General features: G+C 38.7%; 6 protein-coding genes across 6 annotated transcripts; 2 read left to right on the plus strand and 4 right to left on the minus strand.

Annotated features, from left to right (window-relative positions):
• Positions 1–9,960: 9,960 nt before the first annotated feature.
• On the minus strand, positions 9,961–33,982 carry trim37 (tripartite motif containing 37). The gene is made up of 25 exons (XM_022762611.1): positions 33,807–33,982; positions 32,372–32,452; positions 31,088–31,189; positions 30,300–30,340; positions 29,781–29,897; positions 29,434–29,521; positions 29,027–29,149; positions 27,657–27,780; positions 26,735–26,802; positions 26,225–26,349; positions 25,928–25,978; positions 24,290–24,371; positions 23,243–23,319; positions 22,472–22,651; positions 22,206–22,320; positions 20,963–21,154; positions 20,363–20,496; positions 20,000–20,082; positions 18,122–18,349; positions 16,647–16,955; positions 15,134–15,283; positions 13,949–14,147; positions 13,749–13,840; positions 12,773–12,883; positions 9,961–12,483 (listed from the first exon to the last, which is right to left on the minus strand). The coding sequence occupies exons 2-25, from the start codon at positions 32,390–32,392 to the stop codon at positions 12,437–12,439; spliced, it is 2,859 nt and encodes a 952-aa protein (XP_022618332.1). The 5' UTR covers positions 32,393–32,452; positions 33,807–33,982; the 3' UTR covers positions 9,961–12,436.
• A 1,561-nt stretch (positions 33,983–35,543) lies between these two features.
• pou2f3 (POU class 2 homeobox 3) lies at positions 35,544–53,673 on the plus strand. Its single transcript, XM_022762448.1, has 13 exons — positions 35,544–35,630; positions 35,963–36,019; positions 41,159–41,187; positions 43,232–43,330; positions 43,960–44,065; positions 44,946–45,034; positions 45,502–45,678; positions 47,221–47,362; positions 48,069–48,202; positions 48,587–48,751; positions 49,572–49,614; positions 49,897–50,005; positions 50,775–53,673. The coding sequence occupies exons 2-13, from the start codon at positions 35,971–35,973 to the stop codon at positions 50,812–50,814; spliced, it is 1,182 nt and encodes a 393-aa protein (XP_022618169.1). The 5' UTR covers positions 35,544–35,630; positions 35,963–35,970; the 3' UTR covers positions 50,815–53,673.
• Positions 53,674–54,491: 818 nt separating this feature from the next.
• On the minus strand, positions 54,492–68,232 carry slc37a2 (solute carrier family 37 member 2). Its single transcript, XM_022762465.1, has 18 exons — positions 67,599–68,232; positions 65,952–66,033; positions 65,495–65,585; positions 63,935–64,013; positions 63,708–63,843; positions 61,179–61,255; positions 59,807–59,973; positions 59,333–59,370; positions 59,100–59,249; positions 58,571–58,661; positions 58,361–58,423; positions 57,535–57,620; positions 57,365–57,413; positions 56,731–56,804; positions 56,509–56,587; positions 55,899–55,996; positions 55,642–55,706; positions 54,492–54,790 (listed from the first exon to the last, which is right to left on the minus strand). Exons 1-18 carry the CDS (start codon positions 67,655–67,657, stop codon positions 54,775–54,777), a joined length of 1,500 nt encoding a protein of 499 aa, XP_022618186.1. The 5' UTR covers positions 67,658–68,232; the 3' UTR covers positions 54,492–54,774.
• Positions 68,233–69,932: 1,700 nt separating this feature from the next.
• Positions 69,933–78,430, minus strand: ccdc15 (coiled-coil domain containing 15). Its single transcript, XM_022762731.1, has 10 exons — positions 78,093–78,430; positions 76,327–76,476; positions 75,833–75,961; positions 74,536–74,652; positions 74,275–74,415; positions 72,544–72,663; positions 72,351–72,454; positions 71,804–71,998; positions 70,724–70,872; positions 69,933–70,614 (listed from the first exon to the last, which is right to left on the minus strand). Exons 1-10 carry the CDS (start codon positions 78,264–78,266, stop codon positions 70,565–70,567), a joined length of 1,329 nt encoding a protein of 442 aa, XP_022618452.1. The 5' UTR covers positions 78,267–78,430; the 3' UTR covers positions 69,933–70,564.
• Positions 78,431–80,977: 2,547 nt separating this feature from the next.
• On the minus strand, positions 80,978–90,253 carry psmg1 (proteasome assembly chaperone 1). The gene is made up of 7 exons (XM_022762474.1): positions 90,052–90,253; positions 88,936–89,039; positions 86,567–86,712; positions 85,105–85,167; positions 84,106–84,304; positions 82,556–82,686; positions 80,978–81,149 (listed from the first exon to the last, which is right to left on the minus strand). The coding sequence occupies exons 1-7, from the start codon at positions 90,174–90,176 to the stop codon at positions 81,072–81,074; spliced, it is 846 nt and encodes a 281-aa protein (XP_022618195.1). The 5' UTR covers positions 90,177–90,253; the 3' UTR covers positions 80,978–81,071.
• Positions 90,254–101,216: 10,963 nt separating this feature from the next.
• On the plus strand, positions 101,217–103,673 carry cunh11orf87 (chromosome unknown C11orf87 homolog). The gene is made up of 2 exons (XM_022762540.1): positions 101,217–101,518; positions 101,963–103,673. Exon 2 carries the CDS (start codon positions 102,061–102,063, stop codon positions 102,487–102,489), a length of 429 nt encoding a protein of 142 aa, XP_022618261.1. The 5' UTR covers positions 101,217–101,518; positions 101,963–102,060; the 3' UTR covers positions 102,490–103,673.
• The last annotated feature ends 5,278 nt before the right edge of the window (positions 103,674–108,951 follow it).

Here is a 108,951-nt window from a genome sequence, read left to right on the forward strand (position 1 = left end):
ATAAGGAGCGTTTAAATTTATTAAAGAATTACAACGATATGAATTAAAAAATTAACAGTTGAAAAATAAACATATATATATATACTATATAACAGACGACCTCAAACACTTTTTTGGTGTTCTGTTCTGTTTTCTTGTTACTTACTGGACAATTGTTAATATTAGCCTTACTGATGAACTGGTCATGCTCTGGTTGAAAAAGGAATAAGCCCAAACTGTTCCCACAAAGTTGAAAGGTCAACTCTTGTCTGAAATATGAGTGTAGATGTACAGTAGCATTAAGTTTACCCTTCATCGGAAGGGTAGCACACAAAACAAATTTGTGTATCATCTCTTAAAATGACCCATCTGCACACATTTTTCTGCATATAAGAGGAAGGGCGGCCTTTTAGACATACCAGCAATGTGAAAGAGGTTGACTGTGTGATCATTCAGCTTTATTATTTCTCTTTCCTTCTATTTTATGTTGCCAAGGTGTAACTGCAGGGTGAGGTGACATATACCATCTTTGGTCTTAAGACAGCTGACAAGAATGTCAAGCGACTGAGCATTATATTAAGCTCTAATGGCGCAGCTTGCCTCATTGTTCTCTCAGCAATGCTTAGGTGGCAGATGAATAAAGTTCATAGACGAGGCCGGAAAAATTGTTGCTCCTGGTTTCTGGGACTGAAGGCACATGATGTTCTGCCCCCTCACATAAAGTCAATGACCCAGCCATTATCCAGCAACAATTTGTCTACAGATAAAAGCACTTAACACCGGATTATAAAAGATTAGCAGTCACTTACCTGAATAAATGCTTTATGTAGTCCAGCATTCCAGATGGGGATATACTCCTGGGATAATGGGTTTCTTGGGGAGAGGTATTTACAAATATATTTTTGTTATAGTTGCTGTTGAGCCACATAGTTATTGCAAGTGTTTCAAGTGTATTTACCTTCACACAAAACCCACTGAACAGAAGTATTTTCCTACAGGCTTGATAAATGCATAACCGTTTAATGTCGCACCAGGTTAGCTGAACGCTGCAGAACACGTGCCTCCCCTTACACACATATTCACTAATTATTAAATTTATGTGTTAATATCACCGTTAAGGACAAGTCTGGCTTGTGCGATCAAATGGAATAGTGTGACATTTTGGGAAATATACTTAATGGCTTTCTTAATGATTTAATGCCAAGCTAAACCAATCATCTGCCGGCTATGGCTTCTTTAGTATACAGACATGAGAATGATATTTATCTTCTCATCAAGAAAGTGAATAAGCACATTTCTCAAAAAGTCCTTTAAGATTCGTAGTCCTTTGAATAACATGAAGAGAATCTACCCATTTTTGGGCAGGATCTCAGTAGCCTGGTGTAAGAGAGCAGAGTATTCTATCTTTAAATAAAGTTGTGGTGTTAACAGCTGCACAGCAACAATACTACACAGCAAACACCCCAGTCATCACCAACTCCAAGACAGCTTCCACTGTCAGAGTAATCCACTGAGGCTGGCTCCCATGGCCCCACAGCGCCTTTATAATTGGATCTTTCCCTGATGTGATCTAGATTCTACAATGGAGTGCCCCCTCTCTGCTGTCTAACACACTGCTGACAGTGCTGCACTTCAGTTATGTTAACAAGTCATAGCAAACTCAGTCTTTATGCCACCTTTCATAAGACTGCACTCTCCTGCAACACCTGACTAAGATATAAGAAACAGTTTTCCACTGATTTTCATTGGTTTTGATATATCCAACACCAAATAAGGTAGTCCATCTATAGGGTTCGTCTTTAATGCTAATTCATAATCATGATTAACAAACAACTATGTAATCATCAAAAAATAACCTTCTTACTGACTTATATGATGATACTATAATGAAAAGTTCCATATAAGATTCATATCAATGTCTAAGGGCTGATGGCACCCATACATAGTTCACTTGGTGAGACTGATCTATGGAAAAACATCTGTCACTTTGCATTATATGTGTAACTTTCCCTCAAATACACCCTATAGCATTACTGTATCTAACCATACTCAATAACTAACTATCCCACAAATAACCATGAAACTTTAATGAAAATCAACTGTGAGCCACATTAAATTCATAACTCTGATGTCAGTCACTTTCAAAGTATCAAAATGTTCCTATTCACATTAATACACTTAAACTACACTTCCTTTTGTTCCCTCTCATACTGTAATATTTTCCATGTGTTGTTGGAGCAATTGACATTCGCTAAGCCCCACCCCCCTTAGTTACTCTTGCTACACCTTTCTGGCTTTTTGTTGTACCACTCGAGATTCCTGGTAATTTTTGAAAAAATGGACCCTCGATTTCACACAGAAGTTGACAAAAGCGGCTTCTCGTTTCTGGACAGCAACTGTTGATTTTCGCAGCTGAAATGACAACAAATTTTAATCATATCTAGCTAGCTAGCTGATACTTGTAATCTTCACGAATTGGCTGTAAACACATTTTGAAAAAAAATGCTGTTAAAGGATGTTAAAAATTCTACGTACATGATATTATGCTAAAAGACAGAGGCTAAAGCTACAAGGTAGCATCCTCGCCATCTGATAATCCATGTAGAAGACATAGAGGTAATGGAGCAGTACTACTCTTGCACAAAGGGCAGCGCTAGCTAATCCCAAGGTTACATACTTTACAGTACAACAATGGAAAATGGAAAATCATTATTTCCCTCTTTCATAACCATCCTTGGATTGTTAGCTTGTGGAAAAACATACTTGGACAAACAACAAAGCGGTTATGAGAGTTCCGAGACAAAAGGCTTTGAGGATGAGGACTAACTGACAGGCAAATGTAATGCTATCTCAGGTAAAGATTGTGCTGAGGTTACTGGATCTGATAATGTTACACTAAACATGATATTTAACATTTACAGCTTATGCTACAGCAGACAAACACACGCGTCTTGTGTTTATGGGTTTGGAAAGGCTAACAAATACATGGTCGATGTTCTTTGCCATGCCTAGTTGCGGTTGCTAAACTATGATTGGACAGTCGCTGTTCAGGGGTGGGGTTTACTGAAGTTTCATTTGGATGCATTAACTTTTCCCAGACATTCCCTAACATTGTCATACCCCATTTTTTGGTTGATGCAGTGAATTTCTAAATGTCAGGATGTACGTGATTACCAGGTTCTGTCAATCACTCCTCCACTTTCCTGGCCCAGTCAGTTGATGAAACACCCAGCAGGTGTGATATCATAACAGGTGATTTATCCGACAACTGCTGGTTTGTCATCTTTGACACAGAGGGCCATCACCTCCTCTTTCAGTCTTGCTGGTAGATGGGGACTCACCTCGGAGTCTCCTGTAACCATCCTGTGGACTGACAAGTGAAGAGCATCAGACTGTTAGTGGAGCAGAATGTACCTCATGTCCCAGAACGTCCTAAGAGACTCTGTGAAGTAAGTTGACATGACGTGGTGTTTTTTGGGGTTTTTTTTTTTTTTTGGAGGGGGTGGGCTGTTCTTTTTTGGGGGGCATCTAGCTATGAGGAATGTACTGTCAAGACACTCAACTCAAGAAACTAAAGCCACTGGATCAGTTTGTGGAAGTATCACTACAGTCATTGTCTCTAGAAGCATTGGTTGATACCCAAAGAAGATGGGAGAAGTACCGGAAACCAATGGAAATCACAGTCATTTTACCTATTCACTTGGGCATGGATGTGTATGTATTTTATGATTACTAATTGTGAGTTGAGTGAGTGCTGGAGGAGTGTACATATAATAATTCTGTCTTGTAAATCAAAGGTTTTAATCCATGTTCCATGAGGCCCGACAGATGGCTCAGATATTGACTTTAAACAGTAAGATGTTGGATTGTCACAATCTCCTACCGCCAGACTGATGTGGAGGTGAGGATGTGATGCTGTTGAATACCTGAGGGGCATCAGTCTGAAAACTCAGCCTCTGCCTTCAAGAGCTGCTAAAGTATATAAAGGTGTTGAACCAGTTTGGCTTTCACTGGAGAGTTATAGTGTCCTATCGTGGCCTAGCTGCTGTTTCACCCTACTCTCTCACCCTGACATGAATTAAAAATCTCGGGAAAACATACTTAAAGATGTTAATTATCGGCTTAAAATACTATATCTCCATTCTGCAGCTTTGAGTTCATTTTTTTTTTATCAGTATCAGCCTTAAAAAACATCTTGCCAATCAGATTATATCAGTAGTTTTTAGGTTTTTATTCCAACTCTGCAGGTGTTAGATGACTAGTAAAGGTTGATTAGAGATGAGGAACACATGAGTAAACTGAGCTGCTGTGGAGTTTGGGCCTCTCTTACAGCTACTGTCTTACAAGTTGTTTAGATCGCAGATTAGATCTTTTACACAGATCACACAGGGCAGTAAACCGTAGAGAAGCAGAGGTGCCACCATGAGACAAAATGGTTTTCTTAGGATCTTGTTATAATGACAAAGATTTCTATTTCAACTGACATCTGCTGAGTCTTTACATTGCAGAAATTAATTAAAGGACAGACATTTGTCAGGTAAGAATTTGTTCCAATTACTCTTTATCTACTTTCTGCACATCTGCGAGTTAAATCAAAGATGTTCTGATGAATTCAAAGGTGCACCACCCTCTCTTTCATTCATTCTTCACCCAAACAAAACAAAAAAAAACAAAAAACAGCAGTAGTCGCTCAGATGCTTAAACCAACCTATATGTCGCTATTTTCTAGACTGGTGACCTCCTGTGGTCATGTGAATTGTCTCTGAGAAGCAAAGGCTAAAGTAGTATGATGTTATTATAGCGCCATAAAACCTCAGAGAGAGGTGGAGGTGGATGGTTTAGAGTCAGAAATTGACACCGGAGACCGTCGTCTACTACTGACAGTTTGACTGACAAACAATATATTTTCATGTTTAGGTTGGACTTAAAGCTCTGTATTTCTTCTCTAAGTGCTGCATCCTTTACAAGGGATCATTCTGTGAATAGCTGGGGTTCATTCATTTCAATAAACAATCTAGTAAAAGTTTGATCATTTCAGTAGTAGTATATTAAAAATAAAATGGTTGCTTCTGTACAAAAACTCAGCAGTCATACAGTCATAGTTCTGGATAGAGATGGATTTAGTGTTTACATGTTAAAAATTATTTGGTGAATTAATTATGGTGAAAGAACACCAAGTCTGGTTATTGTGTTTCTAGAACAAAAAAAAAAAAATCTGGTACAACCTTATTATTGTCCTAGTACAGGCCATCCTTTTCTGTTTAATTGCTGACATCTGGCAACACAGTGATGAAGTGCTCACAGTAATTTATTTTTACAGTATAGAGGTGAAAACACCACTTTTATGTTTTCTCTTCATAATGACAAAACTACAAAGACCCCGAAGTCCCGAAAGATGTGCACAAGTTATCTTGTGCAAAAAAGGTGGCACAATGGTGATAACATGCTCACATTGACAATGCTGATGTTCAGCAGGTATAATGTTTACCATGGTGTTCATCTTAGTTTGGAGTGTTAGCATGCTAGCATACGCTAATTAGCACTATGATGGAGATGTTATCATTTTACAAGTATTTAGGCATAAGTCAAGTCATGGTCAAATAAAAATGTTGACCTGATGATGGCAGTTATCACAGTTCATATCCTGAAGGTATCACGAGTGTCTGCACCACTTTCACTTATTACAGGATAAGTGACAGTTTGACCCGGTAGTGGAGGTAGATTGAAAGGTCATGGGGTCACCAAAATAATTACAAATCATCCTCTTAAGACCATGAATTTCTGCACCAAGTTTCATGGCAATCCATCCAATGTTTGTCAAGAGATTTCGCTAAAAACCAAAACTTGTAAACATCCTGCTAGCACTAGAGAATAAGTCAGGAAAACTTCGTTGTCTTTTTCCTCTGGTGACCATATGTCTGTACCAGATTTCACGGCAATGCATACAAGAATTTTTGAGATATTTTAGTCGAGACCAAAGTGGTGGACAGACTGACAGACATTGCCATTGACAGACCACAGAGCTAGTGTAGCTAAAAAATATCTTTAAGCACTTCGGGCGCTCTGTACAAGACTTCTCATATTATAACAAGATTCATTTCTTCTTACAATGAGATGCTTTGTCATGATAACTCTTGGTCTTTTGTCATTATTACAAGATCTTTTTTTTTTGTTGTTGTAACAGTAAGATGATTTCATCCTAGCGAAATACATTTCTGATTTGTTGTATTTTTTGTAACTGGTGGCAGTTCTGTGCTGCCATGGAAAACTGCTCTGTATGGACCGATTTGCTGAGGCATGTTGTACTTGTGGCCACGTCTCAGAGCAGCTGTGCAGTGCAGCAGTAGTTTTCTGTCCCCCTGCCATTCGCTGCTGATTTTTTCAAATCACAAATGTGGTTTCACAGCAGGTCTTTAGTGTTGCTGTGAAGCTCAGTGCCGCACTCTCTGCGAGATGTACCACAACAGTGCTCAGTGACAAGGATCCATGGGTTGCATTCACCAAAACCTTCACCCAAAGTCTGTGAGTTAGTTATACACTGTTAGTCGTCATATTGAAAATTGCCAGAAGTCGTCACTGTATGAGCAATAAAAAAGTTCCCCATCATCCCTTGTGGTAAATCCTCTACCTAAGCTCGAGAAACCCTCACTCGCTCACGCTCTGCTGCCTGCACTAAAGGTTCCTCTGAGTCGGATGTTTCCCTGCCCTGATGATGAAAGCAAGCAGAAGTTCAGCTCTGCTCTCCCATAATCTGTGTCTAACAATAGGGCCCTCCATGAATCTGCACTGTGTGTCTATGTACACAAAAAAGCTTTTTCTTTCTCTCTGTAAGCAATAATGACGTTGCATTAAAAGGCTCTCTGGGGGTTTGTCTTCTGCTGAAGGATGCAACAAAATGTAGTTCTGTCAGCCATACTTGAAAGGTCACAGAACATAAATGCTGAGTTCGTGAAGGCAATTTCCCATTCATTTTTCCCATAGAGAATAGGATTATGAATCATAACTTGCTGCCTGTGGTAAGGTTCACTTAACACACTCCTACACTTTCTACAAGAAGTGATTTCACCTTCTCCTTGTGAAATATGACATTTCTCTAGAACACATCACCAAGTCTGTGACCAGCTAGTTTTTGAGTTTAAAAGCTAAGCTTAAATGATTTGCACGTCCATGGAAAAATGAATGTGGAGCCAAGCTTTCTTCTTTAAAAAGGAGCGGTGATACATGAGGCAGGACATTTCAGTTGTATTGGCATTCCTCAGCAGTTTGGACATCGGTGTACATGTGAAAAGACTGCCTCTATGCAATCTGTTCAAATGTAGACCAGTGGTCAATATGGATGAGGAGGATATGATCACTGAGGACTGTGATTGGTTCAAGCCAGCAGCCCTCTCCTTCTTGTCCTCCGGGCTTGAAGACAAACCCCATGATTGGCTCTTATTCAACATGCAGGATAGGTTTAAAAAAACAAAACAAAAAAAAAACAGTAAAACACATGTTGAGTACCTGTATTATCTGTGTTCCTGTAGTATATATTAATATATGTATTGTAACTGGTGACTAATTATCATGTATATAAAGATTAGACCAAGTCTTTGGCTGACGCCTTTTCTTTTCTTTACTTTGTCAGTTTGGTTTCTTTCTTCAAGTGAAGTTTCTGCTCATGATTGGCCAACTAAAGCCTTTCATCTGCTCCTGACATCACTTAGGGCAGGTTTAGAAATGTTTGAAGGGGTGGTGGTGTTGGTGAGGCACAATTTTAAAGAAGAGAGCACATTTGCAAAATAAAACATGTAAACATGAGTGAGCCTACAGCTGGCCACCCCTCAACTCTGTACATACAGCCCAGACAGTAAGTATTTGGACAGATACACATTCTTTGTTCTTCATGCTGAGCGCCTCAGCACATTCAGTTTGAAATTAATAAATGGATGCTACAGTACCAAGACAAAGGTTTAATTTGACTAGTTTTACATCAATATTGAGGAAACTTACTTCCATGTTATGCTACTTTATACTTCTCCAATACATTTCAGAGGGAAATGCACCACTAGATTTATCTGAAAGCTTTAGTTGCCAGTTACCTTTCCAATTGAGATTGTACAAAACACACAAGCTTATAAAAACACAACACAAAAGCCTGGGTTCTTCTCTCAGGTTTCAGATATCAACTGTTAGCACTTTCACAAAAGGGTGATTTCCCCTCCGAACTTCTTTGATGGCTTTATCTATGCAACGGTTAAAGACCCAAAGAGGTCAAATTATCCAATATCACAAAAGGCAAAGAAAAACTTATATACATATATATATATATATATATATATATATATATTATATACATATTATAAGTACATTATATACATATTATATAATATATATATATATATATATATGTGTGTATATATATGTTTGTGTAGAAGTAATTTGTGTTTTTTTCTTTCTTCTCCCTTTAATCATCTCAACAGCCCAATTTCATCTTGTGACTCCTCTGCAGACAGTTGGTCAAACAGGCTCCAGGGTTATGAAGCACGCAGCAGAGGAATTAACAGGCAGTAATTTTTTTATTTAGTCATGGAGGTGAATAATAGGAAACCTGAACAAATTGTTTTCATGTAGCAGAGTGAAATGCCAGAAGCCACACAGTGTGAGAAGCGATGTGATGCTGTAACAGGGCTTTCATGTGGAACAGTACTGTCTACTGTTACATAAACAGCTTTACAAAAAGTGAACAGTCCTCCACATTCTTTCTATAAAAAGACTCATCATTTCACCCCTCTCGTAATCTGGCTTTATTCTCGCCATTCCAGCAGTTTGGCCTTTGAGGAAAACAGGGTGATGAAATTCAGTGAGGGGGAAAGAACGTGAGGGTTTTTCCTCAAGTATGGAAACAAGAAACAAACCAGGGTTTGACTTGAACCACTGTGGGAGTCAGGGGCAGGTTTAGTAAGTTTTGAATCGAGGGGATGGGACTGAGGCACAGTGCCATTTACATTTGTAAAATGAGTAACAATGGTCCACTTCTCTGGTAATAATCAACTTGCTTTGAAAAATGTGTATTCAGTCTTACAAATTAATGTCAAACAAACAACTTTAAATATTCTAATATAAAATAATATTAGTTAATAGCTGGCATTTGTAAATCCACGTAGTCTTTGTGTCATTTTGTGGTTGTTTTTTTTTTTAGGTGCTTTAGTTGCTTCAAGTCTGGCCCTCTATCTGTGGCCGTGGTGGGAATGTACATTACATTTACTGTGCTCTTCAGCTGTCAGTTTTTGTGAAAGAATTTATTATTATTATTATTGTTTATTATTTTTAAAAATTTATCAGACTACAGTCTAATGACTTTGTTATTGCGCATGCATATGAAGCGGAGACTGACTGAGGACCTGCTTCTTATGTTGGGTGACGTCCAGTTCCCACAGACATGTGGGCTCCATTTAGTTCCACATTAGCACAGGCATTAGGGACAACTGCATCAATAATTATAAACCAATATTATAACATAACCTATGCTGAAATGGGCTATTTGCATAATTAGTACTTTTATTTTTGGCACTTTATACTATATTTTGATACTAATATTAAGTATTCTTACTTAAATAAAAACTTGGATGCAGGACTGTTTTTGTAAGAGCATTTCTACACTTTGGTATTGCTACTTTTACATGAAAAGTACTTCTTACAGCATTGCAGGAAAAACAAGCACTCAACAGGTTGGAAACAAAACCCCAGGATAGCCAAACATATTTGGAAGAGGAAACAGGCCAACAGATACATTATTACCCAAGCTGTCTGCTGTAAACATCCATCACAGTTCACAGACTTTCTGCTTCAACTAGGCTATATAACCTTTTGTACAATTGTCGATTCTAACTGTTTTACATTCAGACATTACTGTTTTAACCTTGCTGTGACGATGCATTATCTTCCAAATGCAAAGTAATGTGAGACAGAAGACATGAGATCATGGCATCATTTCCTGAATCATAAAACATTTTATTTATTACACAAAAAGAAAATGTACACACCAAATAATGCACAGTGCAGTCTGTGAACGTTAAAAACAAAAGTAGCTTTTGACACAACAAGCACAAAGAAGAGAAAAGGTTAATAAACGGTGTTTCCCACGCCTCCATCATGTAAATTAACTTGTGAAGCAACAGTAACACAGGAAAAGTCGAAATCACATGATCAGCTTGACTAGAACTGTAGAGGTGAATCATTTCAAACATCAGTTTTACTTTACTGGATTTCTGTTTGACCTGACATGTCTGGTGAGAACAACTTCCTTCCTCTTTCAATCCAGCCAATAAAGCCATGCACTTTCAGGCACATGTACAGCAAGCTTATATGCCAAGATATTTACAATGTAAACTAATGACTGTAGAAGCGTACAATATATATATATATATATATATAATATAATTTCTTTGATCTAAAATATTAAGGGGCCTTCAAAATAAGATATGGCTCAATGAAAAGGACAGGGTCCACTTCAGAGTAAAACAACAGTCTTACAAAGTGCAAAAAAGTCTGTTAAGCATGTCGTTCTTCTGTTCTCTACTTCATCAGCTGTAACATAGCATGTCAATGTGACATTTTCTCCCTATTATGGGCACCATTTTTCATCAGTGTTTGCCATGTGTACTGGGAGTACTGAGGTCAAACAGAACATATAAGCAGAACCAGGTACAGACCACAGCAGACATTTGATGCGTCACAGCAACAAAACAGGTGTTACTAATAACTTTAATTTAAGATGAACACTATTTACCTGCTTCAGTTTCAGGGTCCTGGTATTGTTCATGCTGGTTAAATGTCATGGCTTACTTATATATGAGAGAGCCATTGTTCACTCTGTTAGTAACAGCTGTACTTTTCCTACTGTGACAGATCTAAATGTCTGCTGTGAAAAAGTCCCATTGCAGGTATTTTTGCATTTGACATCTGATGGAAAAAAAACTGACTTTGGCCAATGGTGCAGTCTAGCTCAAAGTTTCCACCTGTAGAAAGCAGTGCTGTTTGATTTAGTGTTAATCTCCAGTCCGGAGAGACTACCTCCATGTCAACACAGTAGGATCTGAGGGAGAAGTAGATGTGGATCTTGCTAAGTTTGGACAGAGCCAAGCTAGCTGCTTACCCTCGTTTCCAGCCTTTGTGTTAAGCTAGGCTCTCCCGCTGCTAGCTGTAGCTTTATATTTAGTGTACCGATGATAGTGATATCTCTTCGCCAGAAAGTAAATAAGTATATTTCCCAAAATGCCAAACTATTTTTACAACTTAACATTAATAATAATAGTAATAATAAGAATGAATAATTGTAGCTCCAGTCAGGGATGTCCAAGCAGATGTCGAAGCAAAAAGACCTACATGGACATTGTTATGGTGTCAGATCGGCATCATGCTTCAAACTTTTAGCCAGCAGCCGTTTTATAATCCATGTGACGTGATCAATCAGCCTTTTTCAAATGTCAAATGAAGACAGAAATTGCAGTTGCCGCTGCAACTGTTATTAAGGGTGAAGGCATTTACATAAATATGCAGGAAAGCTACTTGAGGAAAGGAAGCAGTGAATTTATGCAGTTGACAAGCTGCAGTGTCACTAAGACAGAGTGTTCGAGGAATGAATTAAGTCTTTTAAGTACCTTTACTGGGAGGTGCATGGCTGAAGGAAGTTGAGAAGGTGTCGAGGCTGAAGCCCAAAACAGACCGAACTATACAACAGAATGCGGTTATAAAACACTAAGCTCTTATGGACAGGCTATAGATTATGTACAGTTTATCCTTAGACTTGCAAATATGTTGGAGACTTAGTCCAATTTACAAAAGCATTTGTACACTGAAGGTAACAGACTTGTGTTTAAAGTTAATTTAAGTGACTAAATGCCCTGTAGTCCAGGTAAAATGTGAAATGAAAAACAGTTTTCATGCCCTTGACATTTTTAGAGATTCAGTCATCGCACAAATGGCTGTGGTAGTCATAGTCAAGTACAACCCTAAATGATGACCAGTAAATGCAGCAGGGTGAAACATCAAACTTCTGAGGTCAACATTGAGTAGTCAAGTCACTGAGTGTAGACAGAAATAGTATCAAAGTCCAATTTTAAGAGAGGTCGCAAAATCGCAATGTTGGTTCTCTCTCTTAAAAAAGACAATGAATTGATATTATCCTGTCATCTAAAAAGTTAATTAACTGGCCTGTCATTATCATTATTTCTGTCGTGGTCCAATTCTGGAAATATTCAGGACACCAAAAGAAATGATTCTATTTCTGGACAAACAGGTGATCAAACAGCCAGGTTGTTAAATTGTCTTCATTTTGAGTTCATGCAAAACAAGCAGCTTCTACTCTACAGATCTGTGTAACTAGCATGTGTGTTGTCTCCGGCCGTTATTGCATCGCTGTGTGGCCACTGAGAATAAAGCAGCGGGTTGCCAGGTCTGACAGACTGAGAGGGAATCACCTGTCAGCAGGCAGACTCATGTCATCAGACAGAAGCTGCTCTCCTGGAAGAAGGAAGAGGAGAAATAACTTGCATGTTCCTTATTACTTTTTATCTATGCTCAATCGTAAACAAGAGTGTGCATACAGCTGAGGTCAGGTTTAGTAACATCTCTGACACAATAAAAGCATACGTACGAGACGCGTCAACACCTGTCAGTTTGTGCTCAATGTCCCTAATTTTGACACTGACTTTGTCAAAAACTTGAAAGTGCCCGTTGGTGGATGTGTCTCACAGTGCGGTCTTTTTGAGAGTTCATCATTGTTATCATGGACATTGTGTGTGTAGGTTACCTGTGCAGGGAGGAGTCTGGTTGTCGTAGCGAGAGTTGTTGCTCTGCAGGGCCTCGTCCTCAGTGTCGCTGTCACTGCTTGTTGCTGCCACCAGGACTGAGGGCGACTGATCTACAGACAGGACAAGACAGGATGAGACCACTGGTCCTGTCCTTTCTTTCACTGAACATTTAGCAATTTTTAGTTTAAGGACAAAAAAGAAATAAAATACAGAATTATACCTAAAATTACTTTTGTTTATCTCAGTATTGTTCAGCGCAATGACATCAGGTCACAAAAAGCACAGAGAACAAATAAAACTCATCAATACATAAATAATAAGATTAAATCTCATATTCTCGATTTCCCAAAACAAAAACTACTTTGACTTTAATCCACTGACACATCTGCAGACAACAATGAAGAGACTTACAGACACAAAGAGCAGAGTAACACCACACAAAATGTCATCACATGGCTGATTTTCAATAGTAACAATTTACAGGTTTGTTAACCTGCAGCATATCAATAAAAAAAATAATAAAATGACCATGAGTGATGCAGTGGGGTAGGTGCTGCTCGATAAACAAAAGCAAGACCCAAGTTGTAACAAACCGAAATATTATTTTAAAATCGTCACGTGACAGCTGTAACAGATCAGAATCTAAAGAGAGCAGATATTTCAGACAGAAATACTCTTCAGGCGTGTAAATGTGCATCTTACTCCACAGAGAGCTAAACAGGTGAATTTCTCTTGAACTTAAAATGCTGTAGAAGTGTGTCTGAGGTTTAAAATGTAGTCTACAGTTCACTATAACACAGTATCACTCTCATCAGTGGGAGAGTAGAAAAAAAACATTTTTATAACTAAAAGGCTGTTACTCTAAAAATTAATTTTAGGAATACAACCAGCTGAATATTCCTGCACATGCTGAACTTCCAAAGAAAGAAATTATGAAACACATTCATTCCTGAGGGTGGCAGAGAGTGAACCGACCTTCATTTGACTGTGACTGCAAAGCGGGTCCCTCCAGCAAGGACTGATGGGAGTTCCCTGAGCTTTCAGATTCACAGTCCAACATGGCTGCCCTGTGGCAGGAAGAAATGGAAGAGTTGTAAGACAAGAGTAGTTCTCTGTAGTTTGAATAACAAAGCTGTCTGCTACATTTTTCCTGTGTATGAGTCTCTGAGACGCACCCTAGGGTCCTACTGCCACAGTTCTTGCTGGCAGTCATGTAGGTTGGTCCCCCCAAGGAGAAGATGTCATCCTTTGGCCCTGAGGTCCCATACAGCTGCTGCTCCACCGAGTACTGCTGCTTGGAGGTGGAGGCCTGCTCTGATGAGGAACTGCCAAGAGACACTAGGGGGCCCTGGGTGCCCTCAGACTTCAGCACTCCTGGAGAAGAGATAGGAGCAAATACAAAAAGACATGGGTCTTACTTTATTTTTTGTTGTTCTTTAGTTCAATCCAAGCAAATTAAATATGTTATTTTCAAAGTTTAATTTAAAAAAAACATTTTGTACAGCTAAATAATAATTTTGGTATTTAAACAATTAGACTTTATTAGAATGAGACTTTTATTTGACATCATTTTTTTTCTTAGAGTGAGGCAAATGTGCATTGGGAAGGGTCAAATGTAAAACCTTGAACATTGTAAAATGATGGAATACACTGTAAAAGTTTTTTGGAAGGAGACGGACATAGTGCTAAAACAACCTACAGTTAATCACAGACCGGCCATTAGAGCTGCAGGAACTATTTTAAGTCACGGTGGAACGGTACAGAGGAGAGTGAGAGCAATGTGAAGTAGATGTTATTTGGTATATTTTAAACTCCACTACAAAGATACTTCAAAATACATCAAGTACATCCCTGATCCAGGTAAGTACACTCATTGATTTTGTTATATTGCAATCAGTAGGAGGATGCTACTGAATGCTAACAAAACAAGGAACTGTACCTTAAAGCTGCTCTAGTCAATATTTTCATTTTCACAACAATGGATCAGCTGAACACACAGAGATCCATCCAAAGATAGTTATCATCTGTTCAGCAGTACTCATCAGCTCTACAGAGCATTTATTGTGTGTTAAAGCTCATTGCTTTATTTTGTGCTGTGCAATTTTATTATTTTGGTTCACTGTCACCACTCTCATTTGTGTTGTTTCCAGCTACAGCTTCCCTCATTTGGAGTTGTGTTATTACTGGACAAATACCAACAATAACAACTCCAAAGGCAACTGCTAACAAGCTTGCCAAATAAAATTCTGAGGTGATAAAGTCTATGTTGTATTTACAGCTTGTTTCTATTGACCCCAAGTGGCCAAACAAACCCAATACATGCAAGTTTAAATAGTAACCCAAGTTCATAAACTACTGACCCTCTGCACCTCCCAGCCCGTCTTTGGGATGCAGGCTAAGCTCTGAGGCTGCCTCTGCCCCTCTCAGGTCCTTCTCCATCTCCTCTGGACTCCTCCTCTTCACAACCAGAGAACCACTGCTGTCCAGGACAGGGGAGAGAGATTTCCTGGCTGCACACAGAAAAAAAAAATATATACACAAATATGTAATTATCTCAGCTTTTTCTGACCCAATAACTGGGGATTCACATGTTACCATCATCCATAGTTAACTTAAAACAAAATATATGGACTCCTGCTTGCGTGAGACCTGTGATCCTTGTCATTTGCAGTCTAGTCTAAATATTACCTAAGTATCTCAGGGTTATATACAATCAAAAGTATGTCAAGATAACTCTGTGATCAAGCCAAAAAAGTCATCTGCATTGTTTTAAACCAAAGTATGGAAAAAATGAGCTGCTGTCCGCCACCCTTGGCTCATTTTTGCGCTGGTGAAGTGGCATTGCTTACAGGAACAGAAATTAATTAAATGATAACAACTTTTAAATGTCATTTAACCAACCCAATGAAAAAGAGAAAGAGAGTCATACATGGGTCTGATGTCTGAAAGTGGTATGAGTCAAACTGGAACACGAACACAGCCGCTTGCATTTTTTTTGGTGTGTCTCCACAGTTTCACAGTGATAAACAAGCAGCAATGGTCGTGGTGTGTATTCTCCAGTGGTGCAATGTTCAGCTCTGACTGCTGCAGTAGCATCTGTGACAGACTACTGGCGTACTTCTGTTGTATATGTTCCCTGTTATTTTGAGAGCCTCTGGACAGAACAGACTGACAGTCCCAATAACTAATATTATATTAATTCACTATTCAAAAGTTAAAATGTGGATAAAATTAACATATAAATACATTAGTGATGACGGGGCGATATCATTGGAATGTTACAAATTATAAGGAAGAAAGTATGTTAAGCTCCTGTAAAGTCAATAAATCTACCACATAGTGGGCCTGAAATAGGTCCTCTGGAGGCTTTTTATGTTTCAGTGCTTGTTGATACTGTTTTCGTTTTTAGTCCATGCTACATCTCTTATTATAGGTTAGATAAGCCATTTAATGAAATGAAATACTAGACTGCATAGTAGTCACATCTCATTATTTAAAGATGGCGGTGTTTCTCCTCAGACTTCTGTCAGCAGCTGGGGGTAAATATTCTTTTCTCTGGAAGCTGATGGATCTCAGTGGTAAACTGAAATTTTACAGATAATGTTCTGTCAGCTTGGTCTGTACCGTTGCTACTTTTTCCACCAGCACATACTGCTGTGAAACTAGAAGCGGTTTTTGCATAGCTTGATATTTTTGGGGTTATTTTTAAGTCAAAACAAATACCCATTCAGTTCACATCTTCAAAAACTCTTTCTTTTGAGGGAAACTTTTTCTGTGTTTGTGTACAGTTCATGAAAAAAACTGCAACACTATAGTACTACAGTGGCAGTAGTGGCTTAACATCATTAGCATTAGTAGTGTGGCAGTCCTCACCAGGGCGGCAGGGCCTGGACCGAGCTACAGCTGCTCTCCCCAGGAGGTCCAGCTCACTCGGCTTACGACACGCTGGCAACTCTGAATCAGCATGGTGAGAGGGTACATCCTCCACGCTGAAGGCCCCTGATGGGCCAGGCCTGGGCTCTGTGGTCCCCCGAGCCTCCAGCACTTGACTCTTGACATCAGACATCTTGCTACGGACTTCTGCCATCTGAGCCTTGAGGCGGATCAGGACCCCTGAGTCTGGAGCTGATCGTCGCACCACCTGAGGCCGCCGCTCTCGTTCTTTCCTGGAGTGAGGATGAGCTGGAAGAGACAGGAATAGGAATGGGATGTCTGTGTTTTGCTCAGTGACAAATGGCGTAAAATTGTCTCAAAGTATCTCACGTCATAAAATCAAGAATCAATCCTGTTTGCTGATGACAGCATATACTTTATATACAGCATATATACAATATAAACTATACTGGCGAAGAAGCAGTGCACAGGGTAGAGCTTGTCTCACTGTAAGCTGCCTGCGTTACGTTATCTTCACAGGGGAGATCTACCAGTTATGCTAAAAATATCCCATGAAGTTTTCCGTTTACATTCTGTGTAATCAACGCACACTATGTATGCTTATGGCCTAAGAAATATATTGAATGCATTTCTGTCCTCATAAAACACTTACATTTTTGAAAATCTGCATTGTTAACATCCATGTTTGCTTGCTAGCGCTCTTCTTCTTCTTCAGTGCTCTTTGCACTGACATTGGTGCACTCGTTGCTGCGTTACTACCACCTGGTGATCAGTGTAATAGTGTGAGGCCTTTGGCAGGAATGTGTATTGCATCACCCGCAGGTGTGTGCATGAGACACAAATAACATTGTGACCCACTTATAAAAACACTGCTCCATAGTGCTACTAGTGGTGAACAACTCCACAGGGTACCTTTAATATTGTTTTCTACTGTTTAGTTTATTTAGGGAAGTGAGTTGTTGCAATTTGGTTTCTTTTATTTTGCTAATTTGTTACCACCCTTGTTAGATTTGTGGTGTTTGATTTGTTTAGCCATTCTGAAGTTAAAGCGCCATCATTGCAACACTCTAAATAACACAAGTCTTCATAGTCAAACAATTTGTCTTTGTGGCTGCTTAAGATTTGGGCAGGATGATATGATTTCAAGTTGTTCATTAGGCACCTCTACAAATGGCATGAAACACTTCCTACACTATATCAAGTATATGGTGTCTCTAATATCTGGGCTGGTCACAATCACTGGAGAGAAATTAAATGAAAATTGTATTAGTGTTCTCTCAAATGTGTGGTGTAGAGTGAAAAAAGCCAAAGTCAATGTGTCCCTTTTAAAGGTAAGCCTTATATAGTTGCTGTAGAGTCTCCGGAGGGATTTCTTTGTGTGGGATTTTAGGTATTGATTCTCAGTTTAGCTGGAATGATTTGTTGTTAGTGAGCTGAGAGCTGTGTTTACAGACCTTGGCTGTGCAGGAGAGACACAGGAGGCCGTGGCTGAAGCCCCCACAGAGACTCCACGCTGCTGCGCTCCTTCAGGTCCAGCAACTGGATCAGGATGACCGGGTCAATCTCCAGGAGGCTGTTGCTGCCTGGCCCAACAGCACCACAAGCAGCAGCTCCGCTACTACTCGCACTACGACCAGCGGCAGCATTGCGAAGTAATGAACGTCCACTGGAGCTGGAACCACCTGCAGATAAGGCAGAGGACAAGAGTTTATTGATAATTAAGTCTCCATGTTCTTTCTTTGAAAGAATTTAACGCTTGGTCATTTTTTAGGGGTTAAAACTACTAACAAGGAATTGAAAATGTAAGAGAATATTTAAGCTCAACAGAAATGATATAATTTATATTGTGACACATTTTTTTCCATATCATTTAGTTCAATAGCATCCGCTTGCAAACAGGATGTTTCGGTTTTTCATGTAAGAGATTCTGTTACTTCTGTAAAAATCCTGCATCAAAAAATAAGATCTGGGCTAGCTTTGCAAGGCTAAATTAGCATCAAAGGAATTAATTATTATTAAGAATAAAAAAAAATAATTACAATAACACTGGAAGAACTAAAAATATGCAGTAGCATTTTGTTGAGCTTGACTCTCCTTGTTAACAGAGTGAACACACACAACCCCCTCTCACATGTACACATGCAGACACCAAGTGTTTCTATATCAGCACGCTGCAAGGGGTCCAGTGCACCAACAATGACTCATCCTCTTCATGCCTTTCAACACCAACACAGTCAAACACACTGAAGGAGCTGCTTTGAGGCACACCATCGTATCACTATGTTCTGGTTATGCAGTTGTTAGACAACACAAAAAGATTTGATTCTGTGATTTCTCAAATAGTGGCAGAAGCATTTATTTGCATCAAATGAAGAACAAGGCTTTCATCTGCAGCAGAACATTCAATATTTACAAAGGTGAGGATTTCTAACTTTTCCTTCCCTTAATTTCTTTGGTTGGCCAAAATAAACAATTTGGAGGTGTCACCTTAGGCTCTGGGAAACTGTGATGGCCTTAGTATTGAAAATAATCACTAGTTGCAGCCCTACTGCTGTTCACTGTTAATACAAACTTAAACTAAAACACTTTGAGCAGTTCAGGGGCATAATCCCTTCAACTCCCACTGAAAGTTTTTGAAACATCTACCAGAGATGTTAAGTTTTTGTATACAACAGCTTAGTACAGATGAATAAATGAAAAGCATTACTGGTGTAGTTCTACTGCTCACTGCTGTACTAGTGATTCACTGGATGTTTTGGGCTAAAATTGAAGTGGACAGATTGGTTTGTCTTGAACTTTGGAATGCATTAAAAAATAATTTTGCTCTCAGGTGACACTTTTCAAGTTTCATGAGCCAAAATATGGATGTCTCTTCACAAATGGCAACATGGTGACAGCAAAAAACGTGTCACTTATCACTTTATATTATCCAAAATGGGACAAGAACAGTGGACAAACAGAGTTCTGTTAATATTACACTAGGTGTCTGCAAGGGTGGATAGGTTTTTGCAGTGACAATATGGTTATAAATTTAGGCTGCATGCCATGTTGAGAGAGATTGTGCAGACCCTTGAGGACATGAGCAGGTTATAAAATTTATTTTACACAGGCCCTTGAGGTTATGCAGACGTAGAAAATATAATTTGTCCACCAAGTTTCATTGAATTCTGTTGACAAGTGAGGTGGTAATAAACAGAAAGACAGATCTCCTCTGCAGAGGATGAAATCTATTCCTACACAAGAGGGGTAAAACTCTCAACTGTGGGATTTACATAATGTGTATACTATAATAAATCATGAAAAATAACTTAATATCGTTGTATGATTTATACCTGTGGCTCCGGCCAAGTCATCGGGAAGCTCTCCTTCCTCCGTCTCCAGGTTCCCAATGAAGTCTACATCATTTTCTCCTGACCTGTGCAAACATACACAAACACAAAAAGTATTCAGTAATTATGCAACTGTTAAATTTTATGATTTTATGATTAACATTTGATTAACATTTCATTACAGATGGGTAAGCAGGTATGAAATTTCCTTGTGTTACTATCCCTCTGCCTCAGCTTAGTAAAGAAACTCAAGGCTTTATCACTCCTTTACATTTTCAAAGAGCAACAGCAAAATGCAAAAATTATTTGGGTTTCTGGAACATCAACAAAACTTTACAACAAGAGAAAGTGAGAAATTCTACTCACATAGTCTCCTCATCTATGTCGTTCTCCTCTGTGTTGCTGGTGGCTGTGGAGCTCCCTGAGGTGCTGCTACCATCCAGTGGGTTCACCTCCTCCTCTGTCAGACAATCCACCTCCAAGTCACCGTCCGACAGCTCCTGACAACACAGCAACGCTACAATCATATCAAGCTCATGGCTTTGTGGTACAGAGATATCCCCATTTCTTTAATAGTAACTTCCTTTCAACTTCCTTTCTACTTTTCAACTCACAGAGCCTAGTGCAGCTGTGTTTTTTCCTTCCAAAGTCCAAAAATGATGGACGTTCAAATGTCCCAACAATTAACTAAAGCTATTTTGCAGGATATATATTTCCAAAGAACAATATGGGATCAGACTGTATCAGCTGTATGTGAAGGACTTGACTGAGACATCCCTAAGTTTTGGTAAATGAACAAAATGTACTATGAAACCATTTCATTGCCCCTACAGAGGAATAGATCACTCCCTCTTATATGATCCCCACAACTTCACCTGATCACGAAGACTCAGTCAAATAAGTCAACAGAAGGATGCACTAAGCTGCAACCTTAGTCTGGTGGAGTACTGTATATCCCATCCTTACATTAGAGTCATCCTGCTGGGTCCTCTCCTCCTCTTCGCCTTTCTTAGTGTTGGTCAAAGTGGCCTGGATGTCATCGTCACTCTTCACTGAGCGAGGGTCTCTTTCAGAGGCTGTGGTGCCTCCACCGAGCCTCAGGTCAGGGGGCGAGGAGCTGCGTGATGTTTGACGGCGAAAAAGCTCGATGGCCAGCCTCTGAAATCAGAAATATGAATCAGTCAGGACGACTGATAGATCTGTCACAGATAGACATTCGCTTATTTAGAGTAGTTAGAAAGCAGTTACAGTTTCATGTAAAAGTTTGGCCAACCCTGGGCAAATTACATATTTTGTTGATTTTTTGAAGTGAAAGACAGTAAATACTGTACATTTTCTGGTTCATATGTGAGGATTTGCTGCTTTTCTTACATTATAGTAAATTTTATATCTCTGGGTTTTAGACTTAGACAAAACAAGACATGTGAAGATGTCACCTTGGACTCTGGGAAACTGGGATAGATCAAACAATAATACATAAATCAACAAAACAATTGACAAAAAAGTCATTTACTGCACGTGTGTGATGTGATATCCTCTTCCAGTGGACATATTTTATGGAAAAACATACACACAACTTTTTTATCTTAAAATACACAGACACATGATTATAGGTAGAGGGGTTGCCTTAAAAACATGTTTTGTGTTTCTTAAGCCTTTACCTTTAACCCCTTAACATCCAGTTATCCTCTTTTAGCTTTTTAAGGTTGTTAAAATTCATCTCATTCCATTGTGTCTGACAGAATCATTTCCATTCTGTATCATCTTCGCCCTGCTTTTCAATAAAGCTGTTTAATGTTCACACTGAATGAAATATTCAAGCTCCACATTTTTTAACGGCCCCATCACATCAAATGGAATTAACCGAGATGTCTGTGCATTTAAGATGGCACCGGACACATTTGGTATCTTTGGAATCTCCACTAGAATCTAAAGTACTGGTCTGCGTGTTTGAACGATGTATGCACCAGCAGGTCGGTGAGGGTAAAGGGTTTGAGACGTGATCCCCTAACTTCACAAAGCTGCTGTCACTTGGAAATCTAAAAACTCGACTGAATTCTAACAAGGATCTCACTCACTCACTCACTCACTCACACGGACGGACGGACGGACGGACAGACAGACAGACAGACAGACAGACAGACAGACAGACAGACAGACAGACAGACAGACAGACAGACAGACAGACAGACAGACAGACAGACAGTACCTCTTTGAGGTTGTTGATCTGCTGTATGTAGCCGCTCTGGGCCGACTCCAGCTGGCTGATGTACCAGTACTGATCTCTGCACTTCTGGAAGAAGGTGGGTGAGCGAACCTGGTAGCTGTACAGCACACATATATCAAAACCAATGACACAGTGTTACTCTATTACAACAGACCTGCTTTTCTGTTTTTCTTTTTTCTATAGCGGTGCAGATGAGCATGCGCTACAGGATAATGATGGTGTGTCTGTGTGTGTGTGTGTGAGCCCACCAGAGGACTAGTGTGTCGGTCTGCATGTTCAGGTAGCCCTCGCTGGCCAGAAGGTCCAGTCGGAAGAAGCGGTTGTAGCCCCAGCATTCACCAACCTCAAAATCTGAGGCGAACTCCCGAATGATGTTCTTGGTTGGGTCACTGGAGGCCTGATGGACCATCTCCACACGGTACTCATACCTGCAAAGAACCAAGATAACATCACTACACAGGAAAATACACAATGAGAGGTGTGAGGAGAAGGAATCCAGGAGTTTCAGATGTTGTTTTACTTAAACAACTGATTGACAATGATGACTGATCGGATATTTCACTTCACAAAGATGTGGTTTGTTTTTAAACATAAAGGTCTGAGCTTGTGTAATATTTCAACAACATACACACTCGTATACAACTGTAAGTGTCAAGGGATGTATACTGTGTATGTATACTTATTCATTTAAGCCTTAAAATATTTCCACTGGAATGCTGCCATCCAATAATGAGTACTGCATCCTTTATAAAATAATTATTCATGTTTTTTCCTGTGTGCTTATTGTGAATATTATCACTATTTTTATGCCCACAAATAAAACCTTTTAAATAAGATAAGTTAGCCACAGGCTTAACAATTAGGAAAAAGGAGAAATATATAAAGATTTTGGTTGAGAAATGTGGGGTTTGACGGTAAGAAAGAAAAGCAAGGACAGATTTACCTAAAGAGAAGTTTGCAGAGAAAGAAAGGAGATTTATGATGAAAAAAAAAAATATATATATATATATATATCATACTTTGATGTTTCAGGGAGTCCAGCAGAAAGTTCCAAGAATACAGACAGGTAGTTTCCACGGACCACACCATTTCCATCCTGAGGAAACACATTACAAGAGTTACTAACAGAGACACACGCACTGCTTTTAGGGCCTATGCAAAAGTGCACCATGAAAAGCAAGCATGTGCAGCAAAAAAAACATAATGGTGGTGGAGAGCAGCTAATGATGGCTCACAGTATAAGTCCTGTTTCCACAGTACACATGACAGGAAAAGGAAAGCAGAATAAATAATTAATGAGCATCTGACTGAATGTAATTATTCTTGTAGGCTATTATTAGTTTATTTGGTGCATAAGTTCACTCCTCAACAAGCAAACCAGCAGTGTTTATGCAATGGAGAGCAAATACAGTGGTTGTGCACTTCCAACATACTTCATAAATTATTCTCTGTTAAAGTGAAATAGAGGGAGTTTTTAAATTTATGCAAAAATTTTAAAATTAAAAATTGTCATCAAATAAAAATTGGGGGGGAATGGATCCTCTTTTTGTGGTTTTCTGTAAACCACACCTTTCGGACACAATTTTCCCCAACCCGAGTGGTCAGAGCAAAATGCTCAATGTCCTAAATTGTCCTAACAAATTATTATTACCAGTATTAGCAACACCACCATGGATTTAATTGATAAGTGACTGCAGTTGCAGTTTTACCCCAGGTGATGTGACAGACTATTTCTTAGCTCTGAGCAGTTGAGAGGAGACTCCAGGAAGTTACTGTGCCCAGTTTTGGCGGGTCTGGTAGGTTAATTTTGTTTTCGTTGTTGCACAGACACAACCTAGCTGTTTCCTCCTGTCTCCAGTCTTTATGCTAAGCTAACAGGCCACTGGCTATAGCCTTATATTTAATGAACAGATATAATAATAGTATTGATCTTCACATTTAAATCTCCACTAGAAACCGGAGACGTTTTATTCCTAAATGTCAAGTGAGATTGACATTTGAGAAATAGACCTTTCCATATTTCTTCATATAGGGAAGATATTGAAGAGAGGAAATGGTTCACTCACAGGGTAGACTTTAAGTCTCCAGCAGAGCCCAGATATCTGTAGAGGAGGGCTATACACTGGGTCAGCCCGCTGCCTCAGGGTGCTACAAACACACAAATATCAAACAGACTCATATCAAAACTTGTGGATAACTGGGCAGCTGTAACAACACTATGCGTCCTGTCTGGAGCTGTGTAAATACATTTACATTTTCCTCCTCGCTTTTTTTTTATGCATTACTTTTTGGGGCCCTGCTGGGGCCCTCCAACTTTTAACAACTTTCAAAGTGGAAAAAGCTTGAAACAGATTCAGTGGTGGGTGGAACTGCTTCAAGGTGCTCCTCATCTTCTTTGTCAACAACCATCAGACCCCACTGTCTCAGTCATTTGTGTTTTAGTAACAGCTGCTGCTGTCTGTGTAACTAGTAGAGGTAGTAATGAAAGATGCAGCTAATGCAGCAGAATTCCACAAAGCTGCCCAGCATTTAATAAGAATTTTATTTATCATATTTTGCATATCATAATTTCAAGTTACATCAAAAATCTGACCTACACTACATTAAACAAATTATTTTCCTACAGATTTTCACTTGATTTAAAACATCAGCCACTGAAAACAAGTGTACATACCCCTGAAGGTGGGGATATACTCGAAACCAACTATGAATGTCGCCCAACTATGTCTTAAGGTTAAAGAGTTTATAGCTGTTCCGAACGACTGCACACAAATAAAAAAGGTAGAAGTGCTGCACCCTCCCCGAAAAGCAAACTGTAGTCAAACGGCACTGAACAACTGTCTACTTCAAACACTGTCAGCTTTAGACCAAAGATTAATGACGAGACAAGACAAAACCTGCAACTACTTGCAATGTTTACACTGTTGCAACCAGGCGAGACGATGTGTCGTCTCTATAGCAACGACTCTGTACTTTTGTTCTAACTGCAGCTTCTCAGGCGTTTTTGTAGCTGGATACATAAACATAAAAATATGAGTAGTGATAGGCAGTTACTTGCTCTAGTTGCAGATGTATTGCAGCAGTATTGATGAAATGGCAAAAACATAAAAAAACAAGAGGGTCATGAATTTGGCGCAAACACCCACACATTGTGCAATGTGACAAAGGGCAGTTGGTTTTTATATCTTGTTTGAGTAAATTTTAAAAAAGGAACAGACACAGCTGTTCCTCAAACACATTCATGAGTTGATCTTTTCTTTCCTCCGTCCAAAACTCATGTCATTTCGGCTGTTTGTAACTGACTAGCTATGAGCTGATTGGCTGTTCAAACAGATGACGTGCTTTCTGTTTTAAAACCAGCCACTGGCGATATCACAAGCTGAGTTGCAGGTGACTTCGCCAGCCAGCTTGAGTTGAGGTGAGATGGGCCAGTTTCCACCACTGCAACTTTTCCCTGCAACAGTCTAAAACCGTTTTGTTTCGTCATGAATCTTTGCTCTCAACTCGCCTTAAAGATGTTGTTTAAAGATTGAAGGAGCTGTCTGAATCTATGACCACAACAGAAAACCCCATTTTTTAATTATTTACTAAGACACACACACACACACACACACACACACAGCTGACAACACAGTAAAATAGTACTGAGGCCATTTCTAATTTATATTATCTGCTGCAGCAGCTATGGCTAAATAAAACCCTACCTGAAGTTGACCAAAACAAAAGTGCTGGAGTCATAGGCAGGGACCAGCTCACTGAAAGCACAAAGAGGAAGGATGATTATACACAAGAAACAATGAATAAAGCTGTAATTCGCAGTCACTGTCAGGCTATTCTATTCTGTCTCATCATCCATTATGACAACAAACTGATGAATGAAAAACTAATTAAAAGATTAATCGTTAATGATAATATTTGTTTAAATGCAGCCATAGCCATGACATTTTGTTACACACCTGTTGGGCCATGAGACTTAACTTGACCTTTCCTGAGCAGATTACCTGGTGAAGTCTGGAGGGACCGGTGTGGTTACGAAGGACTGCATGGGTTTCCGATGGACCTGCTGGAACATGAGCAGGATCTCTGGGCTCTTGGAGATGAGTTCACTTTTACTGCAGGAGTGAAGCTGTTCAACAAACACAAACAGCAAAATCATAATGTTGTAGCCACCAACAGGCAGCTAAAACATCAGCAGTGGCACGTTGTTACAGCTGAGAGATAGGCTGGCACATAACCCCTTGTAATACGCAGAATTGTTTTTTCCACTTCAGCCTTAGAACAGATTAAACAGTTATAGAGAAGCTAGTAGGCAGATTTTGTCATGTTTGGACAGAGCCAGGCTAGCTGTTTCCCCTTGTTCCCAGTCTCTATCTACATATTGAAAGCTAAAACATGAGAGTGGTATCAATCTTCTGATCAGCAAATGAGGAAATATATCACACAACAAACAAAACAACAATATGCATTACAGCTAAATGAATGGAAGCTTTTAGGTGCTGCAGACTACCAACCTGATGCTCCACCTCCTGCAGGAGAGATTCCAGCAGCTCCGTCTCCTGGGTCAAGGACGTCTTCTGGCCTGGTGGGGAGGAACACATTTCTATTTTCAGTGTACTTGTGCTGAATGTCAGACCTGATGGAGGTTGGTGAGTGCGCGTGGGTGGGCATGTGTGCAGGTTGTGTATGTGGGCGCTGAGTGCATGCATCCACTCAGTCCAGATAAATATTTCATATGTACATTACCCATTGCTATAAAAGGCGTCTCTCACTGCTTTCAGCAGGGAGTGTGCATATTTTGTTAGGTTAAGGTCTCGACCTTCAGACAGTGGATATACAACATTGATGGTTTACTCTATCTGTTAAAGTGCTTTTTGTCTTTTAGGTTACATTCAGACATTACATGACATTAAGGGAATGAGCCAAATGTGTGCACAGTATTTGGCACCATTTTAAATTCATCACAGGTGCCACAATGTGATGAATAAATTCTCTTTTTAATTCCTTATTACTCACACGCTGCATTTTGCTACGCATTCATTTATTCACCCATGCAGGTGGCATGGATGAAAATCTAGGGAGGGACAGCTGGTCCAATTATTACTATGGTTGGACAAGGTGTTTTTTTTAATTACCTCTTCTGCTAGAGCTTCACCATCAGGAGAAAAAAGATTTTTAGCCTGATTTGATATCTGCCAAACAACTAAGCCTCATTCACATTTTTTTTTGCAAGTTAAAGTTAAGTTAAATCATGATTTAGTGAAGTAGCAGTAGTTAAGATCTAAAAAATTCATAAATATCAATGTCTCTAGCACAAAAATAATCAGTGAGAAAAACTACCCCCTTATTAAAACCATTACTGCATGCAAAGTCCCTGTGTGTAAACCCAGAATCAACACGGCTGCATTGTGGCAGTGGTGTGTCCTGGAGTCCTACCCATGAGGGTGATGAGTTTGTTCTTGAGCTGGTTGTCCAGACGAGCGATCATCATTTCCACTGCATTTCTGATCTCTCTGACCCTCTCATCCTTCGCTCCCCTGACAGCCTCTACGTTCCTCTCCTGACCCAGCGAACACACACACACACACACACACACACACACACACACACACACACACACACACACACATCTTATTTTAACAGATATAACAGATATCAGATCTTAACTGAAATATTAATATGTTATTGCCATCTAGTGGATATAAGCAATACAACAGACATACTTGCATACTTGAAAAAAAGTTACTTATCACTCACACATTTACATGTTTACAAAAATGTATTTCATGTCCTGCCTCATGATGCTCAACTAAATGAAGTGGTAGTTGAGTTACTTAAATAACAACCTCGGTGACCACCAGTTGTATGTAAAGCATTTTCCTGGCTATTCATGCTGTAAGTAGACGACAGTTATAACATGAGACTTCAGAGGGGACCTGACTGATGTTTGGATGATCACTGTGGTCTCTCAGAGTTTTTTCCTCTCTTACCCTGTACCAGAAACAAAACAGAGGTTGTTTCATGTTTTATTGAACTTATTTTCTCTACTTGTGACATGCTAATTTCTGTAATGTTTTATTTGTTTCATTGTTGTCTTTAGAAGGCAGAACAAGAAACGTATTTATTATCTCTCTCTGTCTCTCTACATTTAACCCTGTGCTGCTGATGCCTCCCTATCACTGTGGTTGCTTTCAATTCAGACTTTAGCGGTTGCAGTTACAGAAGTGTTTCAGAAACCTCTGATCCAGTAAAACTGCATGCCTTGTGACGCTCGGTATTAATATTACTTTATATCTTATGGCAACATGTAAAATTGCACATTCATTACTACTCTTTGCTACCTTTTTGTACAGAGCAAATTCAGTGGAAATCAGCCCAATAGATTATGAGATTTTGGGTCTCATGCAAGAACCACTCACATGAAAAGATTTGTTCTCAACTGGCACATACGAGTGATTGATGACAACTTATCACATTCAGCAATACGTGTCTCAATTATGCTCGTAATCATTTTATGGCCAGTTTGTGCATTTAAGAAAGTTTGGGGTGACTCTGACTTGAAACACAAACAAATCTCACAGAAGAAATTAAGCGAGTTGTAGCAACAACAACAGAAATTTTCTTGTATGAAGCCCGCTGCATGCACAGATGATAATTTTTCCAGAGGGTGGCGCTACAGGAAAGCTCACAGTGTCCAAAAGAGAAAGGTTTAAACCTCTGAGAAGGGTGAATGTATCCAAGAAATGTCATGGCCATTGGTTTTTAGATTTTGACATTTCTTAATAAAAGCAACAGGCAGTCCTCACCACTTCCTGCACTAGACTGATAAGCTCCATGAGCCGGCGGCGGAGTTTGGCAACCTCCTCCTTCACCTTGGTCACATGCTGCTCATAGATTTCCACCAGAGGCTTGAAAGTGTGGCCACCGTGCTGGACACAACAAAAACATCAGTTACTACATTTCAGTTTCAATGTGAAGATTTACTGCCTTCCTCCGTCTTACCTCACTGTAAGTTGAACATTTTGTGATTTTGTAACAAAACAAGTAATGTAGCATTACGAAGCTGTAATATATTTTCTGACATTTTAATCGATTACTTGAAAAAAAGTTTCAGTGGAAAAATGCAGCCCCACTTTTTTTTCCCAATGATTATTAGGTGTTTGTGGCTTTGCATGCAAAGTGCAATCTAAAAAAGAAAGAAGTGAAACGTTACCATGCCTCCCCACAGAGCACACTGATGACAGATGCATTTCTTACAGGTCCAACAGAAAACACTCAGCTTCTCATGGTGGTTCTCACATCTATGGAAATCCAACAACAGGATCATCAGAGGGAAAGAAAAAGATTTTTAGGAAACTTTTTTAAACTTTTCAACACTCATTATGATAATATAACTAGGTCACCCCAAAGAAATCTCACACCAAATAAAAGGAAGTGACAAAGCCACTCCTTGATGTCTTAATAGGTCATATAGACTTCCCTCTCAGACAGGACATCACCTGAATGTTTAAATACAACTTTCAGACAAAACAGAGTGAAAGAGCAGTAGGAGGTGCTCACTTGTCCTTGTCATTGTCCTCATGCTTGGTGAGGCTGCAGAGCTGCAGGGTGTCCAACTGCTGGGTGACCTCCTCTGCCCAGCGACAGTTGACCAGCTCCCTCAGCTGGAGCGGAGCCCTGTGTGTAGAAAAACACATTTTTATTCCTTACCTCATACCGAACACCTCACAACAGAAGAAATACTAAACAACAAATTACATTAATTTAAGTTTTCTAAACATTGTTTGTATCCTCTATTTTAATGCTGGTGGATGGATGTATGCGTGTGTGTGTGTGTGTGTGTGTGTGTGTGTGTGTGTGTGTGTGTGTGTGTGCTAGATAATAAATAATAGTGTGTAAGGCTGCAACTTACGATTATTTTTTCAATTAACCTAATATTTTTTTCGATTAATCCTCGAGTCTATAAGTAATAATGAAAAACAGTGAAAACAGTGAGAAAATGTCCATCAGAAGTTCTGTGCAGTTTGAACACTGACAGACAGTATGGAGGGTTGCAGAAGTGTGTTAGCTGCAGCTTACCGACAGTGTGGACACTGGGCTCTCTGCTCCGTCAACCATCGCTGTTAAACAAGAAATTTCAAATTACTAATAATTGTGTCTAAATACAATCAGTTCAAAAGTTCTGCTATTGTTAAATAAACATGATTCTGCAACTGGCAATACTCTTATTATGACTAAAACCCATGATGACCAAAACCAACAATGAATTGATCCAAACAATTATATGTGCAGCCAAAGACAGACATATCCTATTCCTCTGTGCCATAGAGATCAGTTGGTGTCCAAAAACTATTAAAAAACGCATTGTTGAGCTACACCAATGTACTGGGTGACACATTCCTTCATTATAATAATCACAGCTACTGTAGTTTATTTGACCCCATCCCATATACACTGTGCTGCTGCTGTAAATACTCAATAGAGCACCAAATTATATGAATATAAACTAATCCCTAACAGATGCACTATTTACCCTGTATGAGTGATATTTAAAAGAGGTGGGTCATTTGGGTAGGCAGTGAGGGCTCCGTTTCTTTCTTTTTTTTTAAACCCATCTCTAGTGAGTAAATCACTCCCTCATGTTGACTTGGGCCTGTTCAGGGTATCAAACTGTATATTCACCCTTCCTTAAAGCTCAAATATTAAGCTTATATCCGTTATACATAAAAAGAATGTGGGCTATCAAATTTTATGCATAATTAAACAACTATGTGTATTAATACCAGTATTTACTACTAATAGCAAAATACAGAGTGGTGCTGTGAGAAGAACATCTTCTACTCTCTGCCTGGTGTGAACAGACTTACTCGTATGCAGCTGAAGCAGCAGAGTTTGGAGCAGTGTGGGCAGAGGCGAGCATCCCTCAGTTTCTCCATGCAGATGAAGCAGCGAAACACCTCAGCGATGCTCTGCACAGGGAGAGAAGATGAGATGACAACTCACTAAAAGCTGCACAGATCACCGAAGTGTCAATAACACCCAACATCACTTAGACACAATGTCAGCAAAAAATTGTATGTTTTAAAAAGTTTAGCAGGTTTATTCCAAAGATGTTTTAATGGATTATAGTGAATTGTAGATTTGTACTTAATGAGTATAGAGTAAAAGAGATGTGTAATTAAATACTAAATAGTAAACTGATCTGCACTGAACTTGGTGGAGAGATGGGACATGGGCCATGGAAGAACCCATTAAATTTTGGGATCATTTCTTATGAATTCAAATTTTATTCTCTGAGGTCTGGTTTATATTGTTTAACAATGGCCTTGGCAGAGCACTGCGCTTTCTCAGTGCCCTTATAGTTTTGATCCATTTCTCTCTGTTGTACTCAGGTTTCTCGTGCAAAAGAGGTCTTGATATCAGTGGGTTTACTTGATTAGATTATGTTTATGATTAAAATAAGTAGACTTATGTACTGTATATTCCATTTTTCAAAGGCTTCTGTCACTGTGGTGGTTCTTAACCATCTGCATCTTTGATCATGATCATGATCTGTTTTCTGCTATTAACTACTCACAGTAGTTCAAGACTCTTGTGAGTCCCAAGGCTGAAGGCAGAAAATGCTTTTTAGTTTGATTTCAATATGAAGATGATATATTTCTGTATAGTTACTGTCAGTCACAGTCATTGTTAATTTGCCCTTTAACGTTAATGGTAGTACAAGCAGAGGGTTTCAGTCACTAGCTGTGCACTGAGCAGATCTGTTCAAAGTCCAACAATTTTACATAGATTTACATACATACATCAGCACAGGACAGTTGCAAGACACCACATAAATAACATTGAGATGTTATGATACGTTCCAGAGCTTGGATGTTCTCCCTCTCTTGCTAACTTTATAACTGGGTTTTGACTTCAAAGTATTTGATAATATTGTTGAAAATGTGTCGATTCTCAGATGCACTCATGCACACACACAATATTTTCCATAACTGGTTAAAGGTCTATCAGCCTCCAGCCATTGGCCTAATCAACGGATCCAACTGACTCACTGTTTCAACATCTGATACACTGTCCAGCTTTCAGACAAACACTCAGGCAGTGAACATTTAGGATCTCCAGCTGCATGGCCTGATGTGTGTGATACATACCTCAACACTTTGTTCATCCATGTCAGCCAGTTTGAAGCTGTTGATCTCAAGGACAAATCAAAAGAAGTCGTAGCCAGTGGTCTAAGAAGAAAAGTAACGTTAGAGACACTATAGTTTGGTTTGGTAATCCTTAACACGGGGTGGTATTTATGCTTTTAATGTTTTCTAAGCAATCACAACAATACTACTACAATTCAAAACCATTTAGGTCTCCACCAAAAACAGTTTCATTATTGGCTGACATGCTGATTATTTTGTCATGTATGTCAGAAAACAGTGAGAAATGTGCATTAAAATTTTCAGAAGCCCAAAAATTATGTTTGTTTTGTCTGACCCAACATCCAAAAGCTGGAAGCTTAGAAGGCTTTTGTTAAAATAGTTTCATTTTACTTTTCTGTCAATCAACTGATCAATCAATCAATTAATTGTTTCAGTTCTAAAACATTTCTCACTTTCAATTGCATTACTGTGTGTTGATCATTTGGGAATAGTGAAATACAGAAAGACACAAAAATCACAGTTTCACGTCTCGAAGTTCATATCATATAGAAGAAGATGAACTGAAATAAACTGAAACCATTGGTTGCCTGGATGGAATGAAAAAAAACAATAAACAAATCTGCAGCATATTTCACATCACAACTTTAATAATTCTTTTAAGTCACTTTTCATATAAATATGACAAACATTCATGGTTCCAGCTTCTAAATTGAGAGGATTGGTTGGTTTACTTTTTAACTATTATTTTAATACTTTTTTTAAATCTATTTTTAGTAATTTTGAGCTTCGAAATAATGAATGAACAAAATGAGCTTTGAGAAGGTGTCACTTTGACTTCTGAGTAGCTAATTGTGCATTAGTCATTATTTTCTGAATGATCACAAACGAAACAATCAATCAGTTATCGGAGGCACATACAAAGTTGTAGTTGCTTTTCTATTATGCATGAGTGACCATAATCTAATGATATAATACATAATAGCCACAGTCATAGGGTAAAGTTTTCAGTATTGAACACTTTTATTTAAAGCACATTTACCTGATAATACTTATATTTTTTACTTATTTTACTCGGGGCATTTGAAGAAGACACCATTTGCTGTTTAAAAAAAGACTACAATATCTGAATGGTCCTTCAAGAAAAGCACAGACCATTCTACATAAATGCTACATTAAAGCTACAAAACACAGTCTCCCCAGCCAAAAGGTGCTGTCATCACCGCTAGCTTGTGTAGTCAGTGCCAGCCAACACTGAGAGGCCCAGCATCAGCAGACACACTGACAGCTAACCTCACCGCGTGCAGTCATGACAAGAGCTTATATTTTGTGGTATATCTATTTATATAAAATTAGCGGACTCGGAAAAACAGAACATATTTATATAAAAAATATGAGGCTAGCTAGCTCGCTGGTATTAGCAGGATGGCTCACTCACCTTCCCAGACTCGGCTTCGTCTGTCACACCTGATAAGCAAACGACTTGAAAAACGGTGCTACATTATATATTACATCTACTAGCGCACAGCAGGGATCGTCTCCGCTGGTTTAGCGACATTCAGAGACTAAAATAAAGCTCGGTTCCGCTGTGTGAGGGCAGAAGTGACACTATGGTCCACAAGGGATGGAAAAACGCCTGGTGTTTTCGCCCTGAGTTGGAGATGTAGCGGTAGCGCCTGCTCTGAAGCCGTCTGTCCCCTAGCAATCACCAATCACACGGCTCCTCTTCTTCTTCTCCGTATGTTATTGTTTCGCGTTTGTCAGACAGATGAAGGAGCATTACCGCCACCGTGTGACCGGTCACGGGATCACAGAGGAAACCGGCATCTGAAAATGATTGAGTAGTCGATTGGCAGAAAATTTATTTGCAACAAGTTTAATGGGTGATTAACGATTAAAGTATTTTTGGAAGAAAAATACCAAAAAAAATCTATTGCTATTTTTCTCAGTTTTCTATGATAGTAAACTCAACATCTTTTTATTTTTAACTGTCCGATAAAACAAGAAAAAGGAATATGTTAACTTGGGTTTCAGGGGATAATCAATCAATTATGAAAGAAAATAATTGCCAAATGTATTGTTAATGAAAATAACTGCTGGTTTCAGCCTCACATTTCTATGGTGGAGTAACTAATCGCCCAAGGTTTTCTTTGTGTTAATGAGCCTATACTTGACACACAGAACTCAGCTCAACTTTATAGCCTATAGCACCTTACATATAAACATGCAGCTCAAAGTGCGTCACACAGCGAGACAAATCAATAAAAAAGAAAAAGAAAAACCAAGAAAAGAAAAAAGAAAGAAAGAAAGAAAGAAAAAGAAACTATAACAAAGGGGCTCAATAAAAAATAAAACAATTCAGGGCTGGAAACTAGTATTTCTCACAGGGTACTTCAGTGGTACCAAATTTCTAACATAGTTATGATTAAGCAAACTATAAAGACTTAAATGAAATGGAGTAAACCTGGAGCTTTTGAGGGTCTGGGGTCACAAGCTGCCACTTTACCTAGATGGCAATCTAACCTTAGTCCAGAGGACATAAATAAATGAATAAATTATCAAACTAAATGTTTATGGATGAAGGGGTGTGGGCTTGGCTGCTTTTTTTGGATAACTGTTACACAAAAATACGCATCAAAAGTTCAGTAGTTTAATGTAGTTTAATATCTTATTAATATCAGTACTGTGAATCACAACTGTTTGTAACAAGTTATGTATACTAAACTTGATTACTACACTACAAAATGTTGGCTTACTTTGTCAAAATTATGACAGTGTAAGTAAAAATGTTGACATTCAAGTGAATAAGAAAGTGGTCTCAGACTTTTGGAACCACAGTATATGTTAAAATTTCTATTTAATTTGATCAGTTTCACTTACTGTATCAAAATAATGACTTATGTTCTCAAAATGACCTTGCTCTCCCCATCACTAACACACATTGAGTTATATCAGGTGTAAAGAATAATACAAACATCTTCTTGTTATTCAAAGTACTCTGAAGAGGACTCTGTTCAGCCAACACACACAGTGCAGTACCCCATTGTTGTTTTATGCAAACAGTCTGAAGCTGGCTAGGACGCGCAGAGACATATGCAAATCAGTCAGTGTGGGGTGTACTGCAGAGGTGAATGTTTCTCCACTTAGGAAAATGCCGATGGGCAGCTGTGGATTTCCAAAACTTTTTATCCTAACACAAGCTTCTTTTTGAATAATCAGGGAGACGAACAGGAGCTGGAGCAGCACACACTGTTTACCTGAGGTGAGTCACTCCTCCAACACAGCCTTGTCAATGACTTTTTAATATTGTCACTATTTCATTTCACACAGAAGCTTCGTTTTAATAGGAGCGCATGTGTTGCATGATTTTTCCATACAGTGACGACTGTGGTAGTGCTTTATGGGAATATCTGCCTTGCTTATGAATATTACAACTAGGGATCACACAGGAGTGTGTACAGTTTGTGTGGTGGTGTGTGGAGGGGAGGGCGCATTAGAATAAACTCAAGATCATTTTCCTGGGTGGCCTGAGTGCTTCATTGTCCTGGTAAAGTTACAATCCAGTAGGAAAATCAGCTATATTTATCATTACAGATATTAAGATGAGCACAGACACCGTGGAACAGTCGGACGCTCCAGCTGAACAGGCAGGTAAGGACATTACACCTTCATTATGGTGCAAGTTAACACTGCTGAATCATCTGAACAAGCAGATAAGTTCAGTAGATGTGACTCAGGAAAAGTGTGCCTGTGTTTATTCTGCCGTGTTTATTCTGTCACTGCTGGTGATGCAGGAGTTTCATAGAAAGAGTTTGTTTGTTGTCTTTATATTTGAAAAGGGTGAAAGGTTCATTTTTAAATTTTTTATTAGATTTGTTTCTTTAGAGTCGTATTTTATCTGCTCCATTGTGAAGAGTATATTATGGGAAGCTTACCTGTGTGTCTGTTTATAATGTGTAAGAGATATCTGGAAAAGTCATAAAATTATAGTCTGGATTATCAGACAGGATAATTGTCGGCTCAAGTATACCAGTGAAATATGTTTAGAAGTTTTAGTACACACTGACTTTTTGGCTGTAGGTTTTTTGACTGTTCAGTGATCTTTGCTGCTGCAATTTACATCAGGTTTTAGAAACATTTGCCAAGTTTTCACATGCTGTCTGATTTCACCAGACAGCACGCTTTAGACAACACAATATTCCTCCAACTGATGCCTGATATGTTACAAATAAAAGCTAAAGCAGCAGCATTTTGACTTGCTCCTGTTTCATAGGTAGCCATATGTGTGAGTGTCAGTGTGTGTGTGTGTGTGTGTGTGTGTGTGTGTGTGTGTGTGTGTGTGTAGACATTGTGGCAGTTGGCTTCTATACCAGGATGCACCTGAGGCTGTTTGCCTGCTGCCCAGGGGCTGAGGACGACAACCAGTAACGAAACAAAACCAGGAACCAGCAACAGAAAATGTGGAACTTTTATTTAGACAATGTCTGTGTGAGAGAAGTGAACGGCTGTGTTTCATGGAAGTGCTGAATGTCAATGCTTTTATCCGTATTTGATCAGAAAGAGTTGTTATGTGATCAGGTGTACTGTCTGCCACAGCAACATTTATTTTCCATGCAGCTTTTATCATTAGTCTTGCCCTGGTCTATTTTCAGGAGGCTTTAACAGTTTTATTTTAAAGGGTTGATTCACGCAAATTTTAAAAAAAGTCGTTTTTTTTTTTACTTTACCTCTGTCTATATGTGCAGATGTTTTTGGTTTTATTTGTCTGGGTGAGATTTTTGCCTCCATCCAATACAATGGAGGTGAATGGAATATAGTCTGTGGTGCTCCCAACAACGAAAAATAACATTAAAACTGTCAACAGCAAATTATAAATTCAATTCACCTCCACTGTACTGGTGTGCAGGTAGAGATATCAGAGACTAATTTAAGAGCTGAGTGGGAAAATATGGGGGTTTGGTGTAATTTGGGTGAATTGACCCTTTGACAACATTTTGAAATCAGCTAGCAGACAGCAGGGGAGAGACACTTTCACTGGACTGTGATAGTCCCAGCTCTGTGTAGATCAGGAGGATCTGTACCTGCACCTGCTCTCTCTGTCCATCTGTATTTCCTCATAATTATGTTTACATACATTTTGGAAGTGTTCAGTGATATCATTTTTTTGTTTGTTTCTTTTGCACTACATGGAAGTCACTCAGTGTCAAGGCAGATGGTGACCATACAGAGTGCACTATACAGTATAATACCAGAGACCAGAGTTATTGGGGTTTTTTTTTGGTTTGTTTTGGTTTGTTTTGGGTTTTTTGTTTTAATCCATAGTCCTTTGTGTGGTTCGATTTAGGCAACAAAAGCACTTTGGGTAGGCAAAAGGCTTTTCCTCTCTTAAACCAAGTGCCTGAACATAACCATAAACAAGTTGAAACATGCTTAAGTTGCTAAGAGCCAGTAAACAAACTCAGCCAACATTTTGCAGATACATTCAGTATTTTTTGTGACTTTGCAGATATGTGTGTTGAAAATGTTTCCTCACTGTCTGTGAGGAAACATTGTCAACACACACTGTCAAAACCATGATTCAGACAGACTCTTAAAATTTGCTATTTGCTGTTGCAAATTAAGATTCAAATGTAATTTCTAGGAGGCATGGTTGCTTAGGGGGATTTAACACAGACAACAAATACTGAACTTAAATCATTAAAATCATTCATGTGCTGCTCCACACCACTGTAAAAACCTGTCACATTTTTATTTTGCTTTTTTTCTGATACTTTCCCTTCATCCTGTTTTGGTAGATTTTGTTAGCTCCAGAATCTGAAACTGTAAAAAAACGCTAAACTTTGTAATTACACAGAATAGTGCAGACAAGCAGAACACGCTTCAACAGTATCACAACCTGCATCCAAACAGTTTCGACAAAAACTGAATATTTAAACTTTCATGAAGACTATTGTGTTAGACTGCATCAGTTTTAGCTGTGTGTACCTAATAAACTGAGTATATATTCAGTATAGATGGTATAGAGTCATGGCTATCTGTTTAGTTCTTTTTAGTTTCATCTTGTTTCATTACTAAAGACATTAACACTTTGTTTCCTAACAGGAAAACAAGGTATGTTATCAATCGAAGTGACTGAGTGAATGATCATTACACACCAAATATTAAGCTAGTTCAATTTCAAACGTTAGTCCAAGCCTGAGGTGAACACTGGAGAGCTGATACTTCAGTTCTTTCCCTGTCCCATACTATACTGTGGCAGTATGCAGGTTTATGTGGCGTGTTCTGAGCAGAAAGTGGACAAAATGAAGTATAAAGAAGTCTCTATGCTGGATATTTGAGGTTGCTGCTGATGTCCTCTATTGCAATGCAATGCACAAAGGAAACAGAAAAGAAACTCACATATGGAACAGATGGTGGAGAATCAGCTCAAGGCAGATCTCAGAAAACAAACAAACGAAAAAAGTATTAATGCTTAAGAAAGACTTGTTGCTCTCACTTTCTGAAGTTTGAAGTCTGGTAATATTCTATTCATTTTTTATTTTAAATAAATCACTTGAAAAGACCAAAACAAACAATGAATTGATCCCACTAAGTATAGTGTGTATATCGCCAAAGCCTGATAGCTTGTTCCTCTGTGCCTTACAACTGCATTGTTGTCCAAGTACTATTAAGAACACACGAGTCACACTTTTGCACCAAGGGACATCTTCTTTCATTACCATAAACACATAGTGCAGTTTATTTTGACTGAATGCCATATACACCATCCTGCTGCTGTAAATACTCACTGTGTATAAATCCTCCGCTGAAAATAGTCCCAAAGAAGTGTACAGTTTCTGTCTAGGTAATGCTTGCTAAAAACTACAAAAACTAAAAACTACAGTGCACTGCTTTTTTTAGGAAATTACTGAGTCTATTTTTTTTTATATAAAACTATGTATTTGTGCCTCACTTTTAAAGATTTGTCTTCACTAGCAACTAATGGGCTTGGGCTGAGGGCCACAGACAGGATACTGTAGGCAAGTCAGAAAGTATAGATAGACAACTAAGATAGTACCAGCCACTGGTGAACATGTTGCTTCATTTACTGCAAAACAGAAAGACGCAGTGATTTTTATTTTTTTTGTATCATAACCCCAAAAACTGTGTGCTATGACAATTATTATATAGTACATACAATATACAGTACTATAAATGTATCTAGTATGAAATTGGGAAACAACTTCTGTGACTGACTGTTCGCAGCAGAAATGTCATATTCAGCCCTGAAGACTAACTGAAGTCAAATAGATAATTGGGCCAAAGGGATGATATCACCCTACCTGATCCCAGTGCAGCTCATGTGTATTTTGTTCACTTTTACAAAAACATACAAGATGAAATGATGAGTTGAAATAGAAAATTTCTAAAAGTTTTTTTGTGCATGTGTGTGTATGTGCTTGCTTGTATGTAACCATCGTTTCCAGTATGTGTGCGTGAGTGTGTCAATGTGTATGTAGACAGAGCTCTAATACAGGCTTCCTGCACTCAGAGCTGATTTGCATGAGTTGATCATTTCCATACTGGAAGTTTGGCTGTGAAGCTGGTTGTGCTGGGAGAGCAGAACCATAGTAGGGTGGTGGTGAAGTGTGTGTGTGTGTGTGTGTGTGTGTGTGTGTGTGTGGGTGTGTGTGTGTGTGTGTGTGTGTGTGTGTCCAGTTGGGGGTGGGAATGTGGGGTGGAGTGTGTGGGGGTTATAGGTATATTTGCATTGTGCGTCTCCATTAGCTCACTGCCTCTCTCTCATACACACATAGTCCCAAAAGCCCCATTTGACATTCAAATGATGCGAGCTTTATCCAGTTTTATGAACTCTCCTCCTCTATCAGCTCCCTCCCTGTCCTCACCACATACACTCCACAACGAATGCTGTATATTTCAGGAGGAAAACTGCACTTCTTGAAAAGACTTCTCAGAAGTGTGTTTTTCTACACACTACTCTGTGTGTGAACTATCAGTTGTGGTGTATGAAGTAGTAAAAGTCTTAATACCACATTGAAAAATAAAATACCCTATTATAAGCAGAGGTCCTGCAGTGAAAATGTTACGCAAGTATAATCAGGAGAATATACTTAAAGTAGGCTTATCAAAAATATATATACCCAATGTAGACAAACAGCCCGTCTGACTATAGGCCTATCATCAGATCACTATTAATGTGTAAGCAGCATTTTACTGTTGTAGTTGAGGTGCAACCAGTTTTTGAATATTTCATTAATGGCTGCAACTAATGGCTATTTTCATTATGGATTCATTTGGTTACCATTTTCTTGATTAATTGAATGATAGTTTGGTGTGTAAAACTTTAGAAAATAATGATAAATTATTGCCAACAGCCAAAGTGACACCTTCAAATTGCTTGTTTTGTGTAACATTTTAACTTGGGACCATGTTAGAAATAAATGCACTTACTTTGACACATTTTCCTTCAACTGGTGCGTTTTGTATATCCATAAATAAATCAAATCAAATCAAAAACAAACTGCTCAGAAAACTGCTGCCAAAAGCCAAAACATTCGGCCTTGTCTTGCAGCAATTGTTTTCACTCAATTTATTTTGAAACAAAGTTAGATGAAAATCTACTGATGCAGTCTGAAAATGATGTCATTGAAGCTGTAAAAAGAGAAAGATTTAGTGGTGAAATAACAGTATAAACACACTAAATATGATTTTTATATGATTTAATTTATTTTGAGTCAAAGAGCATAATTTTAATAATCTGAATCTCTCTCTCTCTTTTCTGACATTTAGGGCAAAACGGAATCGACTTCAATCGACAAGTGAGTATCAGAGTTCAAAATAACTTCCTGCACTTCCTTAGTTCCAATTCCTATGAATGAGGATTTCCATGAATGGGGTCTCTGTCATCAGCAGGCTTTGGATTGCTTTGTGTAACATGTAGTAATATTTTCCTGTTTGCAAGCATGCTTAGGCCCTGTTCAAGCCTGGCATTGACATGCGTCTCAGGTGATCCGATCACTAGTGGGCAGCTCTAAGTGCGTCAGTTCACACCTGGCATTAGAATGCATCTCCACATGTGTCTCTGGTGACCGTTTGGGATCAGATCTTTCCCGCTTCATATGCAAATAAATATGTACATAATTTCTGTTTGCAAACACCAAATGTGTTGTTGTTTTTAACGGACAGGAGGCAGAAATGCACTTCCTGGGCTTCGTCTGCCAGAAATTAAAAGAAGAAGAAGGAATCAAGTCAAAAATCGAAATATATCTCTATGGGCTTTTTCAAAAATTTTCAGACAGCCACTAAATTAGTATGAATGTGGTCACTCAGACCACATTCGGAGTTGGTCTGGGAGGGAATGTGGTCTGAGTGCTCAGGTCTCAGTGCGTCCTCAGTGTGTCTTGGGTGCATTCACACCTGTATTTAGAGCTGTCCACATGTGATCAGGTCACATAAGATGCATGTTAATGCCAGGTCTGAACAGGGCCTTAGACACAGTGATGTTTTATATCCAGCACAGTGGGTGAAACTCTGATGATGCCTTTTTTAAGGACAGACATGGATCAAATTTATGTCTTAATCTTTGGCAAAAACATGAAGTAACTTATAAACATGTTGCTACACCATCCACCTCCATCAGTTTTGGTATGTTTGGCTTTTATTTAATTTACAAAAAGGTTCGGTAATTTCCTTATACAGCTGGGCACTGCAATTTTTTAGGAAATTTTACTAAGTAAGAGTAAATAGTGCATCATTTGAGGACTATTTTCAGTGGTGGATTAATACACATTTGGTGTTCTAATGTAGTGGTTTCCAATTAGTACTTGCAAACCCTTGTTGAAAGCAGTTTTAACCAAAGAGTGAAATTGTCTAAGAAAAGATATTTCATTTTGAAAAAGGGTTTAGGCTCATTGCAGCTGTGTGGCTTACTGATGTGTTTTGAAAGGTGATTCAAACAATCGAGCTCTGACACAGAGGAATAAGATCAATCAGACTTCAGCAGATAGGCAATACTTGTTGGGATGATCAATTCATTGTTGGTTTCGTGGGATTTGCTGAAGAAAGAAAAATACAGAATATCCCAAGACTTTAAGTCTGTATTCTTTGGCAGACTTAATAATGAAGTTCAGTTGGAATATAAACAGCCCAGAGCCATGTGAATGATACCAAATGTACCTTTACCCGAGACATGAGGCTCAACTGACTTTTAGATGGCTAACATCCCCAGGATAAACTACCTGCTCTCCCCACAGACTGTCAATAATGACTGCCATCTCTTTATAAACATCTCAGATGGTTTGCAGCTATTTGGATACTTCTCCAAACATTGTTATTGTACCTTTCTTTCAGAGCTCATGCTTCCAGGAAGTGCCATGGCTTTCAGGGGTTGAAGGGGATGGTGGCGAGGGGAGGGGAGAGGGGGAGGGATATTTGCATACTGGCTTGCCCAAGGGGAGGGAAGGAGTCATCACTCCTTGTCACTCTTTGTATAATGTTTAGTAACCAAACTGGTCCTGGAGTTACTGTGTGTGTGTGTGTGTGTGTGTGTGTGTATGTGTGTGTGTCTGGGGGTGGGGTTGAAAAGGTACACGCAGGAAAGGACACGATTATTTACTAAAAAAAGTCCTGCATGCATGTATGTGTATCTGTGTGAGATTAGTACAAATCATCCAATTTTGTCTCATCATTTATGTAGCTTTAGTTTTAATATTTATGTATGTATGATTTTCCATCAGGTAGTTATTGTAACACTGAAACATTAAATATGTATGCACAAGTTTCCCATCCTCTCAGCTCTTCTAAAATTTATTTTTTAATCTGTTCATAAGTAAGACAGTTAATGCTGTGCTTTCGATGTCTTAGATAAAGACAGAGGACATCAACGACTCACCTCATACAGCTTCCTCACTGAAGACATGTCACCTGACACAGAGTACTCCAGTGCATGGTCAGCTCACTGGGGTAAGACACAGACTCTGGTTATTTTACATCTAAGCATGTCGTCTCTGAGTTTATGAGCCTTTCATCAGAGTCGGGTTTTCACAAAGGGGCAGTGTTGGAAGAACTATTCAGATTTACTTCAGTAAAAGTAGAAATACAACACTGTAAAAGCACTTGTGCTTTTTAAATCTTACTTAAAGGAGGAACGATCAAAAATGTTGTGTAACATCTGAAAGACATTTAACAGCCCACTTTATGGACTTATATCTCTGCCTGTGCTGTATCAATTTTTGCAATTTTTTTTTTTAAAAACCTGTCTCTTGTAATTCCCAAAACTCTATGGACGTGCAGAACAGGATCACTGCAGTCCCCCATTTCAGCAAGACACTTTAAAGACACAAAGAAATCTGTACACATTGTCGGTCACTTGTACGCCATTTTTTCATCCTACACACGTGCTAATAAGACTTTATGATGTGCAAGAAGGTTGTTGAAATTGCAGTACATTTTATATATATTATATCACTGAGTTATTATTGCAGATGCATGTAAGAAACATTGTAACCAGTGATAAACCCTGAAGCTTAGTTTCCATGTACAGGTGAGTTAAGACTAAATCTTTTGTCGCTGTGTGTTTTGTTTTGCTCCAGGAGCTCACCTCTCTCCACACCATGCAGCAGCTGGTTCTGATGCCACCGTCTCACCTGTCATCTCCCTCCCCTTTTCTGCTCTCCCAGAGCCCCACCAGTCACCAAGGTGGGATCTTAAAAACAACTTCCACTGCAGAGAATTCATGTCATTCAGTCCCTCAAAATGTTTCTTCTGTGGTCAGGATTTCTGAAAAACAATGGCTGGTCGGGATGAATTTGGGGGAAATGTGCATAACATCAGGGCTGAGTCATATGAAGTAATATGATCCACAGATTATATGATGCAGTCATACAAAATGGTAATTTAGATTTGATTCTTCAGCCTAATGTGGATTCAGTGAAGTGTGTAAAAGCAGAAAAGGAAAATAGATGATATTGTCATACAGTGTGATTTGTCTTTCTTTTTTTTTAACTAACTTAAAAGCTACTCAGGGAGAAAATCAGAGGCTGTAGATTTCAATACCTCATAACAGCTCAACATGAACTTGTCATAGTTTGTTACTTTAGAAATTACACACACATATGTATTCCCATGGACGAATGGTGAACTGGCAAGATGTCATGTTATTGAAGGAACATTTTAACTTTTATTGAAATGCACTCATTTGTTTTCTTTCTTTTGAGTGGGAAGTACAGAGATGGAGTCAGGAGGCTGTTAGCCTAGCTTAGCATAAAGACTGGGAGCATGGGGGAAGCAGCTAGTCTGTCTTTGTCCAAAGTTAAAAAATGAACCCTGCACCACCTCTAAAGCTGCGTGTTTGTGATGTTGTATCTTGTTTTGTTTAATCCATACACAAACATAAACATAAAGACTATTCACAATTATAGGGGTCGGGGGGGGGGACAAAAGTTTATCCATTCACCAAGCTCACCAATTGAGATGTCTTTAATTTGTCCATAAACAGAAATATAAGTACTACAATTCGTGGGAGTCTTGTTGCCACAAACAGATAACTGATCAAAAACCTGCTGTTTTTCCTTTGCAGCTCTCCTGCAGCAGAACCTGCTGTCCCTTCCTAGCCAGAGTCAAACTAGTCTTCTTCAGCATCAACCTGGACTGGCTCTTACTCCACAGGTAAATCAAGACCACTTCCTGTCTATACACACATCGGCTCAAAGTTTAAGGTTGCAAGAATTTGACATTGGATAATGTGGCATGTGCTGTTTAAAGCCCCTATAATCAATATTTTTATATCAAAAATGGATATCATGACAACTTGTATGTGGAAAGTGTCGCTCATAGTAGAAAACCCACAGACAATTCAACCAACTCTGCAGTTCTCCTCAGCTCAAGGGAGCTTTATGACATTTTAACTCACTGGTTTGGTTTTATATCCTGCAACTTTACGTTTGATTTACTGTCACCGCTCTCAGCAGGCGAGACTTGCTGGTGAACATAGTGGAGCATTTAGCAGCTAAACAGCCAGGTATTAACATCTGGCAAAATTGTATGCCCAAGGAAAGCAAACACCTGATCATCACCTCTTTTACATCACCTCAAACTGAAGATTTTTTTTTTTCTGTGATGTTTGTCTGGTCCAGGCTATGAGTCGCTCTGGTCTGGCAGGGTCATCTATGGAGACCCACATGGACATGTCTCACCTGCAGATGCCCAAACACATGTCGGTACCACCACAGGAAGAACCCAGTGATCTGGAGGAACTGGAACAATTTGCAAAAGCATTCAAACAAAGACGCATCAAACTGGGCTTCACTCAGGTAATGAAAAGAAAGAACCCCACTTGGTTTTCCTTTGAAGACCCTGAAAACTGAAAACAAAAATGTCAATCAGCTTCCTTCTAGTGCCATTATGGTCTTACATAAGTACATCATTTTCTGCCAAAGTTTGGTCTCTTCACATTTTCTGTAATTGTGTTTTGAAATGAGCAGGGCTCAGTTGGAAAAATGATGATATCTATACACTTCCACACACCAATCAGGAATTAGCAACGTCTGAATGAAATTTTGATGACAATTGTGGGGTTGATGGCTTATGCTGAGAGCACTGTCAATGAAATATGATTGAACCACACCCACACAGTCCTCATGAAGCAGATTTACTTCCAAACCTAAAATGTTTTTGCTTCCATATTTCCCAGGTAGCTCCCTCAGGTTTTATTTGTTGTTACAAGACCGGGGTTACAGTGCTGAAGCTTATAGGTAACTCTTTTTGCCCCACAACATACTGCATAATTCTTTCCAATTTACAGTGTAATTTTTTGCAGTATTATTTTTTACAGTGTACCAGTACAGTATGTATCAATACATGTAAGTAAAAGTGGACAAAATGAATTATTTGTGTGCAAGGTAGTTGTTGTTCAGTAGGTCTTATTGTACCTGGTAATGACAGAATAAGAACCTGTTAGTTAAAACATACCTAGAGTATATGTTCGTTTGAAGTTCCCAGATTGTTACCCTCTTATTCCCTATGTCCACATCTTGTTCCTTTCAGTACGTACTGTACTGGCTGACTGTTACGACCAAAGGTTACATGATGAATTGATAAGAATTGGGATGTACATGGCGGGTCATAAAGTGTTAACCTTTATTACAGCTTTGGTCTTATTTTCATATTTGCCATCATGCCTGTGGCGACTGTGCTTACTGTAGTTGCGTTCACACATTAGATTATTAGCGGCATTTCAGATGTGTACACCTTCAGTTTTCATTCTGAATAAAGTGGTTAAACTGTTGATTTGTTTTCAACCTTTCTGGTTGTCTCATGTTTGTTGCCCCATTGGACCTGTAGCAACATCACTGTGTTTCCAGATCTCTCCAACTACTTTCATAGGCTAAGTACAATAATAACCTAAGGGACAGAGATGATGGACAAAACTGTGAAAATATGAAGTTGAAATACACAAGAATGATTCTTTAATAATAACCAGATGTTGGACCTGTACAAATACTTAACATTACACATTTGTTACTGCTTTTGCTTGGATCCAAAATTTATTTAGAGAATAATGTTAAGTGATTAACCCTCAGAAGACAATACATTTTTCAGAGGGAAGGTTTCATGTTTGCAGGGATCAGATTTAAGGATCTATTTAGGGTTCAACTTTTGTTTCTCAGTCTGGACTGACACTAATGACGTGAGATGTGGTTGAGAGCCCTGGAAAAAAGATAGTAAATAAACTAGAGTTAAAATTATTTTGTCAGACTGATCAAATAGGCTTTACTATGTGCTAAGATCTACTTTTGACTTTTCCATGCATGGATGATCATGGTTAATGTGTGTGTCTGTGTCTTCCACCACAGGGAGATGTGGGCCTTGCGATGGGAAAACTGTACGGAAATGATTTCAGCCAGACCACAATCTCTCGCTTTGAGGCTCTCAACCTCAGCTTCAAAAACATGTGCAAGCTCAAACCCCTTCTGGAGAAATGGCTTAGTGACGCAGGTACATTTCTATTTTTATTACAGTAGCACGATGATTGATGATTTTGGCTTGATGTGAAATTCTCTCTTTAAGTAGAAAGAGGAGCAACAGAATTAAAGTAAAATATTTTACAAAAATATTATTTCAATCCAGACATCTTACTGATCTTCAGTATTAGCAATTATATTATATTATTTTTTTATATATATTATATTATATTATATTATTAGATGTTAAATAATAATACAGATGTATGTATCTGTAACAATAAAGAAATTGTTGAATAGATTGTTGAAAGTTTGAATAGAATACCTGCCAGGATGAGACAGGTTCTTCAATGGGCTGTTTAGCCTGCCCCCCCCCCCCCCCCCCCAGAGTCTAGGATCACCACTGCTGATGTTATTGGTTACACCTGCGGTTTTCCTGCTATGACCTGTCAAAATGTTTTCTGTGTTGCTGTCATCTGAGAAAAGGAGATGATGGAGGTATCAACCAGCGAGTTGCATATTACAGCAAGCCACAACAAGACAAGTAATAGAATTGATGGAGACCTAAAAACCTAAAAAGAAAAAAAACTTGTTGAGCAGAAAGACAACTTTGCATAAACTGTGACAAAAAAGAAATATGCTCTAAAAAGTCAGGTTTTTATTACAGCAGTCACTTGCCTGATGTAATAGATGTTGAAAAGTGATGATAAATGTCCATGTTACATGTGTTTTTGCATTAGAGAACTCACCTTCTGATGCGATGAGCAACCCTACTGCTCTGCCACCCCTCATGGAGGGCTACGGCCGCAAGCGAAAAAAGAGGACAAGCATTGAAACGAACATCAAGATGACTCTGGAGAAACGCTTCATTGATGTGAGTTCAAGACTGAATCTATACTATACTATACATTTTTATAGTGAAACTGCTCTTTTTTTCTAAGTTATTAATTGTGTATATGTCTGTGAATGACATTAGATATTAACAGACATTAATAAACACTTATATCTGCTTTGTATCTGCTACATTATAATGTGTTGTAAACCATTTGTCCAATGTTTATACACTGTAAAGGACTGTTAAGAGTGCCAGAATTTTAACATTGTCATTGTGAACATGTTAATATCCTAAAAATTTCAAATTGTACAAAAAGTACATAACAACTGTTGCCCACCAAGCATGTCTTATTCATGGCAGATGTCCTAACCTTCCCAATACAAACATTATAAGGAGGGAGTCATGAACATTTTTGATTTTCAGAACCCCAAGCCCAACTCCGAGGAAATAACCCTGATCTCAGAGCAACTGTCCATGGAGAAGGAGGTGGTTCGAGTTTGGTTCTGTAATCGACGTCAGAAGGAAAAGAGGATCTACTGCCCAGTGGCTAGTTTACCTGTCAAATCACACAGCTACAACTCCAGAATGGTTAGCTTGTCTAAAACACCTATCTCTTTCACGTACAAACACTTAGGACTGTTAAACTGTGGCAGATGTGTGAGCAGCTGAAATATTATACTATTGTCATATGACACTTTGTACTTTCCCTTTAATTCATGGTCCATGTTTTGCCACAGTCTTGGCATAATGTCACATTCATGGATCGCTTTCTTAAATTTTACTAATATGCTATTGCTAAAATCCTACTGAGGCCTAGAGACAAGCGTAGGACCAGCAGTGGCTGAAGTTCTCGCCTCGCTGCAGGGGTACGTAGGGGGTGGGCGGTGTACCATGCGCAAGATTTTCAACTCTGTGATTAATTTGGGAAATTAAAATTCTTCACTTTCTGAGAGTAAAGATTTTAGTCTAGCTTAGCAATAAAGACTGGAAGCATGGGGAAATGTTAAATGTGCATCTATCATCACCACACCACGCTTTACTTTAAGCTCCCTTGCAAACTAAAGGACAGAGAAGTCCTAAATGAAACTTTAATTATCTATGTCATGGCAGCAGATGAAAAAACAGATCAATCATCAAGCCACCACTGAGCTCATGAAATAAATAATTGAATCTTAAACCTTCAGTGTGCAAGAGCTTTTACAGCTGACATTGACTTGACACACATTTTTCCCTTGAGCATAGTTGGAATCATTTTAAAAAATCAAAAACAGTTGAAGTCAGAAAAATGCAGATCCTGTAGGTATTGTGATATACTGCTGAATATGGAACGTGTTGGTCGTAAAGCAAGTATATTTCACAATACAAATGTGAAGTAGGTTTTATCTAATATATTTTCACATTGTTTCAGGCATCAGCATCCAGATCCTACAGCCCTCTGGCTTCAGGTGGAGGCAAGTTCTGTTTCCTTCATTCACCTATTGACTATGAGCCTCTCGTTGTAACCTGATTATGATTCACTCCTTTGTGACAACTGTATGTAACGATATGCTTCCCTGCGTTACTGTTGCATTTTACAACACTAGTTTGAATGTTCATTCTTGACCTTGGAAGCAACATATAGTAACATTTTCATCTCTTATTTTACTATCCAGAGCTAATTCGCACATTAATCCAACATATACTGAAAAAAGTATGTGTGAATATTCAGTAATGTTTTGACCTTTTCTTTCCAGTTTCATCAAATTCCTCTCCAAACAGTGCCAGCCGTGAAGCTTCCCCCAACGGCTTGTCCACAGCCTCTTTAACATCTCAGGGCAACCCAGCTTCCTACAGCACACCAGGGTAAGAGACCTTCACCTAACACCCCTTGAGGCAGCTTTTCTCTCATACTATTAGTAGATACTGGAGCCTTTCAACTTGTTTCAACTTGTTCCATTTAAAATCTATTACCTGACATTTTTGAAGGAATGGTTCAATATTTTGTTAAATTCATTTAGTCGTTTTTTTTCTGAAAGTGAGTTGAGAAGAACAATATCAAGCAAGGCAGCAACGCCGACAGCAACAGACAAAAAAAAACGAAACAAAATAACAACACTAGAGTCAGTAAGCAAGAGAACAGTTATCGAGAATGGTCTTGGTATTAGAGTATTGATCTTTAGGAGACATTGCAGATTATTTCAAGACATTGTTGCACTTAATACATGTACGCTGCCTTGATACATGTACATTAAATATGAAGTCACAGCCAGCAACTAGTTAGCTTAGCTTAGCATAAAGCGTGGAAACAGGAAACAGCTAGCCTGGCTCTGTCCAAAAGTGACAAAATCCACCTATCAGCACCTCTAATGTTCATCAATTAACATGTTATAATCTTCTCATTTATTCTTTTTGTATTGAAAGAAAAACGTAAAAATTACCCGATTGGTGGTTTTACAGGGAGTTGTGTGCCAGACTGTTTTTTTGACAGACGTGAGAATATTATTATTACCTAAAATGTTGGACTATTTCTTTAAATTAATTATCAAGAGTTAATTGCTTGAAGAAGTTATGTTTTCTGTCTCTTTTATTTTTCTGAGTGAATAATCCTGTGACCCTCCCTTTGGCCTTTCAGCTCCTGGTACCGCACATGGAATCCTGCTTCATATCACTGATATGAAACATGAACTGTATCATATGAAGCTTTTAAAGATTTTTTTTTTTTGTTTGTTTGTTTTTGTTTGAGAAGGATGTACACTCAAGATGTGACAGAGTAACACAATATCCCTGTTATGAACGGGGGTTACAACCACAGGCTAAAACTTTTAATGGACTCGTGAGACAAAACAGCAGCACAAGCCGAGGACTGCGACACAACACAAATCTGTCAACAGTCAAGCTCTCACGCATCCCAACGGCCTCGAGCTGTTTGATTTGCGTTCATGTGACTCTTTACTCTCCTTAGATCAGCTGCAAAAGATGAAGAATACACAGAAAAGCACACAGTGACAGATAACAGAAACACTGGTGGGAGTTCTCACGTGTTCTTGCCCGTATGCTCATGGCTTGGATTTTTAACTGCCAAGACTCATATAATGTGTTTTCGAATGCTGACGGATTCAGGTCCACATTCACTAAGATTGTGTGTGAAGCTTTTCCTTACGCCATCTACAATGATCTCTGTTGTTGCTGTTATGATGTGTTTTTATGTTCACATTTTAGTGTTGTGTTAGTGAATTTGACGTAATCCTACATTGCGTACTGCTAGCCTGTCTAAATAAATATGCAGCCAAAACAAAGGGAATAAACTGAATTTACATCTGCATGTCCATGGCTTGTGCAAAACAGTCTTTCATTGAGCATTGCAAGATACCATAAGTGAACAGAACGGCTTTTGGTTTGGTCATTTTAGTTCTTTAGGGATAATTCTGGTTTATTACACAATTTTTCTTATTAGTTTTAATCACACTGTACTGACCAAATAAATAATTGAAATCTAGGAAAATGGTGATACTGCAACAAAGGCCAGCGGGGGCAAGAAACATGATCAACCAAGAAAACTCTGTGTACACTACTCTGACATGCACAGTATGTTAAAGTTGAACCAGACAGTCAGTCTATTACAATAGTCAAAATTTTTATTGTTTCTTCCAAACAAGTTTGTCTAACCTGGAGGTTTTGTCCTGAACACACTGTTTTCTGGCAAAGTTGGAACTGTTCTGGGCGACATTTGAATCAAAATGCAACGACAGTTGTTGGGTCGTTTTCTCTCATTCAAACCATCAAACCACACCCACTCAATCCTAATGGAACAGGTTAGCTTTGTTTTTGAGTCTTAAACTTTTCATAACCAAAGATGTGTTTTTGTTCTCCAAACTTTGGATTTGATTGTTTCAGATTTTGTCATGAATATACAGAAATACTTAACATTTGAAACCAAGTTTCAGGGGCTTTAAACAAATCTCCAGTGAATCTCAGCTTTAGCTCGTGTGTTAAGGTCTCAGTTTACTGCAAATTAATTAGTTTTTAGTCATTAGTCCACCATAAGTCAAAACTCAAAGTCAGGGAGAAAAGCCTGGCATCACAGCCTCCTCTTGACTGCATACCACTTCCTTCCTGATCTTTTGCGTGGCTCTGTAGTCTTCATGTGATGAACTGTACAAAGGTTGATTATGGCCCACTCTTTTTGACAGTCTCTCATTGGTAGTAACCATGGTCTTGCACTCGTTTGTACACACAAAAGGTGATTGACAGATGTTTATGCCCTGTCGTTCGTTGTAAATGTAATTCGGCAGTTGTAGTTGATGTGTTATGCCACCCTCTGGAGGGTTTTTTCCTTCATGTATTTTCATTTGACGTCCTGTCATCCAGCAGTGTGACTCCGCATCTTCTCTTAGAAAGTGTCAACTTTGCTGTTATAGCTGATTGGCGAAAAAAGGGTGGCAATATTATGTATTATTGTTATTGTCAACAACGTTTAGATTTCCCTACCCTATCTATGGCTCTCAGTCCCAAGACCACTGGTGCCTAGTGAAAATGTAAATCCCTTTTTTTAAAAGGCTCAGTTTTCCTGATTTCCTTTAACAGCTGGGCTCTGTCGTTTTTCAGCAAACAGCAAACAACATTTCAAACTAAAGTAAACTGTGTATTTGTTAGGGACTATTTTCAGCTGTGGATTAATACACATTTAGTGAGTATTTCTGGAATCAAATATCTAAGGCCATATTTGTGTTAATGAATGAACATGTGCAACTCAATGGCTCTTTATTCTTTAATGAAGCTCTGTGGCACAGAAGAATAAGGCTTTTTCTACACAGAGGATACTTTTCATGTGATGTGTTGACGATGAGAAAAATATAGACCTTCAAGAGACCTTCCCTTTAATCTGGATGTGAGGATGCGAGTCAAGCCCATTTTTATTCATGTAGCGCCAAATCACAACAACTTGCAGCCGGGGCTTTTGTTTGATTTGTCTCTTATTTTGTGCTTGTTGTTGCCCTGTTTCATACAGACACTCATAAAACTGCCTTTCAGACCTCAAGTCAAGGTCTGACTACTCTTGTTTGTTTGCTTGTTTAGTTACCTTTGTTAAATTAATTTCTGTTTTGAGTGTCTTTTGTATATTTTATTTTAGAGAAATGTTTTGCAGTGGTATGGAACTCAGCAAAGTAACTCATGACTTCATCATTCAAATAAAACCAGCCACTATAATTGTGATGTTATATAATGTTACAGCAGGTACTTGCTTAAAGAGTAAAGTTTTTACTGATGTAACTGAAGCTACCATGGTAAATGTTAAAAGTGGGTACAGAGCCATATGATCCTCTGAGTGTCCGGGAATCATTTGTCTTCACCTCCTGCTCCAGGGACCTAATTCATTTCTATTTACTGTCATTAAACAGAACATGTCAGTCCTGGGTTTGACTTTCTTTCTTTTTACATCCACCATGGAAGTGATGTTTTCATCCCTGTTTGTTTATCAGCAGGATTACGCAATAAGTACTGAACCGATTTGCACAAAACTTGGTGGAGTGATGGGGCATGGGCCAGAGAAGAAGCCATTTTATTTTGTTGTGGATCTGGTGAAAGGGGCGAATCAAGGAATTTTTCATCACTTTCCTTAATATTGTGTGATACAGCATTCTTCTACAATTTTGGCAATTTTTCAAAAAATAATGTATGGATTTTGATATAAAAAAATCAGACAAATCTATGGTGTTGAGATCTATGACTGTATGATCTGGTGACAGTAGGGATTGTGTGGCCTTGGCTGAGGGATGCACTCTGCTGAGTGCAATTCTAGTTTTAAGTATCTAAACATTTAATATATGATTTAGTAACATATTATAAACCATTTATTAAATGTTTACATTCTACTGATGAATGCTAAGCAGGGAAGGTTAAAATAAAGAGTTATCTTTGGGAGTTGACGATGTCGTAAATTTCAATTTCTTTAATTTTGTAAATCCTGCTGCCTTATTTCTTAAATTCAGACAGTGCACAATATGTTAAATTCAAAGTCTTACCTTGCTATTTTTCCTCACATGCTGCTACATTTTGCTTAATATTCATAATTTCATCCATGAAGTTGGCATAGATAAAAGTTGAGAATATAGGTGTGGATCTGGTCTGATTTTTTAAATGGCTTTTTCCTTACACTGCCATGAGATGTTGAACTGTATTCAGCCATTGTAGATCAACATATTTTAATTACTCAATAAAATATACAATCTGGTGAGAGCAGACTAGACTGCTAGTTCTACCAAACTGTCACGTGAAATATTATTTTCCTGAAATGTTGAGTATTGTGAGTATGCAGGATAACACAGAAAAAGACAAAATTAAGAAAAGGCACAGTATATACATTTTAATGATAAACGAATAAGAAAACAAACAAGTAAGAATGAGTAGATTTGTCATAAAAAAGCTTTGTCTCTATAAAGACATATTTCTCGCTGTTTTACAATAAGAAGAAGGCAGCTTCAATCTTCTGTTCAGTGCCTTGAATCTCCCACTGACGGCTTGGTTTCCATTCAGCGACAGTGGAAAGACGTTGTCCACTGTATATTGAGGTCAGTTTCAGCATTGTTTCCCTCTTTTATGTGTTTGGTTCCCAGTTTGCGTGTGTGAATAATTCAGATTTCTTTGAACCTGCAATAACACGTTGAATTAATGAAAAGTTAATATTGGTTTGACTGTTATGGCATATGAAATGCAATGAAACACAGTAGCACTGCTTATAATGTTTAATTTTGGTTCAGATTGTGTCAGAAATTCTATGCTTTCAGATGTTGTAAAGTTAATATACTTATTTTACTCCTTTTTTAAAGGAATAATTTGACATTTTAGGGAATACACTTATTTACAGACTTGCCAAGTGAGGCTCTGAACCTCTATTTTGATTGGCTGACAGTTTTCTCAGTTACTGAATTGCATTGAAAAATTAAGCAGATGTCAGGTAATCAAAGCGATAATTTTGGTTTTATAGGGAGTAGTAAAGTGCAAATCTTTCTTGTTACTCTTTCCTCTTTCATTACCTTTTGTCAGAGCCAGGCTAGCTGTTTCTCATGCCTCCAGCCTTTATGCTATGCTAAGGTAATAACCTACGGGCTCCAGCTCTGTAGCTAATGCACAGACGTAACGGTGGTGTTGTCCTTATCAAACTCTCTGCAAGAAAGTGAATAAAGTATATTTCCTTAATTGTTGAACTCTTCCTTTAAAGGATGAATTTCAAGTGCTTCTTTGATTAACAGTGTCTGAAATCTCCTTTCCAGTGGTAAAATCTTTTCTTAACCTGGGTTTTTATTGTATGCCATCCTTACTAGCTGTTGCAGCTTTGACAGATCTGCAGTTTTTGTAATGGTTTGCTATCTTGGCCAGGGTGTAGTTGAAAAATAGACATTTAACCTCAAGGGACTTCCTGAAATTAATGTAAGTAAAGGTAAGGTTTTAAAAAACACAGCAAAGCCAATGTTGTGGCAAAAACGCTTGGTGATACTCACCCTCTGACTCGGGGAGCACGTCCACACCAACCCTGAGCTTCCTTGTAAACGAGCCTGGACAAAAACTGAAGACAAGCAAACAACGCGTTAGTCAGGGTCTCGTTACACTACAGGAACATCATCTTCATGAGCCAAGACAATTCAACAATCCAAAACGTGGCTGGAATAAGCAGTAATGATAAAAAGCTCAATCTCAGCCTAATGTTTAAAGCTTTGCTGTAAAGTGATGAATAAAGAGATTAAGTGGTGTTTCTGACCACGCAGGCCAAGACATCGGCAGAGATGAGCATGTAGAAGACGTTGTTCCAGCCAGTAGGAGAGATCAGACCAGCTAACAGAGGACCCAATGCAGCTCCTGCAGAGAGCACATCAACATTAATACACTCAACTGTCTGTTGACTCTTAATATGAAACATCAAAAACATAACTTTTTAGACTTTTAAATAAATTTACAACAAAACATTATCAGTAGACACTGTCTCACACTGACCAAACAAGTGTAGAATGTGACCAATTTTCTTTGACTTTATAAACATGGATCTCACACAGCAACAGGATCAATACCTGGCTGTGAACAATTTATGCAGCAGTAACTTCATAAATCATTTAAATATTCCAATGTGGCATCACCAAAATTACCCCAAAAACAAATTGAATTAAACAAAAATGAAAATGTTCTCAGTCTTAGTGAGATCTGGGCATTTAAATTTGAGATATCTGTGAAATTTGTCCAATACGATGTAAACAGTGTTAATATAGTTTGTGGTACAGCATTAAAATATTACTTTCAGAAAATTCAACAATAACCAAAACAACGAGCTATCAAGATCAAGATGAATCTCTACATTTCTGACACTTGACACATACCTATTGAACCAGTCCCGTCAATAATTGCTGTTACTGTTGACAGTGCCCTGGAGTTTCCTCTCAGACTCTCATGTGTTCCCTGTTACAACAAACACATTAGAACCAGCGTTGCTTACGTTGTTCATTGATATCCACTACATGTGAGTAGGATTATAGAAAATGTGTATTTCACAAAAGAGGTTTTACAGATCGTAGAGCGGGAGGGTTTCCCATGATGCTTACCAGGTCAGCAGATACAGCAGTAGTGATGAGGGCGTACGGTCCGTTCACAAGGCCTCCACATACCAGCAGCATACCTACATATGGAAACACAGCTCTAAGTAAAAAGGCTAAAACTCAGAACCACTAATATAATAGGTAAGAAAGATTTTGATCTATCTCATCTGCTGAGCAATTTAGTTACTAGATGATATCATTAACAACTGCCTCATGTGACACATCTGCTCTCTTTCCATGTAGGTTAATGTTTCATAACAATGTAATTTTTTTTTTTTCTAATGGTAGCAGGGGTGCTCTTTGTTTTTGGTGAGATGTCACCGGCAAAAGGCATGCTCCAGCTTTGAATAGATGTAAGACAATAGTTGCAATGTGCAGACAATATGCAGCAGTGTGTTTTTGTGTCAATGTATGTCGAGATATTGGGAGTTAATTGTATAACTGAATATATCTTAATTGAATCCTGTTTGACCATCCAACATGAAACTTAAACATTTTCCAGTGTCATTTTATTTGTATTCAAATAGCAATCAATCAACAACATTTTAACATTAAAATGAACCATGTAAGCCATTGACAAGGCATCATGTAAAGCTGTTAGAATGAAAAAAACAAAAAAAGCACAGTAAAGGAGTCTTACCAATGGTAGTACCAAGGCTCCTTTGTCCAATGTAATTATAGAGGAAAAGCTAGAACATGAACAAATCAATCAGCAGAAATCACACATTCAAATTTATGTTAGTCTAGTCTATGTAAGTCTATGCTATGTTGGAAATTATTGTGATATTTATTCTATGAGGTGACGCTCACCATGGGGGCCGCAGCAAGCAACATGACGCAGCAAGTTGTCGCTCTCCCACCCGTGTAGTCAGACACAAGGCCTGCCATAATGCCCCCTGTACACACAAAACATATCCAGTCACATTATATCTTCCTAGCTGCATGATGATCATGATATCATGACCATCGTGATGATTATGATGAACCATTTACTTATAGCTGGCAGAGAGTCTGCTTGGATTCATTTGGATAGTAGAAATATTGATGAGGAACCATGACATCATCCTGGCTAGTCAAAGGCCTTTGCTTAAGACTGTAGAAGCAAATAAATGCCATCAGGATTTTAATGTTACAAGCAACTGAATATATAATTGGGTACTGGGAATATGTGATCTACTACTGAAAACGTATCGCCGGAAACGTCAAGATTTCTCAAATTGGACTGGTAAAATTCAGACATCTACTTTGAAGATGAAAATTTCACACTTCGAGATCCAAGTTATTAAGGATGAGCATTCAAGCATGAAGGGAATCAGTCTGTCCTATTAGGTAATGTTCTGTCAGTCAGAACAAGTAAATTTAGACAGATTGCTTTTTAAGTACATTATTTCAATGCTTTAATTTCACTGGTTTACAAATGTAAACATCAAGTTTTGAGTGGTGGTTAAATTTACCATTAGGTATTCAGTTGCTTATAAAATTCAAATCAAGGAATTTTAAAAACGATGCTGCCAACACATATTCCTATTATATCCTATATATATTTTGTATGCAAGATATTTTCTTTTCTACTTTTCTACTTCTTCCATCTTTCAGATTATGTGATATGACTGATCAGTCAAGGGTCAAAGCTTACCCACAATTCCTCCTACATCAAACAGTGTCGACATGTCTCCTGCTTCTTTTGCCTCAAAATGTGCTGAAAATTAAAATAGAAATAAAATTTATATAAATATAAATAAAGATATACATATCTTTAAAATTCACTTTATATGATGTGGATGAAAGTGTATTATATGATATCATGCTCACTGGATAAAAATTAACCATGTGAGTAAACACTGACCAACATTTGAAATGTAGAGAGGAAGCCAGTACAGGAAAGTGTAGCTGACCAGCTTGGCGAACAGCAGACAGAGAGAGAACTCCATCACTCCCTGTGTGAGACACAATATACCACAAATGACTATCTGAACTTTGAACTTTCTGGGAAACACAGGGCAGAAAAGTAAAGAAAAGTCAAATTAATTCAAAGAATTTGAGTAACTTGACACTTACACAATTTTTTTAAATCAGCATAATTTTCAGCAAGTTATTACAATCCCTATGCCATGGTGCCATTCCTGATACCACCACCAGAGGGTGTCAAAGTACACAAGTAAACAAACCCTACACATGGTAGCATTTTATCTTTCAAACTGTATGTATAGTACAAATTCAGAAAATAAATAAAAACATAATCATCATTAATTTGTTGGTTATAAACAACTTTAAAATATGAATTACTGTGGTAGTGATTCAAAATGCCTTATTTGAAAATCAGCACCAAATCAATTCCAACCATTTCCGTGGTTAAAACAGTTGTTTTTACTCACAGGTATACTGAGAGCCCCACAGAAGCTAATGGCCTCACTGTGTTCCTCTGCAACCTCCTGAGGTTCAACGGAGATGGCACCATTGATGGTTCGGTCAACATGGGGCGAGTTCTGCAGGAGAGGTTCCTCTTCGCCGCTTTCCTGTTCGCTCTAACGCACAAACACACATACATGAGTTCAGGCAGTGTTGTTATGTATTAATGTGGAAGATAAATGTTTCTGATGTAACTCACATGGTGCTGAGGAGGAGTGCAGTTAACGTCTTCAGGTTCTGAATAACAGAGAGGAAGAGACGGGACTCAGAAATGTCTTACCACAGCAACTGAGAACTTAAAAGCAACATTCAGGTCAACTTAAAAGCAAATGTAAGCTTCATGACACGGAATATGACAGGTTTTAGTTTTCCAGCTTTTCCACTGCTGTTAGAAGCAAAGTGCTCCTCATAGAAAATACATGGGGTCAAACTTCATTTAGTTGTGCACCGCCTTCTTCCTTTGCCACTGGGCCACAGACAGAGCTTAAATTAGCTCGCTTTAAACAAGGTAATGGTACTGTAGCTCAGTTAGACCTAAACCTTTAAAGTTAAAGCAACTGAAAACGATTTCCATTACAAACATAAGGTCAAGCAAGATCCCACATGGAGTGCAGGGGTGTCTGTGATTTGGCGGAGTGTGGTGTGTGGGTTTCTCTGATGAACAGAAACTAACTCTCAACTAGGAAGAAGAAGCACAGGATCCCAGTGCAGGCGATGATGATCCCTGGGACAATGAAGGACATTCCCCACGCCGAGGAGACAAAGACTCCTGCGATGAGGGAGCCCAGGATGTTTCCCACTGATGTGTGGGAGTTCCACACACCCATGATGAACCCACGCCTGATGATCAAAACACAAGCACACAAAGTAGGTGAATGAGAATATAGGTATTGCTTCAGAAATATGGTTTTGGGTCATCAGTCATGTTAAAGGAGTAGCTCATCCATTTAGGAAATATGCATAATTGTTTTAATTCCCATGATGATATTCAGATTGATATCAATGTCTGTGTTAAGTATGGAACTGGAGAAAGGACATGTTAGTTTAGCTTAGCATGAGGCTAGGGAAAAACAACTAGCCTGACTATGTACCTACCAAGAGCTCTAGAGCTCTTATTATGACCCCCCCCCCCAGTAGCATTGTTTTAACGCAGGGCAAGTGTGTGAATACAGCCTTAATCGTCAATAAGTAGTTTGAGCACATAACTCCTCCTAAAAACACAAATTTGGAGTTTTACATTTTGTTTGCATAGAGATTAAACAAATAAGATAAAATGTATTAATCATAAAGCTTTAGAGGTGTTGGTAGATGTATTTCTGACCTTAGGACAAAGCCAGGTTAGCTTTTTCCCCCTTGCTTCCAGTCTTTATGCTAAGCCAAGCTGAGCACTTCCTGACTGCAGACTGCAGCTTCAAACTTAACACAGAGACATGAGATTGATTTCAATCTTCTCATCATACTCTAAATAAGTGGATTTCACAAAATGTTAAACTATTATTTTAATGACTAATAATTGATTGACAATTTGAAGCTTAAAGAAATGAATGACAACCAATAACCAATAACCCAATTATTATAAATCTGGGTAACTTAGAATCTCAGAACACAAAATGTGTGCTTTTAAACCGACCAGTTTCATGTAAACATAGACATTACAGTAACCAGGTTATTGCAGTGCATGTAAACATTTCTCTGAGTAACCTGGTTTCTTTTGTGAAAGTAAACATAATACATGACTGTAGACCAGCCAGTGAACAGGGTGGGGCCTGTTCAGATAGGTGTGGGCCTGTTGTTTACATTGTCCTCATTGTGATGTGCTTGTAGTTCTACTTTGAGAAGAACCAGTCTAACCAGTTTCTGAGCTTCCCAACATATTTAAGGGGCAGTTTAGATTTAGGATATGGAACTGGAGGGAATGGTCTGAGCTCAGTCAAAGCTGGGTTTCACTGTGCTGTCAAAACGTGACAAATGTGCATGTGTGTCAGTCAGCAACAAAAAAGACATCTAATGGTGCATAGTCAGCAGGACTGCGCCTCAGTACTCACTTCCCCTTTCCAAACCAGTTGCCGACACAAGCCACTACTGCTGGCCAACCGGTGGTCTGCACCAGCCCGTTCATGACCTGCAGAGTGAAGCAAACAGAGGGAGAAACCAGCCTGTATTAATTTATGGATGAAGGCATAGAACCCAATTTAAGTGTCATTGCCAATTGTCATCGTTACAGCAAATTCTACATCTAAAGGAGGATGGGAGGAGACCAGTGTGCAAGGCTTGTTGTTAACATTCCCACACCAAACCGATATAAGCCCAGACGCATGCCTGCAGTCATATGATGCATTGGTGAGTCATGTGTTATGTGTGAGTAAAGCCTGACTAAGCCACCATAAGATCCCTACATTTTTAAAGGCAAGAGATGATAAATGAGGTCTGTACTAACCCACAAAGCTGACAGTGATCACACCTGTAACTGGGCAAAAGGGTTGTTAATCAGTACAATAAATAAGTGATTTCTTGATAGCTACATGTAGGTGCTTCAGTCCTTTCACTCTCTATTTAAGATATTAGATTTTAATCTCTTTTACATCAAGGAGAAACATTCTCCTTACAAACTTATTACAGATCTAACTGCTAAGTTTGACAAATTATTATTTATAGCATGAGTAATATTTCTAATTATAGTTTCCCCATAGGTTGTGAATTTACATGTGGAATTTGACGACAGGGATGGAACATGTGATGGTATGAAGCACATCTGATACTTCAGAGCTAGAAAAGAGCATTGCATCTATGAACTACAAACTAGTGAAAAGACTTTTTTATTCTCTATTTTTTCATTCATCCTCAAATATGCCTTGCTGCTTTTCTCTGTTTTATCTAACTGTAAATTGAATATCTTTGGGTTTTTGACTGTGGATTAGAGAAAACAAGCCATTTGCAGGCATTACCTTGGGTCTGGAAAATAATGATGGGAATTTTCCACTATATTGGGGCATTTTAGAGACTAAACAGGAATATAATCATTAACTGAAACCTTACTACAAGAGATGGGAAAGTAGCCTGTGTCTAAAATAGGATTCTTACTTCTTTCTGAAGTAATCCTTACACAACTGAAATCTGATTGTGCAAGGTGAGAGGTCTGAGCTTGATTCCCATCATAAAGTCACAGCAGCAACACACTCTGATTCTCAGTGTACAGGTGGGGTTATTACCAGTCAAATAGACATTAAAAGGAAACTGATGTGAAACAAAACTCCTCTGACAGTGCCTTCATTTGTACGGAGGAACTGACTGTGTATACACAAGGGACCAACGTTCATTTCCTATAGAGTCAAGTGAACAATGAAACCTGGATAGTGTGTGTTGGTATGGCTGAACATTTAGTGATGAGTTAGCAATTAACAGCCTTGTTGATCTCTGCGCTTCCCTCTTTCTATGCTAATGGGATTTTGTGGTATGCAGTAGTTCGGCCTGCAAAAATGGACGAGAGGTTGTTTATAAATCAAATCTTCCAAAATCTGTACAAGCTGAAAAGGAACACTGCATTTCTAAATGTAAACACAGGGTGTAAACATGCTGTCAGTCGAAAATTGAGGCCTTCTGACACACAAACTAATACTAGACAACAACTCAAGTTAAATTGTTAAATGAATTATAATAAAAAATAAGCTTATTTGAGAGTAAGATGAGAGCTGAACACAAACAATTTTAAAATGTTTTAAAGTGACACACAAAAGTTTACCCATCCACCCTCCCCTTCATACAGGGTCTCAGGCTACAAGGCAGGCAGATGCAGCCAGTGAGCACAGATTTGTTCTCTGTGCAGGGATGACAGTACTAAGGAAGCCGTGCACAGTTACTGCACTGAAACCACCAGCTGATGTTTTCTTATGGATTAAACAAACAAGGTACAAAGTGTTAATTAATGAGCTGTAGATGTGTTGGTAGGTGTGTATTTGAACAGCGGTTCAGTTTAGTATGATTTGTTCACACATCAGAGTTTGTGAACACAGTAGTTCAACAGACCTTCATCAATCCAAGTGAAGAGACACTAAATTTGTATTCTCTTATCCATAACTATATAACAACACACACACACACACACACACACACACACACACACACACACACACACACACACACACACACACACACACACACACACACACAAATAAATAAAGATACAGATTGGGTCTTTAAAGAAGGCCTGTGGAGAATTCTTACAAACAAACAAAAATTATATTTACAATCAGTATGTTAGTCCTTGAGATTTTTTTAATATTCTAAATCCTGCATAGTTTATAGCCATGTTTGCTGGCTTCCAGTCTTCTTCCTTGCCTTTGCAACTACTTTGTGTCACTTCTTTGCATGTTACTTCTAGTCTGTGGATCCAGGGATTAGTAGTGTAAATCCAGCTACAAGAATGTGTATCACGTTGTCCTTGTGCTCATTTGTCTACATATGCATCCTCGTGCGCGTGCATGACACAAACAAGACAGGGATACAGGGACATGTGTAAAACATTGCTTTATATTGCTGCTAATGGTCAAAAAGGCCACAGGACTTTGTGTGTTTACCTGGATGAAGGCGTAGTACCCTAATGAGTGGATGTTCCAGTAGAAGCCGAGGCCAAACAGAGCTGTGAACAGTCCACTCGACAGCATCCCAACACTCAGGTAGTACCGCAGAGGCAGGCGCTCTCCAAATATCCCACTGTGAACACAAGAAAATGATTAAGTACCAATGTAGCACACACGGGCAGACAAAAACATAACAAGATCAGCCAGCAACAGCATATACGAACCTGAAAAACATGCCAATGGCATAGGCAACCAGGAAACAGTTGTCCAAGACCCCAAACAGCGTCTGATAGTTGTCTTGGTCTAGAGAGATGACAAAGGCAAAACTATTAGCTTTCTCTCGTTTGCCACCCAACAACATGGAAAATTGTGTCTGCTGAAATGCCACAGAGTCAACCCAGGGTCTCTGGAGTGATGGGAGAGCCTGTGCCTGAATTAACAACCTTCCCATACTGTTCCTTATTATACTTTAACATAAAATATATATAAAATATAAAAATATAATCTATATGTAGCGAAAGATTTAGCTGGTTCAGGTGCTTATATGTTGGACTGGGGTGTTTTTGTCAATCCATAAACAAATGTCATTCCTTGATACTGAGTGTTAGTTTAGGATACAGAGACTGGATTTCAATTCATAAAACTTTACTGAAGGATTAAGGTGTCAGGTACATGTGCACAAAAAATGCTTAAAGTACTGCAGTCTTATCCAATGTAAGTGTAGGTGTGTGTGGTTTTAAGACAGGTGTGTAAACCTCATTACTTATGCCATAAACAAGAAATACAGGCCCAAGCAATAACTGATTTATAAAGGACTAAAGTAGCATTCACAGCAGAGCTCCACCCAACTTTAACCTGACCAGAGGTCCAAATGGCCTGAGTAACAGGACCTGTACCAGTGGGTCAAAGTTCACACATGCTAGAGGGAAATCTCTCATCAACAATAGTGCATGTACTAGGAAGGCTGGCAACTTTCACAGAGCTTAACTGCTAAAACTTAACAAAGCTCTCTAGTTAACATTATGTAGCTGATGACACCAGGAAACTGATGAAACAGGCAACAAGGTACTAACTTCAACACAAATACACTAAGTATCATCCAAACACACAACAGGTAGGGTTTACAAAGGTCGTCTCACTATGACTGACTAAAGGGAGAAGCTGTGTCCCAAATCCATACAACACACTTACTGTGTGCAGTACATGCTGTATACTAATCATAGTATTCCGCCTTTGCAGCTAGTATACACAGAAACAGTGTACTTAAATATTTCATACTGGTACTTTAGATCTCAGCCAAACTGTGACTTTTGACGACCACTGACAACTAAACTTGTCAGTGTTAAATTGGCAGTAAACAACAATTTTTTTCTAATGATTTAAAACTGTTTTGTTTTTCATTTGTTTGTTTTCTGAAGTGTTTCTCCACCATCCACACTTAATTTAAATCTTGCCTAGAGGACACATTGCATTACAGGAGAATAGTGTCCATGACAGCATTCTCAAACATCAAGGTCTTCATGCTTACTTCTTTGAGTATATTTGATTTTGTCACTTTTCCAGTGTGAAATCTACTGGTATTTACTTGGCTACTTGACAAGCACACCAGAGTCTTTTCTACTCTATTTCCTGATGTATACTATATTACTATATATGGGAATTTTATTTCCATTCACCTGTTTTTATTACCAAACAAATCCCAGATCTGTTCTCATGTAACACACATCAGTGAAGTCAGTTAAATATTGAAGTTGACTATAGATGACAACAAGAAAAGGACTTACCAAAGGGCGCCCAGTCACACCAGGTAGCATTGTTGGTTACGTTAAGGTCTGCTGGTCGAATGACTGTGGAGCAGTTTCTGTGCAGCTCACTCTGAATATCATAAAGAAACACATCGAAGAAAGCAGATGAAACAATACAAACAAAACAATAAGAGATAGGCTACATATAAATAATAGAAAGTGCTACATTTTGTTGTCATAAAATCAGTTGTTGAGGATGTGTCTTTTTCCAAAATACAAATTGTGTATTTCATTGCCTCTGATGAGACTAGATATGCCCACTTTAACTGCAAATAATTTGAGTCTGCTGTTAACAAAGTGTACTGTTAAAGGATAACACCTATTATTAGGGGAGAGGAGAAGATGGACATTTTTGCCATTTTCGACCCACACTTCATGTTCTTGCAAAAATCCTGTGAAAACTGCAGATAAAAAGGAACTGAATTGTCCCAGTTACCTTAACAATGCTGATAGGTTTCCGTGACAGATGGTAGGCTGTGTAGAAGAGGAAGGTGAGGAAAAGAATGAAACTGCGATACCTGCAAAAGAGAGATTGAAATAAAGATTTGGTGGAAAAATTGCACTACCATAAATAGGTATCTATAATTAATTTATTACTTAATTAATAATACTGTATTTATAACCAATTTTAATACTGGCTATTGACATTTTTTTGTACATTGTGAAAACAGACAAAGAAATAACATGAAGGTTTGCTGTCTTACATACTTGCGTACTTGAGTATTTCCATTTTATTATGGCTTTACACTTATACTACACTGCATTTAAGAGGGAAATGTTGTGCTTTTCATATTTTCCTCTTCCACCAATCATCTCAGGAATCCTTAGATTTATCTGTGACACTTGAGGGGGCCTCAAGTCATTAAAACTAGATCCATTTTCACCAATCACAGTGGAAAAATACTACTTAAGCATTGTTGCATCAGTATTAACAATTTAATAATGTAATATATAATGATATTATCAAAGATATGACTTATTGGTTTGTATTTCATTTTACGTGGTGTTCCCAACAGTGATAGATCAGAGTGATAGATCACATCCAAGTGTAATGACTCCACACTGTCAGCTTTCTCTGGCTCTTCATTGTGCTTTTTATCACATAGACTCAAGACACAGCATGGCACTGTGAGAAAGTGTTTCAATTAACACAACCTATTCATTACTATGAAGTATACAAAAATATAAAGGTACTGAAAATACTTTAAAACAAACAGACTGCTGGACTAGTACAGACTATTGAAGGAATAACAAGTGTATCAATGTGTAATTGGGGTGCGGGTAAAAAAAAAAAAAGAATAAAGAAAAAAACTTTTTTTTTGTTTTCTGATGCTTTGTAAACCAAACGATTAATCATTTAATTGAACAAAAAAATTAGGCAGATTACCTTATAATAAAAAAAAACTATTAGTTGCAGTAATAGTCAAACTATCTGATAAGTCATAGTTACAAGTTATAATTTCTCATTCATTTGTTTCTTTTTTCCTGGTGGGAATGGCCTCTCTTTTTCTCAACTGTGGGATCATCGGTGTTTTGTTGTGCCTAATATAAAATGTGTGTGAATATTTACCAAACTGCGACTCAATTATCCCGTTTTTTCCCCACCTATGGCTACTTCACTGCTAGTACTGTGAAGTGACAAGTTGTTATTAAAATGAAGTGCCCCATGTCTTGCCAAATGCCTTAAATGCTGAATTTGTCGTCGACCGCATCGATTCGTTAAAGATCAAATCTGTGCCGATAAAGAGGAAGCTCTGTAATGACATTTTTTTAAAGGGAGTTTGGCGTGGCAGTTGATTCTCACAGCAGAAGATAGTTGAACATACAGCTCAGCGAAAACAAGCAGCTGAAATATAGAAATCTAGGTACCAATAAAATGAACCCACTGGATTTATCTGTCGAATTACAAATCGGCAGAATGTGTGTTAATCGATGTGCTTCAGACAATCATTTACAGCAGGGAGATAACTTAACAGACATACACCAGCTGCTCTCTTAACCCCAACGGCTGTAATGAGGGTGCCATTAACTAGCTGCTTGGAAGTGTAGGGAACAATAGGAATGGAAGATAATGAAAACTTACCAACTATCTCGAGAAAACGATGTGATAAGTCGTATGCCGGGAGCCAGAGCCGATTTCATTTTCGTTCAGAACTTGCAACAAACAGCCTGCTGTCAAACTTAACACAGAAGCGCTCACAGTTTGGTTCCACGCATGTCCAAGTATGAGACAGTTAAGGCACTGCAGGAATGCTTGTAGCTAACTAACCACAGGAGAAGATAACCGGCTTGTTATTATAAACGGCTTGTAACAGCAGAAACCGGGTCACACAGACCTGGCTAGCCCGGGAGAAAAAGAGACGCTTACTTATTTAGTAGTAACGAGTGAATATGGACCTTTATGTTTGATAAATGAAGCCACAGTAGACGCTAGGTGCTGGAAGAATAAAGCAGCAGCCGTTTAGCTTCGTGGTGAGATATACAGTCCGTAAACATCCAGCAGTTCTCCATACTGGGAGGCTGAGTTTATATGTACCGCTCAGGAGAGCCAGCCTACCTCCGTACATCTGCAATACGCGTCCTGCCTAAAGGGCGTCCGTTATGAATAGAAAATAATACTTATTATTAGACGAAACGTGTTTATTCCATACGATTTTCCAGACAGAGGCTCCCACTGGCCATGTGACCCACCCCTCCGACGTAACGCCGTACCGGAAACAGCTAAAGTCTGGAGCACCGCGGTAAAGATGTATATTCAACAGACTTTAAGCCCAACAAACCTACAGACAACCGGTGGTCACAGTCTGAATAAGGCCACCAGAGCTCAGCTACCCCTCCCTGATAACATTCATTTAGGGACCATCTGTAAATGTCTAAATTAATGACTAAAATCTCACATAGGTACATTTTCAACACCTACACACTGACTTGCATCAGACTCAATATAAAAAGTCATTTCAATTTAGCTCAGACTGCTTAAAATTGGATATTAGTCATTTATTTATTAAAAGCATGTTTTTAAATGCAATTCCTATATATTTTTCATGAATATGATTTTTTTTTTTTACAACAGCTTCCAAGCCATGTGACCTATTGGTTCAAAGTCTATTCTGAGATGTGTGGCTACATGGCCCACAGATGGCTCAGCTCTTCATATTGAATATTAGTTCTTTGTTTAATTATTAATAACATTTTAACAGAAATGTTATAATCTGTTTTCAATAGCTTCCAATGTTATGTGACCCACTGGTTCAAAATCTTTTCCAAAATGTTAGATATTAGTACTGTCTATTTATTAATAATACTTTAATAGAAACAACAGCGTCCAAATCTTGTGATGTATTGACTTTGAACCAATCGGTCACATGACATGGGAGTTATTGAAAAATAAAAATATTAATTTAACAATATTATTATTAAAAAGACAAAGTACTAACATTAATTCTTAAGGGGTATGATCTGCCAGGGCCAGGTAGCCACACATTTTAGAATAGAGTTTGAGCCACTGTGTCACACGTCTTACAGCCATTATAAACAAATCATAATACTTGTGGTGCTTTTGAACTGTACTGTGTAATACTGTGCCTCTGTTATTTAGCCTGACCTCATTGATATAAATGGGAAACATCTTATATATAAAAACTTACTCTAGTTAAGTACAAGTAGCTCAAAACTATACTTAAGTACAGCCCTTGGGTAAATGTATTTAGGTACATTCCACCACTGCAACTCTTGACTGGGTTTAAGCCTATTTACTGCAAGTGATGTACAGTTTACAGTACCGCTATCATATCCCAAAGCATACTGTAATGTTTTTGTAATGTCTTTGGAGTTCTGGATTTTTTTTTGTTCCAGGCTAAAGATGTTTTTTTGTTAATTTTATCACAATGAATATCATCTGTGCTTTTAGTTTTATCAGAAATATGTTAGTAAGTACAGACTGCCAATCACATTTCTACACAGTAGTAAATTACCATAATTATAGCAGACCTGATGTTCACTGTGATGGGTGTCAATTCATCCAATAGTGTAATAACTAGATAATCGACTGTTTCAACCCATAACCATTACATTTTAACAGACTTGAAATGACAAACAATTGACACTCTGAAAATACATTTAAGATGCCGAAATATAGTCAGAGTACAAAAATCACTATACAACTATGTAATCACAACGTAGCATATGGCACTAGAGACGGCATCAAAAATGATGCAAATTCAAATGACTATAACCATTTAGAAAACAAATGTAATTATATAAAATAATAATAATTTATCTCCTACAGGAAGATATTACTGTATAATATGGTGGCTTATAAAACTAAATACAATGATAATTTAACATTCAACATTTGGATACCAGCAGCAAAGAGATAACAGAATTGATTTTATTTTTTAAATTAACATGACCCACAACAAATTATAACTTCCACACAATAAACAGCAAATCCAATGCACATTCTCAAGTTCACACATGTGAACACATCCCTGATGTTTTACTAATCATGTAAACTTGACTTCACTAATTGAATGTAGTTAGTATGCTAACAATCAAATCCGTTAATTATCAATATCAATATCAAATAACTTGTCATCATGTGAGGAGGTATAAAATAGAATATATATGTTAAACAAAGTCAAACAGTATCAAAACGGCCTATTCTGATTCGTGTGATTAGCTTTGTGCAAAGAGAAATAACGACCTAATGACAAATTCCTAATCACAAAATAAGTGAACATTTGAGCCTGCTGGTATTATTACAAAATGAGAACTCAATGGATCAACAAACTCATTTGGATTCAACTTGTGGAAAAAAGGAATGTCCTCTTCAAAATTTCATGGCAGTCCATCAAATATTTTTCATATTTCAATCTGGAGGCTGAACACTACCTGGACCTCTTAGAGATCGTACTGAGAGATCATACTGATATCCATCCTCTCGTCTGACTCTAGGCTTGATAACTTACACTGTATTTCCCAAAATGTTGGACTTTAAACAGACAGCAAGGAGTATGTTTCTTCCAGGCAATTTCCGCTGCAGTTCCTTTACCGTAAATCCAAACTCAGCATTGTTGAATGTAACGCTTGGGCATATGCTGTGGAAGAGACAAATGTGACTCTGAAGTGTTTTTAAATGTTTTCATGTATAGTTCCACTAAAGCTAAGTGTGTAGAGAGTGAGGCTGTGTGACAGTGTGTGCAGTACCTTTGGGATTGTTGTGGAAGACACAGTTGTTAGCACAGGTGTCGGGGTGGGAGTCCCAGAATGAGGACGCACAGCAGCAGAGAGGGGGAAGCTCCAGTTTCTCCTGAGACAGCCGCTCCTTCATCTGAGCTCTCAGAGCCTCAATGAACCTGCCGGGAGTTAAAATTAGCCTGTTTATCACAGCTACTTCAGCTTCATGAAGCACTGCTAAACTGTTTTATAAGGGTGTGCATGTAGTTTGGTCCAGTTGCATTTTACTGAACCTTATGAGTGTATTTTTCTTCTCTTGTGCTAACAAAGAGCTGACCAAGATTATTAGCTTTATTAATCTGCAAGACTACAACATGTAATAATATATCATATTGAATATAAATAGTTACAAGGGCATATAAACAGGACAAAGGGGTATTTTGTACCTTAATACTAATGGGATAGTTACTATGTTGTTGCTACATTTTACTCTTTCCACTCACCTTTTATTGAGGATCTAGTGCAATACAAGCAGTAGGACACAACCTCATCACAAGTTGGATTTTACTGCGTGATGTATCAGGGAAAATCCCCCAATCATGCTGACATATGCGTTATCATGGTCACTAATCCTGTATAGCATACAGATCTAGAGATTGCTTCCTTAAGTTTGTGGCCAGAAAATTAATTTAATAGTAGTTTAGCTTTCAAATTCATGCTAAAATCACATCCTGTGGTTGGACTGTTTTTTTCTCACACCACAGACTGTATCAGAGTCTATCGGGAAGCCAACCCATACCCAAGACCCATATTCTCAGACAATCTTGGTAAAGTTATAAAGTTGAACAGTAGAGTTCAATTGTTAGCTTTCACACCAGCCCAAACAAACCGACCCAAACAGATCATATCCTAAACCACCCTTACAGCACTGTAAAGCGCTTTACATAGCATTTTTCAGAGAGATATTACAAATCAAAATTAATATCAGTAATAATATTTTAATACTATAATGATTTCTGCATTGTTACATTCTGTCTGATCATATTTTGCACATGCGTAACTGCAGTAACTACATATTTAAGCTTTGGCAAATTAATCTTCTTTAATTACCTTCCAGCTACTTTCCCTTTATCCTCTTTTTTTCTCCTCTGCAGCTCCACAACTCTCTCCTCCTCCTCGAGCTTCAGACGTTCCAAAATTAGCAGCTCTCTCTCCTCCAGCTTCTGTCTGGCATCTGCAAGCTGCCGAACTCTCTCCAACTTTCTCTCTTCCTCCAGACGAATGTGTTCTCTCTCTGCTTTGATACTTCAGTGAAGACAGACACGTTTGAGAGATTTTCACTGAGGCTGAATGCATTCATATGTCAGTATTGTAGTTAGCCTGTATGTTAAGCATGTTGCAAACACAGAGTAATTAAGCAGCTAAAATATGGCTGAATACTCTGCTTTAGGTGGAGCTTTAAGAATGGCAATATTACCACAGAAAAAATGTAATGGGCCATATTTTGGCAAAATAATAATCAAGTAATACTCATCACTACTGTTGAATGTTTTAATGAATTACACTGAGCTGAATTCAAGCTGCTTTGGGCATGAGATCATTCTGTTTAAAGTGACAAGAGGAAGTGATACAGAAGAAAATGCTGTGGTCTCGTCACCTTGCTGTTCTCTTTAGGTGTTTCCTGTGCTGCTTGTTCTCCTTCACTCGTTCTCTCTCAATGTTCATGAACTGACGGCGATGCATCAGGAACTGAGACTGACGCTGCAAAAGAGATATGCGATCTTTAACATCTGGTTTGACAGAGTTTCAACAAATAAAGTCAAAGCTTTATGAGGATGTCTGATATTTACTTGTCTTTTCAGTTCTTCTTGGTCATCCAGAGGCCACAGGACCTGTGGGTCTCTAAGGTTGAACTTAAAACCAGGATCGGGCTGTGATTTGTCAGTATCCCACAACACACATCCACTAACCTGAAACATATACACAGTCAGAACAGAGTCAGGAGGTTTTGATTGGTGACCAGCTTCAACCAGTATGAATGTACCAAGCTGCAAACTGCACTAATTTAAATCAAAAATATTTTTGTTATATCTTCAAGCTTACCACTTTATTAGTGTAAATGTTAAAGGTTAAGTCCAGTGATATTCCATATTTCTCTTATGAACATCACATAAAAGAAGTAACCCTAACCGCTAACAAGTATAATCTGTGAAGGCAAAGCCTGATACGGCTTATTCCTCTGTGCCATTGAGCTCCATTGATGTACGAAAACAATTTTAAAAAAATACATCAGTGAGCCACACTGTTGCACAAGGTTACATGTTCCTTTATGACTATGAACAACCACTACAGTTTATTTTGAGTCAGTTCAGCATACACTGTCTTGCTGCTCTAAATACTCCATCCCCACTATTTGCTCCCATTTGAGTAATGTTTGTTAAAAACTACAGTGCCCAGCAGTTTTGGGAAATGACTGCACATTTATTAATGAAACTATTTGTGAGCCGTTTATTCAGTGAGAACCAATGGGCTTGGGCCTGAGCGCTGCAGATAATGTATTAAAGTCTGAAAGTATTAAGAGACTGACTAACATTTTGCTGGTTTTGGTTTTCTTGTGGGATTTGTTGACAGAAACAAATATATAGAACATCAGCAGCCTTTTCCTTTATGTTACCCAGATGCTTTGGCTGCAGTTTATGGATGGTAAGGATTATGAGTATGGTCATGGTTGGGGTTAAGATTGGCCAATCCTTGTGAAGTAGGCAGGACATATAGCGAGTTGAGCTGCAGAAACTGCTATGTGATCAAATATTATACAGATCACAAAAGAATAAATTGAATAACCATCCACCCCCTTTACTAAATCTAAATCATCTCTGGTGCAGGCTACTGATTTTTGAGGTTTCATAATACATTCACAATCAACTGTTCCTGGAAGGCGTAAAATCTGGTTAATCAACTTTCTGGCAAAAACTACACCTAAACATTATCAACTAATCTACATCTGGGTTATGGTGTAGCTGAATGAAGCCAGAAATAAACTACACTGTATACTGTTGTTGTTCCCTGTTAGTAAACTGGACCTGTGAATCACAAGATGTCAGAAGGAAATGGAAGTTATGAAGATACATTTATCATTACCTTGTATACTTCCATGATGTCATCAGTCACAACTCGCACTATAAACTTATGTGCTCCAGTTTCACCCTTGTAATAAGACTCTGTCAGCTTTTTTAGGGCAATATCATAGCCATAATGTTTTAACTATTAGGTTTTATGAGTTGACAAGAGCCAAGTGAAGAATATCCGAGTTTGGTTATTATTTGGCCATACTAAATGCTATGTTTGGCATAAACAAACACCACACAGGCAGAAACATGGCACTCCCACCACAAAGCTTTTAAGTAATTCCTTAACTCTTTACTTGCCAGATTTCCCATCAACTATCACGTCACAAGAAATGTTTAAAGTGTCTGGCTTCAATGAGCTTTGGGAGTTTTCTCACTGAAAGCCATCAACATGGAACACAGAGTGAACAATAATAAAAAGGTGCTACGGCTACATCCTGCATATTCATTAACCTTCTGTTGAACGAGGGGACATTCATGTTGACTGGTGAAGAAATGATCATCTCCCTCTTCCTCTTCTTCCTCTCCCTGAACATCTTCCTCCTCCTCCTCTTCCACTTCCCGCTCTGCTCTCAGCGTGTGAGATGAAGCTTTCTGTTGGGTGCAGAAGAAAATTATTTTTATTATACCTTGAATGTGCAACAACACACATTATACATTATAAGTACTAAACATTTTTAAAAAGAGGAACTAGTGTGAGACACAGAAGCTCACATGACCGGTTGGAGAGATGTTCCATTTGCCTCCAGGAAGGTCTGACGTCATTTCCCCATGCGGGATCATCCGACAGGCAGCCAGCCTGAGTCTGACCTGCCTCATGCCTTCACTAGACTGGAAAATGGTGGAAATAAATAAGCCTCCAGATTAATCACTGTCACATTATTTTATCAGTCACACAAGGAAACAATGGAATCATCCTCACTGCAAAAAAGAGCACACACTGCAGAGTTCCACAAACTGTACTGAAGAAAATAGGACCACATAAGGTTGAGTGTACATCACAAGGGGATGAAAGAGGACACATGTGAGCCTGCAGCATGATCCTCAGCAGTCTCTCTCAGTCCCTGGGCAGCCTTTAATCCACAACAAAAAATAAGGGAGCGACCGCAATACTAGATGTTTGGAGCTGAAAACAATATTTCTATGTTCCATTTTTTAAAAATGTGATAACATCACCTGATATTAACTTATCAAAATAAATTCATAATGTAAACTAAACATTTTGATAAATATCTCTCAAATCTGGTTATCAAATAGTTTGCACTGTGCTGTCTGGAGGATAAATTATGCAATGTTTCTATTTACCAAATATATCTTTAACATTTGTGAGATGCAATTTATGGTTATTTATCAGCCAAACATTACACCTATATGCGATAGCTAAACATGTTTCTAAAAGCACAGGCATTAATTTGCTGCTATACAGTAACACCTTCTCCTCTTTTGGTTTCAGTCTGTCTGCTATACTATTCAACCTTACTGCAAGGATTTGCTTCCATTCAGACACCAAAAGCAGTACTGAGGTCAGAAAGTGATGTTGGGTGATAAAGCTCATCCCGGAGGTGCTGAATGGGGCTGAGGTCAGGTCTTTGTGCTGGCAAGTCAAGTTCTTTCACATCAAACTGAGAAAAGCATTTCTTTCTGAGGTTGTGCACAGGGTCATTGTCATGTTAACAAAAGAAAGGGGCTTCCCCAAACTGTTGCCACAAAGATAAAAGTAAGCAAAGGTACATATGCCCGTATGCTTTGGCCACTTGGTGTATATTGTGATATTGATTTCAGCCATAATGTTCAGCTCTACCTTTCAATTGTGAATGTGGGGGACACTAGTCAGGTACAATTAAAATCAGTGAAAGAAAATAAAAAGATAAAGATAAAACCAAGTATATATTCAGTAGTTTTCTGGAAGATGCATTCATCAAAACAGTAAACAAAACATGATATTAATTTGCTAAAGCTTCAATTATTTACTCATGCTTCAGAGTGGCAGTGCTATGTAAAACTGTCTCACCTTCTGACAGCTCCCCTCCATCATCCTTTGTCGCGCAGCACCTCCCTCAGACATCATCTTCTGACCAGCAGACACATGGTGGGTCCAGACTCGATACTGTTCTTGTGGGATTCTCCTGTTAGGTTTCACCTGAACATAAAAGCACAGTTTTGCAATGAAGGTATCAATCACATAGGGTCAATAGCAACATGTGAAAACTGAATCCACATCATTTTTAATATGAGTATTTGCTCCGTTTCTCTGTTTTACATCAATCTAAACTGAATATCTTTAAGTTTTGGATTGTTGGTTGGACAAAGCAGTTGAAAGAACTTGGAAATAGTAATGGGCATTTTCACTAGCCTTTTTCTGACACTTTACAGACTAAATGTTTAATAAGTTAATAAAAAAAAAAATACATAAAAGACACTCTAGTCCTCTCCCCTGATGGATTTTTTTTAGTTAATATTATCCCATAAATACTTAACTATCAGTCCCAATAATGTTATCTTTACCAATGGCTCTTTTTGAGGCTGCTGTCTCTTCTTGAAGACCTGGGTTCGCTGTGCCACACGGTGGCGCACTTCATCTTGAAATCGTCGAAGGCTCTCTTCATTCTCCCTCCTCCTTTCTGCCTGGAGCTCCTCAGTTAACAAAGCAAGAGCCTAAATCAAGACATGGGAAGACTGTTAGGACTACTTAAAGAACAATCAGCGGTCTCAATTCATATGATTTTGGAGATTCAACCCCTCCAAAGTGCCTGCTTTTTCTCCTGAGAGTTATGAATAGTGACAAACATTTCAGACACATTCATTTCAAAATTACAACAATGGGGTTTCAAGTTGTTTTTGGACCTAATTCTATTTGAAATTGAGCTGGCTTAGTGTCTGAAACCAGTTTTTCCCAGCTTAGTTTGAACATGTGGTTAAGCTGATGTTAATATAGCCTGTGACCTGACATTGTAAGTACTGTAATTACATCAGAGCAGAACGCAGAGGTAATGAGGTAGTGTTTGCAGTAGGGCCTTATAAATAGTCGCTTGAAAAAGTAGTGAGTCAAATTCAATTCTCTGCCCTTTATTGTGTTGTAGATCTAATTTTAAATGGATAAAATTGCCATTGTTGCCAATCAATCTACACTCAACAACCCATGGTGACAAACTGAAACCATCTTTCTAAGATTTTTTGCAAATTTATTAAAAATAAATAGATGAAATCTTTCATTTGTAAAAGTACTCAGAGCTTTAATTCTGTTCTTTGTAGGAGCCCACATCAGCAATTACATCTTCGAGTCTTCTAGGGTAAGTCTCTACAAGCTCTGCACACCTGGATTTGAGCAGTTTATCCCATTTTCGCTGGCAGGTCCTCTAGAGATCTGTCAGAATAGATTGGACGTGTCTGTAAACTGTATGTCTCATAAATTCAATTTGCCACAGTTGGACACCTATCAAGTTCTAGACACTTTTCAAGGAAAATTAAGATGCACCTCTGCCACAGAGTGCCATAGTATAGGGGATGAACACTTTTGTAAATTAGACATTTCAGGTTTTGATATTTAATAAATCAAAACTTTCAAAATTGGCAATTTTATCCACTTAAAATTAAACCCACATCCTGTGTAAAAAGTGAAGAGGTCTAAATATTTTTTGAAGCCACTGTAAACAACATACAATGCAATTCCCCTCTGTTGATCCCACCTTTAATATAAGATACAATGTTGAATGAGGAATGTATCACTTGTGATAGTGTGCAGTGGATAAAAACGATATCACCATAGTCAAGAACAGACATAATTGTAAATTGCATGTATGTCTTCCAAAGATAATCAAGTGTCTATGCAAAAATCCAGCTGTGACCTTCAGGTTTGCTTGTTAATCCAAATGAGTCTTGAAAGTGAATTTATTGTCCAGCCAGTTCAAAAGCATTTATAATACCCAACCTTTTGAATTTGAGATTCTAAAGGTATGGGTAGAGACTAGCTTGAGATTACGCTATTTTGTTTGCAAAGGAAGGGTTATCACTTCAACACTTCCCCAAATGCGGAGTATCAATTTAAAAAATAGTTTCGGGCTGGACTGCTCATTTGGCAATTACTACTTTTACACAAACAGCACTGGAACAAAGAAAAGCCCATGTCAACAAAACACAAGGGTTAAACTGAATAAACCCCGTCTCCTCCTAAAACCTGCAGGCTTTCTGACCATCTCCAGTAACGGTCTCTGAGGTGCCTGGCAACCCAGTATAAACTAGATCTGGGCATTAGCGTTAAATCCCAAACTTACACACGGGTGCTCCAGGAAGTCTTGTCCGTTCTCCACCCAGGCTCCCACTGCCACCACCGCCTGGTTCCTCTCAGCCAGCACCTTGTTAGCTTTGGAGGCTTGGTGCTCCCTGCTCCGGCGAACTGAAGATTTATTTCTGCCGTTTTTCGAGGCTATAACCCGGCTAGCACTCATAGCTAGCCCCGCTAACCAGACGAACGTAAAATCCTGCTAACTTACAGTTAAAATATCTTCTCGGTTCGCTTCTTCGACTGTGTTATGCACGCTATTCGTTAATTGTTTAAACGTGAAGAAATGGATAGTAAAAGACAAATCCCTGACACGTTCGTTTCGGCAAAGTAAATGTCAACAAGTCTGTTTGAGTTTCGCTCATTTCGTCTTCTTTTACTTTCTGGCGTTGGCCAAACAGCTCACTGGCGCATTACTGCCCCCACCAGGACAGGAGGAGACACTGTGAGAAATCACTATGCCTAATGAGAATCAGCTTTAAAGGTCAATTATGTTTGTGCATACAAGGAATTTGACTTTTGAGGTGGCTGGGCAAAGATAAATAAACATAAACATATAACTATTTTGTACAGGCCAGTAGGTGAAAAAAAAGTGCAACACATATACAGTACCAGTCAAAAGTTTGGACATACCTACCCATTTACATGTTTTTCTTTATTTTGATAATTTCCTACATTGTAGAACAATACTAAAGACACCAGAACTATAACATAACACACATGGAATTATAAATTAATGCCCGTCACATCAGAACCTTCTCTCATAGACAGACAGTTTAATGAACAAACTTGGGGTTTCTCACAGAGCACAACCATAATTGATTTATTTAATTTTTTTGTTATGTTTTGTTTTGTCTTTATTAGTTCATTTGTTTAGGTAATTTTTTGTTTTTGTTGTGTCTACAGTTTGGCTCTGTGGTGTGAACAAGCTCCACTGAACTTGTCAATGTTTTGACTCGTGAATACCAGTGGTAGAATGTAACAAAGTACTCAAGTACTGTACTTAAGTACAGATTTAAGGTACTTGTACTTTCCTTTAGTATTTCCATTTTCTGTTACTTTGTATGCCTACTTCTACTCAACTACATTTCAGTGAAACATTGTTTTTTACTGCACTACACATTTAACTGGCAACAGTAGTTACTTTACAGATAGATGAATAAAATAACATATAATAAACTAATAAATTATGTATTGTTATAGATATAAATAGGACTTTGCACAAACGCACAAAATACCCAGCAGTATATAGTCATTAAAATCAGCTCCTCTACCAGCTGCACTGTTAAAGTGATGCACACATTAATGCGTATTATAATCCAATAATATCATATGATTCTGAAATTGACCATTCTGCGTAATGAGTATTTTTATTTTTGGTATTTTAACTTTATTTTTCCAATACTTTTGTACTTTTTTCCACCTCTTTTTGTGCCTGACCCGTTTGATCCTTGCTCATTGAAGGTAAAAGTCAGACAAAAGATCTTCACACTGGGTAGTAATATTATTTTTTTACTTTTTCTATGTATTTTTTTAATAGTTTCTTCTTGATAATTATTTTTTGTCCTTTACATTTGAATCAAAGTATTGGATGTGCGTGCTCTACACCTTTTGTAAACCTTATGCAATGGCAAACCTGTAATAACAGACTGCACTGTAACCACTAGTGGACTCAAAAGATGGCCCTCAGAGTTGACACTCAGCTGAATGGGGAGAGACAGACTATTCAGGTGTACTGTCTTTGTACTACTCTGGGTTCATTATTGCCACAATACCTCACTGTATTGTAGCTGGCTGGAGATCACTAGAACTAGAAACATGAACACAACTGAAATATTAGGTATGTATACTGATAAAATGCTTTCCATTCCTATGCTGAATAGTCCTCCTGAATATCAGTGATGCTAACACAACACATAATTTAAATGTAACACCAGAGACAGGAAATTCTCAATGTGCGTCATTCTAAAAAGGATAAGGCTGGTGATATTCTGTATTTTTGTTTTGGGGATTTTTTGACAAATCCCATGAAAACACCAAATGTTGGTCCATCTCTTAACACTTTTTGACTTCTGACCCCAGGCCATTTGTTCATACTGAACATACAAATCTTAAAAACCAGGTCAAAGAGGCAATATATGTTTCTAAAACAGCCAGATACTAGTTTTCAGCAAACATGACTCAAACAGGAGTGAAGAGTGCATTTGTTCAGGACTTCTTTCAGCTGCAGATGGATACACATTTTATGCTCTAATAAGTTTATAGCAGAAAGATGGAGTTTGTGTGGTTGAATCTGCAAAGCATGTCATCCAACGTAATGATGTGTCTCACTGATGTGTTTGTAATAGTTTGTTGACAACAACTGAGCTCTATATCACAAAGGAATAAGATATACTGTGTCAGGCCTTCGATGACACAGACAGGATACATTTATTGTTTTGGTTTTGGTCTTTACATGGATCTGTTGACAGTAAGAATATGTAATATCAACAAAATTATGTCATTTATGTGACAAGATCTGTCTTCCTGTTTGCAGAATATGATAGGTGATCAGTATAAGACATTTAATTTCATATTCAGAAAAAAAAAAGAAAGACTAAAAGCCTTGGAATTCAATTAGTTTTGTAGGTATTTGGTCTTAAACCAAAGTTCAAAATGTTGATCTGTTGGTGGTGCCACACGTTATACAGTTTATCCTACTGCATTTCATAGCAATGCATCCAATAATTGACATTTCACTCTGGACCAAAGTGTTCGATGGTAAAGGTACATAATTCCCCTTGCTTTAGAAAATAATAGGACCTCTCATTGATGGAGGGATATCAGTATAAATTCAGTAGAACAGTTATGTAAAACATTAAACCACTAAAGAAAGGCTTTGTTTACTTAATTTCTTTATTAAAAAATGACAGTATTTTATGAGAGGAAAATAGAATTAATTTGCACCGCTCAGTGTGCAAAATGGCCATTTTCAGATATAAAGATTACTCTGGATGTCGGTGGTTTTGACAAACTTACGAAGGACGTCTGTGCTTGGAGACGATGCCAACTGAGGAGAGAAAAAAATGCAAGGGATTAAAATCTTAAAAATCAGTTTAATGGGATAACACTTCAGGTATGTATTAATAGTGATTTAATAAGGCCTCAGTCATTTCCCCATCACCACATTGGGTAGCGTTCAAGTACTCTGAAAACTCTGGACTTCCATGAGATCAAATGAACTGATGTAGAGGCAAGTCGCACATACTAACCTGTGTACGTTGGGCAGTTGCAAGAGCATGCATCAGTAGGTGTTGCCAACTATATTTTACATAGTGGTTTTGTGTTTAAAGGAGCTATTTCTAAGTTTTGCAATTGCAGCATAGTCAGCATTAGCATTAACAGCTGTTTACTTACCAGTCTTAGCAAGCGTCATTGCATTTACAATGCAAGAGGTTATAATATGGACTCTGAGCAGCGCTACCTCTTCAGGGCATACAGTAACTGGTATTGGAAAGTGACAAGACAGTCTAACTGGGCCGTGGCTAGCTGATTAGCATGCTAACTTTAGTGGAAGAAAAGACTTTTGAGTTGCTTTCCAGACACTGGAGACAACTCTTGGCAAGTAAAGGAATGAACATTGGCTATGTAGCAATAGCAAAACTTACAAATAGCTTCTTTGAACGCCTTTAACTTTGTTTCGAAAAAGTGCAACATAAATATAATTTATTTTATGATTATTGAGGATGTTGATGAATTCATCTGATACATATTGCATCATTTGCTGAAAATGAGACTTCCCCCTAAAGCCCTGACCCCTTGATCATGGCTGCTCGCGACTCCTAAGGTGCTACATAATAGGAAGAGCAGGATTATTGCACTATGTGTCAAAGCTTGTTACAGTTCTGGCCACAACTCAATCTGTGATATGAAAACAAAACTTGATGAATGAATGGTCATTTTCTCCATTGTCAACGTTCCATGATTCACTGTTTGGAGAAGTTCTACAATTTTGCTCGGCATAAAACTCTCCGCATTTGAAAGTATTTGTTTTTTTAATAAAAAGTTGATGGTACAATCGTACATAAAAACGTCATGGGAGTAGATTAACTATGATGCCCAAGGTGCATTTGGCCAAGAAACATCCAATCACAGAGCTAACTCTGTTATGTGCGGCGCTAATAACAGCACTTTCCTCACAAATTCAACAATGACGTACTACTGTTCTGAATCCCTCCTCTGACTGGATTTTTCTCCAAGCTGAACCAGCGCCAAACTGGCACTGGCACCAGCCAAGAACCAGAAGCACAACTCAGTGTTGACAATTCTTTCAAGATGTTAGTCATTGTGTGCATCTTTCATTCACTTTAGATATCTGCCAAACTTTAAATGAGTGGAGCATCTGCTCTATTCCTCTTTCTGACCACTCTGACCTTTTCGAAAGCCTCTTCAGATATAAAAAGAAAAGCACCTCACCTGTATGGACTTCCCAAGCTTGGTTAGTGCAGGCTTGTAGGTCTCCATGGTGACAGAGTCAGGGCCAATGATATCACTGTAACACTGGTAAACAACAGTGGCGATTCGGTGGACCTGGCAGTGGTTCAGTACTGATGAAACAGCACAAAGTAGAAGAATGCAAAGTTATCTGATGACTACACAATGACAGAAGACCAGACAGTTTGACATGAGGTGTGAGTCCTAAGTGACCAAGGCTCAAGTTCTTTATCCTGATGATACATCCATTTAATTGGACTGTCAATGTCTTTAAGTGCACCTGCATGAAAATGACTGAATCAGGATGCAAGACTGTGTGTTCTCAATGAGTGGTGGGGAGCCTAATGGTGCTGCATTTCATTCAGTTGGCAGATGCTTTTTTCCAAAGCCAGTTACAGTTTTTTCCCCACATACACACATCAGGAGCAATTTGGGGTTCAAGGACACTTCAAAATAAAGAGTAGAGAATCAAACCCGGCTACAGCTGGATTTCTAACCTTCAGTGTTTTGGTTCATTAATTCATAGAAAGCTTTGATGACAGCCAGTAGAAGGTCTGCAGTGTAATGTCTTTTCTTGATGTGTGTAAGTGAAAAGAAGAAGACTACCAAACCCCTTTTCAACTTGCTTCAAGTTGTCTTGCTTCAATATCAACAACCTCTACTGGCATTACAAACTTGGAGGAGGAGCCCACAATGACAAACACATGGTACCTAGGACTTTTGTTAGTAAAGGTGGAAAAGAGCCAATGATGCACAGAATTAACAAAGTCCACTAATCCAATCTTTTTTTTTTTTTTAATTGGTTGTCTTGTTGTTGAAACTTTTAAGCACACCATAATGTCATTTTAGGCTAACACCTTAAAAGCTCTGAACTGAGACTTCTAGGATTCAGACTGTGAAGCAGTCCGTCCGGTTGGTCTGTGAAGCTAATGTTACCTTAACTAGCTACAGGGAAGATCTGTCAGTATGATGTCAAACTTACCAGAAATTTGTCATTATTAACATAATATGTTGACTGTGTAGCTGTTATCATTGAATATAAAGAACACTTTTAAATGTACTGTCAATTTTAATATTATTGAGTAATGTCAGGGTCTAACTTCATCTGGTTAAATGTGAGTTCAACTGGTCAGTTTTTCTATAGGGCACTAGGTAGTTTATTTATGTTAAATTTCCCTAAGTGTCTGAAAAAAAAGAACCCTGAGAGACCTGAAACAAGCTGCATTATCTTCTTATTATTCTGTTCAATTCAATAGATAAAAGATCCAATTGTGTTCATGCTTGGTACAAATGTATGTTGTTTCATACTGTGTATACAACAAATACAATTGTAAACATTACAACTTTACATTAAACATTTAAAAAGTGACACCTAACTGAACAACGTGCAGAGCTATGACAGACAAGCGTGTTTGTGTTTACAAGTGTGATAGAGAAAAAGAGAAAAACCTAACCAGCAGATACCAAGCAAAGTGAGTTGGAGAAGTTGAGACACCTGAATTGGTGAAACTGAAAGTGTACAATAGTAGTACCTGCAGCTGAAAGTCCAGTAATTATGTTGGGTTGCTCCAGTGACTGGCAGACAGGCTGACCACTGAATGTACCGGTGTGCAGAGAGCGCAGGAAGGGAGCAGAGCTAGTGCACAGATAGTCTGCTGTCTTGTAATCAGCCATAGAGCTGTCTGACAACACAGTCACATTCAGCTCTCTGTGCTGCAGACAGTCAAAAACCTACAAGACACATAGAGACACATATGCATGAAGTTTACCAGTTGACAGATAACTACTGTAAACTCAGTAATCACTTTATTTGGTAGACCTTTCTTATACTGAGAGGACCCCTCTTTGCCCTCAGAGCAGCCTGCATTCTTGGTGGCATGGATTCAACAAGTAGTTAGAAATATGTTGCAGAGATTCTGGCTCATGTTGACATGATAACATCACACAATTGCTGCAGATTTGTTGACTGAGCTGGATGTTTTTTTGTTTCTTGCACCATTTTCTGTAAACACTAAACTGTGTGAAAATTCAGGAGATCAGCAGTTTCTGAGACGCTCAAACCAGACCATCTCGCACCAACAATCAGTCCACGCTCAAAGTCACTTAAGATGACATTTCTTCCCCATTCTGATGTTTGGTCTGAACAACAACGTCTGCATGCACATCACAGAGTTGCTGCTACATGATTGCCTAATTAGATATTTGCAAGCAGGTGTATGAGAGTACCTCATAAAGTGGCCACTGAGTGTTCATGTAATGAGAATTAGGCTGTTGACAGTGAAGTAGCTCAATTAGTCTGTGTGTGTGAGCAACACTAAAAATTATGTAAAGGACAATGATTATGTGGATGATTTAATCGTGGTTAAGTCCTCAAGTTGCTTGTGCCTCATGAATGTAAGAAAACAAACCTGTGCATGGTTATAAATCCTGTATGTTTGCGGGCTGAGGAGGGGAAACTGCCCTAATCTCCTCTGCATAACATGATCATTTAATCACAGTGCCATCGAACTGGTTTTGTTGCATAAACGTACCTTTTCTGTCCACTGAAAAAGCTGGTCTTCTGCAATGTAGCAAGTCGCTTGGCATATCAAAACCTTCAGGGAAAAGAATGCAAAAGACTTTTCATTCAACAGTTGTGGATCAAAGACATACTTGTGTTTGTCTGTGTAATTAAACTCAAAGAGAGGAAGTTCCATTTTCATGGGGGTCACGAACAGCTCAAGCATCGCTCCAACAGTTTGTTTTTTTTCTGAGCTTGACAGTCGCTTTGCCTGTCTGTGTCGTATTTTCATGTAGTGCAGTGCAGCGCCCAAAACAGGAGAGACAGTGAGAGTTTCATTCAAATGAGGTAGCACAAAGAGAGGTGTTGTATTTTGGTGAAAACTGTGTGAGGTTATGCTAGGAGAGACAGCCACAAGTTGCAAAGTCACTCAGCTGGCAATCTGGTGAGTTTGTCAACAAGGGAAAACTAAACACTTGGAGGAAATGCATCACAACTATGGATATCTAAATATATAATTAAACTATTTTAATTTAACACAACTAGTGGGGCCTTAGTTGGGTTAGCTGCATACCATACTAGGGGCATTTTCAGTCAGTACAGAAAAAAATGCCCCAAAAATACATGAAACACTCACACACTCTCTCTAACCTATAGGTGCATTTAAATCAACCTTAAAAATTAGGGTTACGATAACCTGAATTTCAGTAAATCAGTAATCTATAAATAAATGGGTGACTGTCACAGTATCCACTGTCCTCAGCTGCTTTACATTTTATGAAAGTCTTCTCCTTCAGCTCATTAAATCTCTGCAGCCATCTGAAGGATAAACCTGAAGCTTCCTCAGCAGCACAGTGCTATCACGCACAGGTGCTCACTGTGTTGATTAAACCACATGCAAATGACACTATGCTGACAGAAAATAACCACATATACCTCTGTACGCATCAGACTGGTCGGTTATAACTCTGTATTATGACAGTTTATCCGAGAAACGCTGAGATGGCGGATTACTAAGGCTCATTAATCTTGTGTGTCATGGCCTACTTTCCAACTTTTAGAGCTGAAGTGGGGTTTCATGTTTTATTCCTGAAATACATCACTGTGCAAACGCTACTCTATCACATCAGTTATACATGATGTGAACATTTATAAAATGAGATACAGTAGACCTGAGACTGAAATAGTGTTTGATTGGTGCTATCATATAAATGGATTCAACAAATGCATTGTTTCTGTCTGCATTCCTTATATTTCTACATAAATGTATGCAGCTTTTTCCTTTAATCTGTTGCCTGTATGTAGCATGACAATGATCTGAGTACAGCCATGTTCTCTTTATATATAAGATATAGGGTTATAAGGTGGTCAGGGGCAAACACATTAAACTTAATGATTATTGAGTTTACAATAACCTGGTGCTTTCTGTGGGACTAATAGCAGACACATTTTGAAGTGATGTTCTCAGGTATTTTGCTCGTTGTGTCACTCACTGATGGGTTGTCCGTGTGTCTGTAGAAAACACATGCTGACTCCTCGCTGGTTTGCCCGGTTACAGCCCGGCTCCTCTCGTTCCACACTGATGCATGTCCCACTGCACGCCAGTTTGCAGAGGCGAGTACGTACACCGACAGAAACCCTGTGAAGACAGATCCTCTCAGTGTCCAACAACAGCAATGTGCGTTTTTCTTTTCATAGATTACATATTTTACATGGTGACACTTTTATGTTTTAATGGCTGTTTTCTATCCAACATGTCATCACATAAAATCTGAAGAGACAGACAGGCCTGCATTAAAGTTATAGACCTTTTGTCATAGTGGACAATGAAAAAGTGTAACTATTACTACTAATATAACCACTGTATCAATTAGAGCAGAAACAATGAATGGATTAATCGAATAGTTCAACAGAAACAGAAAAACAACAGAAAACTAATTTTCAACAGAAAATTAGTAGGCAACTATTTTGATACTCAAGAAATTTCTTTCTAGCAAAACTGCCATACATTCATTGGTTTTAGCCTCTCAACTATGATTATTTTCTGCTTTTCTTTGCGATGTGTTATGGTGAAGTGAACATGTTAGGGTTTTAGAGGTGTTAGTCATACATAACAAGCAATCTGAGACTTGTGTTTTACAAAATTGTGATTGACTTTATTCACTATTTTCTGACAGTTTATAGACAAATTAATTAATTAATTAATTAACTAAGTAATTAATTGAGAAAATAATTAGCAGATTAACCAAAAATTTAAATAATGGGCTGTAGCCCTGTAGCCCTACTATTACTAATGGCTGGCTGCATTACATTTACAGTGTGTGTGTGGCGCTCCAGGCCCACATCCTGCTGGTTTACTGACAAACCAGATGGGTCGGACTCATCGTCAGACTTAGCAACCACAGCTGTGCTTTTCCTGCTGTGTGACAGGTCTGTAATAACTGCGCATCAACAAACAGAACCTGAACATAAGCACTAACAGTGCATATTATCACAAGAGAAAAACCATGTGTGTCATGGCACAGCTGGGAAATACATAATTAATTCTTTTACACAAGACAAATACATGCAGCCCAGCATAGGAAATAGTTTAACAGGTTACAGGAGTAAATCAACTTTCACAGTTACACTTATTTTCTTTCCTTCTGATTTTCCAAGAGTGAAATGATGAACATCAATCATTAGCTGCAACTAAGAATTATTTTCGTTTTTTTTTTTTTTGATCAAACGTCTATAAAATGCCAGAAAATAATAAAAACTTTCTATCTGATCAACAGTCCCATATCCAAAAATATTCAGTTTATTATAATGGGTGATAAAGGAATGCATTAAATTATCACCTCTAAGAAGATAGAATCAGCAAATATTTTATTTGCTTAAAAAGCAATTATCAATAATATTAAAATTTTTCCATTAACAAAATAGTTGCATATTAATTTTCTGTTGATGAACTAATCGATTAATGAACTAATCATTCCAGCTTTATATAAATCTCATGTCTGTGTGTTAAGTATGAAGTTGGAGTCGAGATGTGGTTAGCTTAGCTAAGCATAAACACTGGAAGCAGGAGCTAGCTGACTCTGTTGTTAAGTTCAAAAAATATATATGTCCACCACCTATAAAACCGAATAATTTACATGTTGTATCTTATCCTTTTTACATTTCTGCTCAAGAACAAATTAAACAAATGATATACAAGGTGTTATTTTAGTTAGTTAGATGCTTATGTTGTTAGTTATTTATATATTATCTATTGGTAATATAAAATACTGATAGGTGCCTTTTAATGTTCTTTAGATATTTAACTGCAACTGTAACACCTGCACCCCTGGTAAAATCAAAATGCTGTATTCAAAATCATCACATTTTTACCAATCCAACCCTATCCAAAAATAACTTTACTCAACAAAATGTTAAACTGTTTAACACTGTTTAAATCCCAAAGGGAACAAATGCTAATATCGAGTTAATGCTAATATCATCAATAGAAACATGTCAACACTGATTAAAGACACATTCACAGAGAGATTAAGACACAAAAAAAAAAAAACATCACCATTTAATCCATAAATGTTGAAGGTTTAAAATCTTAGTGTTTATTCATGTGCTACTTTTAGAGATTATGTTGAACAAATTACGTGCATATTGTGAGCATATGATCGCTACACATCTTGGCATCTTTAAAAGCCAAAGTAAAAACATTCTTGGAAATTTGCTGTTACTCATAAGCAGCGCTACTGTCACTGGAATCATCTATGTTCCAATTTCCACACAGGGATCATTAATGTTTCAATTGATCTTTAATATTACTGAGTGTGCTGTTTGAAGGACTCATCACAGGTAGCATACAAGAGCCACTTACTAGCAGCGTTGTGTCCAACAGCAAGGATGAAGTCTGAGCACTGCAATTTGTTTCCGGATTTTAGCGATTCAGAGACTTCAGGGCTCCAGTGCAGATGAACTTCCCTGATGAACAGTGATGTCGGTTAGAGCAGTATGAATAGTTTTGGAAAACAGTGCAACTAAAATTTCAATTCTATTGAACACAATCAGAGACATAGAAATAGAATAGAAATGCAGCAGGGCTGTGGCACAAAATGACCAGTACAAGGAACCAAGTAATCACCATTAGTTTCTTACATTAAGTATTTCCATGCAGGTTTCTACAGTAGATTTATCTGCATAGTCTACTTATTCCAATTTAAACTAGTAGTATTATTATTTTCTATACAGAGACACTTTTTGGTGTTCTTGTTGTCATGGCCCTCTTTAATTCCCCTGAAGATGGACCAGTGATAAAAAAAGAAAAAAAGAAAAGATAAATACTTGTAATTTCATACTTCTGTATTAATTTTTGTATCTCTATTAAAAAGAAAATAATAAATAAATAAATAAATAATAATAAAAGATCCTCTTCAAACCATATGGCCACAAAAACCAGAACACCCTAGCAAGTGGTGTACATTTACTCATGTACTGCACTTAGGAACAACTTGGAGGTATTTTATACGTGAGTATTTCCAGTTTGTCATTTTATCTACCTTTTAGTTCTACTCATTTCAGATAGAAAAATTTTACTTTTTACTCTATTTGTTTAACAGCTGTAGTCAAGGCTGGATTACCAACTGGACAAAGTGGGCAGACACCCAGGGCCCCCAAAGCCCCAGGTTTACTGTGTAGGAATTGGTGTGCGGCAATTTACCTGTAATATTGTTTGAGCATAGACAGTATGAACTGCCATGCTAACGGTCTTCAATTTCATGTGTCATGATGGCCGACAGACGTCTATAATAGTGAGGCGTGTGCTTCAAAACAGTTTTTAAAATCCGAGGATGGGAGCAGCATTCAAATTCACCGTTAAAAGATAATTCACTGTTTATTTCACTGGAAGTGTCACTGCTTTATTTACTGTAACACTTCCATGCGTTCTGACTTATCGCTTCCTGCATCTGCATGCTAGCTGGCTAACGTTATTTACCTCTTTTCCTCCAGCTCTCTGCGAATTTGTTCGTCTTCGTCGTTTTCATCGAGGTCGTCGTCGTCGTCTTCTTCTTCCACGGCCCGAGAATACGCCGACAAAACTTCACCGAAAAACGTCGCCATGAGCACTGTCCAAAGAAAACTGAAAGTTTGGCTAGTGATTCAGACCAGACCTACTGCCATGACATACATCCGCCACTTCCGCCGGCGACAACACGCCTTCAGAATAAAAGCCTGAACCCAACCCTGGAATACTTCACAATAAATGCACAAGTTCCACAAATCTGAACCAAGATAAGACTTTATTGATCTCCAGCCTCCAGGGTATGAGAAATAAAAATTTAACGGGAGAACAAAAAACAGGCCAACAGGTAATGTAAGGAACTACTTGAATTAAATAAATAAGAAAAAAGGAAGAAACATTACACATTAAAACATATATCAGAGATATATGTATGTATGCTTGGCAGATTATATATTATATTATATTATATTATATTATATTATATTATATTATATTATATTAATCTCATTACCTCTCATTACTACTTATTACCTTCTGCTGAACTATAAAATGTATTTTTACACAGTAGGAGGACTGTGCAATCATATTAGGATGGGATCTTTTCGGGGGGCTATGATGAATTTGAAGATGTGAACCTTTCCTTTAACCATAATTTCCATCATGATGAAAAAAAAAAGATCTGACTAAATATTTCAAATGCACAGAAATACCTTCAGCTGAGCAGCTCAAACACACTGTCCATGCATACAGAGAGGTGCAACACCAGTCGCTTCACACGGTGCCGATGAGAGGCTCAAAGCCCAAGGCTGTATGCATGAGTACTGCCTGCCTGACATATTTCAGCCTGAGCTGTTCACTTAAATCAATGAATGATTCAAGGCTGAGGCTCTCCAGTGGATTCACATTGTGCGTGGTTATACAATGCATAGGGGCTCGAATATGACTAACAATTAGTGTAGGAATGCTTGATGTGCTATTTTAGGCCCTTGTGCCAATCAAGAGTAAACTTGACACACCACATGACTCCACCAGCTTCTTACTGGTAATACATAATTAACATGAGTGGAAAAAGGAGGAAAACATCATTTCTAAAGGATGCTGGCAGATCATCTTCAGTTGTATAGCCGGATAGAAACATAAGCCAAGTCATGTTAGGGCAAATTGGCCTCAAGTTGACTGCAGAACATCCATCCTTTCCATTGTATTGTATAATTCATTTTCCGGTAAGCTGTGCCCTGGGAGATGAGGGACAAACAGAAATGTGATGACATCAGCACGGCCATAAACATACTTCATTGTCACCAGAAAATGCCTAGTGTTGGAAAGACAAATTGGATTGCAGGGCAAAGCCTGGAGTAGAATAGAGAGTAAGCTCTATTACCAGTGCAGTGCAATAATGTAGCAGGAGGCCATAAAGTAACAGCAGAAAGGCTCCCTGTCACAAAATGGAGCAACATGCTTGGAGGAAGCTTCAGGCTGCTGTTAACATAATTGATAGTAGAGAGGCGAGAGGGTGGAAGAGTAGGATGGAAAACCTCCAGGCTCAGGACAACAAGAGAGGAATGTCAACAACAGGACAAACAGGGAATGTCACCACAACACTGACCATCAAAAAAGAAATAGGACAAGACTGTCAGAGGACAAAAAAACATCTAGAATGAGCCTGTCTGTCTTTGCTTTAACCAAATAGCAGCAAGGTCTGAGGACTGTGACAGTCCCTCGCTCCATCTGTCTGTCTGTCCTACACTTTGGTCAGGAGCAGCAGATCCCTCCTACGGGCCAGACTGCCATGCCGGTTGGGACGTGCACAGACATTTTAATGGGCAGTGTTTCAATTACAAAAAGGCTGCCCCCCTCCCCTCTTCCTCCTCCTCCTCCACCTCCCCCCCTCATATGATTTATACCGACAGAACACATCCCATCAGTTAAATCATGTGCACGAATTAAGTCATTCAAGGGCACAATTAGTCATTTGCGCACACAGTTTTTTAAATTTGAAAGCAAATTGAGAACAATAGATTTTCTTGCTACATGACACCTGCCATGCTCTGCAAAAAAAGGGAAGGATTTTGATAAACAAATCGATCTTTTTTTGTATTTGCTATACATAACAAATCCATATATTATACATACATGTATAGGATAGCAACAGATACTCTGCTTGTCAACCCTGTTTTCTGCATCTGTTCTCATCCACATCACACCTTGCATCCTCTCTTGCCCCGTTTCCTCACCTGGCACAAGTTTTTCACAGAGGTCATTCAGGAATGTAATGAGGTGCAATGCCATAGGGCCCAATTAGCAGTTTATATATTTTCATCTGGTAACACTCAGCTCGTGATTCAAAGTTTGATTTCATTTGTTTCATCAGGTACAGATGAATGGTTCTAACTTTTATTTAAATATAGGAAGCAGTGGAAGAAAACAAGACTACGGTGAACAAGAGAGTAACAACTGGACATTTTAGAGGAAAGGAGAAATAAATTAAATTGTATTTTTTGTAAGTACTGGGTACCTACGGGATACAGTAATGGGTAACAAAACATCCCTAATCATTCCTGTGTAATGTAAAACGCACACTGTAGTTTTACTCATTAACAAAAGGTTATAGAGGTGTGTAGGAGACAATGAGCTCAATTACACCCACACTACAAGGATTTATTATCATGTCATCTACTTCATTGTATGATTTGGATTGAGGTATATGGGCTGTAATGCCACATGTGGTTCACATGTTTTTAACACTATTTCACCAAAATTTTTGTTTTGTTACCTAGTATTGTATCGTGTTGGTAAACAGTGCTTACAAAACTATTTAAGAGTTTAATCTATATCTCCTTTCCTCTAAAATGTTACTTCCTTGTTCCCCATAGTTTGGTGTGTTCATCCACTGTACAGAGGAAGCATCACGGTAAAAGGTACAAGGGCCCAAAGAAGAGAGACTAAGCAATTAATTAAAAGTTAAGGCGAAAAGATTGTTTTCAAGTTACAACAGAGTCAGACTGACTTTCCAGATAATATTTAATTATTGTGGAGTGTATTGGACACTGCAGCCTCTGGGGGACAGAGGCAAGGCTTCAGACATTTTTAGGAAATAGAATTTATTAATCAGGCTTGGTTGCAGATACCTCTTCTCCGGCATTGGAAAATGTGTTGAGGCAGGGGGTTTCTGAAGCTATCTGACCATCCAACAAGCAGTTCAGAAGGAGTATAAATCCTGCTTACCTCCAATATGCATGAAAACTGGAAGGACTGTTAAGAAAACGCAAGATGAGACGATCCTTTGAGTGTTAAACATTTATTTCCACATTTATACTTGTCGCAGAGAGATGAAGCCTTTCCACGCACACCTATAGCTATTCACCCATTGTATCAGAACACCCACAAACACTCACATTTACACATAGGGGCAATTTAAAATGTGCACTCCAGCTCAGCTGCGTGTCAGTGGATTGTGGGAGGAAAGTGGAGCGCCTGGAGGAATCACAGACACGCAGAGAACATGCAAACCCCACACAGAAAGGATCAGTTGCTTAGGAACAGAATTGTTCATCAACTGTGGGTGTGATCACTTCTGAGCAAGGTGTGGGTTTTATTCATATGAAGTTGTGTGTAAATGGAAACAGGGCTCTGATAATGCTCTTAGTGCCTTGAGGTGGGTGGAAAAGGTGAACTGCTGTTGATGTGCCCTCCACCAGCTGAAGAAAAGATCGATATAACATCGGTGGAGAAAAGGATGTCTATAGAAATTTGAGGTTTTAATATAAACACGCCTACTGACGGAATTTATTGTTTTTCAGTTGGAGACAGCATAAGATTTCACTCTTTAATTTCATTCACCCTTTAATTTCATTTCATATAATCTAAGTAATCAATTTATCAATCAACATTTTGATTATATTGTAAGGTAGAACATTCCTTACAGTAAGAGGAGCAGCATCCATAATGGACAATCAGAAAAGTACACCAATTTTATACAATGATTCACCAGGTGTGCACACATATTATGTGTGTACAACCAACTGCAACACCTTGAATCCCTTCCAGGAGAGACTGTCCGTGTCTTGTGATGGAGAAATTAACATTCGTTTCAAACCTGCAATCACCGTTTTTGTCTTTTTGCCCATTTATGGGCAATGGAAACAAGTTGTAAAACACAACACTGACTTACACAGAGTACCATCATTCATTTGGAGTCATGTTTCTGGTCACCTGGTGAATGTTTCTGTTTCTGTGAATACTCTGTTTTCAGTCTCCACTCAACTCCTGAGGCAAATTTCTGGCTCTTTAGCTATTATTTGCTCCACTGTGTTCACCTGCTCATTGCTAACGGTGTCTGTCTGCTGAGCAGGTGCTGAGCAGGTGCTGTACGGAGGCTTTTTTTTTTTTGTCACTAAAAAGCAGCCTGCTGTGGCCAATAACAACACGGTAAAATTATGGACTGGACAGCTAAACACTGAGCTGGGGAGCTGCAGATTCAGGTGATAATTTACTTCTAGTTCATCACTGTGAGTGCACCCTTTCACATTGTCACATCGTTTTCACACTGTCATTTCATACATCATCATTATAAAAATGTTGATTATAGCTGCCTGATTATAGACCTGAGCAAAACACCTTTGGAAGCTGCTGGGAATCCTGGGTTGAGTATGTATCACCATTTTGATCAGGGTGTTGAGTAAAACGACAGCATTACATGAATTTCACTGGGTGAGTGACTTCTTGTTGTTCGGAGTTCTGGTAGAACGAGTTGATGCTGGCAGATGGATGAATGTCTATTTTCAAGTCTATTTTAAAACAGTTCTCACATGCCCATATGTATGTTGGAAGAGATATTGGTGGTTGTAAGCATTCCTCCTGTCCACACTGGCTGTGAAGAGATCCCCTCTTAGAGCGACTCCAATGTAAGAAGTGAGGGACAAAAACATATACCTTGGACTGGGGACCCTTGTTGTTTGTTATGACCCTCACTTTCCCCCCATGTGTTCTGTTTCTGCCTCTACTCCCATTACTACTACTACTACGCCAATTACTGTCCAGCAAAGGCAAAATAATTAAAATAATTTTAGAAAACTAAATAGTCGACATCAATTTCTTTCAAGTAACTGACCCTCATTTACAATAGGAGCCATCCAGGGAGGCTGTATGTCTTCATTTAGGATGCAAAAATGTAAAATCCTCATAACAAATGCACAAACTTCATCATACACTACTGCTTGGGGACAGAGTAATCATTAAGAACAAAGAAAAATCAATTTATGGAAGACATTTCCTCTCTGAGTGCACAAGAGCCCCATTCATTCTTTCCTAAAGCCATTTCTGTTGTGCACAAAAGGAAAGTTGGTCTGTGTCTGTTTGTGCTTATATGTGTGTGTGTGTGTGTGTGTGCGTGCGTGGTGTGGTGTGGTGTGTGTGTGTGTGTGTGTGTGTGTGTGTGTGTGTGTGTGTGTGTGTGTGTGTGTGTGTGTGTGTGTGCGCGCATGCATGAGTGCATGCATGGTAAACCGGCTTTTGTGCAATTCATTAGAAATTCTGCTGACAGAGACTTGCAGAGAACGCAGTGGTGTGTGTGTGTGTGGAAGGAATATTAAGAGGATTGCTTCTGCCTGAAGATGGCCTGCAGCTTTAAAGATATCAGCTCCTTCATAAGAAGCATAACGTCACACAAACACACACACACACACACACACTCACACTGAGTGGACAGCAGTGTGTACATCAATACATGTGGAGCATTTGGGCCCACAAACCTTTCTCATTACAGTTAATAATCCTGATTAACACAAGCTGCAGTCAGAACAGCCTGGCACTGGCTCAATAATAGTCAGACAAATAATGTACAGTGTCATTCAGAAAGACAGAGAATGTGGTTGCAGTCACGGTTTGGGTTTATAATGAAGCTGTTAATCATCTAAACTATAAGAATCGACCAACTTTTTCCTATTCGAGCACTCCTGTAGAGACCCCCTAAGTACTGCTATAATCCATATTTTTATATTAACAATCGATCAAATCACCGTGTAATGTGAAAATTGTTGCTCATAGTGGTAAACCCACAGAGAATTACGACTTAACTCCTCAGCTCCGCGGAGTGTTTTAGTATCTTTCAACTCATTGTTTTGGTTTTATGGTCCACAGACTTACTGTTGTGTGGTTCACTCTTTCATCAACCTTGCTTCCAGCCCCAGCAGGCAGTGAAAAAGCGCTGATAAACCAACTGCTGCTCGGTGCTGGGCGGGTAGTGTACAGTGTGCAGAGGTGTGAAATTGGACGGGGGTTTAACCTTCTCTCTCAAGCTGTTTTTTTTTTTTTTTTTTTTCCTTCTTCACACAACTACTCCATCACTTTTTGCGAGTGTTAACACCATGAAAAGACTTCAAGGAGAGACTCTTGAACGCGTGCACCATTATCTCCATTTGTACAATTCATCACGTTGCGACGGCAATGATACACAAAAGACACAGCGTTCTCTGAGGAAGTGCGATGCAGACAGGAGGAGGCCACGATGCCAAGATTTCTGCCATCCCTCCAAGTCAGCAGATATAAATACTTTTATCTCTAGACGTGGTTGGATGACACTTTGTGCGACTTAATTTATTTTCAGAGGCCTTGGACTCTTTCTGTATTTCTATTGTGATTATCTCTGCCCCAGCTGCAAACCAACATGCATTTGTTTTCTGTAACCTTTTTTTTTTTTGTCAAATCTCCTTTTGAGTTTATTCACCCTCCCGGGCTTCAGGAAGGCTTTGGTTTGAAATTTTTATATTAAAATGATTTCATTTATTTTGTAGGTTATGAAAATGAATAACAGCGGCTCCTCTGTGGTTGGTGTTCAGTCTCCAGTCTAATATGGGTCAATTTGACCTGGGCAGCTGAGTGGACGTGTATGAATATTAAAATAAGTGCTATAATCACTCTCCATTTAACAGCCCTCAAACATATGCCCTGCTTTAAACTGTGCATGAATAGTTGTATAAATCTTTCAGTATGCACTCATCTACAGTGAGTTCATCATCCAGGGGCCCTCATTCCCTCTAAGGCCATTCATTTTTCATGGAGCCCCGCTGGTGATGGAGCATGTCCACAAGTAGGACTGGGAAATTACTGTGAGAATCTCAGACGCTTTGTGGTGCGAATGTAAAACAGTACAGAGACCTTTATCTGATTAAATGTTCCTCTTTGCTCTTATCTGTTATTACTTCTCACCTCCATAAATATGCAGTGTTTTAGGCATCATGCTGCATTGTAATCTGCTCTGACTGAGACACTGTGTGGCGCAATCTTGCGAATCTGGGGATTACTCAGATACAAATCTGAATTTTGAAGAAAAACCAGAGTTGTAAGATTTAGTAAGTAATGTTTCAGTTTCCTCCAAGCTCCCTGCAGACAGTTTGAGACTCTGCTGCAAACATTTTTTGGATTCTGATTTGAGTTTATTTGATTTCTGATAATTTAATTCAATTTATTAAAATGCGATTTAAGGTTTATAATTTCTGAGATGATACAGATACAGTTACAGTTATAACCCTCCAGTAGACTACGGATGAGCCACTACGTTGTAACAAAACCTCAGAAGCCAGATTTACAGAAAACAAATTCAATTCATAAAATAATCTCATTGTTACCACTGATAAAATCCAGATGGATTATCAAAAAAAATATATATATACATATCCATAAAAGAATCTCACATTTCTCAAACTTCAGTGAGGAAACGTTCCTGTAAAATGGTTAGTTGGTTTAACAGTGTTTATTCTGTGTATATGATTTCAGCAGGGACCAAGAGGCTGAATACAGAGGTGTTGTGGTCAGGTTTGTGGAGTGGTGTGTGATGAATCGCCTGCAGCTCAAGATCGCTCAGACCGTGGTGGATTTAATGAGAGAGAAAGAGAGAGAGAGAGGAATCCCCTGTCTCCAGCAAAGGATGTAGAGGTGGTCGACAACTGCAAGTACCTGGAAGTCCACCTAGACAACAGACTGGATTGGGGCTGATTTATAAGAACACTGAGACCCTGTATAGGAAGGCTCCGAGCCAGACGTTCTATTAGCCCAATACCCCGAGGAATTTTTCGACTCATGATTTACAATCTGATGGCAAATTCAGTGTCAGTGTAGCAAGGTTTGCACTCTGTGTGTAGAAAGGTGGAAAATGAGGTGGTGTGTGGGCATTCAACAAGTCTGGCTTTAGTGCAGGAGAATGGAGATCCCAGTCCATCACAAAACATCCACTTTAACTATGAGCTTTCCCCAACCTTAAAATGTCTATAAACAATATTTATATACATACAATGGATTATGACATACTTATATGTCAGATGGACAAAGCCTGTGACTAGCTGGAGAACATAGTGGAGCATTTAGAATATATACTGACGTTGTTGTCTGATAGAGTTGATCATTTCTTGATGGTCAGTGTCTTGTATGGGGACGGCAAGCTGAAAACAGCTGACACTAACAGGATCAACAATTATCAACATCAGGAGGGATGGCTCTGTCCACAGGGTGGGAGGTTCAGCTGGATTCTCGGGTGCTACATAGCATCATGGACAATATCTCACACCTCCTCTCACCTTAGATGAGCACAGGAGCAGTAGAGTCCAGTGGACACCCAATGCCACAGGAGATCCTTCCTGATAGTGGCCACCAGTCTGTTTCAAGACTTAAGTATCTCAACAATTACTGTTTTGGAATGACTGCCATGAATTTCATACAAATATTCAATGTCCCCAGATGATGAAATCTGCTGATATTCCCTTGTCCTGCACTAAAACAATGCAAGAGGCTGCATTGATGGGGCTGTATGGCTTCAGGTACCAATAAGATGATGCAGTACAATCATGGAAGCTCAGTCTGAATGGCAAATCCATGAGTTTTAAAGCTGATCAGACGCCAAACCACGGCATAGCAGTTTATGATGTAATAATAATAATAATTTATTTATATAGCACCTTTAAAATCAAAGTTTACAAAGTGCTGTGACAACAAAGCAAAGGCGATAAGAGGCAAGAGGCTCAGAAGGCATTAAAACAACAATATAACAACAGAAAGCCAGACAGTAAGGCCAGAGAGAAGCAGGACAGACGTGGTAAAGTTAGAGATAAGACATACAATATACTTCAGTAGAATTAAAAACAATTAGAGAAGGTAAAAAAAAGCAATAGAAAATGATTTTTTTTAAAAAAGAAAGACAATAAAAAGTAAATTAGGTTTTTCCAATTTTTGATTTTTACTAGTTTGGAGAGTTAATACAACGGCAATCATTTTATATTTCAGTGTGACAGTCACAAAGTAAAGAGCAGAAATAAGGTGTTTGTGTTACAAAATAATCTACCACGAATGCGTGATGGTTTTGCATTGCGCTGCAGCAAAAGTTGAGCCAACTTTTTATCGAACAACACTGAGTTGTTGGCATCTTCTTCCTCCATGTGACAACAAAGTGGTCCAGTTCATATGAATAGAGAGGGGGCTGCATTTTTGACATAGGGCTAATGTTGGTCTGATAGCAGCCATAGGCAGGATGCATGTTGCATAATGATTTGTTGACTGCCCTCGTCACATCAGTACAATTCACAAATCAAAACAATTTTATAGTTTTTTTGTGTTTGTTTGTTTGTTTGTTTGTTTGTTTGTTTGTTTTTTGTTGTATTCATGAAGCTGTTTTAACTTCATACAGATGTTGGTTTGAATGTTTTAGAGCTGTGAACTTGCCTCCAGTTCCTTTGTGCAATGCATTATGAGAAAATAGTCCATCAGCAACACACGTAAATGTGTCTTTTTTTTACTACAGACTAGCATAATACTAAGAAACTCAGCAACTGCAGACCTGATAAGTCATAAAAGCACAAAATGGTAAAGTATTTTTTGCTTGGGAAAGTGATATCAGAGGCTTTAAAGCCTCAGTAGGTCAAGGTGTGGCCTCATTGTAGAAACGTCTCCTCACTGTGTTCTCCTTCACCCACACTTCTATATTTGGAGTGCATGTCACACTGTCTGCACTAATCTACCAGTAAGGGAGGAGCTGAGCTCAGTTTGGTGCTGATCTAAATTACTGGTTTTCAACATTATTTCAAGTGACTTTTTTAGCAAAAGGTTTAATCTCTTCACCAAACGTAAAACAGAGGGGGTAACTATTATTCATGAGTAGTTTAAATGTGAAAACTAGTGCTTAAACAGGGTTATGTATATGTTAAGAACATTTTCTTAATTCCATACTGAATTTCATTACTGTTTTAAGTCTGAAGATTACCAGTTATCAAGTAATAGTGTATCTAGAAGGTAAATATCGGTATAACTGATTTGGGTTAATCTCTCATCATCATCGAGCCAGAAAATCCAAGTTCAATCAGGAAGAAAGTATGGGTGGAGATGAGGAAGTGTCAAACGTTATGGCTGTTTTTCCAGACTCTCAAGTCTTTGTAAGAAACTGGGACTCTTGAATGGAGTTCAATAAAGGCTGAGATCTTACAGACTGGCTGCTTTAGGTTGACAAAACTTCAATAATACGAAATTTACATGTATTATGTAAATTCTTTTTTGAAAGCTGCATGTTCAATGGTGTTAATGGTTTGACTAAACGTCTGCAATATTCAGCAGTAAATTTGTGATAAATACACATGGATGTTTACCAATATGTTCCATAATGCCTCTGTATTAATGTCTATAGAGTAGAGGTGTAGTTGTGATGAATATGTCTCTATATATTTCTACCAACTTTTATATACTATTATTTTTGAGAAATGGCTAATAATTGACACTCCTATGTTTAGATTGGCCCAAAATGAATGCATGTTAACTGGACATTAACTACAACCCTTATAATAAGGCTTAAATGCCTCAAATCATGTAGGTTTGCAGCATTTGACTGACCACACCCTCAGGAATGCCAGTAGTTACCGATCAGGGTATAATATTCAAACTAATTTACCTCTGTGTTTATTTGATTTAAGTAAGAACTCATAAGCACTTATTAATACAGCCATTAGAAGGAAACAAAGGCACTCTGGTGTTGGTAGGCTAATACATAGACTATATCTGAAGAAAAAAAAAAAACAGCCCCGCCAGCTGACTGGTATACGGGACCTTTAATGCAGCTGCAGCTCTTCATTCAGATGCTGAGTGGAGCAGCGGATGACCGGAGGAGGGACGCTTTTCTAGGAAAACCAGAACACAGCTCTATTCTAATCGCATTTTTAAAACCCACTTTGACGCCCACTGAGGGATTTTTGCCCCCGGTGCGTATAGCATTCACCTGAGAAAGTGCTGTCCTGGATGCAGACTGAGCGGATTGCGGCAATCAAAGTGTCCTGGATGATCGGAGCTCAGCAGCAGCAGCAGCAGCAGCATCACATTGTATGAAATACGTCACCACGATCCAGTTTTCCCATTTACACATATCGTCTCTCCACTCACGGACTGTTCCCCTTACTGACTATTTCACCAGGTAAGAATTTATTTATTTTATCCCTTTATTTAAATTGGCTATATAGGCTTGAGATCTAACAAATGCAGTCATTACCCTCTGCGTAAAGCTGACATTCTCGTCCTAAACGCTGCTGCGTGGAGTGAAGAAAAAGAATGGCTCCTGTTAGGCTAAATCTTGTAGGCCTACGTTTTTGCTACAATAGATGCTGTAGCCTATTGTCCTTTTTACTTATACCCCATCGTACAACGTCCGTTTTTTTTAAACTGAGGGGTTGTCGGGTTTGGAACATTGTGATTTCGTGTCAAACGGTGCGCATTTCCTGTGTTAATTGTTTCAGATTTATCTTATTAAAGTAGCCTGGGCCAGTTAATGAGACTCTGTGGGCGGGTTTCTGATGGTTTTGATAGTCAGTCTCCTCTGGAGCTGGATGAGCGGGTCTCATGTGTCTTCTTTTCGGTGCAGGTAACCACATGCGCGGGCCGGTGTCACCGCGCTGAGCCCGGAGAGCACGAAGGGTACTGGGGTCAGAGAGACAAAAGTGGACCGGGAAGGTGGACCGGATGACAGCCAGAACCTCTGAGGCCTCGGGACTGTCGGTGCCGCTGCACCGCTGTAACGGGGTTCTCCAGGCCAACAACGGCACCTGCGCGGAGCAGCTCAGCCTCTTTCCGCCGTTCTCCTCCACCCTCGCGCTCCTCGTGCTGGTGGCCGTGCTCGTGGGGATCATCCTCGTTTCCCTGGCAACGTTCCACTTCCACAAGAGGAAGCTCCGGAATAGGAAGATCCAGCGCGCGCAGGAGGAATACGAGCGCGACAGTCGCAGCCCCGCGCGCGCCGGGGCGAGCGGGGAGCCCGCGAGGCCGTGCGTCATCGTCCGACCGGTGAGATGTGAGGAGAAGCTCTCGTGCCAGAGCACGGACAGCGGGGACGTCACCGCAGCGGCTGAGGACAAACAGGCGCTGCACGAGACGGTTCCCCTTGACTGTTAACTTAGTGCAACTTCAGGGAATGAGACTGTGGAATTAACAGGAAAAGCAATAAGGCACAAAGAACTCCCACACCCATCTCTGCTGCTTGTAGACTTAGAAACAGCAGGAAAAAATAAATGCAGAATACTCAGCAGAACAGTAGGCCTAGAGGTAACACTAGTACTACATTGGCAAATACCAGACGGGTGACAAATTAAAGGAAAAACCTGAACAAATGAGTGGAGAAACACAACAAATGTAGATGCTTCCACACAGGTGCACTGCATGGTACAAGTAAGCAATTCACATCCAATCAAGCTCTGTGGCATGTATAAAAATGCTGAGCAGACACAGTTGATTCTGATTTTGTATCAAGATGACAAGAGGTAAAGATCTAAGTGACTTTGAAAGAGGGTTTATTGTTGGGGCAAGGATGGCAGGAGCTTCAGTCACAAAGACTGCTCAACTGGCCAGTGTTTCAATCGGAACAGTGACTAAAGTGACATCTGCATTTAGCTCTTTGGGAAAGACATCAGTAAGTAGGGTTGGAAATTGTGGTCGACAGCGCACATTTGATGACCGTGATGCACGTGCATTAGTGCGATATGTAAGGAAAAACAGAACAGCAACTCTTCCTCAGGTGACCGAGATTGTCAATGCAGGACGTGGTCAGACTGTGTCAGCAAGAACAGTCCGTCGACAGTTGCATAGAGAGGGATATAGTAAGATTGCAGTGCAGAAACCCCTCATTACAAAGACGAATGCACATTTGAGAGTTCAGTGGTGCAAAAACCATCAGCACTGGTCTGTAGAGATGTGGAAAAAAGTGATATGGTCAGATGAGTCATTCTTCACCATATTCTCCACAGGTGGGCGAGTGAATGAGTGGCATACACCAAGAGAAAGGTACAGGCCAGAATTCTTGACCCCTTTAGAGGGGAGATCCGGTGGCTCTCTTATGATGTGGGGGGCATTTTGCTGGCATGGTTTGGGTCCACTTGTCACCTTAGAGGGAAGGGTCAATGAAAATCAATACAAAGTTGTTCTGAGTGATCACCTTTATCCTATGATGAAACATTTCTATCCTGATGGGAGTGGTCTCTTCCAGGTTGACAATGCCATTCATAGGGCACAAGAGGTCACTGAATGGTTTGAGGAGCATGAAAATGATGTGAATCATATGCCATGGCCTCCACAGTCACCAGATCTCAACCCAATGGAACACCTGTGGGAGATTTTGGACCGACGTGTTAGACAGCGCTCTCCACCACCATCGTCAGAACACCAAATGAGGGAATATCTTTTGGAAGAATGGTGTTCCATCCCTCCAGTAGAGTTCCAGAGACTTGTCGAATCAATGCCAAGGCGCATTGAGGCTGTTCTGGCGGCACATGGTGACCCAACAACTTACTAAGACACTTTAAGTTGTTTTTTCCTTTAATTTGTCACCCGTCTGTAGGTTAGCTATGTGGTCACACTCCTTCCTCTTACACTAGTATTTAGCCGACCAATAACTCCTTATGGGACTGTATAAAGTATTTGCCTGCTTTGACTTTTGGACCTCCTCTTCCTTCCAAGCCTAAAATGTTGTTTAAACCTCAAAAATGTTCAAACTTTAAATCCTCCCTAGGATGTGACACATGGTTGTGTTAAATTATTAAGAGTTGATGACACAATACAGACCATAATGGCTTGCTGATCTGCCTTGGCATGTCCTCTGACACACTACCAGTATGTAGTTAGACTATAATGGATGTTGTGGTGCTGTTAGGCAGTGCAAAGCTGCATATAGGCTATAGAAATAGCTTATTTGTTTGCATAGTATTTTTTCCTTCAATTAAGTGACTTAGCATATTTGCATAAAGTACTGTCCTCCAATGTCTGTTAGACATCTGTAGGTAGCTCTAGTTAGCCTGACAGGATGCAAGACTTTTTTGCTGTAGTTATGCACATAAGATTTTTTTCTTTAACGTGTCAGATAGTAAGTTTTTGCGCTAATACAGTATTTTCATTTTTGAGTATTTTTAATGTATTCTCTGAAATGTAATAAATTGAGAATCCTTCCAACAGAGGGCTTCAGTTCAAGCCAATCTTTTTTTTTTCTTTCATGATCCTTCATATTGCATCATAGTGGACCTAATAGAAATTCAGTGTCATTAATTATATGAGTTCACTGTAAATGTATGCCATTATGAGAGCTGGAATGTTTTACAGTAACATCATCTTTCTGGAGTTCATATAATCTGCCTTATCAAAGGAAAATATGTAATATTCAAAGTTTATAAATAAATACTTACATTATGTTAATCCTTTGAATGTGTCAGTAATCTTAAACACTTGTAGCCTCTTGACCATTAGTCAATAAACCCAAATGCTACTACTTAGATAAATGTGCAACCACACAGTATATTGAATTGACTGCTAAAATTTCCCACCATTCTTTCAATATTATACAGTATAGGTGACATTTGATACTATGCAAATGTTTGGATGGATTTTCAGTTCATCACCTGTTTTCATTCCACTAAACAAGTACAAATGACCTTCCCAGGGGAGATCCATAGAATTTGTACAGGGTCTCTAATAGCTACAAAAGAACCATATCAGTGCATAGATCATTTGTGTACTATATATATATATATAGGACCATATGAACTAAATGTACTGTATGTCTGTCGCATACAGTCTCATCCACTGCATATACAACAAGGTTTAGTGTGTAGATAATATCAATCTTCCAGTGACTTATTGACATGAAGGTTATCCGTAGCAGTGCCATTTTTAATCTCTACAGCCTCAGCATGTGATGACGCCACAGCATGTCTCATTGGAGGTCAGTGGAAGTGAATCAGCATCAGTCAGTGTGTTGGCCAGGTACCAGGACACCATGTTCCTAATTGTCCCCAGCAAAAAGGCCTGGGAATATGAAGTAGTCTTTGGCAAGGCTCCAGCTCTGGAAGATGCACTGACAGACTGCCTGTCTATCTTATCTCATTGGCATAAGTGCAACAGAATGAAACCATTTATCTTCGCAGGGAAATTGGAAGTAAGTCAATGAAAGATGAGTAATGCATTCTACATATGTTTCCTTCAGGACAATTTATAGATTAGGATACACAACATCATACATGTTTTAGCAAGAAAAAATACAGTATTTTGTAATCATGATCTGATAAAATTACTATATTTCTGCTTACCATCCATCATATAGAAATACACATCTCTCTGACGTGGTTGTGAGGTTCATTTGTTTGGAGAAAGCATGTCTTCCAATTCACGACAAGGTAGGATGAAGGATGAAGGAGGCTGGTTGTCAGAGGCAAGAAATGGATGTGAAAGACCAGGGATGGATGGAGGATAACAGCGAATAGGTGGATATTGGCAGTTGGAGATGGATGGATGGAGGTCAGTAGTTAGGAAAGGATAAAGGTCAGTGGCTAGGACTGAATTGGAGTCAGTGACTAGGAATGGATGGAGGTCAGTAGCTCGGCATAGATGGAGGTTAGTAGCTAGGAATGGATGGAGTTCAGTGGCCAGGCATGGATGATGGTCAGTAGCTAGGAATGGAGGGAGATCAGTGGCTGAAATGGATAAAGGTCAGTGACTAGGAATAGGTGAGGGTCAATGGCCAGGATTAGTTGGAGAAATGAACGGAACTCAGTAGCTAGGGATGGAAGGAGGGCAGTGGCAAAGAATGAATGAGGGTCAGTGGTGGTAAGTTGTCAGTAATGGATGGAGATAATTGGTTAGGAATGAATGGAGGTCAGTGAGTAGGAATGGATGGATGTCAGTGGGTAGGAATGAATGAAGGCCAGTTGGTAGGGATGGATGGATGTCAGTGAGTAAGAATGGATGGAGGCCAGTGGCTAGGAATGAATGAAGGATAGTGGCTAGAAAGTTATGGAGATCAGTGGTAACTGGTTGGGAATAAATGAGATGATTATTTGGGGATACATGAATTAGGACTGCTGTTATTTATTGTCACACATAAAGAGTTGCATTACAGAAAGACACAGAGGGAGAGACTTTTGTGTGATTTAAGTTTGCTCTGGGAATAGCCTAGTTATTGTGTATAGCCTAATTTAGAATTAATGAGGCCAGTTTTCAGGGTTTTGTTGTCCCAGGAGGTCTTCTCCTCTGTGCTGCAGACAGACTTTGCAAGTGGCATTGGTTGGCCAGTGAGTGGATTAGGTCCTCTGTGGTTTTTTATTACAGCATTATTATGGTTCAGTGTATTGTGTGTGTCACCTCAGGCAATTGGTCTTCAGTTAGTAGAACTTATAAACATTTGAGTAGGAGCACATAATAGGAAAATATGTAGTTAAATCCGGTGAGCACTCATGCTCCTAACTGGAGAAATCATTGGTTTTGAAAAGTGCTATATCGAAAAACGTTTCACTTACTTTAACTTTTATCTATTTAATCTCCTGACCTTTCCCTAGTGCCACTCACAAGACAACATTCACATTTTTAACCCCACTATTGGTAAGGCTCTAGTAAGTGTAGCCTGTCAGGGTGGGCTTTTAGAAAAGCTCTGAGGGTTTTAGATTTTATTTAAACATGTTCACTTCTTCTTGTTATTGAAGTGATTGGAGTAACCTTGGCTTTTGAAACATGGTTTGGACTGTCTAAGTGAATCATTTTTTAATCTAATCTGTTGAGGATGTACAGTATTCACTGCTTCTTACCCCTTTTTTGAGTGTGTTTCCAGACAACCATTGATTTCCTTTCATTTCTGTAAGCTATGAAGATCAACTTGCAGACACTCGAGACTTGCTTGAGTTGGCAGTCACTGGTTTGGTTTGCCATCAAGTGCCAGACAGTTCCTTTGTTGAACACAGACTTGCACTTCAAACTTGCTTTGGAGAAGGTCAGCATTATTATAAATTATACAGCATGAGCTTTGTAGATAGTGACAAGAGACATGGAAGAAAATGAGTATGGTCCTTTAAATTATTACTGCAGGAACAGAAAGATTTCAGCATAGCAGTATTTAACAAGGGAATCAGACTTTGTGATGCATGCAGATTTGGGCCTCCTCCAAGTAGCAGTAGAACAACTCTGGTTGTTCCTACAAGGCCTGGCAAGTAAACTACTGGGTGCACTAATTAATGGGTTTCCGGTTGCACTCAATATAAAACTAACACCCTGCCATCATGCCTGCCAAACTTCCTGCTGTGGAGCATCAGACTCCAAAGGGCCAAACTTTAACTAAAGCAATATGGGTGAAGACAAAAAACTGGAATGATAAACACTCCACAGTCCACTGCACTATAGATTGGAAAAATTCACAGTCCGCATTTTACAGCATGATTCCATAGGAAGTAAAATATTTCATGAGGTAAAGGGATGAATCAGGCCTGCATTCATTTACAGCTTCCACATATTTATGAGGCTTTACCCTCGACTTTACAGCTCACTCTGATTATTCCACTGAGCTGTATTAGCAGATTGGCTCTGCACTCTATAGCTCAGCTCGGAGTGATGACAAGTGACAGTTCGCTGTCAGAGAGAGAGGACACCACTGCTCCTGTTCTCACCCCTGCCGTCACGGTTTGAGGTAGATGATTTGTCACCACCGGTGTCTGTTTATATGCTTCATTGCTGCAGGTTCAAGCTGTGACTGTGAGGTTACCAAGCACTCAGACAAGTACCTCCACTGCTCTGTGGGCCAAAGAAGGAATATCAAATCACCCTTTTTCAAAGACTGTATCATTTTTCTGTGGTGAAAGCTTTATTTTTAAACTTTTTGTTGGAGCTATTGGGCATTCTTAGTAATACCACTTGAAACGCATACAGTTGTTTGCCCTCATTCTCCTGTCATGACACCATTTTGACAAGAGCCATTACTGATACAACAACCATACACCTCACTGAGAGATAAATTAGTTCTTAGGGAACTATTTAAATGGACGTCAAAGGGTCACTGAAATGGCGCTACAGGAGTTATATTGCTTTACTTCCCAGTATTTTTAGCGATGGCTAGCCACAGTGTGGGTCTATGGATGACAATATCAGTCTTTAAATTGCTCTTTGGTGTCAGATCTTTCTAAATGCTTCTTGCACAAAAATGACATTTTTGCCCGATGTTAGAAGGAAAGCTCATGGGATTACTAAAATGTGAATGTGACCATGAATGTGCTCAGTAATCTTCATGGCATTCTGCCTGTTAGATTTTGATATTTCTTTTTCACTAGAGGAATATTAAGCCTCAGGAAAAATTGCGGGGCCACCAAAGACATTTGATATCATCCCTCTGGGTACATGACAGCAAGTTTAAAGGCAATCTGCTGTTGCATTCTAATGATGTAAATGTTAATTTAAACTGATTCAACTTTGCAGTAATGGATTATTTTGGCCGTCTGGTGACAGTGGAAACACAACACTCATAAATATTGCTTATTTATGCATCCAGCAGATCGGAAGCACCATTAGCATTCAGTTGGAATCATGTATGTTGAAACCCAATGAATGCAAGACCAA

The sequence above is a fragment of the Seriola dumerili genome, unplaced genomic scaffold (genome assembly GCF_002260705.1).
Source record: "Seriola dumerili isolate Sdu_G_001 unplaced genomic scaffold, Sdu_1.0 BDQW01000449.1, whole genome shotgun sequence".
Lineage (NCBI taxonomy): Eukaryota > Metazoa > Chordata > Actinopteri > Carangiformes > Carangidae > Seriola > Seriola dumerili.

Excerpts from the sequence above, each read along its gene's own strand:
- psmg1 (XM_022762474.1), bottom strand. The coding sequence starts at position 90,176 with ATGGCGACGTTTTTCGGTGAAGTTTTGTCGGCGTATTCTCGGGCCGTG. Across the intron at positions 86,713-88,935 it reads TGTTGGACACAACGCTGCTA|GGTTTCTGTCGGTGTACGTA; the intron begins GTAAGTGGCTCT and ends CTGTCTTCACAG. Across the intron at positions 84,305-85,104 it reads TTTTTCAGTGGACAGAAAAG|GTTTTTGACTGTCTGCAGCA; the intron begins GTACGTTTATGC and ends TGTGTCTTGTAG.
- pou2f3 (XM_022762448.1), top strand. The coding sequence starts at position 35,971 with ATGAGCACAGACACCGTGGAACAGTCGGACGCTCCAGCTGAACAGGCA. Across the intron at positions 47,363-48,068 it reads GAAATGGCTTAGTGACGCAG|AGAACTCACCTTCTGATGCG; the intron begins GTACATTTCTAT and ends TTTTTGCATTAG. Across the intron at positions 50,006-50,774 it reads GCTTCCTACAGCACACCAGG|CTCCTGGTACCGCACATGGA; the intron begins GTAAGAGACCTT and ends TTGGCCTTTCAG.
- ccdc15 (XM_022762731.1), bottom strand. The coding sequence starts at position 78,266 with ATGAGTGCTAGCCGGGTTATAGCCTCGAAAAACGGCAGAAATAAATCT. Across the intron at positions 74,416-74,535 it reads ACATCTCTCCAACCGGTCAT|AAAGCTTCATCTCACACGCT; the intron begins GTGAGCTTCTGT and ends TGCACCCAACAG. Across the intron at positions 70,873-71,803 it reads AAAGGGAAAGTAGCTGGAAG|GTTCATTGAGGCTCTGAGAG; the intron begins GTAATTAAAGAA and ends AACTCCCGGCAG.
- slc37a2 (XM_022762465.1), bottom strand. The coding sequence starts at position 67,657 with ATGAAATCGGCTCTGGCTCCCGGCATACGACTTATCACATCGTTTTCT. Across the intron at positions 64,014-65,494 it reads GTGTGACTGGGCGCCCTTTG|ACCAAGACAACTATCAGACG; the intron begins GTAAGTCCTTTT and ends TCATCTCTCTAG. Across the intron at positions 55,997-56,508 it reads TGACGGGACTGGTTCAATAG|GAGCTGCATTGGGTCCTCTG; the intron begins GTATGTGTCAAG and ends TGCTCTCTGCAG.
- cunh11orf87 (XM_022762540.1), top strand. The coding sequence starts at position 102,061 with ATGACAGCCAGAACCTCTGAGGCCTCGGGACTGTCGGTGCCGCTGCAC.
- trim37 (XM_022762611.1), bottom strand. The coding sequence starts at position 32,392 with ATGGATGAACAAAGTGTTGAG. Across the intron at positions 20,497-20,962 it reads CCCAGCAGGATGACTCTAAT|GAGCTGTCGGACGGTGACTT; the intron begins GTAAGGATGGGA and ends CTGTGTTGTCAG. Across the intron at positions 12,884-13,748 it reads GCAGTCACAGTCAAATGAAG|ATCAGTCGCCCTCAGTCCTG; the intron begins GTCGGTTCACTC and ends TCCTGTCTGTAG.